Consider the following 143,208-nt stretch of genomic DNA (forward strand, 5'->3'; position numbering starts at 1 on the left):
CTTCGATTATTCTCATTGGTGACTCGACCTTTCCAACTCCCTATATTTGACAATTTTCATGTTATCAAATCTCTACCCCCACGAGAATGGCCGTATAGCCTGGGCACTCTGAGTGTAAATGTGTTACCTGCTTATACGGATCATGCTTCGCCTCTGTGGTCTTCAAACGATCCTGAATTGTAAAATCTTAATGATAGTCCCTTGACCCCACAAATACGGTGTTTTTTTTTCTTACTCTTCATAGAGAGTTAGGTATTCAGAAATGAGCACCGAGCAAGCTGCGTGTCAGGAGGGGAAATCCACTGTTCACTTTGCTAGTCATTACTTTTTAATCTCGGTGTACTTGCACCTCTAATTGGCATCATAAAATGTCTCTGGAGAGAGAGAAGCTCAAAACACTTAATAGCGATAATGGTCCCGGATAAAAATAATGAGCTGAAAAAAACAAAAACCTGAGTTTAAAAAATACGTTTTGCCTTAAATGGTCAAATCCATTAGAAATAAATGGAAGGAAGCTCAAACTCAGTGCAGACTTTTTACGGGCCAGATGCATCGCGTACGTCGCTCTCAAGTTAATTGTCAAATCGGGATTCTAAGGTAGATAATATTTGTAAAAGGGGTAAATCGAGGCTGGGGAGATTTTAGTGGCATGTCCAGGGCGGAGTTGCGGTAAGGCAGATCTGTGTGACTCTATCGTAAATGCTCTTTCCGTGACACAGACTGATTCCAGGCCAACACTGTAACGTGGCACCATTTTGGGTTGTGGGTTTAGGCTGCAGTGGAGAAATTTAGGTCGGACGCAAAGAAGAACTTCCTGATTATTAAATGGTGGAATTGATAGAAAAATTATACATGGCTTTTCTTAGTATTTTGATTATGTCTATAGGGGTTTGCTAGAGCCATTTCCATACACAATGGTTTGGATCATTACGTTGTGGTACCCGTAGAACTCTATCATTATAATAGTTACTAATTATGTGCCAGGCATTGTCATATTAGATATTTTCAAAGACGACTCTCTCTATTCTTACAGACTCTATGAAGTAGGTGTTATAATTTCCACCTACGTTATAAGGAGCCTGACTCTCAGGGACCCCAGCAGACTTGCTCAAGATCAGTCTATTTGAATACAAATCTGCCCTGAGAACTTGTATCCTTTGCCAAGTCAGGAGGATCTGAATATATACTTTTCTCCCATGGTGACAGGAGAATGAATAAAATGACCCCGCCAGTTGTCCATCACACCTTCGTTTGCCAAAAGCAAGATGGTGTCAGGTCAGTGACAGTTTCCAAATATGAACACAACATCAGAAGATTGGGTGTTGACCTACTTACCAGAGCCTGGGTAAGATACTGACGTTGGGAGTGAGGGTTCAAGGACGCACCTTCTTCTGACTTTTCTGCATCCAAGGATGATACCTACAGCCTTCTCACAGGGACGCATTCTCTTCTTCTGCAGGGCAGCAGGGTCTCCACATCCCTCGGTAGCTGTTCAACAGAGGGCTCCCTCCCCACCTCCTGGAGCCACCAGTCCTATCAAGACTTCGTTAATATGACTGAGGGTCCCCATGGCCCCTGCCTGCTTCAGCCTCATTTCACAGGGTGTCTCCAGTGGAAATGGTCTTCCATTTTGCTGCCAGGCTAATCTTTATATATATATATATATATATATATATATATATATATACATATATATACACACACACATATAAATATATATATAAATAAAATAAATAAATAAAAATATATATAAAATATATATAAATATATATAATATTAACTAATTAATATGATAATAATTATATAATATATATAATTTCTTATTTAATAAATATGTTCACATTCTAGAAAAGCTGGGCGATACAAAAAAAAAACCTATCTCAGAGGAAAACCAAAATTAGATTTTAGGCTATTTCCTTCTAATTTTCATGATGTGAACATTTTTATGATAGCTGGAATTAAATATCAGTTGTTACTAGAGCTGCTGGCAACCAAGGAGGTAAACACCAGAGGCCAGAGCCGAATGGAGAAACGAAGCTGTTCTTCCCGTTTCCCCCACCCGGAGGGAATCAGGACCTGAGACACGAAGGTTCAATGTTTTCCTGAATGTCCAGACAGAGAGTCCCTAAACTCGGTGGAGAACCTTGCAGTGAAAGACTATTATTTGTTCAAAATATTTGCTTGAATTTATCCATACAAGAACATCTTATTTCCCTCTGATAGGAGATTTGGCCACCTGGTTTGCTCTGGCCAATAACATGTAAGTGGAAACGGTGCACACCAACTCCATTGGATGCGGCAAGATGGGTCCCTGTCTCTGTTTTCCCTCTGATATGAGTCCGGTTTGTCCCAAATAGGGGCTGCCCCTCAGCTCTGGAAAGAAGAGGTGTGGAGCAGAGATGGACCCCACGTGCAGCTTGACATGAACATGACTTGTGAGCAAGAAATGAACCTTTGTTGTTGGAATGCACGAGAATTTGGGGGAGAGCGTTTGTTCCTGCAGCCTAAACCCAGGGCATGTTCTTGTAAAGGGGACATTACTCTAAAGGAGGAACCAAAAAGATGACATACATCATTGACAACGTGAGCCATCATTTCTCTCTGGCTTCCTGTGTGCCAGGAACCCTGCTGAGTGAAATTACAAGATCTGTGTCATTGGATTTCCCCTCAAGTTCTAGAAGGCAGTTGTCCATTACTAGCACCATTGGATTTTATTTATTTATTTATTTTGAGAGAGAGAGAGAGAGAGAGAGAGAAAATCCCAAGCAGGCTCTACGCTGACAGTGCAGAGCCCGACGTGGGGCTGGAACCCAAGAACCGTGAGATCATGACCTGAGCTGAAGCCAAGAGTGAGGTGCTTAACCAACTGAGCCATCCAGGCACCCCAGCAACATTTTAGATGAGGACTCCGAGGGTAGGGAGGTTAGTAGCATACCTAGTCGTTTAGGCAGAGTAGAGGTGTGATTCAGACACAGGCTTCCCACGCCTGCTCTGCCCACGCTAACTCATAGGGTGGACCCTTGGCCGGTTACCTGCATGGCTGCCCGTCCAAAGGCGGCTCCTGGCCGGGCCGGGGCTGCCTGGGGAGGGAGGTGACAACGGCAAGATTCCTCAGGGCAAATTTCTCCCCTGCTAAACCAGAAAGCACTGACCATGCTTCTTTCATGCTGAGGGAAATCTCTCCCAGAAAGGTTTGGTGGGCTTGTCGTTGCTGCAGAAGTAAAGATCTGAAATTAGACGTGAGGCTGGAATGTGCAGCAATTTGAATGATATATAATCATTTGCTCAAGATTTTTTTTTCTGAATGTAACAGCAAAGCAGGGGCACCTGGGTGGCTCAGCCAGTTGAGCGCCCGACTTCGGCTCAGGTCGTGATCTCATGGTCTCTGAGTTCCAGCCCCGCGTCGGGCTCTGTGCTGACAGCTCAGAGCCTGGAGCCTGCTTCAGATTCTGTGTCTTCCCCTCTCTCTGCCCCTCCCTTGCTCACTCTGTGTGTGTGTGTGTGTGTGCGTGTGTGTGTGTGTGCCCTCTCTCTCTCTCTCAAAAATAAATAAACATTAAAAAAAAATTAAAGCAAATCCTATTAATTACAATTAGTTCGAGTGCAGCTGTAAGAAATCCAACTGTATCTAGCTTAGGCAAGAGGGACAATTGTCGAGAAGATCCTGGGGTAATTCCCAGAACCAGGAGGCAGGAATACAGTGGGGCCTCACGAGTGTTGGAAGCCAGAGCCTGAAACACAGCAGGATTCTTTCTGGCCTGCTCTTGGCCCTGCTTCGCTTTGGGAAATGGTTCTTTCTTCTCTGTTCCAGCCTTGTCCAGCTGCCCTCAGCTCTCAAGCTCTCATAGCTTCTGTTTCAGCCACCTGCAGAGAGACGGCTTAGTTTCGTTTCCAAAAAGCTGGGGAAGGACTTTGATTTGATGCATTTTATTCAGGTGTCCACATGTACCAACTGCAGCCCGGGCTGTGGTCATGTTGTGCCGACACGGCAGCTGGGTTGACGAGGTGGAAAGTTCCAAGAGAAGTGCTGAGGGGCAGGGCAGGCGACTCCGTAAAGGTTGAGGATGCATGTGCGCTAGAGAAAATTTGGACGAAACACAAAATAATGAAAGTGGGGGAACACAAAGGGTTCTGCCTTTCAGGGGCAACCAGTCGAGCCAGTATATTTCTTTAGTCTATTTTTTGAAATTTGTCAAATACCTGTTCTACTAGGTGGTTGAAACCGGGGTCACGTGCACTGAAGTGAAAGCACAGTCAACAGAAACAAATCGTCTAGGGCTTGGTGGAAGATGATGCAGAGAGAAGTTTAAAGTCAAATAACATTCGGCGTCGACGGGTTCATTGGTTTTTCCAATTGAAGGCCAAAGCCAAAGCAAAACACAGGAATTCAGAGCACTGGTTATGAATTTAAACGTTGCGATACCTAGCGGCGTCCGGGGGGCTCAGTCGGTTAAATGTCCGACCTCGGCTCAGGTCATGATCGCGCGGTTCGTGGGTTCGAGCCCCGCGTCGGGCTCTGTGCTGATGGCTCGGAGCCTGGAGCCTTCTTTGGATTCTGTGTCTCCCTCTCCCTCTCTGCCCCTCCCCTGCTCACGCTCTGTCTCTCTCTGTCTCTGAAAAATGAATAAACGTTAAATTTTTTTTTTTTTTAAGTTGTAAGACATATACAAAAGAATCTCTTTGAAACACTCAACTTAACAGGCCACCCCGCCCCCGGTCAACTCTTCGTGACCTCTCGGGTAAAACCCAAACCCTGAGACAGCAAACATGGCCTCCTGACAGCTGGCCCCTGCCCTTTGGCCCTGCCTCCTCCGGAAACCCTAGGTGGATTCTTCATTGATTCATTTACTTACTTATTCATCCATCACAGTTACTAAGATAGGCACTGGAGATACAGAAATGAGTAAGGCACCTTCTCTTGGCTCAGGGAGCTTACCGCCTAGCAGCAGGGGAGAATGAGTAATCAGGAAATATCTATAGGACGGTAAATGCCGCGATAAAGCGACGCCCCACGGGCCTGCGGCACAGTCTTAACAGCCGGGTGGATTTTTACAGGGCAACAGTGGGGAAGGCCGTTTGAGACTTGATTTGGGTCACAGAGCCAAGAGCTGCTAAACTCCAGCCTCTTCCTATTCCGATCTTTCCAGGAAACTGGCACCGAGGACTCGGGTCCCTGCTCCCCTTTGCTGTCCACGGCTTTAGACTCCTCCGGCTCCAGAAGAGAAAGCGGCGTGGAAGGAGGAATGGCCTCATGGCCACGTCCACCCCCTGCCCCCCTGCACCTGTTCCCGCTCGTGCTGCCCACAGGGCCGGCACCCACCCCCATTTCCTGCGGCCCCTCCCCTCCACGTTGTTGCCCACTAACGTCACTAGGGTTGATGAGACAGTCCTGCTTGCGAACGCTCCTGGGCCGTAATGCCATTGTCAAATTGACATCTCACTTTCCCGGTGGTTGAGTTGCCTTCTGCGTGTGTAATTGCAAAAAGGATCTTTCTCCTGTTGCGTCCACCGCTTATTAAATAATGGGGCCACGGTAGGAAAATGTGTCTAGTCAGTGAAATTAATTACGGAGAGCACTTAATGCCTCTGCCGTGGTGTCTGTGCCCAGGTCGCTCTGATTGTAGCAGAGAAAAGAGGCGTCTGATCCTCAGAAGGACAAGGCGGGGGGAGAGGGGGGGTGGGGGGGTGGATGATCAGGTTGGGAGTCAGGCAGGTCCCCGGAATCTAGCCAGCATTCGATGGGAGCATATGTGTGTATACGCATGTGTACGTGTGCGTGCGTCCCTGTCTGGATGCGTGCTCATCTGTGTATCCTCGCCTGCGTGTGTACATCCGTTTACACAGATACTTGTGAGCCCGAGGATGTGCCTGCATGAAGGTGATCGTGCGTCACAGATGCTTAGGCGGGCAAGAATTCATTCATTCATACCTCTGTTCACCAATAGCAAAGTATATTGGATTCCGGCTCTGCCAGGTTCTGAGCTAGCCCTGGGGATTAAAAATGAGGAAGCTGAGATTTCTGCCCTCAAGCAGCCAAGAACAAGGTTTCCCAACTTTGATACAATTGGCGTTTGGGGCCAGTTAATTCTTTGTTGGAGGGTGGAGATGTCTGGAATAGTATCAGGTGTTTAGCCACATTCCTGGCCTCACCCAGTAGATGCCAGTAGAAACCCCCACTCCCAGCAGGGACAATGAAAACTGTCTCCCAGCCCACGGCAAATGTCAACTCAGGGGCAAAATCACCCCCCCGCTGAGAAACACTGTTCTAAAAAACGAAGCCAGCGTAAAAGGAGTCTGGAATCGAGATTTACAGCGATGCTTTGGAGCAGGGGAGGGAATGAAGTGCTCCCTTCTTGTCTCTGAGGGGGTGAGGAAGGGCGAGGAGAAGGACAGGGGGTTGAGATCCCAGGTGACTTTGACTGGCAAGCTGTGCTCGGGTTACAGACTTTTCCCTAGAAGGCGACCCTGGATGGCCCGTGGAGACCCTGGGTACAAACCCAGCTCCCAGCCAGCTCACTACTTGGTGCCAAGTGCAGGGAGAATCTCATGAGTGACTCAAAGAACCAGTGCTCCCTGCTAGGGCAGGGCCCGGGGCGGGGGTCCGGGGCAGGGGGAGAGAAGATCAACATCACCGGGGTCCTGGGAGAGGGAGCTAGGGAGGAAGGTCACGGAGCGGAGGAAAGCTTGGGTGGCCTGAAACGGATTCAAATACGGATGACTTCGCAGGAAGGGGAGGGCTGCTTTGGGCCACGGTCTGGACGGTGTTTTCAGATAGTGGACTGAGCCCGTGCCCCCTCCTGTAAATTGCAGACGAGTGGAAAACGCGAGGCTTGTAGCAGGTGGCCGTTAAATCAAAGGAGGGCCGCGTACATCCCAACCCTCTCAAGCCTGCTCTGGGTCTGGTGGAGGCTCTCCACTTCTGTGAACCCTGAGATGAAGTTGCCCGATGACGGCCATACCTGCCCTCCGTTCCTTCTATTCTAGGCTCTCTGTCTGCCTCACATCCGGTTTCCACCATTAAGGCCCGAGCGGCTTCCCCTCCCCACCATTCCTTTGCTCTGGTGACTCCCATTTTCTGAATGCTTTGCTAATGATGTCGCACCAGGAAAGGCCTCTCAGGCCAGGAGAGGGAAGGTCACCCACTGGCAGACCTGGTCTGTGCCTGGCAGGAGATCGTGGCTTCCTGTCTGTGCCCCGCAGGGACCAGCACCCTGTCGGCCACCCACCAGGCGCTCAGATAACACCGCCATAAACGGACCAAGCTCATCTAGCCCGCCTCACGCCCCTGACTCCCTTCGTGATCTTGGGAACAGCCCACGGCTCCCATCTCCGAAATGGGGGTCTTAATATCAACCTTGGAGCGTTATGAAGAGTCAGACTTTAAAGGGACACACAAACGAAAGAAGGGAAGGAAGGTTAGGAGGCTGCCTCTCTGTTGCTGCTTCTCGAATATTCCAGACGTGAATGCGGAGGCCCCGAGTGCCAGTTTTCCCTCGGGCATGGTTCGGTTCTAATCGTCAGCTACGCTGCACAAACACGCATGGTCCCCCCTGGGGCCCAGGAGACCTATTTGCATCTTGAGTGAAAAAAAAAATGCAGCTTGTAAATAAATATCTTAATTTTCCCTGAACGGGCCTTTGTGTCAGGGAAGGTTGTTCAGAACTTCCTGGGATGTCGGGACTTGGAGGCAGTATTGGGAAAGAGGACACACTGGCCGTGGAACAGAACTTTGTCCTTTGTAAATCAGGTGTTTCCCAACATCTTGTTTTCCGGGCCTGGCCTCCGTGTCCCGGGATGGTTCTCAGCGACCAGGCCCCTCTCATCCCACCCGTCTGGGTGGGGGTCATGCACAGGCCTAATTTGGAATCTTGGGACTGGCTACTCTCATTCTCCACCCCTGCCTGTCCCCCCCACCCCTGCCTGGCCCTTGGCAGTTTCCCATATACTCATCTATTCATATATTTATTCAATGAATATTTAGGACGTGCACTGTTCTGGGGGGAGTACGTTAGTCAACAGAGCAGGTGAATGATAAAAATCTCTACAAGGAGTGTGAATATTGGTGACAGGCCACCCGGAGAGTCCTTCATTCTCCATAATTTCTTTCCCACAGGGCCACACATCCTCTCCTGCACAAACTCAGCTGTCTCCCGTCTAGCCTGCCCACAGAGCTGGTGGAGAGCTCCTTCTGGACCATTAATCTGACCCCCCCGGGCCTTGCTTCCCATATTCCAAAAGCTCCCCATAGGGGATGATACACAGTCTGCGTTCCTGGTGTGCCATTCAGGGTCACACATCCCTGGATCTCTGGGTCCGTCCTTATCTCCTCAGTCACGGCTCCTTCCACTCTGTTCCCGAGACACCCGACAGGCGTCTCTGTTCCTGGGTCCACTCCCAACCACTGATCTATACAGAGGGCTCCGGGACTGATATGAGTATCTTTGCTGACTTCTGGAGGCAGGTCTCTCCTACCCAGCTGCTGGGCTGTGGGAGGTCTGTTGGGGTTCCGGAACTACACCATGGGCTGGGTTTGTTGGGGAGAAGTAACTGATGCGGTGGGGTCTGGAGGCAGCGACCTGGTACGTAGGACAGATTCCATCGCTTAGTAGCTCTGGTGTGACTACGGAAAAGTCACTTCAACTCCTTCATCTAGAACAAGGGGCTAACGAGTCCCCCAGCCCCTGGAATGAACCTCAGGGACACCGAATCCAATGACTTTTCCAGTCGACGGGCAAAAGGGCTCAGTTTCGTCATCACTTCAAAGAAAATTTAGTAGGGTTTTGGGGATACATAGAGTCAATATGTGGTCTTTGGCTCACGGAAGGTGCTCGAAAAATAGGAATTAGCGTTGCATAGCTTTATGTGTTGGTCTCATTAACATGTTGTATTCTGCTATTAGTCTGAGCCTCTACAAGCAACAGGACTCTTTGGGGATCTTCCAGTGTGTCTGACACTCACAAGATCTACCCCGAAAATTGTGTCTGAGTAACAAGTCTTGGTCCTCATATGCCACAAGTCAGCCCGGGTCGGAGCTAGGCACGTGCGTCTTCTTATATTCTGCAAACTTTGGGTAAAGGGCTGCATTGCTTTCTCTGGCTATATCGAAACCACCACATGGCCCCCAGAATTCGCCCCATCCGAGCTCCTTCCGTAAACGCATCAATCCTCAAGTTCCATTTTGATGTGAACTCAGCTGTGACTCACGGACCACTCCAGGGCCCTGGGCTCCGTGGGGGGCTTTGCATGCTGTGTGGCAGTAGCGGTCCCGGTCCCGGTTACGACCACTCACTCACGATCACCCGTGGGTCAGATGTTACCGTCCTCGGCTGAGAAGAAATGCGGCCCCCACCAAGCCGCGCTCCTCAGGGAGGATGCGGGGCCGACACAAGTCGTGGGGACAGTGTGGCGGCCAATCTCTGGGGCAGTCCTGCCCCTGCCCTTGGTCCACAAGCCAGGAGCACACAGAAGGCTGGAGCAGGAGGCAAACTGAGCGTATTTTCTGGGTGGGAATGACTTGGGTCTCTTCATTTCTGTAACCGAATAAAATGCATTGGGTTCCTCAGCCTGGTGATCACGGTTTTCATTTTTTCTTTGAAAATGCTTCTGGAGCAGTAGGCACTTGAAAAGATTTATTGCCTGAAATGAAAACTCCAAGAAGGTGAAATGAGAAAATATCTGTTGAGGAGGAACAGAGTTTCTTGCCGCGGAGCAGGTCTGCTGTTGGGGGGCCGCAGGGGCTGGTGGGTAGAGATGTGGAAGGAGGCGTGGTGCAGACCCCAGCTCCAATGACCCCAGTTTCTGGCAGAGTCTCGGGGCTTTTCCCGGCCTCTCGCACCGCCTCCTACGCACACACGTGGCAGGTGACCCATTTTCTTACCCCTCTCCTCACGTCTTGTCTTGAGAGGGAATGGAAGGCTTGTACAAAACCAGCAGCTGTCTTGAAACAGATACGCCGTATAATCCTGAAAGGAGGAATGTGGTTGACCTGCAGCAGAAGGGGAAAGGCATGAGCAGAGAGAAGCTTCTGGAAAGCGGGGGGGGGGGGGGGGGGGTGGATTGGTGAGCAGGAAACAAGGATGGGGGATGTGGTCTCGAGGTGAAAGGTTCAGGCTCTGGAACCAGGCTACCAGATGGGAGTGCTCTCCCCTCCTTCCTGGAGGCCTGGCCTCAGGAATGTCACCTTCCGGGCCTCGGTTGACGTACCTGTGAAATGGGGAAGCCATAATAGGCTCCGGTTCACCGAGTCATTCTGAGGACTCAGGAAGAAGATGTTTCAAAAACATAACCTGTTAGAGAGAGAGAGAGAGGGGTGGGGGAAGGAGAGAGAGAATCCCAAGAAGGCTCCGCACTGTCAGCTCAGAGCCCAATGCGGGGCTCAAACTCACGACGTGTGAGATCATGACATGAGCCAAAACCAAGAGTCAGACGCTGAGTCTGTTGACTGAGCCACCCAGGTGCCCTGAAGTTGGGGGGGGTTTAACTACCAGGATTGTGCTTTATTACACAACCCCACCTAGTCTATGCTGACTGACACCCAGATTCCAGTCGGTCATTTTGTGTGTCTGGCTCTCGACCACATCTTCATTGACCTTGATGATGTCTCTCCTTCTCTCCCTCCCAGGGAACAGTCCCAGCTCAGGGCCTTAAGGTGCTTTACGCACATTTTCCTCCTGTTGCCATCCTAGACGCTGAGGAGAAGCAGGCCCTAAGCTTGGATGTGCTTCCCGTCAGTTCCTTGCCAAGGTCATTGCAAATATCTCTGCTCCGATCCCGTCAGCCCAGACCTCAGTCGCTCCATGGTTATTGCTGACAGTTTTATAGGTGTTGTAAGCATATTCCTGTCGATACACTTGACCTCTAGCATTGAACACAGAGAAGTAAAGGTGCATACATTATAATTTCCCACATGGGAGGTTGCGTTTGTAAAGGGATTACTGTGGTTTTTTAACTTCCCGGACACGTGGATTTTCCGGGGACGTGTTGTGTTTCCATAGGCAAGGGTATTCACGTATCTTTTTCAGCATCAAGGTTGCTCTGGTTGAGTCTGGGGCATAGAGAGTTAGCCCAGACAGTGCAGGAAGGGTTAGACCAACACTCGGGACCTTTTTTTTTTTTTTTTTTAAGTTTTTTTAATGTTTATTTATTTTTGAGAGACAGAGAGAAACAGAGCATGAGCGGGGGAAGGGAAGAGAGAGAGGGAGACACAGAATCCGAGGTAGGCTCCAGGCTCTGAGCTGTCAGCACAGAGCCCGACTTGTGGGGCTCAAACCCACGAGTTGTGAGATCATGACCTGAGCCGAACTGAGACGCTTAACCCATTGAGCCACCCAGGCGCCCCAACACTCGGGACCTTTAACGAGAGGACCTTTAACGAGTTGGTTCTAGAGAGGCTGTCCTAGCTAGGATCCCCCTGAAAGCAGAAGGAGCTGGGATGCGGTTTCTTCGGAAGGTGATCTCAGGGAGCACTCAAGGAGTGAGGACACAGGGGGTAGTGAGACAGGTCGGAAGGAAAAGCCGCTGTGAGGGGTGTTCAGAGGTTGCTCCGTGGGCAAAGGGGGCCCCATTCCTCCAGGGCCTTTTGAAGACATACAGGGAGGGCAGGAGTGTTTTGCTTCCCACCTCTCCCCTACCCGAAGGTGCCCCTCAGGGCTGCTCACATGTCCTGTACTCCAGCCAGGGGAGGGTCACTGTGGGCAAAGTGCTCTGACAAAGCAGGGACTGTACGTGTTCGAGGCCAGATCCCGCTCCTTGGAGCGAGCCGAAGGCCCCCAGAAACGACCACGCCAGCTGCAGCGGAGATCTGGGGCGGAGGGGGGCTGAGACTGAGAGTCAGAGTGACAGCTGTGTCTGCGACAACGCTTGGATGTCATTCGCAATAAAAACATAGTGTGCCTCGTATTTTTGTTAATGTTTCTTTTTGAGAGGGAGAGAGAGAGCGAGCAGGGGAAGGGCGGCGAGGGGGCGGGAACAGAGGGTCTGAAGTAGGCTTCCCGCTGACAGCAGAGAGCCTGACACGGGGCTTGAACTCGCGACCCACGAGATCATGACCCGAGCCCAAGTCAGACACTCAACCAGTTGAGCTGCCCAGGTGCCCCCAGTGCCCAGTATTTTTATCCAACGCCGTCTTCCTGGAAAGGCAGGCTCATTGCCAGCCCTGTCTCTGATGGGGCCGAATGTGGGTGACGAGGGCAGTGCGCATACGGCCTAGAAGCTGACAACTCATCAGATCCCAGCCGTTCTCCACGACTGGGGAAACTGAGGCAATATGGCAGCCTTCCCAGGCACTATCTCCCGGCCTTTTCCTACCTCCTCACTCCAGCCCCCTCAGACCAATGCCAGCATCTGGTTTCACCCTGGCTTGGAGCCCCTTGCTCCCGCACGACCCCCCGCAGACCGCGTTCTCGCCCAGCACAACCTGGAGGTGAGACCCAGAGGGAGACGGTCTGCTCGAGGGACGCCCCTGGGGCCCTGGGGCCCAAGTCCTCAGGCTCCCTGAGATGCGCACGCGCTCCCGCGGAATGTGCCGCAGCCACGCGGAGACGGATGATCACGACCGCCGCTGGCAGGGGTGACGCTGTGTTCTCGTTTCTTCTCGCAATATGCCATCTGTAGGAGAGAAATTGATTTTTAAAGCAAACAGGCTTTGTGTAAAATGTGTACGTATGTAAGGTGCCATTATTAGGCTTTGCAGACGACTTTCTCCCCCCCCAAAGTGCCATCATAGCTTCTCGGCCGCTGAGATGCAGAGCTCGCGAGCGGGGTTCCACGTGAGGGTCACGCCGGGGGCCTGCCAAGCCCCTCTCGGACCCCCTGAGCTCCTCCAGCTCAGGGAGGGCATGGCTCTGGACGCCAGTCCTCCTTCCGAAGCACTTCATCGGGTTTTCCAGGTGGGGGGAGGGCTGTAAGCGCTTTTCTGCTCTTGGGCAAAGGCAGGGATAACATTAGACGTGCATTTTTTAATGTTTGTTTTTTTTTTTTACTTTTTTATCTTTTTATTTGAGAGAGAGAGAGCGAGCGAGCATGAGTTGGGGAGGGGCAGAGAGAGAGGGAGACGCAGAATCCGAATCAGGCTCCAGGCTCCGAGCCGTCGGCACAGAGACTGACGCGGGGCTCGAACCTGCGAACTATGAGATCGTGACCTGAGCCGACGTCGGACGCTTCACCGACTGAGCCCCCCAGGTGCCCTTAGTTGTGCATTTTGAAGTGTGTACTTGTGGTATCAACAGCAACAGTACAGGACCCACGGGGGTCTTAGGTTTCCTGAGAAGAAGAAAGTCTGCCTCAAGACTGAAGGGTCAACTTACCTGATTTTCCAGCCTGCTGGCCTGTCCTACGGATCTCAGACTTGGCCTCTGTAGCTATGTGAGCCATTTCCTTACAATAAATCTCTTAGCATCTATATATGTATATGTCCAGTTATATCTCAGTCTCTCTCTCCCTCTATTAATATCATCTATTGCTTTGCTTTCTCTGCAGAACTTCGACTGATACAACCTCGATAATCCTTACCCTTCTATAATCTCCTCCCCTTGAGTTTGGGTGGAGCCCGTGGGTACAATGATACGTCACTCCTACGATTACGGCACGAGGCTTTTGCAAATGTAATTAGAGTTCCAAAGTAGTGGACTTTAACATAGGGAGATTCCTGGAGGGGCCTGACTCAATCCCACAGCTCTCTAAAACTTGATCTGAAGGTCAGACACAGGAAGTCAGAGATCTGAGAAGGATTCAATGTGCCCTCACTGGCCTGAAGGAGGAAGGGGGTCATACGGCGAGGAATGCGGGTGCCCTCTTGGAGTTGAGAGTGACCCTTGGCCGACAGCTGGCAAGAGAGTGGGACCTCAGCCCTACAATGGCAAGCTACTGGGTTCTGCCCACAAGATGGAATTTAGAGGCAGATTTTCCCCAGAGCCTCCAGAAAGGATTCAGTCTGACCATCACCTTTGTCTTAGCCTTGGGATACCCCGAGCAGAGAAGCCAGACACACTGGGCCCAGCTTGTGACCTACAGAATCGGGGTGTTGGGCGAGGCCCTAAGGTTGTGGTTCTTTGTCACGCTATCAACAGAAAGCTCATACCAAAGCTAATACCATCCCAGGTGGCATTCAGAGAAGCCGGCCACAAGTCAAGAGCGGTGAGAGCCACCTGGGAACTTGGTTTCAGCTCCGGGATCTACGTTTCTGGAGGGTCACGTCCAGATGAGAGGGTGAAGTAGGGGGGGGGGGACACGTGCCAGGAGGGGCTAGCTGGGGGATAGTGACTGTTCGTGGTTGAGAGGGGGTACTCAGGGGCACGGTCACGGGCTCACAACGTATGTAGAACTACCCAGTGCAGAAGCCATCCTGTCTTGCGTGCCAGGGCTAATAGCTGCCGGGAGGAGGTATCTATGGGCCGGAGCAGAACCCGCCAAGTTTCTCCAGGCCTGACCCAAAGGCACTGCTTCACTATGCAGGGCCACAGCCCTTATAAAGTGGACCCACATGCTTCTGGGAGCTTCTGGGAATCTCACAAGCCATTCTGTGGCCCGTGTGTTTGCCAGTGTTTGGGCATCTCTAGAAAAATGTCCTCTCACTCTATCTGGATTTAATGCCCACCAGGCACTGCAATCCCCTGCCGTTTCCGAGGCACGGGCATTCTTACCGTGCTGGAGTGGACCGAGGGATGGGTGGAACTTCAAGCCCCTTCCTCTCTGACTCTCCCCGGTCCTCCCGTCCTACCCTCTCTTCTCTCCTTCTTTAATTGGTAGGCGGCCCCAAAGTGTGTTGTCCCCTTACCATACAGCCTTCTGTAATTTATGTCTGCCCTAAGAAATCTAACTCAACTCAATACCCACAGCGAGCCCCCCGCTGCCCTTGTCAAGCCTCACATGTACCAGGCATGTGCTAAACAGGTGACATGTATCGTCCGACCAAGTTCACAGCCTTCCTTTGAAGTGAGAATTATCATTTACCGGTGAGCACATGAGTCACGGGCAATTTGGTGGGTGTGAGACCCTGAGGAGAGAGAGAAGGAATGATTAAACGCACGGTCGACTGCTCTCAAAGGCACATAACCCAACGAGAGTTAAACAAACAAAAAGTCCGGAGAGTAAGGCAGACGCTCAGGACAGGGACGTAATGTGCCTTAAGCACATGTCCTGCTGTTCCGTCCCCAACCCACTTCCTCTATGGTGCCTCCTTAGGGACATCGTGGGTCTTGCCACTCGGGCGGCCGGTGCTCAGAGAAACCTTCAGTGCCCGTCCTGTACCAGACACATTTGGTAACACAATTGGCTTTCCATCCAGTCTCATTTAGTCCCCGTAAGGCTTTTGAAAACGGGGGCAGACAGAAGTTAATAAATGATTAAACCAATCATCCTGGCATATCCAGTGGCCAGGCATGACCCCTGGCCCATAAAGTGCTCTGGTTCAGTCGAAAAGGCTGGGCCAGAGGACAGAAGTCCGTGCCTGTCACTTCTCAAGGCGGAGGCCTGACAGGTCATTTCACGTTGGCAAGAGGGACCTGGTACTATTTCCCCAGCCACGGTCAGGTGCCTCCCATCGTCTGGAATGTGGCTCGTTTTCCGGTAGGGTTACGGCCCCCGCAATGATCGTTTCGTTCCTAGTTTTCACTGAGCCTTTCTCCTCTGGAAAATCTCAGCCAATCGAAGCTCGACGTTAAGTTAATGAAAGCGTGATCGTATTGTAACATTCCCCGCCCCCCCCTTTCCAGCAAACATCCTATCGAGGGTGAACCGACTCTGAGCTGTGCGGTAGGAAGCAGCAGCTTCGGTCCCTGCCTGCTGGGTCTCTTTTCTACATCAGACAGACAGACTAAATCAGCAATTAGCTGCTGAGGGTGGCTTTCGATTAGCAAGCAGCTGCTACACTCCCATTAGTTAATGTCACCGTCCCTGCATTCCTTCTGAATGATAATTGCAGTAGGTACCAATGCATATTTTTAACGGTTCCCCTTTTTTGTTTAAAACGGAAAGAATGCCCTTCTCTTTCTACAAAAGCTCAGCTACAGTATTGTTGTTCCTGTAAAGAAAAAAAAAAAAAAAAAAAAAGAAACCCAACCTGGGACCATTCTATCCCAACGAGTAGCCCCATGAAACCCCAGGCCGTCAGCCTGAAAAGAGGATGTTGCTCGGAACGAGTTTTGTTTGGAACGAGTTTTTTGCTTGGAACCAGTTCCACGTTTGGAACCAGTTTTAGCCGAAGGCAGCGCGTGCGCGTGCGTGCGTAGGGGATGGTGTTTGTGAGGGCCCACACGTTTCGGGAATGATAGCTGTAAATTGTCCACGGTGAGGTGTTCCCTGAACATTCTTCTGGACCGCTTTTATCGGTGGGGGGAACGGTAAGTGGCAAGGGAATTAGGAGGCGTGAGTTGACGAAACCTGTTTATCTTTGTTTTTATTTCGTTTTAAACTTTTGATTTGGGGAAATTTTGGATTTACGAAAACGTTGCAAAGATAGTGAAGTGCGTTCTTCACCCAGCTTCCCCGAAGGCATGGACAGCTAGGCATACGTAACCATCGTGCAGTTAGCAGAACTAAGAAACTGATACGGGTGCAGCGCTCTTAACGGACAGACTAGATTTGGAGGGTGCCTGTGTTTCCGCTCATGTCCCTTTTCTGCTCCGGGATCCAGTCCAGACCCCCGCATTGCATTTAGCTGTCATGACTCTTCAGGGTCCTGTGATCTAAGACAGGTTCCTGAGTTTTTTCTCTCGTGCCCTGGACAGTTTTGAAGAACACGAAGCAGGCATCCATTTAAATCCAGCTGATTAGGTTGGGGTTGTAGGATTTTGAGACGCTGTCACAGAGATGAAGGGCTGCGTGATGTCAGAGGGTATGTGATATCAGCATACGTTATCACCGGTGATGGGAACGTGGGTCGGGACGCTGTCTGCCAGCTTTCTCCAACAGAAAGCTATAACATTCCCTTTCCCTTACCTTACTCTTCGGGAACAGATCGCTAAATAAAGCACCAAATCAAGAGGAGAGGAGTTAAGTCCCACCTCCCAGTGATACATCATTTGGAATTCTCCTGGAGTGAAGATTTGGGGAGTGTGCCTTATTTTAAATTTATATTTATTTGAGAGAGAGACAGAGAGAGAGAGGGACAGAGAGAGAGCACTAGTAGGGGAGAGGGGCTGAGGGAAAGGGAGAAACCCAAGCAGGCCCCACGCTCAGCGTGGAGCCAGACATGGGGCTCAGTGCCGTGACCCTGGGATCGTGACGTGAACCCAAATTAAGAGTCAGACACTCAACTGACTGGGCCACCCAGGGACCCTGGGGATTGTGGCTTTAATGGAAGACCTGTCACCGTGCGCTTTTGGTCCAGTAACCCAAGCTCTCTCAGCCTCAGAATTTCTTTCCATGAAACGAGAGGCTGCACAAGACCCGCTGAGGGGTTCCAGCTAGCTCCACTCTACCAATATGGCCTTAGATAAGTTTCTTAAACTCCATAACCTTCAGTTGTCTTGTCTATAAACTGCTGTGGTTGGGAGACTGAGACAGCAGCCATAAGGCATTTTGCGCAGAGCTTGTGCATGGGGACATGTAATGAATTTCAGCTCTTGTTTGGACCAAATGGAGACTCAGTAACAGGCTAGTCAAAGTTACTCAGTAATGGCATCAGAAAGGGTTCGTAGAATTAGTTCCCTGCCACGTGCTTGAAAAGAATGTCTCCCATCCTTCCCGGCTTTCTTGAAACATGAGACCTATAACGGCAGCTTGAGGACATTGCACACATCCAGCCTTGCCGCGCAGTTGTGCACAAGTACAGTTTCGGTGAAGAAAATAGAGCGCTGAACGTCAGGTGGAAAACGGCTCCGGACCGTCTTGCCCGCTACGTGGCGAACCGTCAGCCGGTGCCTCCGTTTCCCTATCTGTTAAAGAAACACGGCCATCGCGGCTCCCGGCGCAGGGAAGACCACATGGCAGACGTTCGGTTCCTAAGCTAGGTGGATGGCTTCCCCGTCATAAACTGCTTGTTTCAACGGAATAGACAGGCAGAAAGCCATTGATTAAGTCCTCAGAGGCATGAAGCGGCATGACATCCAAAATGGGTAGCTGAGATCATAGCAGTGGTTTGATTTCAGGTGATAGAGTTGGGCCCCATACTAGTGATAGTGAACGTTTTATTTATTTATTTATCTATTTATTTATTTAGATAAAGTTTTTTCCCTTTAGGTAATCTCTACACCCCACGTGGGGCTCGAACTCACGACCCCGAGATCAAGAGTCACATGCTCCTCTGACTGAGCCAGCCAAGTGTTAAAGGGTGAAGGTCTTCAAGGGTGATTAGCGTTTCCCTGTAAGAATTAAGTCAATGTACAGATACGAAGACCAGTCGGGAAGCTCATCGCGTAGGTGTATACGTGTTCTTTGGTGTTGGTAAAGCGGTGGCAAAACTGGCACGTGCTGTTTTCTTAAACTTTCATTCCAGTGTAGACGGGATACAGCGTTGTGTCAGTTTCAGGTGTACAATATAGGGACTCAACGTTTCCGTACGTCACCCGGTGCTCATCACGACAAGGGCACCCCTTAATCCCCATCGCCCATTTCACCAGTCTCCCTCCCCGCCTCCCCTCCGGTAACCTTCAGTTTGTTCTCTATAGTTGAAGCGTTTGTTTCTTGGGTTGTCTCTCTTGTTTTCCTTTGCTCACCGTTCTGTTTCTTGGATTCCACATAGGAGTGAAATCGTACAGTATTTGTCTCTCTCTGATTTCGCATAGCACTGTGCTCTCTAGATCCACACGGGCGGTTGCAAATGGAAAGATTTCATTCTTTTTTATGGCCAAATAATATTCCGTCGTGTATACATCTTCTTTATCCATTCATCTGTCATTGGATGTTTGGGTTGCTTCCATAGTTTGGCTATTGTAAATAATGCTCCAATGAACATAGGGGTGCGTATATCCCTTTGAATCGATATTCTCCTATTCTTTGGGCAAATATCCAGTAGTGCGATTTCTGGACCATAGGGTACTTCTATTTTTAATTTTTTTTTTAAATTAATTAATTAATTAATTTATTTATTTTTGGGACAGAGAGAGACAGAGCATGAACGGGGGAGGGGCAGAGAGAGAGGGAGACACAGAATCGGAAACAGGCTCCAGGCTCCGAGCCATCAGCCCAGAGCCTGACGCGGGGCTCGAACTCACGGACCGCGAGATCGTGACCTGGCTGAAGTCGGACGCTCAACCGACTGCGCCACCCAGGCGTCCCTATTTTTAATTTTTTGAGGAACCTTCATACTGTCTTCCACGGTGGCTAAAACTGCTACACTCTCACACGCCGATGTGTTATAAATGGCTAAGCTCTATTTAGAAAAAAAGCGCACACTTGCATATAGACAGGAGTCATGAGACTGCTCTCAGACTTTGACCCAGTGAGCCCGTCCAGGGGGCTCAAACCTAAAATAGCTGAACAGAAGAAAATAGCGACGTGCATGGAGATATCTATTGTTGCCTTCTAGATAGTTGTGAGGAGAAAGGGCATCATCTAACGGGGACGGACAAGAAGTGGGAATACCCTACATCACTCAGTAACAAGAAGTTAATTACAAGAACACAGGAAGTACTTAGGATGGATTGTGCAGTGAAAATAATAGTAAGAACGCGACACACACATCGCGTTGGAGCTGTGAAAATACTTGAGCGTGTGGACAGACACTAGAAGGAAATGTGCCCAAGTGAAAACGTGGTTCTGTTAAGAGAAAAAAAGCAGTTAGGGGCGCCTGCGTGGCTCAGTCACTTACGCGTCCGACTCCAGCTCGAGTCATGATCTCATACTTCATGTGTTCGAGCCCTGCGTTGGTGTCTCTGCTGTTAGCACAGACCCTGCTTTGGATCCTCTGTCTCCCTCTCTCTCTCTCTGTCCCTCCCCCGCTCATTCTCTCTCTCTCTCTCTCTCTCAAAATAAATCAACTTATAAAAAAGCCATTAGGTAAGAGTGAAACAAATATTCTTTTATGTTAAGCGTTCCAGCAAATATGTCAAGTTCAGCAAAACAGAGGTGCTCAAATCAGTCAATGGTTTGGAATAAATACACATGGGCTCCCATGAACACCTTTTGCTGCACATAAATATTTCCCCAACCTCCCCTTTCCCTTATGTACCCCTTAAAGCTCCTAAATAAAATTAATAGAGTCAACAGAATCATTTTTAAAGGACGAAGAGAAACAATTTCAGGACTCTATCTAAAGAGGGAAAGAAAGAGCTTTTTTCTCTTCATTCTTCAGTGGCTTGTTAGAGGTGCTCAGAGCCTGTGTTATTGAAACCCGAGGGTGACAGGCATTAAGGTGAATCTATTGCCGAGCCTGGGTCTTTAATGAGTGCATTGATCAGAGAAGAGACGCAAGAAAGCACAGTCCGGTGACACATGAATGAATATAAATTTAGCCTCGACTGAAGATCTTCCACAGTCGGACTGTTCCCCGCTGACAGTGTGAACAGGAGGAGAGGAAAGCGATTTCGGTCCTCAGTCTTGATTCTCTTCGTGCTGTTGGCAGTTTTTAAGAGCAAGTTATGACTATTTTACCTTTAAAAGCAACGGGAACTTGTCAAAGATTCCCTCCCTGGAAGTGATGATCGAGCACGACTCTACTTGGTACCGATTTTGAATCTGAAATCAATCCGTTTGCCTGGAGGAGGAACTACTTTTCAACCATTGGATTTGTCCAGAAATTGGGACTGGCTGCCTTGGCAGAGAGCGAGTGCCCCGTCCTCGGAAGAATGCAAAGGAGGGCAGGTTGGCCGGTTGGTGAGGAGTTTCAGAGGGTCTGGGGAGACCTGGGGAGAGGAGGAGAGCTTGATATTGGGTCACCTTTCAGATTAATCCAACGTTGGCTGTCTACCCTTCTGGGAAACCACCCAGTGGAATGATAAGGACCACAGCATTTTGGAAATAGACAGATGGAGTTTTGGATTCTGGCTTCGTGAGTTATTGTATGACATTGGGCAATTCCCCATCCTAGTTCACCTATTTCTCAGTTTCTTTATTAATCAAGTGGAGATGCGAATAGGACCTGAGTCACAGGTTCGCCAAGAGTTCGATAACGCACAAGCGTCATGGGTAGTGTGTTCCCCACAGTGGCCACGGTGTAACACGTTCTCAGTAAGTGTCATCACTATTACAATTAATTTTTCATTACATTCAGTGACGACACATCGAACCCTTCCTAGGTGCTTGGTCTTTTTACCCATGACATCTCACCTAAACTCCTGAGAAGGGGTGAATCGTGTCCCCTAGATTGACGTGCAGAAGCCCTAACCTACAGGAGCTCAGAATGTGACAGCGTCTGGAGACAAAGACTTTCAAGAGATAATTCAGATAAAATGAGGTCGCGTGGGTGAGACCCGATCCAATACGAGTGGCGTCCTCGTAAGAAGAGATTAAGACACAGATAATATGCAGAGGGAAGGCCATGTGAGGGTACAGGAAGGTGGCCGTCTTGCAAGCCCAGGAGAGAGACCCCAGGAGACCCCAGCCCTGGTGACTCCCTGCTCTCAGACTTCCAACTTCTAGAACTGTGAGAAAATTAAGGTCTGTTGTTATAGCTATCCACCCTGTGGGACTCTTACCACAGACCTGGCAAACCGACCTACGTCTCAACCACCCTGGGACGTATGGATGATTACCTACGTTTTCCAGAAGAAGACACCGAGGTTCAGAGAGGGGCAATGACATCTTAGGGGTTACACAGCCCCCTCAAGCAACTATCGTTTTTGCCTGAGTGTCAAGGGAAGGTGACGAGGTGGATATTTAGCACATCGTAGGAGCTCCATAAAAGGGAGGGCCTCCCTCGCGACAGAGCGGGGACACGCACGTTGCCGCCGTGAGTCCCCTTCTTCCCGCCATCGGCCCCTCTCCCAACTTACTCCGAAGTGCACTCTTGCTTACCTGTTGGCCCTTACGTGTTAAGACTCCCAACTTTTCTTTCTCCCCTTTATCAGTCTCCCGACTTTGGCACATCAGCACCTTTTGATTTCTGCAGCCTCTTCAGAAGTATTTTTGACACAAACAATAGTCCCGGTTTTTGCCTTTTCAAGAGGCATCAGCACAATCCGAGCAGACACTGGTGACTCATTTTGATCATCGCCTTAAAGCAATCCCCTCTGTGAGCCGGGACCTGACAGGCCTCACTGTGCCGTGGAATCTTACACTATTTTTATGCCTTTTAATCTATCTTTTAACAGCCTCCTTGTTTAGAACTCTAGGCCCTGGAGTCTCAGAAAGCACGTTTTCCAGAGCGGGGAGAACAAACTTGGCCTGTCTTAATCAAAGGCTCAGGGAGCCCCAGTCTGGGGTCCGTATCCAATCTTCAGCTTTTCTAGTGCATTCCCCCATGGTTTCCTTTTATAATAGCCTCAGCGGGGACTCCTTGCCCGCTTGGCAGGGCTGCTGGCTGCCGTCTTAATAACTGCTGAGCTTCTCCAAGGCAGGAGACTGTCAAAACGTTTCTAAAGGGCCTGAGTTGCTCAACTGAGTCACTGTTATTGGAAGGTCATTACGAAAGTGACATGTCAGGGTGAACATCAGGGATGGGGTCAGTCATTACCTTCGGAACACCTCCCCATTACCCTTGGGCCAGGTAGAGCAGTGGGCTTCTCCCCGGGCTTCTTAAGAACTTGGTACGTCTCCTTGTTTTGTGTTCCATTTGATGTAACAAGCACTCATGGAGATTTGATAGGATGCACGCCAATGTAGTGACGTCAGCATCTTTCTATTGACCTATACAGTGAGTTCCTGCACCTCATGAGGAGTTTAAGGTGGGGACACAGTACTCTGACCCTAAGACTCATTTCTCCTGCCCTCTGAAGATCCAGGCCAAGAGAACCGCATATGCAAGAAAGAGAGCCAGGTGGGAGACAAACCCGTTTTATTCACAGAATAGTCGGGCAAACAACTTGTATCCTTTACTGCTGGGTCACTGGGAAAATTGAGCTAGAGAAACGGATGGGGTCTGGGTCTCCTGTGGGCCCCCGGTACGCTATTCTGGAGACCAAACGCTTCATCCAAGCCCCAAGATTGGCCCTGAGACCTGAACACCACCAGCAGTGTGGATGAAGGTTCAGCAAGGCCCCACAGGACAATCCTACCCCAAATGGCCGCAGCATAAGGGAGAATATGAAAGAGAGACAAATCCTGGCTTTGGGGCTTGATGGCCTTGAGCTCGCGGCCTATCAGCTCAGCATGAACTCCTCCAGTGATTTGGGAGGTTGTCAGGAAAATCTCCTTTCCCCTACAATACAAAAATAGTCGGAGTAGGGGAAGCTGAGGCAGAGAAAGTAAAGAGCTCAAAACCCATCACAGACACCACAGGTGGATGGATTCTCCAAGGGCACCAGGCCCAAGTCACCATCGCTCAGCTGGCAACACAAGAGTGAAGGGACCTGCCGAAAGCCACGTGGTCACTCCTGAGCAGAGGAGTGGTTCGAGAGTGAGTGTCTTGATTCCCTCTCCATCCTCTCTGCCCTGGAAGAGTTTGGGGACGGAGGTTCCTTGGCTGGTGATTATGGTCCAGCCACTTTGCAGCCCATGCCGTAATGAGGAGGGAGCTGTGCTCTTCCTGAGTTCCTTTTTGTCCCTCTGACTTTCAAATGAAAATGCGTCTTAGAGGAACAGGAGGTCTCTGAATGCTGTGCAGGAACCTCCTTCCTTAGCAAGTCTTTCTGCCTCCACCACAGGGTTACTGCTAACAAACTGTGTTCTTGCAATGTCTCAAAACATTGAATTTCCCTTCCCTCCACTGGCCCTGTCTTTACAGCCTGAGGTCAAGCTGAGAAATGCAGTGGAATGTTGCCTTCCAGTCGAACAAACAGAAAGATAGCAGATGAATTTGATGTGACGAACTAACTATATATGGGGCTTTGTGTAGATTATTTAATACAGCAATCTTATGAGAGAGTATCCCTTTTACAGAGAGGAAAACCGAGGCATAGAAAGTTTAAATAAGCTGCCCAAGTTGACCCAGTAGGGTGGTGGTGAAGGCAGTATTTGAGCCAGACCTACCTGAATGTAGAACCCATACTCTTGGCTTTATACAATAGCTCCCTTACATATCTTTCCACACTCACATCCCTTAATAAGATTTATCCACAATTTTTGGTTAAGCTGGTAAGTAACGTTTACAGAATTATGACTATGTAAATATTGCTCCCCTCCAGGCAAAAGAGTATGCAGTTATGTAGACTTCAACGTTTTGTTTTACCTGGAGTTAATAATTGCCTTGATTTGGGGCGCCTGGGTGGCTCAGTCGGTGAAGCGGCCGACTTCGGCTCAGGTCATGGTCTCGCGGTCCGTGAGTCCGAGCCCCGCGTCGGGCTCTGGGCTGACAGCTCAGAGCCTGGAGCCTGTTTAAATTCTGTGTCTCCCTCTCTCTGACCCTCCCCCGTTCATGCTCTGTCTCTCTCCATCTCAAAAATAAACATTAAAATTTTTTTTTTTAATAATTGCCTTGATTTTCTATGGGTTATTTTCTGTGTACCCACTGCTTTCTTTTCCGGTGTTCTTACCTTCTGTCATACGCTTGTCAGTAGTTCTCCAAAAACTTAAACAGTTCTACACTCTCAGTTTTATATTTTTTTTATAGTTACTGGAAACCTGTCTCCTGCATCACCAGAGCTTTCCCTTTCAATCTGAACAGATCACTTTCTCAGGCTGGCACACAATGGCCGTCCTGGGATTTCCAGTTGATCATCTTACGCTTCTGAGTTGAATTCTCTGTCCTTTGGATCCTGTGTTTTCTTTGTCTATTTTTTTTCATTTTAGTAAGTGCCTCTTCCAGCATTTTTCTAGGAAAGGACTGTAGATGTAGTCCTACTGAGCTAAAGAAATAGAGATCAGAGTTCAGGGATTGAGGCAGGTGGAATCCCCATGGTGGGGATTTGGAGAGCAACCTATGTAGAAAACGAGTCCTGTCAGTTGATGTAGGAGTCCCTGAGAGTCTCAGGCTGAACTTGGGCTGTATGTGCACAGGGCAAAGCACTCAAACCTTATCATCGAGCAGCTGTTATGGCACTGAGAACAGAGCAGAGCTACTAGAGGTCAAGCAGGGCTAGAGAAATTGGAGTTCTCGCCCTGCAGGGTAGGGAAATCCCCTTGACATCCTAGCCTCTAGCCGTGACGTCAGACAGACCACGATTTAAGAGTAAGGACCATGCCATGGACCTGCCTTGTCTGAGTCCCGCCAAGTTAGAGGGGCTTGGAAAATGCCTTGGAGCTTTCCGCAGATCTGAGCAAACAAGGTGTGAAAACAAGCCCTTGCAAGTTCAAATGATTAATCCGTAATTGCATGGTTTGGGATTTCAGAGGGCGACAACTGAAGCCAGAGTTTGTACGATGTCCTTTGCGCAATGTTCAATATTCAATAAAATTTTCAGTGGACATTAAAAAAAAAAAAAAACCCAGGAAAATGTAAGCCATAGTAAAAAATGAAGCAAAACAAAACACAGTTAAGAGATACCCAAACCCAAGATAGTGTATGCGGTATGCTTAGCGAAGACTTTCAAATGATCCCTGTAAATACGTTGACGTAGAGGAAAAGTAGATTTTAATGAGTGAGCAGGTGGAAACTTTTAAGAAAAAAACGTAAACCCTGAAGAATTGAGTGGAAATTCTAGAACTGAAAAGAATGAATAGAAACCAAAGTTCCCTGAAGAGACTAATTTTCTTTATTGTTTTAAAGCGTATTTATTTTGAGAGAGAGAGCGAGTGGGGGAGGGTCAGAGAGAGAGAGAGAGAGAAAGAGAGAGAAAATCCCAAGCAGGCTCCCTGCTGTCAGCCCAGAGCCCGAGGCGGGGCTCGAACCCACAAACCGTGAGATCATGACCTGAGCTGAGATTAGGAGCCCGATGCTTAACAGAGCCACCCAGGCGCCACCCAGGCACCCCAAAAGTTCACTGGATAGAGTTAACAACAGACTGGAGACGGCAGAAGAAAGCATCAGTGAACGAGAAGACAGAAGGACACAAATGGCCCAATTGGAGGACACGGAGAGGAAGGTCCAAAGACCCAAGGCTCTGGTGGTCTGTGGGGCTGTGCAGGGGTGGACGGGGCATCCGTCTGCGTGTGCAGACTTCCCAGAAGTCCCAACCTGCAGCCTTGCTCCCGCCTCGCAAGTCCCCGGTGATCTGCGTGTGGTACCTTTTGGAGGCTCTGCAGGGTACCTTGACTCACGTCTCAGAGTTCTGCTCCGCTGCTGGCCCGTGTTCCCGCTGTTTGCCTCACTCTCCCCTCTATAACCCCGAGTTCGCGACAAGCTTGCTTCACGGGAAGCCCTGAAAGGATTAAGTGGGCTGGGGCCGGTGAGGGGCCAGGCTCGATGTTTGGCACACAGATCGCTGATGCCAAATGCTACCCGTTTTCACTCTCTCCCGCCTTCCCGCCCCCTCTTCCTCTTCCTTTTCCCTTCCCCTCCCAAGCATTATGCATTCATGTATTTCAGCCCCGTCAGGCTGCTTTCAGGACAGCGGGTTTGTAATTACTGCAGCATGGTGTATAATGTCTGTGGCAAATTTATCTCGTCTCATATTTCTTGTAAGTGTTGCTGATGCAGAGTGAACGCCTCAAATCACTCGGAGGCAAACAAATGAGACAGAAAACCCGCCGGTAATAAGGCTGGATCGGGAGGCACGTATATTTTTCAGAAACGGCTCTCTTCTTTGTCTTTCACCGTGTGGCCAGTTACAGTCTCATCTGGGGAGATGACAGTCTGGCCCCGTCCTTGCCAGCAGGCCTGACCCTGAGCTCAGAAGGAAGGTGGGGGTTTCACAGCCTGACCTTAGTCGACGCAACGGCCTTTGTGCACGGAGTGCGTCAGATGTGAGCTTGGAATGATCCGGGGCAGCCCTACGCAGGGGAGGGAGGCCGTGATCCAGGCCAAGGTGCGGGGCTGACTTCTGCGAGGGCCAAGCGGTGGGAGGCTGGGCCTGGGCTGGAACGCAGGCGTCCCCCGGTCCAGGGTTCCTCCCGGCCCACCAGGTCCAGGAAATCGCCCGCTTCCTGTTCCCTCTCCTTCCTGCTTCAGTCCATGACTGTCCTGAACCCCTGGCCCGTTGGTGCTGATTCTGTTTTTAGTTTTAAGTAATTAGCTCGGCAAATATGTGTGGCACACTTTGTGGTTTCAGGAGTCGGTCCAGGCACTGGAGACACAGACGAATAAACCCCTGTCCCTCCCTTCAAGGTGCCCACAGGTGGTCAGGAAGACGGACATTGAACAGGCCCTTCCAATTCTGTGTGGCTGGTGGCCGTTTGGGGACAGCAGAGAAAGTAGCCCTCCAGCCTGCTTGGAGGGGTCTCCGTGAGTTTCTGGGTGAAGCTGCTTGAACTGGATTCTTTAAAACAGAGGGAGGGGCGCCTGGGTGGCTCAGTCGGTCGAGTGCCCGAGTCTTGATTTCAGCTCAGGTCATGGTCCCAGGGCTGTGAGATCGAACCCCGTGTTGGCCGATCGCAGAGCCTGCTTGACATTCTCTCTTTGATTCCCTCTGCCCCTCTGCCCCACTTGTGAGTGCTCTCTCTCTCTAAACTAAACCTATATATATAAAGAGAGGGACACAGAACTCATCAAAGAAGAATCAGAGATGAGGAGATAGAAGGAGCCCATCCAAGTGGGAAAAGAACCTGAGTCTTGTGGTGGGACTTGAATTTGAACTTGGGTCTGCTTGGGTCCAAAGGCCAAGCCGATGGGCTGTTTGGCGTGAGATGCAGCCCGAAAGCTCACACCTCAAGCCCCAAAGCCCTTCACCTTTGGAAGCTTTGGCTTCCTTGCTTGCGTGCAAGACTAGGCACGAGCACAAAACCACGTAGCTCTCTCAGTGTCCCCACGGACTCCGTCGCGGGCGGCTCACCAGGGCCCGGGGTCCAAGCTCCTCGCCTACCTCCCGCTCACTTTCCTCAGGGAGACCACGCTGGGGCAGTGGCGTCCAGAAGGGCAAGGCTTACGGAGCTTGGCAAAGTATTTTCACACGCCCGCAATCCTCTCCAGGAGATCACACACGGGATAATGACAGCCTTTGGGTGGTCACTCGCCCCGAGCCCGGCAAGGCGGAAGGTCCTTCAGAGACTGTGCCTTCATTGACCGAACCCTCAGAGCGTTCACAAAACAAGTAGATGTTAAGTTGAGGAAATGGAGGCTCAGACAGTCGAAGAAAGCTTCCCGAGGTCACCCAGCCGCTAAACTGCAACAAGCCGTAAAGCCAGGTCCGTCTGACTCCCGCCGCACGCGGCACCACGGGAGTGGGGTGGCCATTCTCCTTGGGAATCCCAAACCCTCTCTCTGCGGCCTCCGTCTGTCAATGGACAGCCCCAAAGAAGAGCAAAAACAAACTCCGTGAACAAGAACGTCCCCGGGATTTCACAGGGATCAATGTCAAACCCCATGTGCGGGCTTAAAAAAAAAAAGTCTATTGCCCTTATAACAGATGGGAGAGGCCTGGCTGGGAGACGGATCAGGCGCCCACCGTCTGAGGCTTTGTTTGTGGAAGGACAGGCGTGACCCGGGCCCTCGCAGCCACACTCGGAGCCCTCGGGGAAGACGTGGCCGTGGAGGGAATGGAGATCGTACTGTGCCGACCTCTGCTCAGCGTGCACCCCTGGAGGCCGCAGCTTTAGAGACCTCCCGTGATGGAACAGGCCGCCGGTGAGCAAGGGAGCGCCCTGTCCCTGCGCGTGCGCCAGCAGAGGCAGAAAGGGCGCGTGCCGGGGCGATTGTGGACGGGACGCCTACCTTGGATAGGAAGTGGCTGGGCAGGTAGAGAGAAACCCAGGGGGAGGAAGAGGCTGTCCGGAGGCCTCACAGAGCTCCGAGGTCAGCATCCGGGTTAGGTGTCCCCGTGCAGGGTCCGAGTGGCACAAGGAACTTGGAGGGAGGTGGCACGCGGGACACTTCGAGTCCAGAGGGCACAAGGCAGAGCCACCGCTCAGACCAAGAAGCTTCGCTGCTGGGCCTTCTGCACGCTGGGCCGCAGGGCCCTCGAGCGTTTGCCTCAGAAAACCTGGATCTCCAGCGACGATGAGCCCTGAGCTTAGAAACAGAAGGGCGCGAGGCCCACGGCTCATCTGCTTCCCCTGGGGGGATTGCACCAGACCCTGGTTATCCAGGAAAGCCGCTGTTGCTGTTAGCCTTGACTGATGGACCGGGCGGCGATAAGAGGCACATTCCTGGGACTAGGAATGTGCACGGCCTGGCAGGAATAGCTGGAGGGCATTGCCAGAAAGGGGACTCAGATATGAAACAGACGCTGTATGCACAGGGAGACTCAGCAGATAAGTCAACAGACGCCTCTGTGTCCAAGCTGAGAGGGGGCAAAGATTGGCTGTACCTACTGTAGGGAAGGGCAGTCTGGAAGGGTCAGGAGTGGAAGCCAGATTTGTCCATTCTGTTGCAATAATTAAAAACAATTCTTTTGAAATGTCTACTCATTTTTCAGAGAGAGAGAGACAGAGCACAAATCGGGGAGGGGCGGAGAGAGAGGGAGACACAGAACTAAAAGCAAGCTCCAGGCTCTGAGCTGTCGGCACAGAGCCCGACGCGGGCCTCGAACTCACGGACCGCGAGACCGTGACCCGAGCCGAAGTCGGACGCTCAACCGACTGAGCCACTCAGGCGCGCCTTTAGTAATCTTTTTATTTTAACGGTCACGTTGGCTGACAGCGAACTGAATTCCTTTTTGGAAAACACTTCCTCATTTGGAGACTGTACATTGAGATGCCCTCCGTCCCCCCTGCAAAGCGTGGGCTCATACCTGATACTGGTCCTATGGGGTCATCACTCAGGGCTGCATCTCAAAGAGTAAGACAAGGTCAAAGGCAACAGCAAGGAGACAATCAGCCAACAGTCGGTCTCATCCAGGTGAGAAGCGTCCGCCTGCCACCTCGGAGCCGGTTCGGGCTGCAAGAAACAGAAAACGCAACTCTTCTCTGGCTTGAAAAAGAAGTGTATTGACTCAAATGACTGAAGCGTCCAGGTATAGATACTGGCTGCTGGGGTTTGGCTTGTGGGCAGCTTGAGTCAAATGAATTAAGAATACGGGATTTGGGGGCGCCCGGGTGGCTGTCAATGGAGCGTCTGATTTTGATTTGGGCTTGGGGCATCATCCCAGGATTGTGGGATCAAGACCCATGGCGAGGTCCACGCTGATCATAGAGCCTGCTTGAGATTCTCTCTCTCTCTCTCTCTCTCTGCCCCTCTCTTCCAGTCATGCACGCTCTCACTCTCTCTCCAAAAAAAATATAAATAAGAAAAGAATATGGGATGTTAATCTTTTACCCCAGTAACCACTACGTTTCATTCGCAGACGGTCACTCGTTCCCTGTCCTCCCCCACGCTGCTCCCCATCTGTCTTGCACACGCATCATCGTCCTCAGTCGCGTGGCTCCCGGGGACTCGGGTCGTGGGACTGGACGCGAGTCTGCCTGCGTTTGTCCAGCTCAGCTGAAGTGAGGGGCTCTGCAGCTGGGAACCCCATCCCGAGGTCCGTCTCCTCGGGGATTTCGGGCAGAATCGTCTCCTCGGGGATTTCGGACAGAATCCAGGAGCGTCACAAACGTGCTTGATGCTGGGAAAACACAGATTCTGGTCCGGACGAAGCCAGCGTTTTCTCAGGGAAGACGGGGCCTCCAAGCTGCCTCCTGGAGGGGGTTGGGAGGTTTTCACAGCTGCGGGGAAGGAACGCTACCTTCCCGGGCCGCGCCGCTTTGGTCCTGCTCGGGGCTTCCCTTCCTCATGGCTGGAACCTCCGGCAGAGCAGAAGGTAGCTTCCCGCCATTCGTTCCACAAAGGCCCATCGAGTGCCAAATACGCTGTGGTTCTTGTTCTAGGGCCCCAGGGATACGAGGGGGACAAAGCAGCCACAATCACTACCCACAGGGGCACATTTTCCAGAGTCCTCTCTTTGGCGATAATCTGCTGGTGTTGCGAGACCCGCCTCGGAGATGCACCCTGAGGGCGGGCAGCGCTCTGTCAGTGAGAACGTGGAGGAGCTCTTCGTACATTTGTTTCAGGACAGCAAGCGAGGGACAAGGACGCAAACACGCCTGGCAAATATTCTCTGCAAAAGACCTTCTCCGGTGCTACACGCTACGTACGGTCTCCTGAAAAGGACATGGCGGGGTTGTGTCTGGGACTCTAGCCCTTGATTCAGAGCTCGGGCTCACGCAGGAAGTCAATGTGGGATTTTGAATTATGGAACCGGTGGGCAATACCTGAATAAATTAAAGGGGGACCCACATGTGAATGAACCTCGTTGCGCTCTTCTCCTCTGACTGCTGATCTCATCCTCCTCCACGGCTCTCACCCTCATCTTTGTGGAGGAAACGCTTCTACCCGTGCTTGCCAGGTACGGTTGCTCGGTCTGCACGCTGCACAAGGTTGCCAGCCCTAAAGGGGCACCATTCACACTGCAGACGTGCGCTAGCTTGTAGGAGAGTGTGGGCAGGGGTAGAGCTTGTGGGTCTCACCGCCGAGCCTGGAGCAGGGGAAAGGAGACTCCTCGTACACGCGGCCACGTGCATGCGGGAGCCGGGTCCTGCTTTGAGCATGTTCTGGGGTTCCTCTGAAGTCCCTGCTCCCACCAAGGCCCACATCTCATCCTTGCCTAAGGATCCTGCCTCCGATGAGGGTGGCCTCATCAGGGAGGCAGTGGGACGTGCAGGGGGATGCGTGCTGCTGGTGTTGGAGTCGATGGGATCTGATGCGCGTTCGCTGCTGCTTCCAATGGCCTCTGGATGCCCCCCCCCACCCCTCCCCCACCAGCCGAGCTAAGCTGAGGCCACAGGGAGTCTTTTCTTCTGAGAAGAACTCTTGCCCGGCCCCTCCCCTTTACAGGAGTTATCTGATGTGGCCAGAAAGGGTATCTATTCACATTCCTGCTTTGCCCCAGGCCAGCTTGTGCCATAATGTATTCCAACTTGCCAAAAGGTAGTGAAGAAAGGGATGCTTTGAAAAATCATTTCCCAAACGTTTAGTGCCAACCTGTATAGGCCTCAAGGAGCAGATCTGAATGCCCGCAGCCCCCTTCTGGAATCCTGCGTGCAGTTAGGAAAGATTCCGCAGAGCACCTGTGACTGCTCTGGGCCAGCGACACGGCCAAGGTCACCCCCACCTCACCCCCCGTGGAGTGTCCCGGGGTAGAGGAGTGACCTTGTTCTACGGGAGACCATGCGGTTACAAAGCGGTCGAGCGGGAACCAGGGGAGAGCGGTGACGGCTGAGGCTGGTGAGAAGCTGCCTGCCACAGTCACCCCCGTGAGGACAATGGTCACAGTCGAACCGCAAAGCAGCTCCCCGTCGACCCCCGCTCGTTCCAGGAACCGCTCCCACAGGACCCCGTCTCCAGCATTCAGCAGATCCTGCCTCGTTCGGAGCATCCCCCACTGCTTGCTTGCCGCTCACAGCTGGGGACGGCCACATCTCCCTGCAGACCCGCGACCAAGTCTCTCCCACCCCCAAACCCGCCTTCGCGGGGTGCTGGTCCACGCAAGAGTGTTCGGCGTTTCTTCTGTTTACCAACCGTCTCCTTTCCGGCACCTTAGCCCTGATGGAGCAAAAGTGATCCCAGATGGGTTCGCCGCTGCAGGTTTATGAATAAACGGCCTCCATGCGTTATGGTTTTATGTGTGTATTGATTTCATTCGCTCAAAATATCTTACGAACGGGTAGTACCACCTTCATCACCGTCATCTTTTTAAAATTTCATTAAATTTTTTTTCTTTTTTTATTTTTGAGAGAGAGAGAGAGAGCGAGAGCAGGGGAGGGGCAGAGAGAGAGGGAGATGCAGAATCCGAAACAGGCTCCAGGCTCCGAGCCGTCAGCACAGAGCCCGACGCGGGACTCGAACTCACGAACCGCGAGATCACAACCTGAACCGAAGTCGGACGCTTAACGGACTGAGCCCCCCAGGCGCCCCCGTCACCGTCATCTTATAGGTGCGTGAACTACGACACAGAGAGGCTGATAAACTTGCCCCAAATCACACTGTGGGCAAGCAATGGAGCTGGGATTTGAACCCGGGCAGCCTGTGCTCGCTTCGGCAGCACATATACTAAAATTGAACCCGGGCAGCCTGGCTCCAAATTCTATCGTTTTACCCCTTCGGGCTATGTGCTTCTAACATCAAGGAGGGGTCCTTGTTCAGATTCTGAGAGCAAGGGGGGCTGGTGGCATTTTTGAGTAGGAAAATGAAGGATGTGCTGGAAATTCAAGCTCCGGTGGTTTGCCTTGGCGTTCCTGAGGGGTTCCGGGTGGGGACTTTGGGAAGGAGTGGTCTGGACCCTGAGCCCTGACAAGCGTCCCTGGACCAGACAGTGGCAGCTGGAGGGGAAGCAAGTGTCAGCCTCAGGAGACCTCAGGAAGCTTGCGGCCACCTCTCCAGGCTCGAGTCCTTGACTGCAACCACGGACCTTGCAGGCACACAGGCCAGACAGCTTTCGTTCTATGGGGGAAGAAGCCACCAGCTGGAGGGAAGGAAAGTCGTCTGCCGGGAGTCGGGCAGCAAGCCTGTGGCAGAACCAGATTCCGGGAAGGCTGGATCGCACTCGCTTCTGGACACAGAGAGATGTCAGCTGCCGCACGAAGCCGGGATCCCAGGAGCGCACCCGTCCCCCGGCCTGTGCTGTGTTAGGACAGCTCACGTTCTGTCTCCCCTGCGGCTCTTACAGAAAGGGACGCCCTGCTTAGAGTCTGGGAGGCACACGTATGCACAGCGTCCCTTTGTCCTCAGGACAGATGTGAGCCAGAGTTGTCGCCTCAGTTCCGTGGGCGTGACTCAGGAGGTTGGGTGACTCACCCAAGGCAACGCAGCCGGCAGGCAGAGAGGCAGGAGGACGGCACAAGGTGCCTCCAACCTCCGAGAGCCTCGCGAGAACCTGAGCGAGACGGTGACACCGACCCTAAGCATGCGTGTGTTGTCTGAAAAGAGGAATCAAAGAATGAGTTGGAAGAATCAAGATGTTCTGGAAAGCAGAGGTGAGCTCTGACATGGCCTTTCTCGGGGACTGCTTAACTCCCGTCTGCCCTGCTTCCAGGCTCTTCGAGGCACCGGCTCGTGCCCGCTAGCTGCCCTCGAGTTTATGACAACGACAGCATTACTGGGATCCACTGGCCATCGCTGGGTGGCCTGGAATCCGAAAGGTGCGGAGGATGTCGTTTCTCCTTGGAGAAGGTGCCTCAGGCCCCTGGAGGGTGTTATCTGCGGAAGAGAAAGAAATCACCCAGGCCCGGTTATCTGTCTCCTGGTGATTTTTTATCAAAGGGGTCGAAAGGAGAGGCTGATCAGCACAATTCCTCGGACGCAGCTAATTGCACGCAGAGAAGGGGCCTTGCCTTGGGAAGCTCTGAGCATCAGATTGTGGAGCAAAATATTATGTTATGGCCTGAGGAGGAGAGGGGGAAGGAATTATTTTCAGGAAGCGAGGCACTTAAACCCGGGTTTGTCTCCAGCCTGCTGTGTGATATCAGAAAAGCTCATTGCCCTCTCTGAGCTTTATTTTCCACACACGTGAAGCTGTTAAGCCCAAACTCCTTGCTGCGGTGTCTGAGCCTCCCGCAGAAGCAAGTCACTGTCCCCCAGCTGCCGGGAGTGCTGGCAGCTTGTGGCTCAGCCGTGGCCACACTCCCCTCCCTGGGATCAGTCAGCAGCTGGCAGCTGGTCCGTGCAGGACATCAGCCCTGGCCACCTGGCCTGGAGACACAACAACTCCGCGGGTGCGTCCCAGCTCCAGAGCTCCCTACAGGGCCCACTGTGGCCTTTTGGGATTTAGGCCCCTCTCCTAAAATCCCGCTTCCCTTCCAAGCTGTGGTCCCAGTAACCCTGCCGTGTGCTAATCCCCACGTCAGCATCCGTTAGGACCCAGACTAAGGCCCAGTGATCTTCCCCTGCCCTGCTCTCCAGCCCAGCTGTTCAGTCCTTCTCCTCATTAAACTTACCAAGCTTGTCCCAGCCTCAGGGCCTTTGCACATTCCTTCTGTGGGAACGTGCCTCCCTCCACCTTTGTCCTTGGCTTCTTATCATTTAAATCTCGGCTGAATTGTCATCTTTTTAGCAAGGCCTCCCCCGACCACCCAGTCTAGAGTACTTCCTTAGTTACTCGTCATGCATCACCCTGTTTCATTTTCTCCAAGGCGCTTATAACTCGCCGACATTATGTTTATCAAACATTCCGTTGTTTATTTTCTGGGGCCCACTGTGCTTCCCACTTTGGAATGCAAGCTCCCTGAGGGCAGGGACTGAGGCAGTGTTAACCGGTGTGCCTGTCCCATGGGAATGTGGTAGATGAATGCATGCGGGAGCTATATGAGAGAGGGGGTCCTTCTAGAAACCGCATGTCCATGACCTTAGACGGCATCTCGGTTTCCTAGAACTGTGGTAACAGACTACCACGCACTGGCTGGCACACAACTTCTCACACGGTCCTGGGCCGAGAAGCCTGGAATCCGGGCGCGGTGTGCCCGTGGCTCTCCCCCCAAGGGCCTGGTGGCTTCGGGTGTTCCTTGGCTGGCGGCCACACCACTTCCCTCGCCGTCACACCGCCTCCCTCTTGACGCGGTCGCCCCCTTTCTCCACTGTTGTCCTCTGTCTCTCTCAACGACACATGTCACTGGGTCTAGGGCCCCACCCACGTGATCCCGGACGGTCTCATCTTGAGATCCCTAGCTTAACTGCGTCTGCAAAGACTCTTTATCCAAACAAGGTCACCGGCACCGGGTCCCGACATTGGGACGTGGATGTATCTCTTTGGGGGTCACCGCTCAGCCCATACGGATGGGAACAGAAATGCATCTTTATTTTCATTTTGTAAATGCATTTCATGCATTTTATATTTCACCTTTATTTTATTTCAATGCATCTTTTATTTTTGCGGGCAGTGCCCGCGACTCTCTCACGGCTTGGTAATCCAGTCCTTCAAGGAGGCGGTCCTTCCCAGACGCCCCCCGCCGGCCCTGGTTGTAGAATACGGTGCCGGGGGAGCCCCTGTATTACTGTTTGTTGGTAAACTACTTTGACAGCTGTATTGCAATATAATTGGCCTCTCTTTGATCCTGTGCACTTTATTTTATGGGAAGGGGTCCACAGGTGTTTCAGGCAGTGGACGGGGGTCCATGGCACGCACGGGGGCCGAGAGCCTCTGGACGAATGGTTTCTGAGGTGTCTGTTGTCTTTGACCTTCACAGGCTGGCCATATGTTTTGGTCACGTGTGTAACAGTGTAAAGAAAGGAAGCTCCCGACACTCTCCCCTGAGGGTCTGAGACCCAAGAGGGAGAGCAGGTGCGGAGAGAGAGAAAGTGCTCGGCCCCTGTGGTGGTTTTCATTTCCCCGTCACGCCTGGTGGTGATGGAGGGGAGGGCAGTGGCTGGTGTGGGAAGGGGCTCAGGGCTTGGGGATCCTCCAGAAGAGGACGCTCAGATTCGCCATCAGAGCCCGGAACGCACAGCTGGCCGGTGAATGCCCCCAGAACGAGCGGACGCATTAAGGTTGGTCCATTTAATGGGCCGACATTGGCAGAGCTCCTGTTCAAGAACCCCCCCCCCCCCCCCAGTGGACAACTTAAATCTGTCCTCCGAAAAGCGCCTTCCCTAATTCCAGGTGCAAGGCAGGGCTGAGCCAACTCTTCAGACGCAGAATTGCTTTTCTTGGAACCAGATCGCCTTGGGCAGCTCCGGGGCTCCCTGGATCCGGCAGCCGTGGTCCATTAACGGGGGAGATGAATATTCCACAATCCGAGCTGGAGGGAGCCATGGGCTCCTGCTTGATTTCCCAGCCACCGGCCGCTGCGATGGGCTCCCCTCACCATTGACTGTGCAGGTTACGTCGAGCCGCAGAACAGGTCAGATGACTCTCACCACCTATGCCCATCCGCCCAGAATGTATTGCTCACCCTAAATGGTTGGAAGTCAAATGACGTGAAGCCTAAATGCAGAGATGAACGCACACAATTTCAGATAAGAATCTGATACCTGTTGTCCTGGTGGGTGCATGCAAGCCTGACTCAGAACACCTTGTGTTTCGGGTGTGCCTGCCTGTCTGAAGCCGCCCCCTTTCCAGCATCGGGCCCCGGGGCGAGCTGCCTCTGGCTGGGTAGGACTCCGCTAAAATCGCACGGAGTCTCAGCTTGCTCGTGTGGGATGGGCGGAAAGAATCTCTGATTCTTCCTACCTTACGGGGTCCTGAGGGGCTGGAAGGAGACCGTGACTGAGTCCCCTTGTGATGTTGAAGGGGTGGGGATGTGGGAGAGATGGTTTCTATGGTGCTTCTCGTGGATCTGAGCTTATAAACTGTGAAACACGAGAGCGACGTTGCAGTTTCGGCGGTGGCCACACGCTGTCCCGGGCAGGGCCGGTCGGATGGTGTTCCCGGACCGGTCTTCCCCAAAGTGCTGTTATGTGGCTGTTACTGTGCTCATTGGATAGGAAACGAGAGCGAATTCAGGTGCCCGAAGGCCCACATTCTGATCGGAAATCAACACAGGCAGGACATAACCTCTGGAATCCTCCCTGGTCTAACGGCTTCGAATGGAGTTTTGCAGATGGAATCATCCATTTTGGGTTTACTCCAGTCCTTGGATTAGTCTGGTACAAGAAAGAAACATCAGGGGCGCCTGGGTGGCTCAGTCAGTTAAGCGTCCGACTTCGGCTCAGGTCATGATCTCGCAGTCTGTGGGTTCGAGCCCCGCGTCAGGCTCTGTGCTGACAGCTTGGAGCCCGGAGCCTGTTTCAGATTCTCTGTCTCCCTCTCTCTCTGACCCTCCCCTGCTCATGCTCTCTCTCTCTGTCTCAAAAATAAGTAAACATTAAAAAAAATTAAAAAAAAAAAAAGAAAGAAAGAAAGAAACATCAATCTTGGTGTCAAGGACCCGGGATCGAATCCCAGTCTTTCCAGTGAGGTGGGGGGGGTGGAATGGTTGTCATGACTTTGGGCGATTTTCTTTTCTCAGTCTGTTTTTTTTTCTCTCTCTCTCTCTCTTTTTTTTCATCTCTGAAAGGGATGCTCGCGCTTAACCTTCACGCAGTTAATTGTCAAGGGGAGTAACAAATGTGAAATCGTCCAGGCCGTAAGGGTTGCCAACTAATTATTTTTAGCTTCTTCGTTCACTCGCTCGCTCGCTCGCTCACTCACTCATCCATTAGATGGTCTTCTGGTCTGCAAGATGGGTTAAAACCATAGTATTGTAGCCGAGCAGAAATGTAGGCTTCGCCACCTGCCCGCTGTAAAACGGCGGTAATTCAATCAGCCCTTGTCAGGCTCGCTCTCCCCTCCGTGACAAAAACTCGCCCTCTGTACCTGCCGCGCGTGCCTTAACTCACTTGATCTTTGCAGTAGTCTTCAGCGTTGGCGTGTTATTATTCCCTTACTACAGATGAGACAACTGAGGCACGGGGAGGTTACAGACTTGGCCAGTGGTACATGCCTCATGAGTGCTGGAACTGGAAACTGGTCCCGTGAAGCGGGACCGCAACTCACGAGGCTGTATTGCTACTTTCCCTCCTAGAGGGACCTTGAAGAGGGTACGTGCGGAAGTGTGGTTGGCACAGAACGAGCGTTCTGTAAACGTAAACGTCAGCTTGCCATGTAGTGGGAAAGCCCACTGATCACAGAAACAGGCCCCGGGGCTGGGTTCCCTGGGTCCCACCTCAGCTCCATCACCGAGACCTCCAAAATCTCAGATAAGAGTCTCATTTTCCTGAGCAGCAAAAGAAGGGTGGAAATAACATTCCACTGCACGCTGGTGCGAGGCAAAGCGTCAGAACAGGAACCGAATCGTTTTACGCCCATTACGAGCATTGGCTTTTGTTACGAAACCTCTTGCCGCTTCCTTCCCGCGTCCTAGTTATGAGTCCACGCATTCCAGATCTTCGACTGGGCTGCGGGATCCGGGAGGACAGGGGAGATGTGTTATTCACCACCGCCTAACTGCAGCCCCCAGCCTGACAGTCAGCACAGAGTCGGGCCGGGGTGTTCCTTAGAAACAGGTCGATTTGAATATGTGCGTGGCCCAGGGTGCTTCGGGTCGCGTGATCTCTTCGTGGGACGAGAAGGTCAGAGGACCTTTGCGTTACTAAAACCCCTTCTAAGCAGTTTGCTCACACCACAGGCTCCCGGGCAACAGATAAATGCCAAGCTGCCGGGTGTGAGCAGGCAAGGGGGCTCGGTGGGGAAGCCTGGGACCCGGTGCCCTTTAATATCGTTTTTAGCTCTGACACTGAAGCACCTGTAACTCGTCTCTCCATTCATGCAGTCACCCACGCTTGGGTGCGTCCATTTCTATTGATTTCCGAGAGAGAGAGAGAGAGAGAGAGAGAGAGAGAGAGGCAAAGCTGCACGTTTGATTACTCCTTCCTTCCGTCCTCTCCGAAAGCAGAGAACCTCAGTCACAGGGGCACAGAGCACGCGGCCTTTGCCTCCAGGAGAGACCAGGCTGCTTGCCCTCCGACCCCCAGAGATCTCTCTAAAACAGCCCTGCCCTTGTGCACACCCACTGCCCAAGTCCGCCCCGACGAGCAGCACTTTCTCTGCCTGCCTCATTGCCGGCAGTGTGAGTGTGGACTCTTGTAACCCACCCTCCACCCTGTGGGCAGAGCCCCCTTTCCAGCTGCGACCGGTTCTCTTTCCCGCATGAAATGCTTCAGCGGCTGCTACCTGCCGCGTGCCAGGCCTTGGAAAGGAAGCACCGGGCACACGACTGTGACCCTTTCCACCAGATGCCTGCGGGGCTTGGCGTGTGGGCCCGGGGGCCCCTGGCAGAGGCAGGGTGCAACCGCAAGGTGCCCGGGCACTGCCTCGTGAGCCCCGGGCACTGCCCCGTGAGCTGGTGGGGAGGAAAGCCCTGAGTCTGCTGGGCACGTGCTGGAACGGCGCGGGCGCACGGTCACCCTGGAAGATCGTCTCCTGCTGAGTTGTGGCATCTGGGTCCCCATCGTCCCAAGAGCTCCCCGGGGGCAGAGGCTGTGTCTTCTCTTACTCTGCACCCCCAGGGTATGGTGGGCGTTCAACGAATATCGATGTAGGCAGAGGACTGCAGGAGTGAGCGGACGGCCACTTGCCCTTTCCCATCTCTGTCCCGTGCATGCAGCTGCCCTCCCTTCCTGGCTCGCGCCTCCCCTGCTCAGAGACCGACTGAGCCCCCTGCTTCTCCCCTGGCCCAGGACGCACCCGTTCGGAGTCAGACACAGGGATTCAGAGGGGGAGCACCTGTAGGTGAACACAGAGGTCTGCAAATGCCACCGTTTAAACATGAGATGCCTGGACACCCTGTCCGGTCTGCCTCTCAAGAAGACGTGAGTTAGAGACTTCCGGGAAGCGGCAGATGTGCGCGCGCATGTGCGAACGTGATGTATGCAGCGTGTGTATGTGGGGGGGTGCGATGTGTGTCTGTGTGTGCATGTGCTGTGTGGTGTGGGTGCCTACATAGTATATGGTGTGGCGTGTGTGTGTGCATGTGATTCAACGTGGTTGAGTGGTAGTTATGTTATAGGCATTGGATTAAGGCTGTCGGTTCTAACTACCCACACTGTCATTTATTGTTATGGCCTCACCTGGCCTCCAGGATCCTCATTTTTTTTTTATCAATAAAACGGTCATAAATGGCCCCTCCGAAGGTTGCTTTGAGGACCAGCGATGCTGCATTTAAAGCACCCGGCATCTAAGGTTTGGATAAATTCCGCCTCCGAGCTTTCTTGCTGCCATGCTCGGGGGTCCAGCCCTTCCCAGTGAAGGACACTGCAAGCATCAGGGTTGAGCCCATCAGCCAGCCCCTTTGAGCCAACACCAGGGCAGGCCAGAGCTAAGGGCTGTTGAGCCAGCAGTGGCCTCACAAAGATGCAGTGCCCGTCTCGGTTTTTTCTTAACAGGCTTTGGGGAGGACCTGGCAGAATTTGGCCTTAACGGAAAGCCACGGCGGGTGGTCGAATCCACTTGTCTCCACTGGGTCTGGAGCCATCCAGGGTCTGGAGTCATCTGGGCTAGCAGTGAGGCTTCTATAGCCGAAGGCCCGAAGGAGCCCCCTCAGGCAGGCTGGGCAGCTCCTGATTAAACACACACTTCCCTCCAGGCCCTGCCTAGCATCCCGGGGAAGGATAATCGTCAAAATAGCCTACTTTCCACTGTGTGTCTATTATGTCCCAGATGGTGGAGTAGACAGTGGGCGCCCTAACAATGAATTCTCACCGTTGTCTTCGGAGGCACTGGTTCTCAGTTGGGGTTGATTTCTGCCCCCTGCCCCTCGGGGGACATTTGTCAACACCTGGAGACGATTTGATGGACAAAACCCACGCAGTCATCTTTAATAGATGCAGAAAAAGCATTTGACAAAAGCCCAAACCCCTTCATTATCAAAACACTCAACAAACTGGAAATAGAATTTTGTCATCTACAAAAAAACCCAGAGCGAACATACTTAATGGTGAAAGGTGAAAGTGTTCCCCTCACGACCAGAAACAAGACAAGGGTGTCTATTTGTGCCATTTCTATTCAACATAGTATTGGAGGCTCTAGCAAGGATAATTAGGTGAAAAAAAAAAAGAAAAAGGAAAAGATTGCAAAGAAAGATAGAAAACCATCTCTTTTGGCAGATGACATGACTTGGAAATAAAAATCCTAATTAATCCACTAAAAAACTATAAGAAGTAATAAAGGGCTTCAGGTTTGCCTAGTGTATGATTAATATAAAAGATTGATTGCACAGGTATCCCTCGCTTTTCAAAAGCTCACAGTACACCACTTTGCTTTCATGAAAGACCTACATTGGTACGGATTTTGGTAACGGAAAGAAAGCTCAAGAGGATTTTCACTTTTATGAAAAAGCAGCAAGCCGCTATGGAGGCAGGGCACCCCGAACTCTGAGAGTGACACCAGCCAGCAGTGTTCCCAGGAACTACACTAAGTATTTCTGCATCAAGCCCCAGAGCTTTGACCTGTGTCTGTATCGGTGCTTCATCTCCATTTACTTTGGGCTTTCTTTAGCAACATGGGTCCTAAGCGATCAGAAAAGCCCAGGAGGGTTGTTTTTGGGGTCTGGGGATGCTCTGAAGTTTTTCCATATAAATTAATGGTGATCGCTTCCTTGCTTTGCACCATTTTGGCTTACTGAAGGTTTTCATTGGAACACTCTGCTTGCAGATAGTGGGGGAAGCCTGCGTTTCTCTACACTAGCCATGAACATTCCAGAAATGAAATTAGGAAAGCAATTCCATGTACGATAGCATCAAAAAGGATAAACTACCTGGGAATAAATTTGACAAAATCAGTACAAAACTTACACTCCGAGAACTACAAAATATTGTTGAAAGGAATCAAAGAAAACCTAAACATATGGGAAGAGAATCTACATTCAAGGATCAGAAGAGTTAATATTGTTAACATGGCAACGCACCTCAAATCAATCTATACATTCAACACAATCCCAGCTGACTTTGCTACAGACATTGACAAGCTGATGGTAAAATCGATATGGAAATTCAAGGGATCCAACACAGCCAAAACAAAGTAGAAAAAAAAAAAAAGAACAAAGTTAGATAACTCACATTTCTCAATTTCAAAGGTTGCTGCCGTTGAAAGATAAACTGAGGCACATTAAAATTTTCAAGAGTTTCTTTGAGCAAACATCAATTCCAATTGGGTGGGGCACCCCACAGAAAGTGGTTGGACAGGAGCTAAGGGAGGGGTTTTTACAGAGAAGACATGGAAGAGAGCAAGCAAGTTATGTGACTGGCAATAGCTTGAGCAGTTGCCGCATTTGGGAACGTCTAGTGGACTGCGATCAATTGTTCTTCGGTTTCATTTTCTTGGACTTGAGTGTACTGGCTGTACCATAGGTTTTGGTTTGCACATTGGAGGCTCCCAAGTCATTTGAGACACCTCAGCCTACTGGGCTTGTCTAATTCCTCAACACTACAAACCTGTAGAATTTAAGACAAAGTGGTTCTGGTACAAAGATAAACAAGGATAGAAGTGAGAGCCCACAGTTAAATCCTCACATTTTTGGTCAACGGATTGTCAACAAGTGTTCTAAGATGCTTTGGTGAGGAAAGAATTTTCTTTTCAATGAAAGATGCTGGGGCAAGTGGATGTCGACACGCAAAGGTAGGAAGTTGTATCCCATTGTTCACATCCTACATAAGAATTGTCTCAAAGTGGATGATAGACTTAAATATAAGAGTTGGAACTCTAAAAGTCTTAGAATGAAATATAGGAGTAAATCTTCATGACCTTAGTTTAAGCAAAACTTGCTTGCTTTCTCTCTCTTTCTCTCTCTCTCTTTCTCTCTCTCTGTCTCTTCCTTCCTTCCTTCCTTCCTTCCTTCCTTCCTTCCTTCCTTTTTTAAAATTTAAATCCAAGTTAGTTAACATATAGTATAATAATGATTTCAGGAGTAGAATTTAGTGATTCATCACGTACATTTGACACCCAGTGCTCATCCCCACAAATGCCCTTGTTAATGCCCATCACCCGTTTAGCCCATCCCCCCACCCAACACCCTGCCAGCAACCCTCAGTTTGTTTTCTGTATTTAAGAGTCTCTGACGGTTTGTCTTCCTCTCTGTTTTTCTATTATTTTTGCTTCCCTTCCCTTATGTTCATCTGTTTTGTATCTTAATGCCACATATGAGTGAAATCATGTGATTATTTGTCTTTCTCTGACTTATTTTGCTTAGCATAATACACTCTAGTTCCATCCATGTTGTTGCAAATGGCAAGATTTCATTTCATTTCATATATATATAATGAAGTGTGTGTGTGTTCCATATATATACGCACACACCACATTTTCTTTATCCATTCATCAGTCAATGGACATTTGGGCTCTTTCCATACTTTGGCTATTGTCAATAATGCTGCTATAACATTGGGGCGCATGTGCCCCTTTGAATCAGCACTCCTGTATCCTTCGGATAAATACCTAGTAGTGCAATTGTTGGGTCATAGGGTAGTTCTATTTTTAATTTTTTGAGGAACCTCCATACTGTTTTCCAGAGTGGCCGCACCAGTTTGCATTCCCACCAGCAGTGCAAAAGCGTTCCTCTTTCTCTGCATCCTCACCAACATCTGTTGCCTGAGTTGTTAATTTTAGCCATTCTGACAGGTGTGAGGTGGTATTTCATTATGGTTTTGATTTGTATTTCTCTCATGATGAGTGATGTTGAGCATCTTTTCATGTATCTGTTAGTTATCTGGATATCTTCTTTGGAAAAGTGTCTATTCATGTCTTTGGCTCATTTCTTCACCGAATTATTTGTTTTTTTGGGTGTTGAGTTTGATAAGTTGTTTACAGGTTTTGGATACTAACCCTTTATCTGGTATTTCATTTGAAAATATCCTCTCCCATTCTGTCAGTTGCCTTTTAGTTTTGCTGATTGTTTCCTTCATTGTGCAGAAGCTTTTTATCTTGATGAGGTCCCAGTAGTTCATTTTTTGCTTTTGTGTCCCTAGGCAAAGCATTCTTAGATAGGAAACCAAAAGCACTTTGACGTCTTCAAAATTAAAAACTTTCACGCTTGGTGAAGGTCATTAAGAAAGTGAAGATAGCCTATGAGATGGGAGAACAGATCTGCAAATCATATATATCTTAGAAAGTACTTGCATCTAGAATATATCAAGAACTCTTACAAGTCGACAATAAAAAGACATCTCGCTTTTGGAAGTGGGAAATTCATCCAAACAGATTTTTCTCCAAAGGAGATATACAAAGGCCAAGAAGCACATGAAAAGACAGTCAACATCTTTCATCATGAGGGTAAAATAAAGCAAACCCTCAACGGGATACTGCGTCACGTCCAGTTGGATTATTATGATAGAAAATACAGACAGTAACAGGTGTGGGCCAGGATAAGGAGAAATGGACGGGGTCACACACAGCCGGTGCGCGCAGCCACCGTGGAAAACGGTGTGGCAGTTCTGCGAAAGGTGAAACAGAGTCACACGTGACTCAGCGATTCCACTCCTGGATGTACACCCAGGAGAAATGAAATGAATATCCACACAAAAACTTGTTCTTGAGTGTTCCTAACAGCATTCTTCGTAATAGTCAAAACGTAAGAGTAACTGAAATGTCCATCGGCTGATGATGGATGCATAAAATGTGGCACGTCCGTGCTGTGGAATATTATCAGGACACGAAGACGGATGAGGTGCTGACACCCGCTACAACTGTGTGCATGGCGTGTGCACACAAGGAAGAATCATGAAGACGTAACTCGGAGTGGAAGAAGCCAGTCACGACGGACGACGTACCGTATGAGGCCATTTTTACGAAGTGTCCAGAATGGGCAAATAAATAGGGATGAAAGTAGATTATCCGTTCCCTGAGGTGGGGAGAGATGGGTGGGTGGGGGTGGAGTGATAGCTAAAGCATACCAGTGCTTTTAGGGGTGGCAAAAATGTTCTTAAAACTGATCGTGGTGACGACTGCACAGCTCCGAATACGTTAAAACCTGCCGCGTCGCATAGTTTTCCTGGGTGAAGTATATGGTGTGAAAATTATGTCTTGGTCAAGCTGTTAAAACTAAAACTCAGCCCCCTGGATTCTAAAGTGCATCCTTGGTGCTGGCTGTGGGTGGCTTCTGGGAGCTGGTTTCCCCCGAGACTGTGGTGGGCATCTGGGGACAGGGGCTCTGGGTTAAGTTCAAGTATGGCAACGGCATCTCTGGGGTCCCCTCCTCGGGTGTCCTGTATCACTACATATCTGCCTCCTGAGTTCATTTGTGGTCAGATTCAGGTTTTTCCTGAGGGACTTGGGTTTGAGCACTTACTCTGTGCACACAGTGTGGTGTCCTGAACCCAGTGCTGGGCTTTGGAATGACACAAAATGGCGGCTACCCCAAGTTGGCTTTGAGTTCAGCTCAGCCACGTGGAAGCTCTGAGACACTGGCAAGGCCCTGACTTCTGCGGGCTCTGTGGGATTTGATCATCTTCCTCTGTGCGTTCAGGACACCAAGGTGCAGTGTCGGCGAGTTTGAGAGGGTTCGGCAGGTGGGGCTTTAAAGCTGGAGCTCCACATCTGAGTCCAGAATGAGTGGCTCGTGCCCTTCTCTTCATCCTTCCGGAAAATAGTGGAAAGGCTGGCGTGGATCTGGAGAGATCATTCTGAGCACTGAGGCAAGCTCACCCGTTCTTTTATAATAATGCTAATGATGAAAACAACTGCCTCTTATTGAGGTCTTTTCTGTTTTCAAGAAGGTTGCAAATCTGACTTGCTCAGCGCTGGCTCAGCCCTTGCAAGGAGCCTGGGATGAGGAGGCAGGAGGCGGCAGGAGGTTTCGGAGGACTTCGGGACAGCTGAGCTGGCCTGAGACGGCCCAAGTCCTTGGTGCTGGCTGGACCCGGCCTGGGCAGGGTTCCACGTCCTCACTTTGATCTCTGACCTCCCACTGGGTCCAGGCTGCTTCCCCATCTTCCTTGGCACGTTACTCGGGCCGGAATAAGCAATTCTGATAAGTCCGATTGATGCTCAGGGTCCTTGGGAGGTCGAGGAGCCTGGGGCCCAATATCATCTGTCCAGTGATGGAAGCCAGATGCTGTGGAGGAGACAGAGCCAGAGGGAAATCAAGGTCAGCGGAAGGGCCAGGCGCCCAGATCCCTCCCCCACCGCTGGGCAACAGGCAGAGGAAATGCCCTCGGCCCCGCGTGGACCTGCTGTATCTCCATCGCTTCCTTCAGGTCTGAATTCTGAGGAGAACCCTCAGGCAGCGCTAAGCACCTCCTGCTTGCATCCCGGCTGTGCCCGGGAAGGACCTGGGGCAGGGCAGGCCGAGGACTAGGGGATCTGCGTCTGGTGCAAGCCCCTTATCTTATTGCAGATGGGAAATGGAGTTTGGGGGTTGGTGGCAGCCCGTGGGCCCCACTGAGGAGCACTCCTCTCAACCATCCCTGCCCCCAAGGACAGAGCGACAGCACGTTTTGGTGAAGGCGTATGGCACTCTCGTGTATTAAGCTCCTATGCATGCCAGATACTGACCTAGTGTTTTCTTTTTTAATTTTTTCACCTTTATTTATTATTTTTGAGGGAGAGAGGAGGAGAGAGAGAGGGCAGGGGAGGGGCACAGAGAGAGGGAGACACAGAACCCGACGCGGGCTCCAGGCTCCGAGCTGTCAGCCCAGAGCCCGGCACGGGGCTCGAACACCACGAACCGCGAGATCACGACCTGAGCCGAAGTCGGATGCTTAGCCGACTGAGCCACCCAGGCGCCCCGACCTGGTGTTTTCTGTACATGAACTCATTGAATCCTTAAGCCAAGCCAAAGTAATGTTAACTTTTTTTTTTTCCCCAAAGAGGACATTGAGGCTCTGTGTAGCCAGTGATCTGTTAGCTAGTCACACAGCAGGAACTGGGGTTCGTCCTGGCCTCTCATTTTGATTCTGCCTGCTGCCCACGGTAGCTGCTAATTGTTCCATGGAGACAAAGCCCGGTCTTCAGTGAGGAGTAGGGCCGAGGGGTCAGCTTGGTAGCTCCAGTCCAGGGGGCTGAGCCCAGGGCCTCGAGGGTTAACCAGGGCAGATGCGGGGAGCAGGGTCAGGCATGGCCTCAAGGCATCGTGGTAACTGGGGGCCCGGAGCCTGTTCTGCGAGGCCTGTGTCAGCCTTCCCTTTGACCAGCGTCCAGTGTGGCCCGGGCTGCGGGTCACGGAGGTTTGGGGTCGGACCCCAACTCCATCCCTTGCGGGCCAGTGGTTTGACCTGGGCGCGTCCTTTCTCCGCCTTGTGCTCTTTCGTCCGTCGGTAAATTGGAGTCTAGTCTCGTCCACTTCTCCAGGGTCGTGAGGGAGGCTGGGAAGTGCAGTTATTTTATTTTATAAAAATTCTTACTGGGAAGGCAAGGTTGACCTGGGAGGGAACGGTCAAGGGGGTAGAGAGGGTGTAGAGAAGACCTTGGACAAGCACAAAAGATAAAAATGGACGGCTGGGAAGTAACTAAGCAGGGTCAGGACCCACTTCCCCCTCCCTCCCACTCCCCGTCAACCCTCAGTTTGTTCTCAGTTTTTAAGAGTCTCTTATGGTTTGGCTCCCTCCCTCTCTAACTTTTTTTTTCCCCCCTCCCCCTCCCCCATGGTTGTCTTTGGAGTTGCCAGACAGGGGAGGGGAAGCTCGGCTGGCTCCAGATCCCTTAGAAGCTCTCACACGTCTCCCTCCATCCCCGTCCCACCCGGGAGACTTTGGGGTACACGGGCCCGGCAAGCCAGTTGGGGAACCACTTACCTAAACATTCGTTCCTTTGATTTGGAGACGCTTGGCTCCTTCCGCTCTCCAGACTCTGTGCTGGGGCCTTTAGGGACGTGGTGCTTGCCCTGGAGGAGTGCCCTGAAGGAGAAAGAAACTGAACAAACCAGAGCAAGTCCAGTGCTGTCCATGATGGAAGTGTGAAAAAGGCAGGCTTCCTGGAGGAGAAGGCAGTTAAGAGGAGCCTAAAGATACACGTCTGTTTACCAGGCAGACAGCGATAACGAAGGTGTGGAAAATATTATAGCTGTTCATTCAAAGATTGCTGGCTGGCTGCTCTCTGGGCGAGGGCAGGGCATTCCCAGCCCCTTGACTTGCTCTGGCCTATGAGATAAGAGCTGAATGGACAAGTGTCAAAAGGCAATCGCGGTTTGCCACGTTCTCCGCCCCCTGCTGCTGTGGTCACAGGGGCACCAGCTGAGATGAGGCCTCTGACAGCCTGGCTTGCAGACTAATGACAGCGAGCGGACGTCCCCCACCTCTCCTCCCGAGACGACGTTGAACGTGCGGAACGGGATCTAGGGGATGCTTGTTACTGCGGAGGAACTTCACTCGCCTTGGCCGATGCCTACAGGCACGAGTGGCCACAGGCAGAGAAAACAGCGCGGGAAAATGCCTGGAGGTGGAAAATAGCATCTCGTGTGTGGTGAACCCGAGAAGTTGAGTATGGCTGCTGTGTGAAGTATGACACAGAAGGGCGGAGACATGGGCAGGCTGAGCCCTGAAGGCTCTGCTGGGCTTTGATGCAGGAACTGAGCGGTTTTCTTCCTTGTGAGCCAAAGGGGAGTCATTCAGAGTTGCATTAAAAAAAGCGCTAACTACAATGGGTTGGAGGCGGGGCCACCTTGATGCTGGGACACAAGGGAGGAGCCTGTTTGAATAGTACCGGTGAAAGGCGGGGTAGGCCCTCGTCAGACCATGGCACGGGGAAGGGAGAGAGGATTCGTTCAAGTGCAATCTGCAAGATGGGATGATGGCTGTGCCTGGGATGAGGGTCAAGAGGGCGGTCTCATCGCTCATGTTGCCTCATTGCCTTTTTTTTAAAGTTTATTTATTTATTTTGAGAGAAAGTAACAGCATGCATGAGTGGGGGGGGTAGAGAGAGAGAGAGAGAGAGAGAGCATGAACAGTAGAAAGGCAGAGAGAGAGAGAGGGAGAGAGAGAATCCCAAGCAGGCTCTGTGCTGTCAGCACGGAGCCCGACGCGGGGCTCGATCCCACGATCCGTGAGATCGTGACCCGAGCCGACACCGAGAGCTGGATGCTTAACTGACTGAGCCACCCAGGCGCCCCCGGCTCGTTGTCTTTTGATCAAGACTTTTGCATTTGCCATCTGTTTCGATCCTCAGCATTGCCCTCTAAATTCAGCTGAGCAAATAATATTTCCATGTGATAGATGAAGAAATGGAGGCTAAGAGAAAGGACAGGTTGAACTGCTTAAAAATCCAAGCGCTAGAATTCAGGTCTCCTGCCAGCCGATCTGGTCTCCTTTCTCAAAACCTCCCTGGCCTCTCTCACTTGGATATTTCCGGGGTGGAAGTAGATGTTTTGGGGGCAGGAACGGGGAGCACCTAGGGAAGAGGAAACCGATCGCTGCTTTCCAGCCATACTTACCCAGCTGATTTATCTGTGAGTGTTCAAGCATATGCTACATACATAAAACGCAATAGGCTCGAAGGAAGCCCCATATACCACAGTCTAGATTTATAAGACTCAAATGAGTGATTTTTATTCCATTGTTAAAGGCTTTTTTTTTCTTCTTACTCTATCAAACTATTCCTTATAGGGTTTCTTAAAAGAGCCATCTCCGTCTCCCATGATGCTTTTAAAATGCAATTTATTGCACGCATTTTATTAGCATTCCACTGCTTAGTAATGCAGTCCACGATGAACACGACACACATCCACTCCTCAAGTTATGCCCGCTTGAGGCGTCATTAGTTTGGTATTTCCAGTGGTGTTCGTGGTTGTTTTGGACAGGGAGACAGCGAGCCCAGTCAACTGGGTGTTTTAAAAATGGCTTCACTTCTCCAACTCAAACTCGGGGTAAAATTGTCCATGGGACTTCATGGGCAGAGAGGCTGGGTGGGACTTCGAGGGATGGCAGCTGGGAGCCCGGGATCCGGGTGCTGTGCCTGATATCACACGTCAAGCAGCACTGAGACCCAGGCCAGCTTGTCTCTTCCCCGAGCCTCGATCTCCTCTTCTGTGAGGCGAGAAGGATGGGAGAGGCCAGTAGCTCTGCACCTATGTGTTTATTCCTTTAATTATTTGTTTGTTTGCTTAAACCTTTCCAGTTGCTGAACCCCTTCCCCCCAAAACAAAAAGCTATGCAGAAGCCCAAATTGTAAAGCAAATGAAAGCAAGTGGTCTTACCCTCCTGGCCACTGTCTTCCTTCCCATGGGAGACGTCGTGAAAGCAGGCTGGGGGCAGGGGGCCGAGGCTTAGATGATCACTCAGGAACATTCTAGTTGTGGGGACGTCTGGAAGGTTCTCCAACCTACTTCAGCCACTCACTAGCTCAGAGAGCTCTGGAAGGTCACACGGATGCTTCGGGGGTGTGTGTCCCCAACTGTAAAGCAGGGCATTCAAATTGAACAGTTTTGACATAAGCAAAATACAGCACATGGTTCAGAGCACACATGTATTGTGTGTGTGTGTGTGTGTGTGTGTGTGTGTGTGTGTGAATGCTAATACTTCTTAAGCACTAAATCCACACTAGGACTAATGAAAGCATTTTCACGTATTCACTCATTTACACCTTACGACATAACAAACAAAGTACCTCTACTCCCGCTCAGTTTACAGATGCAGAAACTGAACCTCAGACACACTGGGTAACTTGTTCAAGGTCAAAGAGCTAGGAAGTGATAGATAAAGACCTGGCAGTTTTATACAGATTTGGTTCAGATCTTGTCTGAACACCTAATCCAAACTCTTGATAATCTGGAAGCTCAATTTTGCGCTCGTTGCTCATGTAGTCTGACGCAGTGACTGGCCAATATGGCGGGCAGGTTCTAGAGTGGCCCCCATGATTCCCACCTGCTGGTGTTCGTTCCCCAGGGGGGCCAGGACCTATGAGCTGCTTCAAATGATAGGGTACGGCAAAGGTGACAGGATGCACGTGACTACATTACAGAATGTTACAGCTCCTGTCCCCCTCTCGCTTGACGAGCCAGCAGCTGTGTGGGGGTCCACGAGACAAGGAACTGAGGGCAAATGACGATGGTCTCAGGTTCCAGCTGACAGCCAGCAAGAAACAGGGCTGTGTCCCTCAGCCGCGAGGAGCTTAACGCTGTCCGAAACCATGTGAGCTTGGTAGCGAGTCTTTCCCCAGTTCAGTCTGCAGATGAGAACACAGTCCTGACCGACACCTGGTTCCCAGAGGGTCCAGATAACCCGTGTCCAGACTCCGGATCCACAGATACTGGGAAATAATACGCGTGTGCCGCCTTGAGCCGGTCAGTTTGGGGTAACCTCATTGCACAGCGACAGATAACTAATGCCGCGAAGTTTTCGTGTTTTTCCTTTCTGTTTTCATAGTAATAGCTATTTTCCAAAATATCCTTCTATTAAGCTAAATGCTTTTATGGGCAATGGTTAAAGATGCAAAACTTTAAGAAAAAAAATTAGAGACAAAGGATTTTCAGAAGGCAAGAGGGGTATTACCTGATGTCCTGAATCCAGTTCTGGCATGCCCGGTGCCTTCAGCCCTACCTTCCGAGGACTGGCTTCCAGCTTTCTCCTGGACGCAGCTGTCTCACGGAGAGCCCCACTCTCTAGACCCTTCTGAAATGCTGTGACGGACTGAATGCACCCTCCACGGAGTGGATGTTTCCTGATGACCCACATTCGTCCTTCATCTGTGAGCCGTAGCTCTAATTTCTTTGAGGACCTCCCCCACTCCCCGCTCCTGTGGGCTAAGTGGGGTCTAGAAGTCAGCATGAAGTCCTCATCATGCTGGACACTCTGTTTCTTCAGCCACAGGATGGGCCCAAGGATGAACACCTGACCCAAGCAGACCAATGGGGTCTGTCTCCGGAACTTCCGCTGAGGCTACTTAGGAGAGTGATCTTTCTAGAAGGACCGCTGTCCTCTGTGAGGCCCTCGTCTGCGTAGGTAGGGTCTAGTGTTTCCCCCACTTTGCAGAGGAGGAAATTGAAGCACACAGAGAAATTTAGTAATTTATCTCAAGTTTTCGTCTGGTCAGTGTGGAGCTGACATTTGAGCTCAGGTCTCTTGGGTTCTGAAGCCAGCTTGGGGCTAGCGCTTGGCAGCACTAAGGGAAACAAAGCCGTCCGGTCATTGCTGCGATTGCTCGGCAGAAGGCAGAAGTCGTACCTACTGGGCCCCACTAAGGGTTCATTAGGGCAGAGGCAGAGGGGTGAGCCGGCACCGGTCGGACTCCCCGGGGCCTCCTGTCTAGAGGCAGAGACGGAATACGCAGAATCGCAGCAGTGGTGTTAAATAGGGACCTTTGGCGTTATGTAGAGGCTCACCTCCCCATTATACAGGTCGGGAAGTTGAGGTCCAGAAGGAGCTGCCTAAGGCCCGCAGACGGTGGGTCCCGAAAAGGTCATATGATAACCGGAGCTGGGACAAGACTGAGGCAGCAGAGGGCCCTGGGCGCCAAGTTTAAGGACGCTCCCAAACTCAGATGTGGCCGTGCGCTCGCACTCCCCTCACCCTTTGTAGCGTAGACCTCTCCCCCTGCCTCACCCGAGTCCTGGCCTGACTGCCGGCCAAGCCTCTGACCTCAGGATTCCACCAGAAAGCCCATCTTGCTGCCTTCCTGCAGCCTGAGCCCTTGCTGAGTGTTTACTCCTTCTTATCGTGTGTTTCCCAACAGACTTCTATAGGAATTTTATCAGGTGAGCTATAAAACACCGTATGGGGTTTTAAAGTCGGTTATCACCAGCTCAGAAGCTCTAGGATGGGGGTTCTAGGCTCACCCAGTTGTCCTGGACTTTGTTTCTTTCATACGGTATCTGAATCAATCTGAGACACCTGGGATTTGAAGACTGATTCTACTCTTGGAGAAATTAAAAAAAAAATTAATGTTTATTTATTTTTGAGAGAGAGACAGAGACACAGCAAGAGTACACAAAGGTGGAAGGGCAGGGGCGGGGGGACAGAGGATCCAAAGCAGGCTCCGAGCTATCAGCACGGAGCCTGGTGTGGGGCTCAAACTCATGAACCAAGAGATCATGACCTGAGTCAAAGTCAAGAATCAGCCTCTTTTTAAAAAAAAAAAAAATTTTTTTAATGTTTAATTATTTTTAAGAGAGAGAGAGACAGAGCATGAGCAGGGAAGGGGCAGAGAGAGAGGGAGACACAGAATCTGAAACAGGCTCCAGGCTCCGAGCCATCAGCCCAGAGCCTGACGCGGGGCTCGAACTCACGGACCGCGAGATCGTGACCTGAGCTGAAGTCGGACGCCTAACCGACTGCGCCACCCATGCCCCCCTAATGTTTAATTATTTTTAAGAGAGAGAGAGACAGAGCATGAGCAGGGAAGGGGCAGAGAGAGAGGGAGACACAGAATCTGAAACAGGCTCCGGGCTCTGAGCTGTCAGCACACAGCCCGCTGCGGGGCCCGAACCTGTGAACCATGAGATCAGGACCTCAGCCGAAGTCGGATGCTTAACCGACTGAGCCACCCATGTGCCCCAAGAGTTTGACTCTTAATTGACTCAGCCACCCAGGGGCCTCTCCCCCTGCTTTTTTTTCTAGCTTTGTCTTACTTTTGTTGTTTTCCTTCCCTTGGGGACTGTGGGGTTGTCTGTCACCAGGAGGACGGGGCTGCACAAGAAAGAAAGCACAACCAGGCCTCCCTCAGACCCTCAAGCTCAGGTCACACAGCCCTCCCAGGGCAGCGTGCGGGCCGCTCGGCTCTCAGCCATGCCTCAGTGGCCCCTGCCCTAGATTTATTTGCAGGATGAGCCCAAAAAGTAAACAAAAGGAAGCCTTACATGTGTCCTTAGGAGATGTATGTTCACAAGTCAGCAAAAATCAAATAAGTTGTGCAAATATTTGGTGAGGGACTCATCCCTGTCTTTAGAAATGGGCGAAGTCATAGCTGAGAGATGTGTGGTGACGTTTATTCTAAACTGTCCAAATATTATCACTGTACTCCCGCTGAGGAGGGCAGAGAGATGAATAAATGCCCATTCCTATGGCCTCATCATTACAATGAACTGTGAATCTCCTGATGGAACGTTCTGGTCGATGTGGTGTAGGGGAGAGAACGTGGGGTGTGGAGTCAGGCAGAGGGCGGTTTGAGTCCTGTCCGAATCATCAGCCATCTGCAACCTGAATGAGGCATTCCAGCCCTTGGGGCCTCAATTTCCTCCCCTATAAAATGGGGATGTTAAATTTAGCCCGAAGCCATCTGGAATTCAATGAGCTGGCCTGCGTGATTGTTCCTGACGCAGCACAGGTCCCCTGGACAGCGGATTCCTCTTTCTTCCTCCTTCTTCTAGCTAAAACCCTGTTCCCACTCACCGCGCCCATTTGGGCCCTGTGATGGTCCCCAGACGCAGTGACTGAGGGAAGCCCTGGGTGCCAAGAGTTCATTTTAGAGCTGGCTTCAGGAAGCAAGAGGGATAGAACAGAGAAGGGGACAGAGGGAACAGGAGGCACCCAGGAGGGTCTGCCATGGAGGAGGCTTTGGTTTTGCCGGACCCCCTGAGATGTGTCCAGAATGCTTTCCAGAGGTGCCCCTCTGAGAACGGAAGGTCGGTGCACTGACGCACGGTTGGAGGGTCACTCCAGGGACGCATCCTCCACACCCACACCCGGTTTTGGACTCTGCACGGACAAGAGGAAATACAGCAGCTCTCTTGAGTTCGGTGGTTGTTGTTCCACCATCGGCCACCGCAGCTGTGGCTGCGATCAGACACGCGTCAGGGGAGGTCTGACACCAGGCACTCAAGTCGTCTGCCCCGTGAGACCTGGGACTGACTTCACACGGCGCATCCAGCGTCCCCTGGCTGTGGAGACTGAGGTGTGAACCCCGGCCGCGTTCGTCATCGGCTGAAATACCCGTCGTGACCTTTCAAGCTTCAGTTTCCTCCATCCCCACACTGGAAGGAATTAGCGTAGAGACTGAATGAGTTCACGACTCTGCAAGCATCAGGACAGTGCCCGGGAGCGGTGAGAAGCGCCACCTGCCATTGTCGCCACCTCTGGGCCGTGGCGATGCGGCTGCAGCCGTGGCGATGTCGGGAGCACTGGGGTTCCGGAGAGCACGGAGATTTGCCCACAGTGCAGCCTGGCTCTGCGAAGTGAGGGTCGCAGACCAGCAGAAGCAGCCTCGCCTGGAGCCTGCTAACCATTCAGAATCTCCAGGCCTGGGGTTGGGGGGTGGGGGTGGTCAGGCTCCGCGAGGTAGCAAGATCCCCCGGTGACTGGCAGGCGCATTAGGCTGGTGAGGATTAGAAATGAGGGCTTGACGATGGTTCGGCCCCGGGCGGTGGGGAGAAAAGAGGGAAAGGCCGGAGGTGCTGGCCTGTCGTCATCTTTTCTCTTTCCTTCCAGGATCTGTGCAGCCGGGTGAAACTATCGAGGGAGAGGTGAACTCAATGCGTCCGGCACTCAGGTCAGGCCGGAGGCTGGGGGTTTGTGAGTCATCGGCACACGGTGGTAGCAGCCAGCGTTTATGGAACACGCTTCTTTGACGTGGTGGTAACGGGCAGGCCCTTGGCATGCACTGGCTCCTTCAATCTGCAAAACACCCGTGAGCGTGGTATGGTCATTACCCCATTTCACAGATGACAAGACCGTGAGGCGGAGAAGTTTTGTGTTTTTTTTTTTTAATTTTTTAAGTGTTTATTTATTTATGAAGGAGAGAGAGACAGAGCATGAGCGGGGGAGGCGCAGAGAGAGAGGGAGACACAGAATCCGAAGCGGGCTCCAGGCTCCGAGCGGTCAGCACAGAGCCCGATGCGGGGCTCGAACTCACGAACCGCCAGATCGTGACCTGATCTGAAGTCAGTCGCTTAACCGACTGAGCCACCCAGGCGCCCCTGGAGAAGTTATTTTTTTGACCCTGATCGCTCAGGTAACAGGTGAGGGAGAGAGAATTCAAAGCCAAGGAGGCTGAGAGGAGAGCATCGGCTCTGCCCAGTGATGTGATATTCCTCTTGTTCTAACCTCCCTTTTAGATAGAAGTGCTTTGGTAACGGATGTGATAGCTGGACTGACAGCAGCCATTTTGCAACCATGAAGCAGCTGGCAAAAATAGCAAAGAAAACAACTAGCGGAGCTTTGATCTTTCCTATGATCGCCAAAGAGCCCAACCAACACTGGGAACTCTCTACCTCCAGACTTCTCGTGCCCAACGAAAAACCTCCAGTTTTTTAAAGCCACTCTTAGTCTAGTTTTCTATGATTTGTCTGAGAACATATTCCTAACTAACCTTCTAAAAGTAAGGGTAGTGGCTGTATTGATTCAATGGTGCTTATGTGAAAACAGTGCAGAGCATACACTCAGCGCTCAATAGCGGTGGCCATTATCACCTCCCTTGTGGCTCTGACTGAGGCCTGAGAAGCTTTCCGCATTCCGCAGGCTTATCACACCACAGGGCAATGGCCTTCTGCTTGGGTCTCCTCCAGTCAGAGTTTATCCCAAGCCAATTAGCCCTCAGCTTTTGAACCCATTTCTTTCCTGTCTGACATTCATCATCTTGTCAGCCTGTCCCCAAGGCTCTGCCAGATGAGGGTGGGAATGCCCTAGAAAGAAAGGTTCCCAGAGAATGCATAATGGATGTCTCTTTCCTTCACAGCCCTTCCTGGTGCCTCTGAATGGGCTGGTCCTGGCGAATCTCAGGCCCAGAATCCATTTCCAGAATGATGTCAACCCAGTCTTTCTCCTTTGGGGGAGGAGGGGGGCGGTGAGGAGGGGTCCCACATGGGCAGAGCTGGACAGAGGTCTCCACTTCCATACCACCATCTATAGTGCAGAGTGATAACCTGTTCCTCCAAATATCCGGTGACTGCTCGGTTTTGAAACCTCATTTGTACTCAAGACATGTTTACCATATGATTGAGGGAATGAAGGAGTGAATCTTCAACTGCTTTTTCAATTATCTATAAAAATCTCCCCACAGAACCCTCAGAAGCTTTTTACACACACCATGCCCAGACTCTAGCTCATTATCCTTTTGCTTAAACTGCAGATGTTGGAAAAGAATGTTCTTCCTTGGGCTATAACGTTGCCCAGGTTAGTACAGTGGCCAATTAGGAACACTACTGGTAGTCAGAAGTGGATCGGCTTGAACAGGTGGAATCAGCTTTCTCTGCAGCATATATATCACCCCTGTGCAGAGAGATCAACTATCCCTTCGAATATCGTTGGGAGGTGTAAAAGAACAACAACAACAACAACAAAATAACATGGAATCAGGTAGGCAAAGAGAGAAGGAGAAGCCAGAAAGGAGAGATTGGACAATGTCTCTAGTTCACCAGACTGACAGTGTTACCACCTCCCTAATGAGAAGAGATTTGAGTTAAGAAAAATAAAATTTCAAAGGGTATTACATGCTGACTATACTATGGGATTCAAGTTAACTTTGTATGGTTTATTTATTTATTTATATTTATTGTACAGTTTTAATCCAATCTCAACTCACCTTTTGATGTCTTTATAAAACCCTAAGTAAAAGGAGCCTCTAGGCGGTAGATGATATGAATTGATTAACCTAACACTGAATAATGCCTTAAAAATCCAAGTGCCTGTGTTTGGAGAACCCGCTAATAAATCCATGCTACCCAAAGATGCCTGAGCTAGGTTTATTCAGGGAAGGGGTACCATGACCATCTCCACTATTCGTGCTGGGCCACACGCACAGCATGGTGGATGGAAAGTGGGATAAACCCCAGACCTTGTCCTCAGCGAGATTACAGTCTGGGAGGGTAAGACAGACACACACTAGCATTAGCCCAGTGACATAAATGTCACAGAAGCTTTGTGCCTGACTCTTTCAGTGGATCTGGAGATGACGACAGTTGGGAAAATCCCCATAGAGTTGGGCCCTTTTCAATGGAGTCTGGAAGGAATGGAGCATGGTAGAGACCACTCTGTAGCCTTTGAAGGAGAATGAGCCTGTCATTTTGGTAGCTGGCCAGGCTGTCAAGTGCACGGGGACATCCTAGGTATTACATTAGAGGTTGTGCCCTTGAAGAGTTGAGTTTTCTTGGAGTGCAGGAGAGAAGGATTAGGGATGAGGCTCAGGAGAGGGTACAATGATTGTTCCTAAAAGGTCTTGTATGCCTCATGAAGGGGACCTTCTCTTGTTTCTAAAGGCTATCAACATGGCAAGATTTGTATTTGGAGATTTGTATGAGGCAGTTGACCTCATGGAGGGTGGACTGGAGGAAGAAGACCAGGGAGGCGGTCGCGCTCTGATTGCCTTGGGGTTGATGAGCCTATGCTCCTTGACGTGGGGCTCTGATTCTCTAGGGCTGTCAATCCGGTGGATGGGGTTGACAAGACCTTCTCCACTACAGCCTTTTAGAAGAGGTTGGGCCTCAGCCCCCATTGCGATGTGCCGTTCAGCCGATCGTTACACGTTATCACGTGTAACATTGCACGTTATCATTACACGATCATCACACGTTAGCAATGTGTGTACAGCTCTGTGCCAGGGGCCCTGATATGGATTCTTGAGAAAGGGAAAGAGAAAACGGGTGCTCAAGGGTCACACGTAGGGGATAAAGAGCTGAGGAATAAATCAGGTCTTCTGACCTCAATGTTGCATGCTCTTTCCGCAGACAGACATTGCCTGATACGTTTTCCTTCCCTTCTTTTTCTCCTTCTCCCTCCTCCCCTTCCTTTTTTCCTCCCCTCTATTTTTTTTTTCATTCATTCATCCATCACACATTCACGGAACCACACGAGCCCCCGCCTTAGTCCTCCAGGGTATCAACTACCTGATGCAAATCCTCCAAACTCTGAGTTGAGGTCAGCAAATATTTCTTGGGCAGCATCTATGTACCTGGCATTGTATAAGCCCTGGGGATCCCATGATTGATGAGGTATGGGTCTTGCTCCCAAGATCTCTGTCTAATGCAAGAAATAGATGCACAAACCAGAAGTTATAGTACGCCGAGATGTGTGTTAAAGCAAGCTCTGCACATACCCCCCGAGGACCTCATTTCCCCCATATAGCCAAGTAGATCATTTATTTCCACACTCATTTCCAGTTCTGACACCCCTGTGCACCGTGCTGTCGGAATGAAGGGTCAGAGCAAGCTGGGCTGAGTCTGCCCGCCTGTGTTAATGCCCAAGTTGGGCACTCCCTTTCTTCACTGTCCGCCTTCTGGAATTCCTCATTAAATAAGGGGGGAAAATTGTGGAAAGTTTATGTTTTCAGTTGTAATGCCGTATGAAATAATAATGGACCCTGCACAGAAAATTCCATTTGGAATTATAGAGCTCTCTGCACCAATGTATCAAAGGATGTTTCCCGGACATGCTCAGTGCCTCGCAGGACTGAATAATAAAACATTTCGAGAGAGGTGGTGAGTATTTACACAAGGTAGTAAGAGTCTGATTCACTCGTGAAAGAATTTGAGGAAGAGAAAATTAAAATGTGTTGACATATGCCTAGGAAAAAATAAAATAAACAGGAGATCAAATGAGATGTTATATGAGACGTTATAGTGGTTGTCTCCGGGAGGGGGAAGTTTTACCTGATATTTATTTCCTCTTCCATATCTTTATGTATTTTCCAAAACTTCTGCAATGAACACGCGTTGCTTATATTTTTATAAAATATGCATTACTTTAAAAAAAAAACAAAAACAAAAAAACTCTGGGTGATTTAAAGATAAAATTCTGTTAGTGGGGAATCTTCTGTCCAGACCTTTCCTGGAGGGGATTCTGAATTGTTTAGTTTGAAGCTCTTTTGTTTCTCTAGTGAAAAGCAAGTAGATTTGAAATAATTTTCAAAAAAATGTTTAATGTTTATTTATTTTAGAGAGAGAGAAATTGGAGCAGAGAGAGAGGGAGACACAGAATCCAAAGCAGGCTCCAGGCTCTGAGCTGTCAGCACAGAGCCCGACGCGGGGTTCCAACCTACTAATGAGATCATGACCTGAGCTCAACCAACTGAGCCACCAGGCACCCCAGGTTTGAAATAAATGCATTAGCAGGCCTCCTAAGTAGACAGAGATGCTTTTGCCTGTGATAGCTGAGCAGAGGGGCTGAAACGCCAGGCTTCTGTAGAAGAATTCCCCCCCAGGACCTGAGGTCCGCCAGCTGCATAAGCCTTCACAGGGACTCTACACCCGCTTGGACCAAGTAGTCAGTCCGCACTCGCTACCACGGGTGCCAATAAGGAAAATGAACGGCGACAGGTGTCTATTTCCTCCCCCTGTTTGTTCCACACCCTGCTCTGGTCTATGTTCTTCGTGGGTCAATTTATCTTGACGATGGTTAGCCGCATGAACCGGGGGAATGGGTTCAGAAATCGTCGGGTCTCATCACTTCAGTTCTCTGGGCTCCCTTCTTTATTCTGTAACAGACACACACTGCTGTTTTGTGATGAGTTCACCAGAGGCGGCTCAGTGGGTGAACCGAACTCCCTCACCGACTCGTTTGTTCACGCCACAAACAGTACCTTGTATTCAGCTTCATCCTAACTTTAAAGAGCGTCTGGCACTCTTTTGGGGGGATGGTGACCTGTAGTTCCCCTCGTTCACAGCGATCCTGCAAGGCTCCCCCTGAGGGATGTGTCCCAAGCCTGGCCGATCAGACACTTCTGGGAAGACCTTTGGGCCACGGTCTCCTCCCCTGGGATCGCAGATGTGTGTCTGTGGCTCACCTCGCCAAGCTGACGTCTGGGCAGGAGGCACAGCAGGCTGGCAAATGTTGGCAAGGGAAAGAGACGCCGGGGGCCGACACTGTGGGGACCGGCGAGCTTGCGTGTCCTCCCCCCGGACTCTCGGGGCATTTGGTTTTGACCCGTGACCACTGGAACTGCAAACAACTATTTTATGCTGTGAAATGAGAGCCCCAAGGGAAGACACCAAAATAGGAGCATTGGAGACAAGGTGACTTTCATTTCCTTCTTCATTTTTTCCCCTGCATTTTAAAAAGCGTTTTATAGACTGCATTCTCCTTTTATGATTAGAAGAAATAAAAGATCAGTGCTCTCAAGGCTGCCCTAAAAAAGCCGCCTTGGGCAGTGCCATGCCTGGGTATTGCCAGCACCCCAGGGTAAGCGCTGGGGGCTTTGTCGCCTGGTCTGGTGTGGCACCAGCTGCGGGACTTCAGTGTGGCTCTTTCTCCCTCCTGATCCCACTTAGGGACTTGAGCTCTGCCCGTTCCATTCTCAGATCCCGCTGGCAGTCCACGTTTGCACTGCCCTTCCCGTTTCTAACTCACTCGGTGCCTTGCGTTTGACTTGTTTGTTTGTGTCTCTCCTGCCTGAAACCTCCCAGGGTTCCCAGCCCACGGTGCAGGCCATCGGAGGCCGCCAGCCCCTGTCTGTTGAAATTCGGAAGGACAAATCCCACAGGATGGCTCACAAGGTACCTTTCCAACCACCTTTTCCTTCGCCTTCTCTTGTATGGGCAGGAACGTCAACTGTTTTGTTTCCCAGCTTCCTGTGAAGCTAGGAGGGGTCAGGATACACAGCCCTAACCAGTCAGATGTTGGTGGAAATCCTGGGAAGGGCTGCGTTCCCAGGTGAAAGAGTAAAATCTGAAGAAGAGGAGATGATTTGCAGTTCTGCTCTGCCCCCCGTCTGCCGGCCAGGATTGCTAATCTTTGCCCACAGTGCGCGTGTGGCAGCCATCTTGAAAGGATGAGGCTCCACCTTGTCTTGTCCAAGGAGAAGAGTCAGCACACTGGAATGGCAGAGCAGTAGTGGAGAGGAGACTGGGTCCTTGCTGGCATCGCTGAGAACTCATACTGGCCCTAGCCGCCCACCACTGGGTTTATGGTGCGGAGACACACAGAAATTCTATTTGTTTTCACTGCCATGGTCAGATTTCTGTTACAGGCGCCTCTCCTATCAGATGCTATGAGTGAATGCTCGCTTAAGCAAACAGATGGGGGTGTAGAAAGGGCATTGGGAGGGCATCTGTGCTGAATCTGGCCCAATGCCCTAGGGCAAAGCCAATATTCCTGGTGTTCTTGGACCTACTCCATGACAAGACCGACTGGGATTTCCTGTCAATTCAGTGTCTGACCTTTTCTCTACAAGACGCTTTTGTTTCTGTGTCAGCAAATGGTACTTTAAAAGGATGCTAAGGGTAAATCTTGATACCACCCTCACTGATGAATGAAATGTTGGTATTTGGAATTGAAGAAATGACCCACATCCGCTTGAACAAAATTACCCCAACTGTATCAGTGGGGAAATTGTAGCCCAGAGAAGGAATACTTACTTGGAGTTACACAGCAACTCATGGTGGAGGGGAGCAGGGGTCCTGATGCTCGGATACCAAATGCTCTCTGGCCCCATCTTTTGCCCCAACAGTCCACTGAGTAGTCAAGAGGGGCAGATAATGAATTGAGGAAGCAAAGAACTTACCAAAAAGATAACCTTTAGCTTTCAAGACAAGGAGAGTCTTTGTACATCTGTCAGTATATCTATGGATGGGAAGAAAGAAAGACAGCCATTTGGGTTGCAAATAATCAAAACAATTCCCCTTGCATGGCTAGATCTTGAGGGTTTCCTAAGTGCTGCCCCACTTCAAATTTCACTGGGTCCTCATACGACCATGTGTACTGAGGAGAATCAGGTCTCCTTCTCTACAGGCAGAGAAAGGGTCACTGATCCAGTGTTCATTTGTGCTGAGCCAACATACTGGGAAGAGCCCCAAGAATGGTGTAACAAGTCTTAGGATCCAACACAGAAAAGCCAGACAAACCAAGTGGCTTTGGAATGATGGTATACTCTGAAAAGTGTGTGATTAGGTTTTCTATACATTTATTTGTTGATTTATTTTGAAAGAGAGTGAGAGCATGAGTGGGGGGAGGAGCGGAGAGAGAGGGAGGGCGAGAATCCCAGGAAAGTGCAGTGCTGTTAGCACAGAGCCCGACTCGGGGCTCAAACCCACGAGTTGTGACATCATGACCTGAGCCGAAACCGGGACTTGGACCCTCAACCGACTGAGCCACTCAAGTGTCCTTATGTGATTAGATTTTTTAAATCAAAATCTTTTTATCCTATTCAGCTATGGTTTAATTCCAGAGTGGCTCCGTCTGTCTTCCTTTCCAGTTGAACTTGAAAGAGCTGAGCTCTCTATTTCTGTTGTTCTTGTTATTTGTTCGTCCTCTCCTTCCTTTCCTCTCTCATCAAGGATAATACACTATAAACAGCCACTTGTCTAAGGGAAACTACAAAATCCCAAATCCTTTTTGTAAAATGGACAGAGTGTTTTGTGAGTGCTTCAACAACTAGGCCAAGGTGTTCCTTTGTCTAAATCTGAAACTCCAGAGGCTGAAGAGGGAGAAAACAGAGACTGCTAATTGGGCACCGATAGGGGTTCATTACGTATCTCCACAAAGCCTCTTTTATGATTATGAATCTGGGCGATGTGCTGGCCCTACGGAACATATTAACTTCCTTGCCTGCTTACATAATTATAGCGGAAATCAGATAAGCATTGCTTTGTTGGGAAGTTGCCCTTCTCTTTCTCCGGGTGGCCACCACACGATCTAATACACCCCAAGAGACTTTATCCAAATGCAACACATTCCCTTTCTTTCTGTCTCACCCTCTCATTTCCTGGACATCACCAGGCTTATTGATTCTTGGACCAGTGCAAATGTTGATGGGATGTGTCACACTCTAAGGAAATGTCATTGGGGGAAACAGATCGATAAGGTTGATTAGTCACATTACAGAGAAACCTGGGATAGTGCGCTGGAATAACTGGGTTTAGAGATGCCCGTAGTGAACGGACTATAAGGAGGTGATGTGGCAGGGAACGTTCCGGGCTTCTGTCTCACTGTTCGGGGGGATCTCTCCAGTCTCTGCTTGTGATAGAAATGGCAGGAGTAGGTGTGAGAGCAGGAATGGTAACAATGACAGTAACGATGATGACGGCGTCAACTGAACCTTATGGAATTGTTTTGTGAACTATTTGAAATAAGTTTTTTTTTTTTTTAAAAAAAAGCCTAAACCTAGAGGACTGCTAGACCACTCCTCTTATGGAAGTAAGTGTTAGCTATTATGATTCTAGTGATGGGAGACTTTCAAACAAGAAGAAAGAGCAAGTGCTTTCAAGAATAGTTGGAGATGATCTGGAAAGAACTTCGTCTCGAGCAAGAGCAAGGAAACACTCGGCAAAGAGTACTGGGCTTGGAAACCTCTTGTCTGTAAGGTCAGACCCAGGCTCTGTCCAACTTCCCTCCCTTTGGACACTGTCCCTTTACCCCTTGCACAGGGCCTTTGAGTCATCCTGTTGTGGTCAGGGAAGGCTCTACTATTTTTTTTTTTTCTTTTTTTTCTCTACATCCAAGTTATTAACATGTAGTGCAATAAGGATTTCAGAGGTAGATTCCAGTGATCCATCCCCTACGTATAAGACCCAGTGCTCATCCCAACAAGTGTCCTCCTTAATGTCCCTTGCCCCTTTCGCCCCTTCCCCCACCCAAAACCCCTCTGGCAACCCTCAGATCGTTCTCTATTTGAGTCTCTTACGGTTTGTCTCCTTCTCTGTTTTTATATTATTAGGGGGGAAGGCTCTTCTTTTCTCAGGGACATGCAGAGGACATGCTGAGATTGTGGTTCTCTGAAAGTCTGGGGGCCAAGGGGTATTTTGCATTGAATGAGCAGAGAGCCAGTAGCACTCAAATATACTTCCTTCTTGGCGCATTTGGTCAGGAGGCCACTGAGAGTAAGGGCACTTGGACTGTCATTGTCACAGGAGCAGGAACCACACCTGCATTCCCAGCAAAGTGGCTAACAGATAGATGTTGCTCAGGATTTATGGAAGAAATAGAGGGAGGAAGGAGGCATGGAGGGAAGGAACTTCAGGTGGTGGGAACAGGAAATGACTGCGACCCCCAGACCCATTGACTACGTCGTGACCTTGGCCAAGTCACCTTCCTGTTCAGAATGCGGTTACTTTGGAATTGGCCCTGGGGCATAAAAAGAAACAAAGTAGATGTGACAGATGAGCTCATTTTCTGTTCCAGGTACAGATGTCTCGTAATGTGACCTCACACTGATATCAACATTTTCTCTTAAGTGGCCTCTGAAATTGACAAAAGTTGACATGGAAAAAGGGCACCCCCCCCCCCCCCCCGCACCAAATCATTCAGGGGCTAGACGCATAGACTTCCCAATCTTCCCTGATTAGCTCTCTGTCAGGAAAGTCAATGAAAGGCCTCGAACCAAAGCTCTCCCCGTTGGGGGAAGTGGGAAGGTAAGGAAATCCCTCCTTGTCCGAAGATCTGAGTGTAGAGCCTGAGAAGTCGGGCCTGGTCTGATCCAGATCCCTCTGGCTCTGGAGCCCACAGTGTGTGCCCCAGTCTGGAAACCCCAAGGGTGCGTGTCCCCCTGGGGAGCTGGGGACTGGACCGTCTCCTGCAGCCAGGGAGAGGTTTGCAGGACTTGGAGGAAGCTGCCCAGGGTTTGGCTGGTACACATCCAGGCTACGGTCCTAGCTCAGCCCCTTAACGACTCAGAGACCCCGAGCACCCCGTGTGGCCAGTCTGAGCCTCCGTTCTCTCCTTTGTGAGGCGGGATGAAAACGGTGCTCTCCCAGAGCGGCTGTAGTCTTGAGCAGGATAAAGCGGGTGAAGTGCATTGGCAAGGCGCCCGCAAAGGGCCAGAAGGCTTCCAGTGAGGCCCGCTGCCTCTCCCGCCTCTCCTGGTATCACTGCACGACGTCCCCACGGTCTCCTTGGCCCCTTCCCATGCCTTCCTGAAGGACCCAGCCACCTCTCAAGGATGGGATGTTTTTCTATTTAACGTTTTTCTCTCCCACCGGAGTACCAGCTCTATGGGGTCAGGAACCACACCTGCAGGGCCTGGCGTGCCGTGAGGGCTCCATGCACTTTTCGTATAAAAGATATAAGTGAAGGCCCGTAGGCATGCATGCATGAATAAATAACTCCTTGTAGTATGCTGCAGTATAGGTAAGATTAGGAGAGTGGGGAGGAACAGGAAACAAGGAAAAGCAGAACGTAGATGGAGGAAGGATACAGAAGCTTCCTCGGGACTGGGGTGCCTGGCTGTGGAGGCTGCCGGTGGCACCGAAGAAAGAGGGTCCCCACGTGGAGTGGCCGGCCGCAGTGGCTGATATCATCTTGGTTATGCCTCTTCTGCCCTGTTGAGAAACCCTTTTGCATTTATTCAGCACCCAGGAACTGGCAGGGGGTTGGGGAGCCGGGCACAGAAGTACCTCCCAGCTGTGGGGAGATCGGCAGGAAGACGAGGGGGAGCCCAGGGTGCGGTCAGACCGGCCACGGGGCACCCGACCCGTGACGCAAAGGTCGGGGAAGCTGTTCAGAAGAGAGTCACTGAACTGAGTCTTTAGGGTGGGTTGGAACGCTCTTGTTACAGAGGAAGTGACCCAGACTCAGGCTTGCTCAGGACCGGCCGGCACACTGCTCACACCGTGGTCACCCCACTGTGCCCACACGGCCCAGCCAATGCAGTTTCTGCTTTGTCGGTCACGCGGGAAGCCCAGCCCCGTTTCCCCAGCAGGGTGTGAGGGCTCTGAGTGAGCCTGGCCGGGTGTTGAGCCGGACAGACACTGGATGCAATCTTGTCTACACCAGCACAGGTGTACCCCTGAACATGACTTGACCCGTCTGCATTCGGTCTTTTCATTTGCTGCACTGGACACACCCAAGTACTGCTGGGTTTTTCACGAGCAATGAGCTGATAATGCACGAACGTGCCGTTGTGGCTGCTGTTGTTATCATTTTGGCTTTATTACAATTTTACGTTCTCTCTGCTTATGCCTCGGGCAGCTGTTGGACATCTTTCTTCCTCTCCGCGTTCAGCGTGTGTTTGCAGCTTTTTGTTTCTCAGCTCGCAGGGCAGAAACCAAACAGATGAGACCCCTTCTCTGTGAGGCCTCAGAGAGGTCGTCTGAGTTGCCCTCCTTGCCAGCTTCTTGCCCGGGCAGTGCCAGCTTCTAGAAGGACTGTGTAGTGGGCCCCTGGGCTCTGTGATTCTACAACAGCCGGTGATTATCAGCGGTCCCCACCGTGAGCAGGAAGCCCGAAGCAGGATAAGGCCTGGCCTGTTGGCTTGTTTACGGACTTGGCAGATTACATCTTCTACCTTGTTAGCCACCCTGCTGCACCCAGGAGCCTCCAGGATGCTGGCTCCGGTCGGGGGTTGGATACCTGGGGCCCCAGATGGGCTGGGGAACTGGGGGCCTCTGGGGGCCTTGCAGACTCAGGGGGCATCTGTGGAAAGAGAACTGGCCCCAGCAAATGGGTCACGGAGTGCCGGAGCTTTCTCTCACACACTATATTGGAAGGGAAGCTCCTGCCACCTGGGCACGAGGCTGTACAGGTTTCTTTTCTTCTCCGAGTCATGGCTTTTTCATCTACGAAGAGCAACTTCCCCCCTGTTGTGATGTACATGCTCGCAGATGACGTACACGAGTGCAGTTCATGAACTCCAAAGTCAAATGCAGTGGGGATGGGCGGTGAAGGGGAGTGAAGCTCATTATGTCCCATCCCAGCCTCCTGAATCCATCCTGGGAAAGAGGACCACAGTGCCACAATTCTCTGTGCCTCGGTTTATCCATCTACAAAATGGAGGGATAACATCTACTTCTACAGGTGCTGTGGGATGGGACACGTGCAAACCTTCGAGCACGTTCTCCGGCACCTGCAAGGTGCTTAGTCGTTGCCCCCATCTCTGCGTCTCTGAGCCTTGGTTCTCCTTGTTTATCAAATGATGAGGTTGAATTATAAGGTAAGAAGAATAGAGAAAGTCACCTTTTCTTACACCTGATTTTATCAAGATAGTAGTCCAGAATAGCTTCCATTTGGCCTCTGCAAGGTTCTCTGGGGGCTGATCTTTAACGGGTATTGGGATGAGGTGAATGATAGCTAACACTTTTGAAGCACTTTCTAGAATCCAGGCCTCATGGGCTCAGTGTGATACCTGACTCGCTCCTATAAAGGTGAGGCAAGGTGGATGTTTGGTCATCCCATTTTACAGACAAGGAAATTGAGATGCAGAAAGGTGGAGTACCTTGCACACTTTCACATCTCTAGGAAGTGACTCAGTTGAGATCTGGTCTTTGAGATCATGAGATCTCATGATGAATTGAGATCATGCCCTCACGCTCTGCCCTGAATCGTCAGTAGAGGTTGACCTGGACCCATGGTCCTACAAGTTCTTCCATGGAAAGCTCTTATCACTCAGAAACTCCTGAGGGCTGACCCTGTCCAGCAGTCTCCAGGCTGAGCACGCTCTCCTTTGGGGTACTCGGAAACATTCAAGGGCACAGGGCACTGAAGGAAGCTGCTTCCGCCTTCCCGATGTCTTCAGTGCTCTTTGAAGAGTGAGCCAACCGAAATGTGTCTAAGCTCTGTCACTTTCCCTTTCCCACATCACCTTTATAGCACTTCTGTTCCCATTCGTGAAAGAAAGCCATCTTTCTCCTTCATCCTGAAACTAGTATCTGGGGCATCAAACAAAGAAAGGAATTCTTTGAATGCCAAGAAAAAGAGTCTCTGTGAGAAATATTAGAGCAGCGGGCATCTTGTTCATTAAGGTAGCAAATGCATGCAGAGGCAATTCTCATTCTCTTTTGTTTTTACCTATTTATCATCTATCTATCTATCTATCTACCTACTTATCATCTATCTTATGTATCATCTATCTATCATCTATTGAAACTGTCTTTCTGTCCATCCATCCATCCATCCGTCCATTCATCTGTCCATCCATACGTCCATCCGTCTGTCCATCCATCCTTCCATCCATCCATCCATCCATCCATCCATCCATCTATCCATCCACCCATCCACATATCCAATTTCCCATCTCTCTTAAAATTTGAGTTCAGGAATGAGAAGGTTAACAGGGCTTGTGCATTAACACACTATTTGAATTTTAAAATAAAATCAGACTTCCCCATTGAACGGCAAGTCAGATTTGGATGATGGGTTTGACAATAAGCACTGGCTTTGTCAATTAGGCTGCATGGCAGGTATTTCCCATAAATTAAATCTGTTAAATGAGAACCACCAAGGTTTTGACAGATCAGATTTAAAGCTCTTGTACGATATCCCAGAACTGCACTGTTCAATTTGGTAGCCACTAGCCCCACGTGCTTACCGAGCACTTGAAAGGTAGGTAGTCCCAAACTGAGATGTGCTTGAGTATGAAATACACACTGAATTTCCAAGACTTAGTATGGAAAACAGCATGTAAAGTGTTTCATTCATAGTCTGTATATTGACTACATGTTCAAATGGTAATGTTTTGAATATATTGAGCTAAATAAAATCTGTTGTTACAATTAATTTCACCTGCTTCTCTTTTAATTGTAGAATCTCGAAAATTTTAAATGGCACGTGAGGTTTTCATTATATTTCTGTTGGGCAGTGCTACTTTAGAAAATATATGCCTTGGCATTATTTTAATACAATACAAAACTTTTAGATGTCTATCTAAAATGTCAAATCGGTACATGGTCATGGTTTTCAAAATTCTCTTAAAATGTGCACAAACAAAAACTTTTTTAAAAAGTTTGTTTATTTATTTTGAGAGAGAGAGAGAGACAGCCTAAGCAGGGGAAGGACAAAGAGAGAGGGAGAAAGTGAATCCCAAGCAGGCTCCGCACTGTCAGCACAGAGCTGGATGCGGGACTCAAGTTCGCCACCTGTGAGATCATGACCCGAGCTAAAATCTAGAGTCAGAAGCTCAACCGACTGAGCCACCCAGGCATCCTGAAATCTTTTTTTTTTTTTTAACAGGTGGGAACATTGTAACCCAGAGAAAGAACATGACTTGCCCAATTTTGTGGCTGTGTAAGTATCCTATAATGGTCACAGAAGATTCACTTGCAACCTATAGATCTTGACAAATACAAGGATATTGACCTTAACGAAGTTTCCACAAAGGTGGAAAGAAGGCTTTTCCTTGGAGAGCGCCCCTTCCGGGTGCACTCCGAGACCTTCCAGCATTTGCCAACTGGTGCCATTTCCAATTACTAACTTGCTGAGTGGCCTTGAGAAGTCCCTTCCCCACTGAATCGTGGTTAGATTATCTGCAAAGGACAATAATAAGCCCCACTGATCAACAGGATCCCTAAGGACCCTTCCAGCAGTGACATTCTGTGACTTGTCTCCTCAGTTTCCTCATTTGTGTGATGGGCATGACACTCCCTCCCACCTCCTGGGGCTGTTGGGAGGACTGATTTGTCCACACTCCTTTTGCTTACAATAGAGGGTGTCTCACAGTGTTAAAACATGTTGCTCTTTTGTGAGATCCTCTCAAGTCTGTGAAGGCACAATTGTCCCATTTCCTAGATGAAGGGGCTGAGCTCAGCCTCAGGGAGATACATGCCCACCCAGGATGTTAATACCCAAACTGGTCAGGTTTCAACCTTGGGACCAAAGCTCTACCCCACAGGATCTGTTCATATTATTATTATTGTGGTGAAATATACACACTATAAAATTTGCCATTTTTACCCTTTTTAAATGTGCGGTCGAGTGACATTAAGTGCATTCATACTGTTGTGCAGTGCTCACCACCATCCATCTCCAGAGCTTTTTGTCTTCCCAAACTAAACTAAACTTTGCCCCATTAAACAATAAAGCCCCTCTTGGCCTCCCTCCCAGCCTCTGACAACCACCATTCAATTCTCTGCCCCAGTGAGTCTGGCCACTCTAACTACCTCATAGGAGTAGAGTCAAACATCACGTGTCTTTTTGTGCCTGCTTCTTTCACTTAGCGTGTTGTCTTCAAGGTTCATCCATGTTGGAGCAGGTATCAGAATTTCCTCCCTTTTAAGGCTGGTGAACATTCCATTGTATGGATGGACCACGTTTTGTTTATCCATTCATTTCCTGATGGACACTTGGATCGTTTCCACCTTCTAGCTACTGGGACTAATGCTGCTATGAACACGGGGTACAAGGACCTGTGGAAGCCATTGCCTTGGGATTTTGTGTGTACACACAGAAATGGAGTTTCTGGATCCTATGGCAATTCTATGTTTAAGCCTTGGAGGAACTGCCATAGTATTTTCCATAAGAGGTGTGCCATTTTACTTTCCCACCAGCAGTGCCCAAAGGCTCTTGTTCCTCCACATCCTCATCAATGATTTGTTCACAGGCTCCTTTTTAAACCCAGCCAAGGGTCTATCCATGTGAGTGCAAAGTATAAGCTCAACAAGCTGGCTGCCCAACAAGTGATGGATCATTATGGCCACTGAAGGGACCCAAGAGCCCCTGTGGTGGCCCATCCGGGCCACAGGGATGACTGGTGCGCAGAGCCACATGTGACCATTGAGACTGCCAAGTCTGGAAACTCCAGACCCATTTATAACGTCAAGTGAGTGCCTGCCTCTTCGGTTCACACATAGAGGCTTTGGTCCTTCCTCCAGAAAGCCCTAGAATCTGAGAGATTTAGCTTCAAGGCAACTTGGAAATTCATGACCTTTCCCCAAAGCCTCACATTTCCACAGCCTTCCTGTGTGGGTATGGCATCTTTATTTACCCAGGAGATCAGGTCAAAGTTTTAGAGTCTTCTTGACTTATCTATTTTGCTCACTTTCTGTGCCTAATCCATTGACAACCCATCGGTTCCACCTTGAGCATCTACCAAGGATGCCATGGCTCTTAACCTCCTCCCCCAGGCTGCCTGGCCCAGGTCACCTTTCTTCCTCACCACCTTTTAGCAATCACTCCTAACTGTCTCCCTAATTCAGCCCTTCACACACCAGGCTAGAGGGGTCCTCTCAAACTCTGGGGCAGCTTAGAGTGTCTGTCTGTTCAGACCCGCCTCAGCTGCCCATGAAACTGGGGTAAATGGCAGAGGAAGCCCTTACCATGGCCCACAACCATGCAGGGTCTCATCCCTGGCCTGGCAACTTCCCATAACTCAGCTTCCCCTGCTCTCTCTCTTGCCCTCCTCTGGGACCTTTGCAGTGGTTCTTCCTTCCACAAGAATGCCCTTTTCTGGGCCTGGCTCTCTCCTCTAGCAACTGCTTGGATGCACCTGCTGGGGAGGACTTCCCCACCTCCCTCCACAACAGAGTACTACCCTGCCCTGCGCTCCAGTCACCCTACTACCCTCAGTTGTCAGTTTCTGTGGTCCCTCTAACAACTTACCATAAGCTTGGTGACTTAAGAGAAAAGGTTTTTATTCTCTCTTTTTAAAATCTCTTTATACTCTCTCTTTGTTCTCTCTTTATTCTCTCAGATTCTGGAGGCCTGAAGTCCAAAATCAAGGTGTCAGCAGGGCCCAGCACCCTGCAGAGGGGAAGACCCTCGTTCTCCTCTTCCAGCCTCTGGTGCCTCCCAACGTTCCTTGGCTTGTGGCCGCATCACCATGGGCTCTGCCCCCATCCCCATGTGGCCTCCTCCTCTGTGTCACTATGTGTCCGCTTCAGTATCATGTAAAGACATTGTCCTTACAGCTGGGGTTCACTTTCAACGAGTAAGACCTCATCTCGACTCTTACCTTAATTACATCTCTAAAGATCGTATTTCCAAATAAGGTTATGTTCTCTGCTTCCAGGTAGACATGAACTTTGGGGGCACATTTCACCCCATCCTTCTTTTTCTTCCTTGCATTGATGGCTGTCTGATAGACTCTCTTGTGGTGGTGCTTGTTTTTGGACTCCAGGTATAAGAATGCAAGCTCCAAACGGCAGGGATTTGAGTCTGCTTCTCCCTGCTACTGCTCCCAGTGGGTCCTGGGACAGAGACTCAGTCATGACACGCCTCCTGGAAGATGGAGTCCAGGTGACCCTCAGGGGCTGCATCTCTGTCCGTGATGGTCCCAGTGATATCAGCAGTGCCCCATTAGGCTGGGGATTCCCTCGTTCCTTGGAGCCGGAACCCCTGTCCCTGTGGACGCTGTCCCTGGAGAGCAGCTGAGAGAGAACCCCCTGTGTCCCTTACCCACCTCCCCTGTCCCCACCCCAGCCAGCCCAGCCCAGCAGGCAGAGTGGGACTCCTTCTGCACAGCAGTTTTAAATGCATTACCTTCTCACCAACTAAGGGTTGCTGGAGGGAGGTGGGTGGGGGAGGGGCTAGATGGGTGAAGGGTACTAAGGAGGGCACTTGTTGGGATGACCACTGGGTATTGTATGTTAAGTGAGAAATCACTGGGTTCTACTCCTGAAGCCAAGACTGCACTGTATGCTAATTAAATTTGAAATTAAAAAAAAAAAAAAAATGAATTGCCTTCTCTATGTTTGTTTGTTCTGATGAAAGTAGGAAAGCATGGGGTGGATTGACCAGGCGGGTGGACAATTAGGAATGCCTTTGGCTGTATTATACGATTTGTTACTTGTTTTCACATCCTTCTTGGGGTTGGAAGGAGCTATCCAAATTACGTGAAAAGGTGGTGCATGCTTACCGAGAAGAAGAAAGCCACAGACGGAACAGTGAAACGTGAAGAAGGAAAAAAAGAAATCACCTGTTAGCCCACGACCCACAGACAACCGTCTTTGGCTTATTCTCGATCAGTTTTCCAAGCAGCACGAATCCTGGTTGAAATCATATCCTATATCCAATTTAAAACTCTGCTCTCTTTCCCTTAAAATTAGACCATGAGCATTTTCCACGTCATCAGAAACTAATAACAGTTCCCACGTGTGGACTGCTTCTGCTGCGGCAGGGCCAGGCCAAGCTCTGCTCTATTCCAGGGCCATGTTTGCCATTGCGATGAAGCATTTCTTCCGTCCTTCCACCAGCCCAGCGAGGAAGTGGTGCCTGAGAAGTGCCGAGAGATGCTTGGGGCCCTTCAACCCAGGACAAACAGCTGCCGACATCTGGGGTTGCTGGAGAGATACCGGGGAGGCTGCAACGGACCGTGTACCCCTGAACCCCCCCGACGGAGTTAAGTCTGCAGAGAGGCGTGTAACCCATGGTGAAAGATTATTGGGGAAAGCATCAGGATGCTTTGCTTCACGTGATGAAAACGTAGCCTAGGGAACATGACACGAAGGAGCCTGTGCTGTCACACAGTCACAAAGCGGACGGCCTCTGCCCTTGCTAACAAAGAGAGCGTCACTGCACACGTGGCTGAGATGTTTTGCAAACCTGGACCAGAGATAGGAACGGCTTCCCCACCACAGTCTCGATGAAACCAGACCAACCGGCACCCAGAAGACAAGTCCGTCTTGAAGTTTACCCAATCCCTGGCCAATCGGAAGAACTCACGACCCTTCACCCTTCACCCTTGATTTTTGCCCTTAAAAGCTCTCACTTGCAAGTCCCCGGGGCAGGGGTGGGGGGGGGAGGGGTGGAGGGTGGTTCTGGAACTTCCTGTTCTCTTGGGTGGAGCCACACCAGTAAACAGCCTCTTTCTTCACGGCAAAGACCCATGTCAGTCTTTTCTTGGCTGGCCGCGCATCGGGTGGATGAATGTTGGACTACACCCCACAAATTTATACATTGAAATCGAACCCCCAATGCTAGAAAGTGGGGCCTTTGGGAGGAGACTAGGTCATGAAGGAGGAGCTCTCATTAATGGCATTGGAGGCCTTATAAAGAGACCCCAGAGAGCCCCCTTGTCCCTTCTGTCATTCAAGTACACAGTGAGAGGACGGCCATGTTGGCACCAGGAGAGGGGCCTCATTAGACATGCAGTCTGCTGGCATGTTGATCTTGGACTTCCAGCCTCCATGACAGTGAGGAACAAATTTCTGTTGTTTATGAGCCACCCAGTCTGTGGTATTTCTGTTACAGTAGCCTGAACCGACTAAGACAGAGGCATTGCCTTTTTAGGAGATAGAATCAGAGAGTAATCAAGAGAAGAGGCTTTCGCGCCAGGGCTGAGGACTCTTGACCGTAATCCCCAGCTGTGTGGCCCCGAGTGCATCGCTTAAACTCTCTCTCAGGCTCCCTTTCGAGCTCTGACATGGGCCTAGCCATGCCCATCTCACAGGGCAGTGGTGACGCCGAAGCAAGCCCACACGGCGTTCCTAGCCCACTAGGAAGCACGTAGAAAGTGTGCGGAAGGGACGCCTGGGTGGCTCAGTCGGTTGAGTGGTCCGCTTCGGCTCAGGTCACGATCTCACGGTCCGTGAGTTCGAGCCCCGCGTCGGGCTCTGTGTTGACGGCTCAGCCTGGAGCCTGCTTCCGATTCTGTGTCTCCTTCTCTCTCTGCCCCCGCCCCACTCATGCTCTGTCTCTGTCTCAGAAATAAATAAAAATTAAAAAAAAAAAAAAAAAAAAAGAAAGTGCACGGAAGATGACAGCTGCTTCTCTTCTGAATTTAAAACCAGTGTCCTGATTTGACATGTCCATTTTGTTTGCTTAAAAAATAGCCCTCGTTTTTCTTTCTGCGGAAGTCATATATGTTCATTATAGAATCGTTAGAACATAGAGATAAGCAAGGAGGAGGTATTAGTCATCTGTAATGTCACCATCCAGAAATAAAACCTACGAATTACCCTTTTAGTGTTGTGCATGTACATATGTAAATGCGCACACGCGTAAAACATACATTTTAATGGGATATTGCTATCTTCTCCTAGCTATATTCAGTGAGCACTTTTTTCATGTAAATATATATTTTTCACTGCATCCAGCAGCTGTTTTGCAGGCTACTGACCGTATCTTTATTTGGACAGCAGGTGGCTTCCTATCTCGTCTTGGCTCATCTCCATAATGCACCCCTCTCCACATAGGCGCCACGGGTCTGGGCTGCAGTGATGGGGCCTCTTCTGGACCCAGCCACGCGGGACGATGGAAATGTCATCAAGGATATGACTGTAAAGGTCGTCACGGTTCCTGGAGCACCCCCATTGCCTTATCCCAGTGGGTCCTTGCTCTGCCCCCTTGGGGTTCCCTTTTACAGGTCAGGCACCTGAGGGTTCTGAGAAGCCAAGAAAATACCCAAGAACGTTGACCTCCATGCCTGGATCTGAGCGCAGGGCTTCGGTTTCTCAGCAGAAGCTCGGTTTTACCACACGGGCATGGAGGCTGAGTGGCAGGGCGTCTCTCGAACTCTCTCAACCGGGGCTGGCTCCTCTGCCCCTCTCCCCCGCCCGGAAAACAAACAGATGAACACTCACAGTGCTTCTGGGGGTCCCACCGTCTTCCATTAATAGGAGAACATGAATGTTTGGAGCGGCACCTGGATAAGATGCCTCTTACCCCGCCTGGATGCCACTACCAGGCCGACTTCAGTTGTAACAGTCCTGTCTCACTGTCTTCCCTCTTCTGTTAGCCTCTGAGCCTCTGAGGTGGGACTTTCGTTTTCATCCCCCTAAAATCTGCCTACCGCAGAGGGAATACGGTAGGAGCTAGACTTGCTGAGTCAAGTGAATGGAGAGACATGAATGGCAGAATCTCAGGGCAAAGCTACCTGCCTGGCTAGCACCTTGCGGCCATTCTATACCAAAGGTCCCTACGCTTATACGCCATACAGACCACAAAGGGTTTTGCTTCTATCCATCATCTTGTAAGGTAGGCTGAGTTTCAACTCCAATGATGTGGTTGCACAGCGAGAATGATTTTTTCCTCTGTATTCACCTCTTTCCTCGATTTGATGCATTACTAGTGACACCCTAGGCTGCACTATGAATTCTTATTTTTATTTAGTTTTTATTTTCTTTAATGTTTATTTATTTTTGAGAGAAAGAGAGTGTGAGCAGGGGCAGAGGAGGGGCAGAGAGGGAGACACAGAACTCGAAGTGGGCTCCTGGCTCCGAGCTGTCAGCACAGAGCCCGATGTGGGGCTCGAACTCACAAACTGTGAGATCATGACCTGAGCCGAAGTCACATGCTTAACCAACTGAGCCACCCGGGTGCTTTGAATTCTTATTTCTAAATATGAATTGAATGGGAGTAACTTGGTGCTTTTTTTTATATTAGCTGATTTGGGGCAAGTTTCAACAGTTTGGGAAAGTGCTCATTTCTGTCCTTTGCTTGTTTATTTTTTGTGGTCTCAGTATACTATTTTTCTTATCGGTTTTCATGAGCACGGTGCATAGTAAAGAACGTAATTAGTCACCGTAGGCCACGTTGTGACAATTTGTCCTCCAAATTCTTGGCTGTTTTAATTGTAGTTCAAGGTTTGTTTTCCCAAGTGTAGCCCGTTTGCGTGTCTCTTGCCACTGTGTCTCTTGAATATTTTCATTTGAGAGATTTCTTCAAACACTTTAAAGTTTAGAGTGTCTTCCCTGTTAAAGAGACTTGGTAAGAAGGTGATCTAATTTAGCACGTGTTGTTATGTTTTAAGTTCTCACAGTGTACGTCGTATCTGGAGGTCATTTTGATGCTGGTTATGAAGTGACGTCCCAAGCTCATTTTCCCTCCCAAATATTACAATCCATCTTTCAATTCCACTCATTGGCTTATCTTTGCCATCTGCGTGCACGCACACACACACACACACACACAATCCTTTGTGTTATTTTACAGATAAGAACATTGAGACATAAAGAGGCAAATTAATAATCCTGAACTCAACTACTTAGTGGAAGATCTAAGAGGCACGCTCGTTTCTGTGGATTCCCAATCCAGGGCTCCATCCATCTTATACTACATTATCCCTATTTTGTTAGACACCACAATTTATGAGATCACTTATTTCCACTATCTTTCCAATGAGAACTACACTACCCAGTCTGGCAGCCATCAATTGATATGTGACTATCGGGTGCTTGGAATGTGACGAGTCCCACGGGAGATGCACTGCCGGCAGCAAACACACTGGGTTTTAAAGATTTGGTGCAAGTTACGGAGAGGGAGGGAGGCAAACCATAAGAGACTCTTGGATGCTGAGAACAAGCTGAGGATTGATACGGGGTGGGGGAGAGGGGAAAGTGGGTGATGGGCATGGGGGAGGGCACCTGTGGGGATGAGCACTGGGTGTTGTATGGAAACCAAGTTGACAATACATTATATCAAAAAATAAAAATAAAAACTTAGTGCAAAAAACAAGAAGGTAAATATCTCAATAATGTTTATATTGGTTACCTATTGAAACGATAGGAGGATATTTTGGACTGAATAAAGCGCAGCATTGACATTAATCGCAACTACTTTTTTTGTTAAGTTTAATGTGAATATTAAAAAAAATCATATATGTAGCTTGTATTATGTTCTGACTAGACGGTGTTGGAAACTAGATTCTCAACTCTCTGTGGGGCTGTGGTTGTTCTGTTTTCTTATCATTTGATCCCAGAGATGAACACTGTCCCCAGTACATAATAGATGCTAAACATTGGTCAAATGAATGAATGTGAAGATACCTGAATGCCCAACTACAACCACACCCCCACCCCTTTTTTGAAAGTCGGTTTCATGCCCAACGCGGGCTTGGACTCACGGCCCTGAGACCAAGACTTGAGCTGAGATCGAGTGTCAGATGCGTAACCAACCGAGCCACTCAGGCACCCCAGTCACGCCCCCTTTTGAAAGGATCTGGTTTTCAAACACCACGCTTGCTAACTTGCCTTTTTTCCTTCAAGCTTGGCTAGGCCACATGATGAGGCTCCAAAAGGATCCTTAGTCACTAGGGATCAATAGGAAGCAATCCAGGAGGGGACAGGAACTCAAGCCACATGGGCAGCCTGTTTGAGAACCCTGACGTGTCAACAGAGGGAATAAGCCTGTGGTTCTGACGGTGCCTTGGCTGAGCACAGACAGATCTTAGATCTCAGGTTTCCACTTGCCTCAATGCCTCTCTCTCTCTCTCAAGCTCTCTCTCTCTCTATCCAAAGCATCCCAGTCCTCCTCATCAGGTGCTTCCTCAGCTTCTCTTTAAGAAGTCCTGTGCACCTACATGTCCTTATTCAGCCTTCCACCACACGTGTAAGTGGACAGCACAGCGGTTAGGGGTGCGGGCTCCGAGCTGGAGGGCCCAGCTTCGAATCCCATCCTTCCCACGTGTCACCTTTTCAATCATCGGGAAGTTGCTTTACCTCTCTCTGCCTCTTCTTCTTCGTTTGTGGAATCAGCACCGGACATAATAATTCTACAGTGCTTAGGGCCGTCTCGGACACAGTCATTACTTAATAGATATTCATGAATCTTCCCCATCAGAAGATAGCAGGGCCACCTAGAACTCATTCTAATTTGTAAACCGCACTCACTTTTTTGTTTACCTGTGCTCTTCTCTGGGTCCCGTGAGCCACAATCTGGGAGTTCAAGCATTCCATTTTCTCTGGACCTCCCTACGTTCCTGGTTGGCACGGAGGAGTCTAGGGGGAACAGGGACCACATGACCATGTCTCACGAGACAGGAAGCAGAGTTTGGCCGTGTGGGGTGATTGCAAAGTCCCTAGATGGGGAAGAGTGGGCTTGAGATACTGCCAAGACTCTGCCACTAATTCATCACTTGGTATTTCCTCTCTCTAGAAATTTGTTTCCTTATCTATAAAAAGAAAGGTATTGAGGCGATACGTGTTTCCCAAAGTGTTTTCTGCAAAACTTGGGTCCTATCAGATGGTCATTGAGAAATGACCTGTTTTAGTTTGGGTTCCCCCCAAAGCATAATCTGAGCAAAGGTTTTGGTGACAAGTGGATTAGTCAAGAATTGATCCTGAGAAGCACAGCGAGGGTCAAGAAGTTGGACAAGGGAGACGGGAAAACCACAGAGGGAGAATTGAGGGGCAAGCTGCCAATGTGGGGAAGAGGGGCTCTATCTTCCTGGGATCCCTTGAGACACCGAAGGCAACATGCCACGGATTGTCCTGCCAAGGGATGAGGAATCTGGGTATTTAACACCCAACTCCTGTGCCTCATTGTTTGAGGATTTTTCCTGGAAGTGTGAACTCTGCCTGGGCTGAGAAAGGTCTCAGGCAAAGACAGAGAAGCTTCATGAGGTCAGAAGCCACAAACTGTCTGCTGAGGGCCAGGTAACTCCGGGGGACCAAGAAAGATGGCTATGCCACTCTGCGGGGCAGTCAAGTAGAGGGACAAAGATCTTGAGGTTGGTCGAAACCTTGCCACTTTATGGTCCTGTGACTCAGAGTGAGTTCCTCAGTTGTGTGAAAGGTCAGCTTCATAAGCATAACAAGGTTGAGGTGAGGACTAAAAGTGACTCGAACATACAGAACATACAGAAGCCTCTTCCCGGTGCCCCCATCATAAATGCTGCCTGTTTTATTTTATTATTATTATACTAAATAATTATTACTTACTCGACCGGAGAGAAATTGGTCTAACTGGGTTGCGCACAGCACCCCCACCGTGCTTTTCCACTGATCCTCGGTTGATGCCGCGTGAGATGAGACCTCCATTTCCTCCCGCCTTTATGACGGTTTGTGAGTTGGGAAGAAGTCCCTTTACCCCCCGGCAGGACACCTACGCAGCAACAAACCCGGAAACGGTGTTGGCTGGAAACGTGCAGATTTCTGGGGCATCTCTCTGACGTCTTTTCACAGACACACAGCTGTGCAGAGAACCCTCAGTGAGCACACACCCATCTGGCCACGCCTGCATCATCGTCTGGTTTGGCCAAGGCGCACTGGGCCACCTCTGTGCCATCGCAGAATGAGAGGAAATACTCGCTGGTCCTCGAAGTCATTTGAGAACCAGGTAAGCGCACATTTCATTCCTCTTTGTAGAACTCTGAACTATCAGAGTAAATAAATAACTAAAATACCGAATCGGTGACCAGTTTGGCCACGTGTCCAGAGGAACAGAAACAGAGTTGGTGGGAGCATGTGAGAGGGAGCCTTTCAAAGCCTTCCAGGTATGTTGTTCGCTTGAAAATGTATAGTGTGGGGGAGTCTGGGTGGCTCGGTCGGTTGGGCGTCCGACTTCAGCTCAGGTCACGATCTCGCGGTCCGTGAGTTCGAGCCCCACATCGGGCTCTGTGCTGACCGCTCAGAGCCTGGAGCCTGTTTCGGATTCTGTGTCTCCCTCTCTCTCTGCCCCTCCCCTGTTCATGCTCTGTCTCTGTCTCAAAAATAAATAAACGTTAAAAAAAAAATTAAAAAGAAAAGAAAATGTGTAGTGTGGAACGGGGCTTGCCAGAGGCTGGGAGTGCAGGGGAACAGGGAGTTAGTGTTTAACAGATACGGAGCGTCGGGGGCTCCGGCTGAGGAGGATGAGAAGGTTCTGGTGGTGACAGTGACAAGAACAATTGAATGTACTTACTGCCACTGAACTGCACACTTAAAATGGCTGAAATGGGATATTAAAATTATATTAAATAAAATCGATATTAAAATTATATGTAATTAAATGTAATTATTTATTTCATTATTATCTAATTCTATATATTAATATATTATATTAAAATATAATATATAAATTATATAATATATCATATATTAATTAATCAATATATTATATATAATAATTATATAATATATTATATTATATAATTTATATAATATATAAATAATAATATAAAATATTATATTAAAATATAAAATGGGCATTTTATACTATGGATGTTTTACCAAAGTCTTAAAAATAAAATTTAAATTTATTTTATTAGTTTACTTTTGAGAGAGAAAGAGAGAGCGCACAAGCAGGGGAGGGGTACAGAGAGAGACAGAGAGAGAGACAGAGACAGAGAATCCCAAGCAGGCTCAGCGCAGTCAGCAGGAGCCCGATGTGGGGCTCGATCTCAGAAACCTTGAGATGATAACCTGAGATGAAATCAAGAGTCGGACACTTAACTCACTGAGTCACCCAGGTGCCCCAATAAAATTTAAATTAAAAAAAAAGAAGAAGAAGGGAAAACACGTGTAGTGTGGGGTATCTACTATGTCCCTCCAGATGGTAGGGGGTCAATCAAGGAGAAAGACACACAGGACCCTGGCAGGGTTATGCCCACCTTCTAGAGGGGAAGACAGGCCCAAGGAGGGAGCTTTATGATCCAGGAAGAGAGGTGTTCAAATCATAGACTCCGGGGGGCTGTGGACGCACAGAGAACGGATTCTGGGAATGGTGGTTCTCTGGAAAGTCTTTCTGGGCGGCCGCAGGGTTAGAGGGGGTGGATGTGGCTCTGGTAGAAGGAAAAGCAGGTCTGGAAGTTGGAGGCGGGGGCGGGAGTGGGGGGCGGAGAGCCCAGGGTCCAGGCATGAGCCAGAGGCAGGCCCAGTGCTGCAGGGGAGGAGGCGGTGAGGGGTGAGGAGGGAGGGCCTGGAGGATGGGACTGGAGAGCGAGAAGCTGCCAGATCAGGAGGCAGTGAATCATTTCCCCCCGGGGGGCAGTGGAAAGCCACCTGAGGGTTTAGGAAGGGGAATGACACATTCACACGAGTCTTTCTGACAGCTCCCAGTGGAGGAGTCTGGAAGGCAGGTGAGAGTGACAGAGAGCAGTGTGGCCACCAGAGAAACCCTTAATAGAGTGGCGGTCAGCTCTGCGGGACAGCAGGGTCCCGGGATCCAAGCGTGCAGGGCGGGGTGTATCTGCAGGTCACGGAGGGAGGAGTCATGAGTGGGGCACGGATTCCTGGCTTGAGCAGCGGAGCAGACGGAGAGCTTGACAAAAGTTTGCTGCCTGCCTGTTCAGGCGGGCGGATGGATACTGGGCTGCTTTTGAACCTCCGTGCCTTTTTTCTTACATGTCTATTTATTCAGAGAAAGAGCAAGAGCGGGGGAGGGGCAGGGAGCGAGGGAGAGAGAGAATCCCAAGCAGGCTCCACGCCCAGCACAGAGCCCGACGTGGGGCCCCGTCGCACAACCATGAGATCGTGCGCGACCTGAGCGGAAATCACGGGTCAGACGCTCAACCAACTGAGCCGCCCAGGCGCCCCTGAGATTCTGTGCCTTGGATCACACCGTTCACCTCGAGATAGTCTAGTTCCCCGAGTCCCTGAAAACGCATGCCAAGCCTCCTCCGACCCTCCCCTTCCAAACTCGCTTGTTCAGGTTCCCCCGGCATCCTGCCATTTCCTCTTTCTAAGCGCCCTTGACCTTGCCAGCTCACCCCTCTGCCTCTGCACGCTTTAATGAAAGGAGGGACTGTCTTCCCTCTGTGCTCCCAGCGTCTGCAGGACGGAGGGTGTTAAATTAGTGCTTGTTGAATGGACCGGCACGTTTACCCCGGACTTCCGATTCACCGGATTATAAGCCCCAGAAGAGCGAGAGTCCCACTTGCCTCGTTCACCCTCCTGTTCACCGAGTCTGCCTGTCACATCCGAAGTGTCTGATCGGAAGCATTTGGCCTGGATTAACTGGCAGAGGCGGAATGGATTTTCTTACAGGGTCATATGTGAAAAGTATAGCGGAACGAATCTTTGCTCCTGCCAAACTTCCGTAGTACTGTGGGACAGCAAGCGTTAGCATTCTTTCTACAACTTTCTCATATGTACCTGTGAGAGGGAATTTAGCACACATACTCATGCACTTCATTCATTCATTCATTCATTCATTCATGTATTTATTCTTTCAACACTGTCTTTCGATCTGCTCCGGTCACAGAAACTCAGGTGTTCACTTGCTGGCTCTGGACACCGTCCTCCACCAACGAAACGGGGCGATGGCAAAGCTGGAGACTGTCGTGAGGGTATGGTCCTCGCCAGGATGTTCATTCGAAAGAACACAGAGGAGATGTGTGATCCCTTTTCCTCATACTTGTAAAGACCTATGTCTAAAGACCTACAGTCTCTGGGAAGCAGATGTCAGCTCCCCCAAGAGGTCTGACGACGCAGGGAGAAGCTTCTCTGTGAGTTGGGCCTCCTGTGTGAGAAGACTTTCTTAGTGGCTGGGTGTGGACACGGTTGACGTGTCGTCCGGCTTTCTTCCACACGGGGTACCGGTCGGGATGGGTGACCTCCGCGTTCGTTCTAAGTTTCTGGAATCCTAAGGCTGAGTGAGTCTTTTGCAGGGTTACTTTCCTTCAGCCTAGCGTTCATAACTTTTCAACTGATTTGTTAGCATCTCGAATGGAGGGGCCACATCCCATCAAGCCAGGGTCATGGTCCAGAAATGTTAGATTTGAACCTTTGTTTGGCTTCTCATCTGCTGTGTGACCACAGGGTAGTTACATAACCTCTCTGAGCCTCATGTCCCCCTTCTAAAGAGAGGAGCCCCACACCTGCGCGGCTCCGTGTTAGGCTCCCTGAGTGATTTCCCAGAAGCACTGCCTGAGGAGTCTTGCCTCTGGCCAGGGTCCCCACAGTGCACAGCTCTGGGGGTTAGCGGGCACTTTGGAGTCTCCTCAGATGCCCCCGCTGGGCGCCCTGGCCGCTGTGGGCATGCTGTCTCTGGGTGCCGCGCAGCCTCGAGGCCCTACCTGCAGGGCAGGGTCCAGTGTGCAGGGCGCTCCGGACCCCCAGGAACACCCGGGCGTGGGGTGCAGCGCCTGGGTAACCAGCACTTCTCTGTGCTATGTGAGGGATTCCTGGGAAGCCACACTAACCCTTTAAACGGAGTTTCCGTGGCAATAAAATATTCCAGGAAAACGTAAAGTGCTGGCAGTCACATCTCATTTCTGACTCCGCAGCTGGGGAGAGGCTGGTGTTGGCACAGATAAGAAAGAGAATGCCGGGGGAGTGTCTGGTATTCCAATTAGTTCTGTGTTTCTCCCAGGCTGGACTTCAGGGCTGACCCTGTTTTGAAATATTTGGGCAAAGGGGTGTTGACGCGAAGCTGCTTGTGTACACAGTTTTCCTGTGGGAACCAAGTCCCTAACATGGGTCACACAGGCACTTACTTCCTACCCCTCATGTGGATTCCCAGGCCCGGAAACTTGTGGCGGGGCTCCGTCTCCCAGGAAGATGCTGTGAAATACAGCCAGGAGCGCGTTTGGGGAGCTGGGGGTGGGGTGCAGGGGAGAGCCATGTATTTTGAAATTATTCGGATTGTATGCAATGTTAAAGAGACCCCAATTTGCTTAATTAAGCCTCAAAAAGATTCATTTATTGGAAGGACGCTGGCTAGCAAGAGTTGAACAGCAAAGATGCCTAAAGGGAGGGGACTAGAGAGGTTTGGGGGACCTGAGCAGCGGCGTCTGGGGCTCTCTGGAGCAGGGGCTGCCCATGTTCCCCGTGACGTGCCCCAGCAGAAATATCTTCCAACCCAGGGCCGCGTTCAACTCGCATCTGGTAGTGCAAAAGCAGCCGTGGACCACAGCACAAAGGAGGAGCGTGCCTGCCCGACGTTATTTACAAAAGCAGGCAGTTGGCCAGTTTGGCCCTGGAGCAGGAAGTGCGGGGGCCAAAGTTGCTCAGCAAGCAAGGTACGCCCCCCGCCCCGCCTCGCCCGACTTCCCTCCCTGGGCGTGACTCCGCCTCCAGATCCTCGCAAAGGGGAATCCTGATTGGTGAGCGCTGCGTGGTGACTGGGTTAGTAGCCCAGCCCTAAGCCAATCGGTTCGCTGTCACCGCTGACCACAGTGATTGGCTCAAGTTGGTCCAATCAGAGTAAAGAAAGCACTTTTGCGCCTTGAAAAGGCGGAAAAGGGACTTTCACCTTTGCCTCCCTCCCCCTCCTCTCTCCCTCACCCCTCTTTCTACGTTTTTCCCCCCTTCCCTCTCTCAACCCTCTGTGTCTCCTGTCCTCCCTCCTTCCCTCGCCTGTACAGGTGTAGTTGATAGCTGGGAAGGAGTTCATGGAATCTGAGGGTTTCATTGACCAGGATCCAAGGCTCTCGCCCACGTCCCTTTCCACTTCGAGTTACATCAGCCTGAGACAGATCGGTGTTCTCAGACTTTACTGTGTGCCAGGTGGCAGCGAGCCCTGGGCCCTGGGGGTATAGAGGTGGATACGCCCCTCCCCATGTCCACAACAAACCCATGGTCGATGAGGAAGATGGACACACAAGAAAACCACAATGCAGTGTGGTGCAGCAAACACTGAGAGAAGGGGGAGAAGGAGGAGGCCCCGGAACAGAAGCCTGGAGGAAAGAGACTGAACAGAGCCTGGGGAGAACTGAAGTATGAAAGGAGCACAGACAGGGACACGCAAATGTGGTGGCAGAAGGTGGGAAATTCTACCGTGTTCGGAGCTGGCTCTTCGTGTCTTCCACACCCCACCTGCTCCTGAGACCCGGGCTTCTTTAGAATAACGGATCGGGATGGAGAGAGGAGCCTCGATGCTGCCACTCAGCAGCTACTGGAAGCCTCAGCGGGCCGGTGCTGGGAGCAGCTGGCCGGGGCACAGCCCAGTGATGGCAGAGTAAAGAGCTGGCCCTCCAGGACGGATGTCTCCGGGCCATGTGGACAATCTTCAGGCCTCTGCCCGAACGACTACCATGCATTTCTGCAGCCCCCTGGACTCTGTAATGGGAAGTCTGAGGCTAGACTGATGTCAATCGAATAGACTTGGCTCCCCATTGTGACTCAGAGACATCCCCTCTGTGTGACCTTGGGCAAGTCATTTTACCTCTCTCTATGCAGTTAGCTCATTTGGCCAATGGGACTAGTCTCTAGGAATGGCCCGTGGGTCTGGAAAGCATAAATACCGAGTGCCTGGCATATAGGACGTGTAGACACAAGACAGTACGATTATCAACTCAGCAAGACAGGCGCCAGGACGAGAAGGGGTCAATGGAATCAGAGGGTTTGGGGAGCCATTGGGGTGGCTGACACATATGAAAACAGGTGGAGACTCCTGTCTATACCCTTGGGCTGCTTGAGTCATGGGCTGACCCAGACGTGCCCTCAATTTTGGATTTTCTCCTTACATGTCAAGGCCTACCCACATACTTAGCCTTGGAAGAGGACGTGACCTTTGACCCTTGGGCAGATGCCCAGATCTTTCTATTCACCCAAATGCCTGAACACTGGAGCTTCAAGCACTCACCATGTATATTTGTTTAAAAAGTAGGTCTGTTTAGGGGCACCTGGGATGGCTCAGTTGGTTGAGCATCTGACTCTTGATTTTGGCTCAGGTCATGATCCCAGGGTCATGGGATCGAGCCCCACGTCCGGCTCCACACGGAGCGTGCATCCTGCTTGAGATTCTCTCTCTCTCTTTGTCTCTGCCCCTCCTCTGCTCACATGCTCGTGTGCTTTCTTTCTGTCTCTAAAATAAAAAATAAAATAAGGACGCCTGAGTAGCTCAGTCGGTGAATCGTCTGACTCTTGACTTCCAGCTCAGGTCATGATCTCACGGTTCATGAGCTCGAGCCCCGCACTGGGCTCTGCGCTGACCGTGCAAAGCCTGCTTCTAATTTTAATTATTAATTATTAATATATTCTTTGACCTGTTTGAACAATTAAGCCCAATACTATTTTTTAAAACCGCTTTAGCTGACCCAGAATGTCCTGTGCTTTGGAAGAAGGATCTGCCTTGCTTGGCCTAGTTGGCGGGTTTCGCAAAACCTTGATTTCCTTTTCTCCCGCTGCCTCCAAATCTTCAGCGAATAGCCCCCGGGAGAAGCCATTGTCTTCTGCATCTTGAGGCACTGATGGTTTTAGGATCCAGAGCCTATTTGATGTTTGGAAGGGGAGAACCCCCAGGGGGTGATCTGTTTCTCTTGTTGGGTCTGTGGCCAGCATTTGTGGGTGCTTTGTTTTCACAGCTGCAACCACCTCTGAGGGAGCAGAGCCTCAGTCGCCCAGATGGACCCAAGCAGAGAGCAACGTGTCCGTCCACACTTTTCACTTGTGAACACATGCACGGAAGGGGGATGGGCTCCGTGAGATGGGAATTCAAGGTCCAGAATGTTTGGATTTGTGGCTCCCAAAGGACTGCCTCCTGGAGCGTTGGTCTCCTTCCTCACGCTGTTCTGGTGGAAAGGGCACGAGCTCTGGAGGGAGGAGCCCCTAGGACATGCACACATCGTCTGAAGCTCAGGGTCACGATTGGAGAAGCAGGGGTCATAGAAGTCACCTCCAGGAGTGCTCCCAGGAAGAAGTGCGACTTGGAATGGGGACATGGGTCAGACCGCCTGCCCTTCTGTCTAAGGTGGCTTTGACAGAGCAACGACTGAGGGTGGGGTTCCAAGTGACAGCGGCCTGGCTATTTCCAGGACAGTGAGAAAAAGGCCTTCATTGCAGCAAAGTGTCTCACGCGGCACCTTTACCGCAGGACCCTGGAATGAGAATTGGGGCCTCTCTGGGGCACACGGATGACACGAACTTGAGGACCCCTGGCTCAGGGTCTGTGGGCGGCCTGCCAGGGAAAGCACAGAGAAGCTGCCTTGGGTGGCCTTGTAACCAGCCTTTCCAACTCAGGTATTTATTCAGTGTGCAGAGAGAGCCCTGGACAAGACCTTGGAGGCGCAGAGATGGGCCAGGCATGGCCCCCTCCTACAGACATCCCAGTTCAGTGGTTGCCTTATTTTAGTTATTTGGGCCTCTGGGAAGTGGGGGAGGGATGTTCTCCTGTTCTAAACTGATAAGCCATGAGATGAATCCCCATGTGCAACGGATTCTGCTCAAGGCACTAGAGACACAGTAAATAAGGCCAGCTCCCTGCCCCGGGGGTGCTCCTGCTCTGGGGCACAGGTGGCTGCTAAGCCTTGTCAAAAATCAACTCTAAACCCTTTGGCACGATGGTCGAGATCTTTAAAAAAAAAATTTTTTTTTTAATGTTTATTTATTTTTGAGACAGACAGAGTGTGAACAGGGGAGGGGCAGAGAGAGGGAGACACAGAATCCGAACAGGCTCCAGGCTCTGAGCTATCAGCCCAGAGCCCGACTCGGGGCTTGAACTCACAAGCCGTGAGATCGTGACCTGAGCCGAAGCCGGACGCTTAACCAACTGAGCCACCCAGGCGCCCCACAATGGTTGAGATCTTTAACAATTTGGCTGCACCTACATTTCCCCGTCTTTCCTTTTCCAGTCTGCTCCAGTTCCCCCCGATAGGGCCATGCCACCCTCCAGGGCCTGGAATGTTCGGGCCTCAAAACTCTGCTCCTCTGGTCTCTCTACAGGGAGACTGTTTTTCCCCAGACTCAATCCACTCATATCATTCTTACCCTTGAAGGTCAACGGCAGACATGAGGAGGTTACTATACGGGGCTCGGTCTTTTGGGAACCAACGAGAGGAGTTTTGAATTCCCACCAATGTAGGGGAATATAGAAAAGTCTGCTCCTCTCCAGCTTGAGGGGGCGGGGGTTAGATTTAAAATTAGTCTGGAATGCTCATTGGTGGGTTGGAGGAGGGGGCGGTGGGAGAAAGAAGGAACTCGTTTTTACTCAGCACAGACTTTCTGCCAGACCTGGAAGGGTTCTCTTCCCTATTTGTTATAGCCTGTCCAAGTTAAAAGTCAAGCCTTGCCAGCTTCTAGCTACGTGACCTTGGGCAATTCCACAAATCTCTTTTCTTTGGTCTTCTTATCTGTAAAATGGCAAGAATAACAGCATAGTCCTTGCTGTCAGGTTTAAATTACTTAAGGCATCTCTAGGATTCTGAGACGCGAGATAGGTGTTGGCTGTTATAAAATGACCCTCAGTGTCACAAGCGCTGCATCCTTATTTTGCTCTCTCTAAAGATTTTTTTTTTTTTTTCTCCTCTCTGTTTCTCAGGTGGTAAAAGGCTCACAGAGGCCAGCCGAGCGTGTCCGGAGTCGCAAGGAGAGCTCGGCAGGGTCGGGTTTCAAAACCAGAGCTCCCTGTGCATTGTGACGCATACCATTCTGGCTGTCTGTTCCCACTGATTCCAACGCCTGCGCCCTCAGGCTCTGCTGGTGTCGGTTCCTGGTTTGCGCTGCGGTTCTTCGCTTCCGGTAATGAGTTCTCTGTCAATTACCCGCTCCTGCCCCCGCGGTCTCCAGGGCTGCACTGGCCAATTGTTCCGTCAGGCCCAGGTCTGGGCAGGCGTCTCAATTTGGGCAGCTATTTCGTGGTCAATCACAATCTAAAACAGAGACAGCGAGGCAGCCTTACGCCCAGTGATTTCTGGAGACCAGCCAGCCCTGTCTCCCAATAAAGACACTCCATCTCTCAGCATGGAGTTTTCCAGTAGACGTGCCATGCTAAGCCCGGCCAGCGCTAATTATAATTGGTTCTGGCTAGTTCCCGCAGGAGTTGTTAAATTCTTTATTTGCCCACTTTCTGGGGGCGGTTTTCTACCTTTAAGAAAGGACCCCTTAAGAAAAAATAAAAAATAAAAAAAATAAAAAAAATAAAGAACCCCTTGCATCCCTGAAAAAAAAAGCATCTCCCCTCATCCATGCTAAAATATATCCTCTTACTACTATCCTTCTCATGCCAGCCATCAGTGGTCTCTGTAAGTGGACAGGTTTCGGATCAACTAGAATATTAGTGCTGGTCGTTGGTGTGGTGGCCGGATGGCGTGTGCCCTGATTTCTCTGATAGACCTTAAGCTTGGGGTTCCAGACATCAGGTTCTCTGTAGGGAATGTTTGCTGGCGAACGACCTTCCCTGCAAATGAGGACTAGCGAGTGGAAACCCTGCCCGGTTATCCTTGTGGTTTATACAGATTGAATCAGACGCTTATGGGGTTCAACACTTGCCATCACTAAGTTGAAATGTCCTGTTTATTTAGGACTTGCCTTTTAGCTGACTATGGCTTCAGATCATCCCGGGGTCTTAGTAACTGCATGGGGTAAGTGGCTGTCTACGGTCATAAAATACTCGACTCATGGTTCTCCTCTTTGGTCCTGGGAGTAAGTCTTTGAAGTAAGGATTATTATTTTCTCCGTTTACCGGATGAGGAAATGGGGTTCCGAGTGGTTAAGTAATGTGCCCCAGGCCACACAGTTCTGACAGACCAGAGCATTAGGACTTGGTGTTAATTGGATGTCAAGCCTCTTGTTCTTCTCATTCTGTGTATTTTTCCTTGTTTATTCATTTATTCCAAAACTATTTATTGGGAGCTTACCAGACAGTAATCTCAGCACTTGAAGGTCCAACAGCAATGAACTGGTTTCTGCCATGGTGGGAGATAGACACCAACAGTCACTACTGGAAGGGGGTGTTTGGGAGCACCTGGGTGACTCAGCCGGTCATGTGTAGACCTCTTGGTTTTGCCTCAGTTCGGGATCGCACGGTCGTGAGTTCAAGCCCCGTGTCGGGCTCCGCACTGACAGCGCAGAGCCGGCTTGGGATTCTCTCTCTCTCTCTGCCCCTCCCTTTCTCGTGCACTCTCTCTCCCTCTCTCTCAAAATAAATAAATAAACGTTAAAGAAAAAAAAAAGAAAGTGATGTCTGTTCGGCAGAGGTTGGTGTAGCGTAAACTGGGACGGCCTCCGTGGAGGATGATTGGGCAATAGCTCTTGAAATCTAAAACACACTTCCACTTCGACCCAGCACTTTGACTCCCGGGTAATTTATCCCACAGGCGTATCAGCGCCTGCGTGAAGCCACTGACACATGTACAAGCATATTCATGGCGTCACCGAGCAAGCATATTCACGGCAGGACTGGAAACGACCTGAACACCCACTGCGGGGGCTGATTACATAGGACATGACGTGGGCCTTCGGTGGAGGACGCCGTAGGCATTCAAAGGAGTAAAGCAGCCCATAAATGGGTGATCGACAGCTGGCTAGATAGTTGGATACATAGATGAAATGACAGCTAAAATATTTTGGCAAGTGAAAAAAGTTATTTCGTGTGCTGCTGTTTAATTTTGGGAAAACTCAGTAGAGTAGATGTTCTTGGTTGCACAAACCACACAGGAAAAGGCTCTGTGAGAAAGTGGGAAGCACGGGCACCTGCAGGCCTCTTTCTCCTCTGCGGGGTCTCTTGTATCGTTTGGATGCACGTGCAATGTGTGTTCCAGAAGCTATAGGAAAGGGAAGAAAGGACAGCATCAGAGTGACCGGCGGTGGGCCCGTTAAGGTTTCCTGGTCAAGTTGACATTTCAGTGGAGATCCGAGTAAGAGAAGGGAGAGGGGCTCGTGACAAACCTTCAGAGGAGAGGGAGCAGCTGGTCAAAGTCCTGCCGGTGGGAGTGAGCAGGGGTGAGAGACTCCGGTGGAGGGGCCGAGTGGGTGAGGGGAAAGCTGCACAGGATGCGTCCAGGGATGTAGGCACGTGCCAGATCACGTAGATATTCCATCAACCTGCAGAAGGAGTTGGGATGTTATCCGCGGGTGACGAGGGTGAGAAGTCACTGGCCAGCCAGGCGATTGCTCTGCTGGCGAGGAGGAGTCTCAAAGATAATTTCCAATGGTTTGATTGGGGCAACCAGGTATGATACACCGTGGTGAGGAATCTTGGGAAAGAGCAGGCTTGGAGGGGCATCAGGAGTTCTGTTTCTGTTTGTTTGTTTTGTTTTTAAAGAGAAAGAGTGAGTGGTGAAGGGGCACACACACACACACACACACAGAAAGAGAAAATCCTTAGCAGGCTCTGCACTGTCAGCCCAGAGCCCAGCACAGGGCTTGAACTCATGAACCATGCAGTCATGACCTGAGCTGAAATGAAGAGTCAGACACTTGAGCAACTGAGCCACCCAGGCACCCCAGTAGTTCCGTTTTGACCACGTGACTTTTGACGTCCCTACTGAGATCACGTCAGGGTGTCCAGTAGACATTTGACTGTAAGTGGTTGCAGAATTTGGGAGAGGGAAGAGGGGCAAACAGAGCCCTGACCATTCTGAGTGATTAGATGACACTCACAGCTATGCGACCACATCAGAGAGGGTGTAGTGAAGAAGACAGGACCCTAGGAGGCTCCCACGTCCCCGAGGGAAGCAGAAGAGCAAGAACAAGGAAATGATACTGAAGGCGGGGGAGGAACAACCCGTGGGCTGGGAGGAGAACTTGGGAAGTGTGGGCTCATAGAAGCCGAGAGAAGGAGGCGATGCAGGAAAGACACAGTGGTCATGTGGGTCAAGTTCGGCTGAGTGGTGTTTGGTGACCCTGTGGGAAACAGTCTTGACAGGGGAGCAGGGACAGAAACCCAAGCAAATGACCTGAGGAGAGAACACTGGGTGAGCAAATGGAGCTGGGCATGGCACACAGTTGCCAAGTGTCCTTCAGAAAAAGAAACAGATGGGAGATACTATAGCATTTGGGATGCCGATGGGAATGATCCGGTAGAGAGGGGATAGTTGGGGAAGACGGAAAAGGAGGGTACAATGACAGGAGCAAAGTCCTTGAGTGGATCAGAGTCGGTGAGTTCTAGAACACAAGCGGGAGGCTCACCCGTGAGAACCAGAGACACTTTTTTTTTTCATGAAAAGATAGAATAGGGAGAGTATGTGGGTAGGTGTTTGGAATGGGTAGAGGGAAGATGAATGAGAACTTATATGATTCTTTCCCTGTTCTCCATGAATCAAAATTGTATTCTACCCATAAGTGACGTATCCCATAATAGGAGGATGGCGTGGAAGTAGGAGACGGAAGACAGGTTCAAGAAGAGGGAAGGGACTCGTGGGTGGCTCAGTCGGTGAAGTGTCTGACTCTGGGTTTCGGCTCAGGTCATGATCTCACAGTTCGTGAGTTCGAGCCCCGCGTCGGGCTCTGCGCTGACAGTGTGGAACCGGCTTGGGATTCTCTCTCTCTCCTCCCGCCCATCTGCCTCTCCCTGCTTGCTCTCTCTCTCTCTCTCAAAATAAATCAACTTTTAAAAAAAGAAGAGGGAAAATGCGGACTTGTCACTTTGGAAAGTAGGAGCAACAGGCATGTTTTGCATATTGATTTGAAATATGATGCCCTAAAGTTAAAGTGAGGTCCCTGAGCGATGTGGTGTGTTTTTCATCAGCAATATTCAGTGTCTCTGGTGTAGTGGGAATGAGGTTTGGGCCTTGATGGGCCAAGAATGATGGAGAGAGGGGGGTGGGGCAAATGACGTAGGGGTGTTTTCCTGCAAGTGACTCCAGCAATGAGCCATGGTCTCCGACCAGGTTGCATTTTAAAACTTAAAATGATAACTTGGTAGGGGTAATGAGTTCCCCCACAAGTGTTGCAGTGGGTATCCTCATAGAAGAAGTGATAGGAGCATGTGATGCAGCTTGGAAGAGATGTCAGGCGGTTGCCGTTATTGGTAAGACAAGGTCAAGAGCATCCGCACGGACGTGTGAAGAGAAGATCATAGAAAAAGACCCAAGAGGTGGGGGAGGAGAGAGGAACAGATTATCGGAGGGGAAGCCAGGGTTGGCAGGTGGACCATACACATGGATATTTAAATCTTTGTGAATAATGATGAGATCGAAGGAAAGGAAGACAGTGATCCAGGAACCAAAGGTACCAATGAATAAGTGGAGTAACAGAGAGTCAGCGAGGTGATGTGTTTATTACCTGCAGCAATATTCAACCGCTCAGCTGTAGGCCAGGGTGTACGGGAAGCAAGAAATTGATGAGGTCTGGGGCTTGACCAGGTAAGAATGACAGGACGGAGGCAAGAGTTAAGGTCGTTTTCAAGGAAGTGATTGCAGTGATAAGCCATGGTCCCCGAGGCAGGGAGGGAAGCAAGTGGGTGTGGGTGACAATGGAAGAGTGCCAGAGGATGGCCGGCTTCCAAGGAATTGAGGTTTGGGAAGATGGGGTTTAAAGATACTGAAGAGGGGAACCTGGGTGGCTCAGTCGGTTAAGCATCGGACTTTGGCTCAGTCGCGATCTCACGGTTTGTGAGTTCGAGCCGCGTGTCGGGCTCTGCACTGGTGGTGTGGAGCCTGCTTGGGATTCTCTCTCTCTCTCTCTCTCTCTCTCTCTCTCTCTCTCTCTCTCCCGTCTCTCTGCCCTTCCTCACTTCTCCCTCTCTCTCAAAATAAATAAATAAACTTAACAATAAATAAATATACTGAAGAAATAATCAGGGAGGAAGTGGACGCCTGCCCCACCTGTCAGGTCTGCACCAAGTGCCACAGAATGTGGCAAAAATATCACGGTTGGGGCTGACGGTCTCAGCAGCAGGGCTCACACAGATCAGTGACTGCCAGAGCGTTAACTGGTAGACAGGGGAGCGCAGGTTTGGGACGGGAGCCCTGGAGCCTGGCTCCGTTCCGGCCTTCGGTATTTGTCAAATGGATGACTTCTGGGCCTTTTATTGCACTCTCTCTCTCCCCTCTCCCCACCCCTTCTCACTGATTCATTCATATTCTTCTTCTTTCTCGGGTAGAATAGAAAGCCCTTCAAGGGCAGCATGTGTGGACACGCGTTATGCTTTCCCTACAGAGCCAAGCACCACGAGGGCAGGTAGGAAGGCGTATTTTTTAATTCGCGTATTAGCGATGCTGTTGGCTGCAAATGACGGAAACCCACCTCAATCTGCCTCGGAGGAAGAAAATGGAATAATGGCTTCAGAAGACCAGGAATTTCACAGGGCGCGTCCGGCTTCAGGGACGCCCCTCTCCTCCGAGTCCGTACCACTTTCACTGGGCGTTCGTCTCCGCCACTCCTTCTGCTCTGGCTCAGTGTCAGTCTCTCCCGAACGGGGTGGAGAAGGTCACCGGCAGCTCCAGGCTCCTGCACCTGCAAAACGGCGGCCCTGTGAGGGGACAGCCCTCTCCCGGTGGCCACACAGCATTCCCGTGGCTGACGTGATTGGTCTTCCTCGGATCTTACGCCCACGTGTGAACCCGGGCTGGAGAGATGGCTTCTCTGATGGACTGGGTTGTGAGCTCACCTTAGAGACAGAGAAAGGGGTCAGCCCTGTCCGGCCTCACAAACAGAACACGGAAACGGGTGCCCGGGCGGCTCAGTCAGTTGGGCGTCTGACTTCGGCTCAGATCGCGGTCTCGGGGTTCGTGAGTTCGAGCCCCACGTCGGGCTCTGTGCCGACAGCTCGGAGCCTGGAGCCCGCTTTGGATCCTCTGTCCTCTGTCTCTCTGCCCCTCCCCCACTTGTGTGCTCTCTCAAATAAATAAATAAGAACAGGGAAGAAGCAGGTTTTCTCGAAAGAATATTGGGGTGCTCTTACTGAAGAGACCTGCTGGGCCAACAGAGACTCCAGAGTCCATATACAGGCCGGGGAGGCGGGGGGTGGGGGGGGGGGTGGGTGGTGGACGGTAACAGAAGCTGCCAACACAGCTGGGGAAACGCCCTGGTACCCGGGACTGAGGAGGGTTAACAACATACAGCATCTTCTGTAACCCTCCTGTTGGCTTCTGGGCTCCCACCATGCCTTGCCGTGCGATGGTACGTAAGCCTCTGATGTTCTCTGGGGTCAGTGAGTTCCGAGGATATTGCTTTGTCTGGGGCCCCCTCCCGTGGTAGGTGTCAGCACAAATGGCCACGATTCTCCTCCCTGTAGCCACAGCCCTGGCCACGGGACCAGCCTGCCACCCCACGTCCTGAATTAAGGCTGGCGCACGGATTTGCTTCGGCCTGGAACCGTCGGCAGCCGCGAGTGTCAGTTCTATGTTGGGCCTCGGAGAGTCCTGTGTGTTTCTGCTCATCGTGTCGGGAGCCTGTCCAGCGGCCACGTAAACAAGCCTGAGCTAGTCTGCTAACGCTTGAGCCCACAGGGAGACGGGGGTCTCGGCCTCTTCAGCTGGCCAGGTCCTCGAGCACCTGCTGGCGAGGGCAGACGCGGGACCCGGCCCAGGTAAGCTCAGCAGAGCCCAGCCCGGACCCACAGACAGGAGCTAGATAAACGCTTGTGATTTTAAGATACTAAACCTGGGGGAGGTCCGTTCTGTATGGACAACCCTTGATACATTCTTTCTGTAGCTCAGGGTTCTTGTATCTTCCATTCTTGTTAAATGCCACTTTCTGCCGCTCTCTGAATGTATTTGGTCAGATGAAGTCTCTCTCTTCCCCCATGAATCCGGGCTCCCTGCATATTCAACAGCCTTCCTTAATGTATCAGCCCCAGCTCCGAGGGTTTGGGTCTACAAGTGACGGGCAGCAGTCTCTACAATAAAAAGCAGGTTCAAGGATGCTTCCCTTGATCGACTGAGTCGCGTTGATTTTGTCTGTTTGTTTCCTGAAGTCCTGATGATTGTTGTCATGCTGAGGCCTTTCCCTTTCACTGGTTTTTAGCTGGTTCTTATCTGTGCTTCTAAAGTTTTGCTCTTTTACATCGTGTCTCAGTACTTCGCCTAATGAGTTTGGGAGCGGGACTTCAGAGGACACTGGCTGTGCCTCCTTGAGCAGATCTGCCTCAGAGTTTCCCAGCCCCACGGCATTAGAGCCCGTCAGCATTGGCCTCTCAGGATCTCAGAAAGGACGCAATGAAGCTGCACGTCTGCAGGTGTTAGCACAGTGCCCGGCAAACAGAACGAGCCTGCTCCATGCTGGTTCCTTTCTTTCCTAACCATTGTCACCCTCATGAAGCCCCTACATGTGACAGGTCCTGTGATGGTTGCTGGGGATGCAGAGATAAATAAGGCATCAAGCGTGTGATGTTTTCATTAGGATGATTATTTTTTTTTTAATGTTTACTTATTTATTTTGGAGAGAGGGGAAGAGAGAATCCCAAGCAGGCTCCACACGGTCGGTGCAGAGCCTGATGCGGGGCTCGAACTCACAAACCGGGAAGTCACGACCTGAGCAGAAATCAGACTCCAAGAAGGTCTGTGACTTGCCTGAGGCTGCGTGAGTGTGCTTCCCAGGGCCAGGCCTCTGGGCTCCGGGATCAAGATTTTGTTTTCAAACGCCCCCGCATATTGTGCATCTTCATAAGTGTATTTGAGTTGCCATCTTCTGGGGTATAAGATTACAGATTCTCAGCGGGGAGAGAGGATCTCCTCCAATTTCCAAAGCAGACTACTTTTTCTAGCTTTGAAATAGAATTGGTTTTCTGAGTTTAAAAGAAAGATGACCAATTAAGTAAACCATGAGAGCAGCCGACCTGCTCGCCAGAGGGATGCGTCTGGTGCCCGAGGTGCACCAGGTCGTGGACCAGAGACATGGCAGGCGGGTGGGGAATGCAGACCCCTGGAGGGGACTGTCAGCCAGCCAGGAGCTGCAGGTGAAATGGTCTCAGACAGACAGGGAGAGGTAACAGTGAAGAGACGGCAAGTTCTGAGTCCCAGGAAACTTCCACCGGAAGTTCATCAGCCTAGTGGCAGCCAGTCCTGGAAAGGCCAGGCTGAATTAGTAGGAAGGGAGAATTCCAGAACATTTCTTTAGAGTCATGTGGTATCATTGCTTCTACATTAAACACTAAAACACAGACTGGGCTCGACTTAATGATAAGGAGAAGTTTAATGTTTACTTTTAAATGTTTCTGAAGGAATATTTTAGTTGGTGGGTTGCCATCCTGCCAGGCACAGGAGGCCAAGGTGTCCCTGCCGGCCACTTGCTCTGTCTAGTGGCAAACAGATTTGGACACAGAACGTGCCAAAGGGCTGCCCTGGAGACACAGGATGACTCAGGCAGGTGGGGGGCGGGGCAACGGGGGCTGGGCAGGTGGGGACGAGAAGGAATATCATTAGGAAGGTAAAAAGAAGCTTGGGGGAAAGCCCCCGCGGGCCGCACCACAGGGTGGTGCGAGGAGGTCCGAGGACGCATGCGGACGGGGTGGTCCCAGCGAGGGGAGAAGACTGCGCATGTGCAATTAGACAGGTTTGTCTAACGGTTCGAAAAGATTAACTGTGTTGTTTGCTTCTGTGTCTCTTACAAACGACTACCAGGATGCCTCGTCCACCAAGATATTAAGTCTTTGATAAGGATGAGTGAATGATGTGCCAACACCTTGAGCAACATGGCTGGCAGAAGGGAGGGGCTTACCGCGGATGAAGGGGGTGCTGAGTGTTGAGTCAGCGGGGAGTTCCAAATGCATGGATGCCATGGAATCAGATGAACCAGAGACTGATCCCGGCCAAGGATCCTGTGTGTGGTCCTGGCCAGCGCGTGGAAACTCGCAGAGCCTTCTTTCCTGACTTTTTAACACAAGGATGTCAATACCAACCCGATTAGTCAGCACTCCATCAGCTGCAAGGGACAGAAAAACCAATTTGAGATGATTTAGGGAAAAGGGGAGACACTGGCTCCTGCAACTGAAATACTTACGTGTGGTTTGGTCCAGGGGCACAAAGACAGGTGTTCTGACCCGGTTTTTCTGCCATCTCTTAGCTCTGATCTCCCCCAGGCTGATTTTCTTTTTTTTTTTTTCAACGTTTTTTTATTTATTTTTGGGACAGAGAGAGACAGAGCATGAACGGGGGAGGGGCAGAGAGAGAGGGAGACACAGAATCGGAAACAGGCTCCAGGCTCCGAGCCATCAGCCCAGAGCCTGACGCGGGGCTCGAACTCACGGACCGCGAGATCGTGATCTGGCTGAAGTCGGACGCTTAACCGACTGAGCCACCCAGGCGCCCCATCCCCCAGGCTGATTTTCTTCCCACAAGCCGCATGCTGGCAAGTGAGGCATTCAGACTCCATCATAAATAGAACCTCATCGCATATTCTGCAAGTTCAAACACCAACTACAAAGTGATCCTTAAGTTTTAGTTCCGGAGGCAAACAGGGCGACCCCTCTCCGGGTCTTGGGCTGTACTCCCACGGACCAATTTTGGGATACCTTCGCAGCTCCTTAGTTTTTAGCGGATGAATATGATGACGTCCTTCAAGGGTACGTAAGCGCCATACCTCTCAAGCAGTCTTTTGTGCAAGTTGTCCCCTAACGTTCTCCTTACAGCATCTGTAAGCCTTGCCTTTTTGACCGAGTGCATGAGACCCCTTGTCCCCTGCTAACCTCAAGGTGATTAGTAAGGGGCTGTCTCAGGTTTCACTTACTGCTAAAATAAAGCCAGGGATCATAGTATGTTAAGGAACACTCCCCTCCCCCTCCTTCCTTCCTGCAATACAACTCTCAGAATGGCAAAGTTTTATTTTTACATGTCATTTCGGAGTCTTATTTTTCGTAGTGGTTCCAGGCCGCCATTCCTAGATTCAAGTCTGATAGAAAAAAGATCTGTTATCTTTCCTTCAGTTCGAACATGGGCCTTGGGCCTAAATTTCTTTGCCCTGACTCAGGCCTTGTGCCCATGCTTCACCCAGTCCCCAGGGCCCGTGGGGAGGGCTGCAAGAATTGAACTGGCATATGCTTGGATCACATGTGCCCCTGCAGTGGGAGTGAGGTCAGCCACCCCGGATGACATTTACCAAGCGGGATAGTACAGTGATTTACCCCGAAGCGATTCAAGGTGCTGTAACTGTAATAAAGAAATGGCTGCTGGGCCACAGCCAACAAATATCCAACATACTTTACCATTTGGTGATGTGACGATGGAATAAAATGAAATATGCAGGGGGCGCCCAGGTGACTCAGTCATTTAAGCGTCCGACTTTGGCTCAGGTCATGATCTCATAGCTCGTGAGTTCAAGCCCTGCGTCCGGCTCTGTGCTGACAGCTTGGAGCCTGGAGCCTGCTTCCGATTCTGTGTCTCCTTCTCTCTCTAACCCTCCCTCGCTCACGCTCTGTCTCTCTCTCTCTCTCAAAATTAAATGATAAACATTAAAAAAAAATTTTTAAGGATGAAATATGCAAAGGTCTTGGCACATGGTACCTATCCAATAGATAAGTATGACCTCCTGTTTCAGGCAGTTTAATACTACTAGGAAAGGGCATGAGTTCTGAGGGCAGCCTCTGAAGTTCCAATCCCAGAATTTCCTCTTGTTTTTATTTTTATTAAGGTCTAATTGAGCTACAAAAAACAAAACAAAACCCTGCACATATTTAATGACATTTAATGTATACATTTTAATGAGTTTGGAAGTACACGTACACCTGTGATACCATTCACTATAATCAAGGTACTAAAATATCCATTGCCTCCCCAAACTTCTGTGTTCTTGTGTGTGTGTGTGTTTTGTTTTGTAGGAAGAACACGTAATGCGATCTCTATCCTCTTAACATTTTAAAGTGCACAATATTATACGGTTACCTGTAGATACTAAGGTGAACAGCAAGGTGAACTTAGGCATCTTGCATAGTTGAGAGTTTATACCCACTGAGCAATGCTTCCCCATCCCTCTTTCCCCAGCCTTTGGCAGCCACGATTCGAGTCTCTGATTCTATGACTCTATTTTAGATATCTCATACAAGTGGAAGTGTGCAATATTTTGTCCTTCTGTGGCTGGCCTGTTTCACCTAGCATAATGTCCTCCAGGTTTGTCCATGTTGTTACAAATGGTAGGATTTCCCTTTTATTTATTTTATTTTTTAATGGTTATTTATTTTTGAGGGGGGTGGGCAGAGAGAGAGGGAGACACAGAATCGGAAGCAGGCTCCAGGCTCCGAGCTGTCGGCACAGAGCCCAACACGGGGCTCGAACTCATGAACCGTGTGATCATGACCTGAGCTGAAGTCAGACGCTCAACCCACTGTGCCACCCAGGCGTCCCTCCCTTTTTTTTAAAAGGTGAATAATATTCCATTGTGGCATATACCACATTGCCTTTAGCCATGCATCTGTTGGTGGACAGTTCGGTTGTTTCCATATCTTGACCGTTATGAATAATGTTGCAATGAACACAGAAGTGTTAATATCTCTGCAGCATCCTAATTTTAATTCTTTTGGATAAATACCCAGAAGTGAGACTGCTGGGTCATATGTTACCTCCATACCAGTTTCCATAGTGGCTGCAGCAGTTTAAATTCCCACCAACAGTGTAGGAGGGTTTCAATTTTTCCACATCCTCACCAAAACTTGTTATCTTTTATATATATATATACACATATATAATATATAATATTATATATTACATTATTATATATTATATTATTTATCTATATTTATTATATTTATTATATTACATATATTTATTATTTATATATATTATATGTTATATTATTTATATTATATATATGTATATGTGTGTGTGTATATATATATATATATATATACATATATATATATATATTAGGCACCCCAACAATTGTGAGGTGATAGCTCATTGAGATTTTAATATGCATTTCCCTGTGAGGTGATAGCTCATTGAGATTTTAATATGCATTTCCCTGATGATGAGTGATGATGAGTAGCTTTTCTTATATCTCGTAGCCGTTTGCTTGTCTTCTTTGGAAAAAAATGTTAATTCAAGTGTTTTCCCCAGTTTTTCATTGGGTTTTTATTATTTTTTTTTTGCTATTAAATTATAGAAGGTTCTCGTATATTTTGAATACTAATCCCTTATCAGATACAGAGCTTGCAAATATTTTCTCCCATTCCACAGGCTGCCTTTTTACTCTGTTGATCAAGAACAAGAAAAAGCCCACTCTCATCGTATGCGACATAGCGCTGAAATTTCAAGTCAGAATAATTAGTCAAGAAAAAGAAATAAAAGACATCCAAAGTGGAAAGGAAGAAGTAAAATTGTTTCTGTTCACAGAAGGCTTGATCTAAGGTGTAGAAAACCCAAAACATTCCACAAAAGGACAGATAAACAAACTCAGCAGAAGTGAAGAATACAAAACCAACATACAGCAATCAGTTGTGTTTCTTTTCTTTTTCTTTTTTTTAATCTTTATTCATTTTTGAGACAAAAAGTGCAAGCAGGGGTAGGGCAAAGAGGGGGAAACACAGAATCCGAAGCAGGCTCTAGGCTCTGATCTGTCAGCACAGAGCCCCACCCGGGGCTTGAACCCACGAGCCATGAGACCATGACCCGAGCTGAAGCCAGATGCTTAACCGACTAAGCCACCCAGGCACCCTGAAAACAACAATTCTAAAAACTAGATGGAATCGCAAAAGACTCCAAATAGCCAAAGCAATCGTGAACAAGAACCAAGCTTGGAGGCATCACACTTCTTGATTTCAAAATACGTAACAAAGCTACAGTGATTAAAACAGTGTGGTACTGACATTAAAAACGCATCGACCAATAGAAAAGAATAGAAAACCTGGAAGTAAACCCCTTGAATAGCGTGTCTACTGACCTTTGCCAAGGGAGCCAAGAATATACGATGGGGGAAAGGCTAACAAATGAAGATGAGAACACTGGATATCCACACACAAAAGAATAAAACTGTACCCTTATCTTACACTGTACACAAAACTCAACTCGAAATGGCCGACAAACATAAATGTGAGATCTGAAACCACAATACTCATGGAAGAAAACACAGGGAAAAAGCTTCTGGATATTGGCTTTGGCGGTGATTTCTTGGATAAGACACCACATGCATGGGCAACAAAAATAAACATGGACAAGTGTGATTAAACTCTTTTCTTTAATTAAAAAAAATTTTTTTTTGAGTCAGAGTGCACAAGCAGGGGAGGGGCAGAGAGAGAGAGAGAGAGAGAGAGAGAGAGAGAGAATCCCAAGCAGACTCCACACTGCCAGTGCAGAGCCAAACGTGGGGCTCGACCCCACGAATGGTGAAATCAGGACCTCAGCCAAGATCAAAAGCTTGACACTTAAACGACGCAGCCGCCCAGGGGCCCCCAGACGAGCGTGATTATATCCAATTAAAAAGTTCCTGCACAGAGAAAGAAATAGCTCACGTTTCCCCCTGTCGGTTGCGGGCCTTGTGAAGTAACGTATCTTTTCTGTGATGCGTGGTAGTACACTATCTCATGTCTCGTGGCAACTAAGTGGGTTAATGTGTGCAAAGTATTTAGAACAGTGCCTCGTGCATAGGAAGAGGTTAAGTGTGGGTGGTTCTTACCCAGAGAAGGTCTGTGACCAATTACACGGCCCACAACCCTGACCTCTGCCCGTCGGCAGTTAAACACGCGGAAGGAATGGATTCCGATGACGAGAAGTCCTCCCATCCTGGATCCCTGGCTCGACAGCACGGAGGGTCGTCTGGAATTGCTCAGGCTAGTGTGCGAGAGCGTAGCGATTCATGGCCTCCTTGGAGAGCGAACTGGGGTAAGAGAGAAACAAGGTCCAGACGGAGGCACAGGGTCTAGGCTGCACTGAAATGGATTCAGTCCAGGGGTACGTCCCCAGGCCTGCTTGTGTCTGGGTCAAGTCTTTTGAGGAGTTATTGAGAGCTGATGGTGTGCTGATAAATATTTAACAACGGGCTTCTTAGGGAGAAAAAAAAAAAAGCCCGATTTACAGTATTTGCCAATTTCCTTGGTGTAAATGCTCCCACCATGGCCGACTTCAAGCTACGAAGGTTATGTTATTTAACAAGAAGTTGGGAAAGAGAAGTATGCAATCGGTCCTCATGAGCCTGCATGAGCAGGCCCTGGCACACCACTGCCAGGATCCTTCCTTGGAGATTTTCAGCTCTGCCTCCCCTCTCCATCCTTATTTCTGGCTGCCGTCACCCTCAAATCTGTCCCCCAGGCGTAAGGTGTGACGTGCCGTTCCCTGAACACACTGTGCCTTTCCCCAATCCCCTTTCCCTTCTCTTGGCCTTCCCCGTAATGACCCATCTCCGTAGGGATGCTGTTTCAGATTTGACCAGACTGTGTACCACATACCTCCGGGGAAACCATCATGAGAGGCTGGGGTTATGCAGTGCACAACCTACACGATCAGCCGTGGCAGCTCAGTCTCCAAGTCTTTCCCCTCTCCTAAGGAGACTTCCTTGCGCTTCCAGACTGAGTTACTGCTGCTTCTCTGAACTGCCGGAGCTCCCCAAGCTTCTCTTTATTTCCCCAACTTCTGTAAGTGGGTGTCCCTAAGGCATTGCCTCTCAGTTACTGGGTCTCTTTTAGTGTCTGTCTCTACTTCCATATGGTGAATTCTTTAGGAGAAGGGACCAAGTCACATTCACTTCTGTATCCCTAGCATCTACTAGAGTATGTGACATAATATAGTATACCTGTGTCTGGGGCATATTAGCTTAAGGCAAAGAAAACCCAGGGGAGATAATTAGAACTGTATCAGAAAGGACTGCATGTAAAGGGGGAATTGGATTTGTTCTGTGGAACCCCAGTGCACTGTGACAGTCCCGCTGGGAGAAAATACCCATTCTGGGAGGCAGATGACAATTCTAAGGAACGATATTTTAACTGGCCAAACTCTTCCGACAGTGGAAGGGCTGCATGGGGTGGGGGGCTGAGCTCCCTGTCCCTAGGAATACATAAGCCGGGGTTGAGATATACACAGAAGGCAAGCTAAACAGGGGCCTCTTTTGTTAAGAGGTTGTGGCGGGGGGAACAGGGCAGCAGAGGTTCATGGCGGGAGGAGGATGAATACTGCCAGGTCTTGTGTCTTGGCAGGGAAAGAGGATGAGGGTCAGAGATGTGTCAGGAAAGAGAAATACCTGGATTGTCGCTTTATAGAATGTTAGCTGTGGTGAAATCCATAGATCGTAACATTTGCCATTTAAAAACATTTTTTAACATGTATTCGTTTTTGAGAGACAGAGCGTGAGCGGAGGAGGGGCAGAGAGAGAGAGAGAGTATGTACACACACACACACACACACACACACACACACAGAGTGAGCAGGGGAAGGGCAGAGAGAGAGGGAGACACAGAATCGGAAGCAGGCCCCAGGCTCTGAGCTGTCGGCACAGAGACCCATGCGGGGCTCGAACTCATGAGCCATGAGATCATGACCTGAGCAGAGGTTGGACGCTTAACCGACTGAGCCAGCCAGGCGCCCTGCCACCTTCCCCGTTTTTGAGCGTACAGTTGAGGGTGATAAGCGCGTTCACGTTGTTGGGCAGCCCTCCCCACCATCCACCCGCAGAACTCTCTTCACCCTGCGAAACGGAAACTCCGTTCCCACTAAACAACTCCCCACAGCCCTGGGCCACTACCTTTCCACTTTCTGTGTCTATGAATTTGATTACTCTAAGTGCCTCACATAAATGGAATCGTGCAGCGTTTGTCCTTTTGTGTCTCGTTTATTTCACCCAGCATGATGTCCTCAACGTGCATCCACATGGTAACCTATGTCGGTCTTTCCTTTTCTCTGAAGGCTGAATCACGGGCCATGGTGTGTGTGCCTCACATTTTGTTTATCGACTCGTCTGTCGGTGGACACTCGGGTTGTTTCTACCTTTGGGCGATTGTGAATGATGCTGCTGTGAACATAGGCGTGCAAATGCCCGGGGGCCCTTGCCTTCACTTCTTTTGTGTACATACCCAGAGATGGCAGTTCCGGATTATAGGGTAATTCTATGTTTACTATTTTTTTTTTTTTAACTTTTATTTATTTTTGAGACAGAGAGAGACAGAGCATGAACGGGGGAGGGCCACAGAGAGAGGGAGACACAGAATCTGAAACAGGCTCCAGGCTCTGAGCTGTCAGCACAGAGCCTGACGCGGGGCTCGAACTCACAGACCGCGAGATCGTGACCTGAGCCGAAGTCGGAGGCTTAACCGACTGAGCCACCCAGGCGCCCCTATGTTTACTATTTTGAGGAATCGCCATGCCGTTTTCCACAGGAACTGTGCCATTTTCCTTTCCCAACCGCAGGGCACGAGCCTTCCCATTTCTCTGCATCCTTGCCGACACTTGCTATTTTTTTGTTATATTTTGCAGTAGCCATCTTAATGGGTGTGAGGTGTGGGGCTTTGAAACACGGAGAGAAAGGAGTGAGAAGGGGGCAGGAACAGATGTAACGTGCACTGCCCGGCCCCGGCCCTTGCTCCTGGGCATCAGCTCTGATCATGGGTGCAAGGTAAACTCGACGTGCTATGCGGGGAGGTGCGGTAAGAATAACAAAGGCAAGGTCTGAGTCAGGATGGTTATTGGAACCTGATGTTCTCACTTTTCGATCCTCTGCTTACGAATACCTGGGTTCAACCCATTCTTGGAACCGCAAAATGGAAGCACACCAGAATTGGGACCTTTGCGCAGGACCTTTGCACAGGACCCGGAACGCTCTTCCTGTGCTTTTGTAGCTGCTTTACCTCGGGTACAGGTATGACTCGTTAACCCGTTGACAGTCACGTGCGGAAGTAAGCAAAGGCCCCAGCGGGAGCACTGCCCTCTCGGCATCCGGAAGCAGAGGGTCAAGCCTCCCAGCACAGGCTGTCAGGAGACACAGGAACGAGTTCTGAGACCTACTGCCTTGTGGTTTCTAGCCCGCTTCTTCCTGGACGCTTGCTTATTCCCTGGACGCTTATTCCACCCTTGCTCAAAGCATGATCAGCCTCGTCAGGCCATGCCCTTTAGAACAGGGATGTCCGATGGAAATATTTTGCGAATCACGTGTGTGGTTTTAAATTTCCGGGCAGCTACATTTAAAACGTGAAAAGGGGCGCCTGGGTGGCTCAGTCGGTTGGGTGTCCGACTTCGACTCAGGTCATGATCTCATGGTTCATGGGTTGGAGCCCCGGGGCAGGCTCTGTGCTGACAGCTCAGATCCTCTCCCTCCCGCTGTCTCTGCCCCTCCCCCACTCACGCTTTTTTTTTTTCTTTCTCTCTCTCTCTCTCTCTCAAAAATAAATAAGGAAACGTTAAAAAGATCCTTTCAAAAGAAGCAGGTGCAATTAAGTTTAATTATGTATTTTACTTAAGCCGACGTATCCCAAGAATATTATCATTTCAATGTGTAATCAACGTGAACGCTGTTCATGAGATGTTCTGTATCCTTTCCCTCCTATTAAGTCTGCAGCCCCCGGGGCGTGTGGTCCACAGGCAGCCCATCCCAGGTCAGATGCTCAGTTTCCTCCGGAAATTCTTCACAGACGTTCCGATCTCATAAAATGTGCAGGTGAAGAAATCGGCTCAGTTGCTCCAAAGACACCTAGAAGTTTTCCAACCATGATGTATTAATGGAAAAATATGTTACTCTGTTTTTAGCTTTTGGATTTAAATTTAAATCATTTAGAACGAGCGAAAATTTCAAGTTCAGCTTCTCCCTCATGCTAGCGGTATTTCAAGGACTCACCAAAAGCAGCAACAACAACAAAACCCTCAACTCACAGGGAGCCCTGCCGTCTGGAGGGAGATTGTGGGGACTGATAAAAAGCGTTCGTACTGGCTGGAGGCTGATGACACTGCGGACGGTGGCTCGCCTCGCGTGGCTCCTGGCTGGGATGGCCTTTGTGGTCATAAAATGCACTTGAGGAAGCGGGCTCTGGCGGGTTTGCTTTCCAAATGCCCGTGCCCAACCCCAGTCGCAGGACAGCGAGTGTGGCCTGTGCACAGAGACACAGGAATCTCAGCAGCACTCACGAGTGTCACCGCCGGCTCAGACCCTTGTCAGGGCTCTTGACCCCATCCAGGCCCGTGCCCTCCCTCAGTGGCCAGACCTGTGGCCACGCTGTCTACCTGGCCATCAGCAGGGCGAAGCATTTCAGCGACACGTGGCCCAATAGCCTCCTCTTTGGAGCCTGGCTTTCTACCCCACTCCCCCTTTGGATCGTTGTAACCGGTAATGGCCTCAGCGGATACGCACATTGAACTACGCTGAAAAAGATTTTTGGCCATGGCACGCAGAGTTCCCCGATTAGCTACACACATTCTCCAATATGAAGCTGTTCCTCCGTTGGCTTTATCAGGTAGTCTGGGGACCACACGGTACAAGGTGTGGTAAGTCCCAGTCGTGCCTCACACGTAGAATGACCGTCCCGGGAGCCTTGGGGAGGATGTCCCCTTCCCTCCCCTGTTCCCCGCTGGCTGCTCCCCTCTGCTCCCCTCTCCTTCCATGTCATTCATTTAAGCAACTTTTAAAAAAATTTTATTTATTTTTGAGAGAGAGAGAGAGAGACAGACAGAATGTGAACAGGGAAAGGGCAGAGCGAGAGACACACACACAGAATCCGAAGCAGGCTCGCGACTCCTAGCTGTCAGCACAGAGCCCTATGCGGGGCTCGAACTCACGAACCGCGAAATCGTAACGCTCAACCCACTGAGCCCCATCATTTAGGTGAATTAAAATCAATCAATCAATCAATCAATCAATAAAACACCTAATCTGTGCCATGCACTGAACTGGGATCTAGAATTTCTGAGACTGAGGCTACTTACATTACTTACTACTGAGTCACCTCCTTTAGCAAAGACAGATATACGAACATATATACGTGATTAAATGTCTTCACAATAGCAACTATTATCTCTAACAGTTTAAATGGTTCTCTCCCCATTATTTCACTAACCTCCTGCAGGGGAAAGGGGTCCCAAGTTTGAAGTGCTCAGATCCCCCTTTGCAATCCTGACTCTCCCCGAGGGTAGTTTTGTGTCCTTGGGCAAGTCACATAACTCCTTTGAGCCTCAACTCCCGCATCTTAACAGCTACTTACAAGGTGGTTTTGAGATTAAATGAGACAACTCCGGTAGACTTAGTGTAGCACCTGGGACCGAGCCCTCCGTAAATGCAGTGCTGGTGACCATTGTGCATCACCAGTCCTTCCGGCGGATTTGAAATGCTCTTTGCTGTTGTGCGGATAGAAGCCCGGAGGACAAAACTGCCAGGTGCCAGCTTTGGGATCCCAGCGACCTGAAGGGTGGGGCGGGCCTTCACATCGCCTGGAGGGGGCATTCGAGGGGCACCCGCAAGGGGGCGCTCCTTGGAGGAAGTGTCTTCTAAGGGGGAGAAAATCAGTGAGCTGAAGGGAGAAAGAGACGCTGTCGTGTCTAAGGCCGAAGGGAAAAGAATTTGCAAGACGAGCAGAGGCAAGGAAAACACAGCATCTGCAAAGGACAGAAAGAAATCTGTGGGTGGAGCGTGCGTGTGTGTGTGTGTGCGTGTGTGTGTGTGTGTCAGGGTGGGTGGTCACTGGAGAAGCAGGGCCAGTCAGTGGGAGAGGCAGTTTCGAAACAGAACTAACTTGACTGTTTACCGACTGAGAGCTGACAGCCTAAATTCACTGTTTCCTGTGGATTTTCTTCTCATGAGCATGACACGCTTATCTAGAAGCCAGTTGCCCTTTATTTAAATTCACTCTCTAAAGGTTATTGGCTATTTGGCTTTTGGAAAGTCCCTTAGTCATCTTAAACTCCTAGTTTCTTATTTCAGAATTGGATTTGATGATTTCCAAAATGGCTTTGGACTCTAATCTTCCATGTAGGACAGAGGCCGAGAGCTCTGGTTTCTGTCTTACTGAGAACACACGGGGGGACTGATGTTTCCAGCAATACTTGGGATCTCGTGCACTGTTGACCAAAGCAGGGCCAGGGAATAAGTCAGTCTAGTCCAAACTGACATGCTTCACATGGCTGGGTCTCTGACACTGGATGTGCCGCGGTGCCTCATCTGTCTTGGCAAGAGCACAGGGGTGCAACTGCCAGTCTCGCGGTTACAGAGAGGACTCCTTCACTCCACGGGGTCATTTAACAGGGTCCTGGGGGCCCGGCTGCCGGTCCGATTTCCACCCAGGACTGGGGTTTCGGAACGGACGGCGGAAAGCACAGAAGAGTGAGTCACCGTCTCTACCGTGGGGGCAAATGGGTGACTCCCCAATCACTGGAAGGAGGGAACAGGACCAGGAGGAGGGAACCTTCTCGGCAGGAGGTCGAGTGAGCCTCTCTGGTCACTGGCTCCTCCTCCTCCCTTCTGGGAGAGTGCTCGGATTTTCCTGGAAACCTCCCCTTTCCCTCTCTGGCTCTGAAGGCTTATGCCACACGTTAGCCCCAGTGCCGAGCCAGTCACCCCGGTCAAGAGGGACTGGTTTGAAGATGGCCAAAGGCATTTCCTGGAACTGGAGGAAGAAAGTATCTCTTTTCTCTGCTGGGATTGCTCAGGGGTGGGTGCTGGAGAAGAAGCGGTCAGAGAGGAAAGACCAGCCAAGAAGGGAGAGAAATTGAGTCCCGAGGACTCCTTCGAGACCCTGGATCCTGCCATCCCCGAATCTTGTACGCCCAGTAGGTCCTGATTCCCTTCCTGAATGGAGACATTTTAAGGGGGCAAAGGGAGGGTCTGTCCCTTGCAACAGAAAGGACTCTGACTAATTCAAGGGGGCACCAGATCACCCAAGCGATTTGAGTAAGGATAATTAAGATCACATTGGTAATACCTCTTCTCTGAACACCCGATGGCACCTCACAAATATTGGCTGTTTCTCTCTTACCAATTTACAAGAGAGATGTAATTATCACCATTGTATGGCTGCAATTACTGCATTTCTGCTGTGTCGAGGGTCTTGGCCAAGGTCAAATTGCTTGTACGTAGTAGAGCGGGGATTCAAACCCACTTCTGCTCACACCACATTTTGTGGGCTTGTTACTCTACCTCATGGTCTCTCCTGCAGGGAGAGTCTGAATTAACATGGGGGAAAGAGACGGAGAACGCAGCTTGGATATCCAAATCACTGCCAAGATTCTCCCTCAAAGACACAAACATCTAGCAAAGGGAACATTGTTACAGGAAAGAACAAGGTCAAGAGGCAAGGATAAGAACACCCGTGCTACCTGCAATCAGCACTCTCCTAAATAGCAGGAAAGAAAGCTAGCTAACGTTTACATTGCACTTGACATGTTGTTAGGTCTACTGCATGTTTCGGTGCATGGGATAGAAACAAAGTGGAAATCGTGTGTTCCGAGAGCACAGAGTGCGTGCGTTGCAAGGATAGAGTCTCACAGAGCCTGGCGTCCCAGTATTTAGCTGAATTTCAGAGAAACTTTGGAAGTGGGTCTGAAGAGGAACTCAGGCCTCTAGCTCTCCTTTTTACTTCTCTCTGCTTGTCCATTTTAACGTCCTCTCCCTCTGGAGGCAAGTTTCCCCTAATCTGCCATCTGTGGGGCGGTCCCGGGCTGTCCCGGGACTTGCTGGCTGGCATCTTTCACAGAGCCTGACTTTCTGTCTCTGCTTCCACTTACTGCCACCTGCAGATTTATGGGAAGAGAGTAACCGAATGGCTTGGTGGTGAAAAGCTGTCCCCACTGGCACACTCAATCCCGGATCTCCACTGGAGGGAACTAGAAAGCAAACAAGTTAGGAGCCCCTCTGGGAGGGCTCCGTGATGTACTGCCCAGATGTCCCCCATCAGCCCCCTCCTGACATCGTCCCACGGGCAGCCATGCCACCTTTATGGGGAAGGGGTCCCTTTCCCAGCTGGGAGGTCTCTGGATGTTCCTCTCCGCTCCTCGTGGGCTGCTGAGGCCTCTTTTGGCTTGAATCAGGGCTGAACTTCTTCCTCTCCCCAATCATACGTCCTTTGCTTCTATTCTGCAAACAGATCACTCCTGCACTCAGATTTCCGTCTGCATCTGCTTCCCGGAGAACCCAGCTCCTGAGAGTTGGTTCTAGGAATTGCCTGAGAAAGAAGCTACTGAGATAAGATCCTGGAACTGGAAACATCGCTGCCTGTCTGGGGCTAAAGTCCCTATCCCTGGGGGGCTGGTGGGGCCAGAGGCCACCAGTGCTGGGCAACAGAACATTTGTTAATCTTTCACTGCTGGTGAGCTGGGACAGCCAGCAGTGGGAGGGGACACATGAGCCCGTGTGACGTGTGAGACGTTTTACAAATATGGGGCAGAGAGTAAATATCAGGACAGTGGAATGGAGTGGTCTTGCTTAGCGCAATTGATACTCCGGGAGATGGAAATAAAACCTGAGAGTGATTAATTGGCAAGTGATAGCTGAATGTGCAAGCCAGGGACCTCCTGCTTAACATGCAAAGAGACTCTCAAGTCCTACAACGAGAAGGCAGGGAAAGCTGAGGCCTTAATTATCAGAACACTCAAGCTCCAAAGAAAGCAAACTCCTCACGTGGGCAGGTTTGCTACGCCAAGGTCTCTGGGCCCTGGCCGGGAAACATTTGGGTTGATACGTCCCCAAACCTGGACTCTCCAGATTCCTCTGAAGCTCCGGGCCCCTCATCCTCGATTAAGGCGCTAACATTTCCCCTCTGCTTGAAGAGGATGTGGAGGCCTTGACCCTGCAAGGGAAGATCAGCTGCCCCCAGGATTTGCGTCCAGTGCTCCCCATCTCCTGGCTACTGCGGGGTCGCCTGCAGCCTTTGCTGGAACTTCAGAGTAATACAAACTCTCCCTTTGCCAAATCTATTCCAAAAGAATCATTCTTATTCTTCTTCTCCTCCTTCTCCTCCTTCTCCTCCTTCTCCTCCTTCTCCTCCTTCTCCTCCTTCTCCTCCTTCTCCTTCTTCTTCTTCTTCTTCTTCTTCTTCTTCTTCTTCTTCTTCTTCTTCTTTCTTCTTCTTCTTCTTTCTTGTTCTTCTTCTTCTTCTTCTTCTTCTTCTTCTTCTTCTTCTTCTTCTCCTTCTTTTGCATCCTGTTGTGTTTTCCTGGTTAACGCATAATTTTAGAAGTGATTTGTTGGCAACGTGTCTAGGTTTGCAGGCAGAGAAAAAAAACGAGCTGATAGCTAGGAACTGTAACATGTAGTCGGAAACCTTTAGACGCTGTGTATAAAAGGGAGAGCCAAGTGTCCGTGAGTCGTCCATTCGCTCTTTGATTTATTCATTTCACAAACTTTTATTAAGCCTTTATAGCATGCCAGGCCCTAGGCTAGGTTATGAGGGATACAGCGAGGAACAAAGCTTAGATTCTGATTCTGAAATTTATGGTTGAGCAGAACAGATGACATGAAAACCATTTAGTCCAATAAATCATTTACAGGCAGATAAAGAATAGTTAAAGCTTCCATTTACAACCTAGGAGAATAACTGGGCACCATTTTCTGAAGACACAGGCCCGCAGGGCTGCGGTGCACCCCCCACCCCCCCACCCCCCCGCCAGGGTCAGAAAAATTCTGGCATTATCTGAACTGGAATTGGCCATAAAACTGGTAACCCTTTCTTTCCCCGGTACGACTGATCCTGGTGTGAGTCCACATATGGTGAGTAGTACTATGTCTCATATTTCAACAATGATTGCCAATGGCTTTGGTGCCCATAACAGGCACAGGTGGCTTTCTGGGGCCAAGCAGGTTCTGTTGGCAAACTTTCCTCTTTAATTTCTTTAAAATTAAAAAAAATTAAATGTTTTATTCATTTTTGAGACAGAGAGAGCATGAGCAGGGGAGGGGCAGAGAGAGAGAGAGAGAGGGAGAGGGAGACCCAGAATCCGAAGCAGGCTCCAGGCTCCGAGCTGTCAGCACAGAGCCCGACGCGGGGCTCGAACTCACGGACCGCGAGATCATGACCTGAGCTGGAGTCGGACGCTCGACCGACTGAGCCACCCAGGCGCCCCTCCTCTTTTACTTCTTTGTTTGGTGATGCTTTCCCTTGTCAAGTGGATGAGACACAGGACCCCTCCACCAAAAACTGTGGAGAGGACTATTGTGTTGGATGCGAGTAAAACATGAAGAGGTGACGCATGAAGAAGGGATCCCCTTTTCTTTTTCTCTGTTTTCCAGCATGGGTTTCCACAGCCCCCGGCACTCTAGAGCTGCCTTCCTTCGCAGTGGGCGTGTTTAGCAGAAGTCCGTGGGGGAAGGGCAAACCCAGGAGGCTTCTAGCTCACATGGTGGAGAAGAGGAGGGTTACAGATAGAGAAGGAGGGTGGGGAGGGAGACAGTTCATAATCAAACAGCAAATGAGGACTGTTGTTTTCCACTAAAAATAGAAAGAGTATGCAATTAAATGGCTTTCGGTGGGAGAACAGATTAATGTGTAAAGGAAACTGACGATCGGGTTTGTTATCAAAAGCTGTGATAGTAGGAAAGGGGGGAATGTGGGGAGTCAGAATCCAAGCTTCCCTCCCTGCTCTGTTGTACAACCTTGCCCAGGGCTTGGCACAGAGTAGGAGCTTAGGACATGTTCCTAAGTAAATTAATTAATGGCTGACTGGCCGCATACCTAGCTCATTGCCTCATACACCGCGTTCCAGCTGTTTCCAACTACATGTTAAACTCTTGTAATATTCTTCCAGCCACTGACATTTATCACCTTGGTTTTCCCTCCCTGCAAATTTAGATACTTTGCCAACAGACTGATTAGAAAAATATGTATTAAATAGGCAAACAAACATAGCAGGGTGCAAAAGGAGGCACAATTGTTTTAAAGGTAGACGTATCTGGGTCTCAAAATCAGTGGCAATGCCGAGGCTATGGAAATGATTTGATCTTCCAACCCTATGCCCTACTTCATGACATTGACGTTGGGACTAATTTACATTATGTATATGTACATTTTCACCTCATTCCAGAGAACTAGAGCGGGTGAGGGAGGGCTGAGTTTTAAGTGAGTATGGACACATAAAATCGTGTGTTTCCAATGTTGGCCATAGACAAGGACTGCCCTTGCCCACAAAAGTCTATCAAAATTCTAGGAAAACAGAAGGCTGCCCCCGTCAGACCGCATGTTGCTGGAAGGTAGAAGCTAGGTTTTCTTTTTTCTTTTTGTACTCCTAGTACCTAGCAGGTAAGAGATTCTCAATAAAAATTTGTTTTTTAACTCGCCGATTAAACGTGGCTCAGTTTCCGCATTTGTAAATTGGGCTAGATGTTCCTGAGCTCGCGAGTCTCATGAGGATAAGAGTAACACGGGGCAGGTGTCACATAGGGCTTCTGGCACAAGGGAGGGTCCCCACATATTACAGCCACGTTTTATGGGCTGAACTAGGCCCACCCATGCCCCAAATTCATATGTTGAAGACCTTAGTATGGGGCTGTATTTGGGAAGAGTCTTTAAAGAGATATAGTGAGGTAAGATAAGGTCTTCGGGATGGGCCCTAATCGAATATGACTGGTGTCCATATAAAAAGAGGAAGTCGGGACATATAGCCACTAGACAGTGTGCGTGTGGAAAACACGGAGAAATGGCCATCCACGAGTCAAGGAGAGTGGCCTCAGAAAAAAACCAACGTTGCCGGCATGCTGTTCCTGGACTTCCAGTCCCCAGAGCTGTGAACGAGGAATCTCCATTAGTTAAGCCACCCAATCTGTGGGGTTTTTGACAATTTTGTTTACATTTATTTATTTTTGGGAGACAGAGAGAGACAGGGGGGAGGGGCAGAGAGAGAACGAGAATGAGACACAGAATCCAAAGCAGGTTCCAGGCTCTGAGCCGTCAGCACAGAGCCTGACGCCGGGCTCGAACTCACGAACCGTGAGATCATGACCTGAGCCGAAGTGGGATATGCAACCGACTGAGCCACCCAGGGGTCCCTGTGGTATTTTGTTAACGCAGGCCTGGGATTACTATGGTTATGGTCATACGCGTGGGAAGAGCCTACTCCAGCTCCATAAAAGCAGGCTTATGTTTCTTAATATTAAAATTTTTTTTATGTTTGTTTATTTTTGAGAGAGAGACACAGACAGAGTGTGAGCAGGGGAGGGGCCGAGAGAGAGAGAGAGAGAGAGAGAGAGGGAGACACAGGATCCGAAGCAGGTTCCAGACTCTGAGCTGTCAGCACAGAGCCTGACGCGGGGCTCGAACTCACGAACTCCAGGATCATGACCTGAGCCGAAGTCGGACGCTTAACTGACTGAGCCACGCAGATGTCCGATATGCCTCTCAACACTGACGTATGTCAGGTTTTTAATGATCTTTTCTGTACATGACTTTTTCCTGGTGTAAATGCCGATTCAGAGTGGGATTAAGATGTCATCACAAGCAATCCGGATCCTAGCGCATAAACACACACATGCTGAGTCTGCTCTCCCTACCCTGAACCCCCCCCCCCCCCAGCCAGATGGGCTGAGTCCTACTTCCTGCAGCCAAGACCCGCTGGGTGAGTCCCCACCCTCTGGCTCTGAGGGTGTTAGGACGCAGCCACGGCAAAGCAAGAGGACAGGACAGGGACTGAGGGCACGTGCCTCACTTGAAAAGTAAAAGCCACCTGTCAACTAGGTGAGAGGAAACGTGTAGATTCAGAGACTGAGTCAGTTCAGAGAACACTACATCCCCAGACTCTTCAATTTGCAGAGCGCTTTGAGAATGTTTGAAACTCACTTTCCTTAGTGTCTATGGCCCCCCAGATCCTGCTTTGGGAATCTGGGGAGGGCTGTAGCCCCTTTGCTCCGGGGAAGGCCCTGCACACACACACCAGGAATCACCCTCGACCTCGAGGATTGCTGCATCCCCTGAAGTTCAGCCGGGTCACCGGCTGCTGCAGGGCCCCGGATGGGAGCACCTCCCAAACATACACAGTGTGTGTGTGTGTGTGTGTGTGTGTGTGTGTGTGTGTGTATTAGGAGCTGGGACCACTTGGGGTGGGTGGAGACGTGTTGCTATGTCACTGGCTGAAGTGACCGGTGTGCAGATACTACAAGTTAGCTGGGACAGCAGGGAATGTGCCTGGTGGTTCTTTCTATCCCAGGGATGGGCCAGAGCAGCCCGTTTGCTCTTCCTTCCCGAGCCCTTGGCACATCTCCTCTGAAAACAATAGGGATTTTCGGTTGCTCAGGTTGTAGGACTTTGGGACCCTCCCCACTACAGAGCTGAATTTCTTTTGAATTTCTTTTGTGTTTCACCTACCGGAGTTGAGGAGCTCGATATCCTCCTTCTCATCCCAGACTGGAGGACAGACCGCTTTCTGCCCTATCCCTCGCCGAAGGGTCTGGGGGTTGAGATGATAAGAAGTCGAAGATAAGATGCCAAAACCCTCAGGTCCCAGGGGCAGCCTTGTGGGAATATTAGTGGCGTCCAGCTCTGACTCAGCTGGAGCTCCTGGGGTGGGGGGTACCCAGAGCTAGGCTCTTTGCAAGCTGGAGCCCATCCTGAAGGGGCCACCCTCCAGGCCTGGGGACTACAACTTGTTCAGCCAACCTCGTTCAAATTCTGAAGACCTCTCAGGTGGGAGAACGAAGCTGGACTTATTCACCGGGGACCAGAGGACCAGACAAGGACAAGCACGTGTGTTACAGCGTGTGGCCCACACAAGGGGCACCGTGTTGAGTCACCCGGCACGGGGCTTGAGGTCTGGCCAGCGCACCTGTCCCAGTGGGTGATTTAGATCCCAATTAGGATTTCAGGTGGAACCCTGGTCGTGTCAGCTGGGAAATCTCAGCCTGGGCTGGGGCCATAGACTCACATCCACGGCAGGCGCAGCAGGCTGAAGGCAGGGAGGGCGTCAAGGTTCTGCCCGCCCTGCTCGGGACTGTTTGAGTCACAAGGCACGGCTGACCCTTCTCTGGAAGAGCCTCTGGGTCTACTGTTAAGCAAACTGAGGGTAGTTGGGGTCAACTTTTTTTTTTCTTTTCACATAAGCGTTTTCCCACTTCCCAAAGTTCTGGGCTTTAGGGTTCAATGACTGGGGTTAGGTAATCAGAAAGGAGCCAGTCCGTGCATCACGCCCGTGTCTTCTGACACCCTCAGCTCTGTGACCCCAGTAAGTCTCTCTTAACATCCCCAGTATTACTGAAGCAGTGGAATGGCCCCCATAGTAAAGAGGGACAGTGAACTTGCCTTGCAGTCATTTTTATAAGATCCTTTATGAATAGGAACAATGTCCACGTTACGATTTTACATTCCACTTTAATAAGGATGGAGTTGCCGTGGGCGATTTTGAATGAGAAAGTCTTGTCTTCTGACTACACTGAGTCTTTCTGGCAACAGCCCTGCTCTGTTTCCTGGCTCTTCACAAGATTAAATTAACTTTCTCCACAGTTCATCTCCTAACCCTCCTTGGGCAGCAACCCAGATGGACAGATCAAAGATTTGCAGAAATTCTGGCTCTCAAAGGGTTTTAGAAGCTCCTCGGCAAAGTACAGAAATCCTGGAAACAGCAGGACGGACCCGTGGATGATCTAGTCTCTGCTTGAATGCGGCCAGGGATGGGTCTCCAGGGAAATTCTTCCCTGCGCCGAGCAGAGTGAAATGCGCCAGGCAAAGTGGTTTGGGAGACAAATATGTGAGTTCAGTCTGATTGCGATGGTTACGTTTATTTTATTCTTATTATTTTCAAGTTTATTTAAAGTTTTGTAGGTGAGGAAGGCCCAAAGGGAGGCCCAGACTGGGTAAAATCTCCAGGGTCCCTCCGGTCTCAGTGGCAGAGCAAACATCTTGGCAGTTTTGACTCTAACGCTGGCGTTTCCACTGGGATGGGAGGCACTGTAGCCGTTCTCATCCTTGGCCTTGGCCAGACGCTCCTGGAACCTGGGCAACGTCCGCTAGACTGGGTGCCACAGGACGAGCCAGGACTGGTCTTGGGCTTGAGGATCTGAGCCTCCCTGTGTCGTCAGAGAGCCCTAACGCACAGCACGAAGTCTCCTGGCTGTTGTTACCAGATGGTTGGCTAGTCCGAGAAAGCAGACGTCCGAAGGAAGGCTTGCTAGAAGGCCTTGCTTCTTCTGTCCTGAGTTTCCCTGCCTGTAAACTGAGGAGGATGGGCAGTCTGGTTCAGCCCGGATGGCCTGTGAGTCTACAGTCTTAGGAACGGAAGACAGAGAAAACCCAGAGAAAGGCCAGTTCCTGCTTCCCTCAGTCCACCCCTGAGCCTCTATCATGCACGGTTTCTGGGCTGATAAGGGTCAGGGGCCAACATGGTGATATGTTTCCTCTCATGGGACCTCAAACTGGTGGGCTGACATTGCATTGAGTGGACGTTGAAAGAATTTTGAGGCTACCCTTAGGCCCAGGGCGAAAAGTTTTGTGGGTGCCAGATTTGGAGGTTGAAGCACACACACCACATGGTAACCAACTGTAGCCAGTAGAGGAACGCTCATCAGTTCTAGAGAACAGAAGGATTTGGATTCCCATTGGCCCTGAATCAGTTCTTCCCTGTGTGAACTCTAGGTGCCCTTATATTCGCAAACCATACTTCGTGGATGGATAGATACAAGGAGTCCTTTCGATATGAAAAAAACAGTGCTCAAAGAGGTTGGGTAACTTGCCCAAGGCCACACAGCTGGGGCGTGACGCATCCAGCACTCAAATCCAGACGTGTCCAAGTCCAATTTGTGTTCCTTCTGTGCACTAGAGCGCTCTGACCCTGATGTTCCTCTCTGGCAGATGCCGAGTTCAAAACCGTACGCATTGTTTTAAACACAAAAATCGGTAAGTAACAATTAATTTGCAACTCCTTTTAGAAAGGTTTCCCAGCTAAGGATAATCCTCCCAATTTGAAAATGAAAATCGTACATACAGTTACAGGAACACCCATCGGGCCTTTCCATATTTGTTCCTGAATTTGAAAGGGAGCAGCTCTGGAGGGCTACGCTTGAGGTTTGAAAAGGTGACCTCAGGCCTTTCCTGAGATTAGTGCAAAGTAGACAGGGGTGAAGTGTTTTCGTTCAGGCGATTAGAGCTGACAGGGGCCACCACCTCTGGGCCACTTTAGCTATAAGCCTCTAGGTTTTTGATGGCCACAGTGCCTTCAGGCAGAGGAAGGGTTAAATTTGTCTCTAACTACAAAGCAGAAAAATCCCACAGTGGATTCAGCAAAACACTCATCCTCCTCCAGCCATCTATTTTTTTTTCACCAATGCTTATTCATTTGAGAAAAACATACAGGTGGGGGACAGCGAGAGAGGGGGGCAGAGCATCCGAAGCGAGCTTTGTGCTGACCGCACCGAGCCCGACGCGGGGCTCGAACTCCCGAACCGAGAGATCATGACCTGAGCTGAAGTCGGGCGCTCGACCGACTGAGCCACCCAGGCGCTCCTCCACTGGTCTATTCTGACATTGCCTGCGACTTATTATTTTTATCCCTTCCCAGTGTCTAATGTATGGCATGCCACCTGGCGAAATGAAAAGCAAGTCGAAATGAGAAAGCTACTAAATAGTGCCCAAGGGTATATAGTCCTTCATCTATTCCCTTCACGCACATAGCTCTTGAAGAGACATTTTGTGGGTCTTTGTTTTCAGATGTGGTCTGGGCACGGGCAGGTGATAGCCCTGAAAGGGGAAGGGCCCCGGGTGATGTTGTTAAGATCACTGGACTGAATTCTGTGGAGAAGGGGCCGGGGGGGGGTGGGGGGGGGGGTGGGGGGGGGGTGGGGATGGGCTGTGTCAGGTTCACATCGCACACAGGCCATTCTAGCTGAGTGTGGAGTCTGGAGTCAAGAGCACAAGGCTGGAGGCAGGGAGGCCGTCAGAAAGCCAATGGAAAAATGTTGGACTTTCTGCTCAACCTTCCACAAGGGCAGGGATTGTGCCTACTCGTTCATCCCAGTGTCTCTAGGGTCGAATGATGTAATTTCAGTATTTCCCCACTCCCAGTGGAAAGGTTAAATTTCTTTTTTTTCTAATTTTTTTTAACGTTTATTTATTTTTGAGACAGAGAGAGACAGAGCATGAATGGGGGAGGGTCAGAGAGAGAGGGAGACACAGAATCTGAAACAGGCTCCAGGCTCTGAGCGGTCAGCACAGAGCCCGACGCGGGGCTCGAACTCACGGACCGCGAGATCATGACCTGAGCTGAAGTCGGACGCTTAACCGACTGAGCCACCCAGGCGCCCCAAGAAAGGTTAAATTTCAAGCAGAGCCTTGGTAGAGAGAATTGAAAGAAGGGGAAAGATTTGATAAATACGGGATAAAAGTGGAGAGGCCTGGGTAATTGCTAGAGTCGGGGTGTGAGGGCAGGAAGGAGTCTGAGATGTCTCCGGCCTTCTGGCCTGAGGACTAAGGATGAGACAGCTCTTCGCTGAGTGAGGTGAGGGCAGATTCGGGGGCGATGACGTTGGGTCAGGATGGGGTTGAGATGTCTGTGAACAGGCAGATGAGGATGTCTTAGAGGAGACCCCCTGAGCAGCAGGTCCTTCTCTGGTCCTTGCCTTCATCCGGGGAACTCTTCCTTACCTTGGACCCCAGGACTGCCTCACTTTCCCAGGGAAACCTTTCCCAGACCCAGTTGGGTTGACTGGCCTGAGCTCCCTTCCTTCCGGCCGTGGCTCTCAGTTCGCAGCTGACCCTCACGATTATGGTTGATCGATTACTGGCTGTCACCCCTCTAGAAGGTCAGCTTCATAAGGGCCGGGACAGCGTCTCTTTCTGGTCACCAGTGAATTCCTAGTAACGAGTACCATGCCTGGAACGTAGCAGAGACTCAACAAATAATTGGTGAATGAACGAATAAGTGAATAAATGAGTACACGCCTTTGTAAAGAAACGAGGGCAGAAACGAACAAGCGTCAGGACTCTCTCTCTTCAAACATGATACGATTTGAGTCACGACTGGCTTCCCAAATGGAATCGGAGAGGCATGTTCGTAGAGCGGGAGTAACGGGAATTCCTGGGCTCGAACCCATGCGTCTGCCATATGGTAGGTTCTTGGTAACTACTTGTGGAAGTATTCCTGGATTTCTCATCATCTTTCTGAATGTCTTTAGGTGAGGAATACGACCTTTTGGGGCCTCCATTTTCTTATTTGTCAAAAGGAGGACATCTATCTCCATTTCCCTGTGAAAAACTGAGAATCGAAGAGATAACTTGTATCAACGCCATGCAACTGGGCTAATCGTGTAATCAAAGGCCCCAAGAGTTTACAAAGGAAAATAAGGAAGCAATGAGTATAGCGTCAAGAAGCCCCAGGTCCCTCCACACACACACACACACACACACACACACACACACACACACCTTACCCTAATTCCCCCTCTCATTTCTCATCAGCTTTCTACAGCTGGTCACACGCCTAGAAGGAGACTGGCTTTCTTGCTGTGAACAGTTCACAACTCTTTCCGGCCGTGAGTAAAGCAGAGAAGCGTCTGAACCTCTCAATCTGTGTGTGTGCAGCTTGCAATGCCCACCACTCAGTAGACATGCAGGGTGTGCTTGCTTCCTGACTCTTCTGCTGACCTTGGGCCTTCTCAACTCTCTGCACGGGGTTTAGCGCATAGCAGGTGCCTTGTGCGAGTCTGAGCTAAGGTTGAAGGAAGAGAAGAAGAGAGACGGGGGCCGGTGTCTGTGCTCATGTCTCTCTTTCTTTCCAGGCACGTCAGTGTCACCAGGTGTGGGTTTCGGGACAGAGAGAAGCTTACGGGAACTGTCAGAGGGGCCTTATTGTCTGAAGCAGCCTCAGCTCTCTTATTTATGATAACACCATGTGGAGCCCCCAAATGTTGGCTCAGGCGGGCTCCATGTGGCCTGCTGTGCTAGAAGGGTGATCCTGCAGCTGTCGCTAAATTACCAGGGGATCCTGGCCACCTCCCCGCCACTTGCCAGACTCTGCTAACGGATGCAAGAAATCGGTGATCTCCCAGCAAATGTAAGAAGCGTGACGACAGCTCTAGAGTTCTAGATCTCTCTCTGCAGACCACAGCTCTCTCCTGAGACAAGTCAGCATGTACAAAACGGTCCCTTGTTACCCATGAAAAGGCTGTTGTGCTCAAATTGGCAAAGTTTAAGGAAAGAGGGGTGCCCTCTTGACTCCTAGCGACTGTAATCATGGCGCTCTTAATTAAAGGCTGCTGGCGGGAAGGCTCTCCTGGCATCTGAAAACTCCCTCTGGGGCAGCTGCCGAAACACCAGCTGTTGCTGGCTAGAGCTCTGGGAGGAGAGCTGCCTGGGGGTTCCTGGGAAGCCTTGTTCTGGAAGATTCTTTGTACCTGCACGTGAGCCTCAGAGAGCTGTAAGGGGAGGCCAAGGGGGTCTCAGCACCCACCTGCCTTCTGAGGCCCAGAACCCCCGGAGGGTAAGTTGCCCTCCTTCACCATCCTCTCTCCTGCACATCCCCGCAGGCAGTTCTGGGTGAGCGGGAAGTCGATGCGAGGGCTGCAAACACGGGTCCCCAAGCTCAGAGCTCAGCTTTGGTTCTAGATCTCGCTCGTTTGTTGTTACAGGGGCGTTCAAGAAGTGGCCCCGAAATCCTACATGTGATTTCATTTGCTGCTGGTTGAAAAGGTGCCTCATTTCACGAGAGCTCCCAAAGAGGAAACAGAACAGGTCGGGCGTCCAAAGGGGCACCTGCCTTTCCGTGGGGAGGCCGCTGCGGAGGGGGCCAGGCCCCGTCGCCCCGACTCTGCTGTCTGCAAGGGGGGGGGGGGCGCCCACACTAGAGGGGGAGGCGGCTGTGAACGGTCCCTGCCAGCCATAACTGGCAGTCACCTAGAAATAGAAAAATGAAACAGGAGGTTATGTGTCTGTAGTTCCTTCTGTCTGGGCCTCAGCTGCTGGGTGAAACGAGGTCTCAGAGACCGTTCTGATTGTATTCGTCGGAAAGTCTGCTGCCTGCTTTTTTTAAAAAATATTTTCGATGTTTATTTTGATAGAGAGAGAGCACGCAAGTGGGGGAGGGGCAGAGAGAGAGGGAGAGAGAGTCCCAAGCAGGCTCCGCATTTTCAGGGCAGAGCCCGACTCCGCTCGATCTCACGAACCATGAGATCATGACCTGACCCAAAATCAAGAGTAGGATCCTTAACCGACTGAGCCACCCGGGCACCTCGTCTCTTGCCTTTTTTTTTCTATATTTTATCCTTTTTTTTAATATGAAATTTATTATCAAATTGGTTTCCATACAACACCCAGGGCTCATCCCAACAGGTGCCCTCCTCGATGCCCATCCCCCACTTTCCCCTCCCCCCCCCACCTCCATCAACCCTCAGTTTATTCTCAGTTTTTAAGAGTCTCTTATGGTTTGCCTCCCTCCCTCTCTAACTTCTTTTTTTGTTTTTTTTTTCCTTCCCCTCCCCCGTGGTATGCTGTTAAGTTTCTCAGGATCCACATAAGAGTGAAAACATATGGTATCTGTCTTTCTCTGTAGGTTGCCTTTTTAACAGCAGGGCATGAGGCCCACTTTCAAGATTTCTAACCCCTCCTCAGAGGCCTCATTCAGTACTAAGATGTACAAAGGCTTTTAAGCATTGTGTACTTATTGATTTATTTTTACAATTGAGATCATTGACATACAACATTGTATTACTTTAAGGTATACAATGTACATACATATATATTAAGAAATGATTACCCCCATAAGCTTACTTAACACCCATCCCCACACGTGGTCACGATTTTCTTTTTTTTTCCCCTGTGGGGGCAGGGGGAGAAGTGAAGTTATGACAGAGTGCGGCCAAGGTGGCTAAGGGGCGGAGGTGACGAGCTGCCATCGCGGACCCCCTTGTCTCAGCAGGCACAAGCCGAAAGATACATCCGCCCCCGGAAGGGCTCCCTGCTCCCTCCTCCTGGCATCAGCTGGGCCATTGGCATCATCTGTACTGCCCACAGTGGCACCCGCAGACCATCGTAAGGAAGAGACATCATCTGCACAAGTTTTTTTCCTCGTGATGAGAATTTTTAAGATCTACTCTCTCTCTCTCTTTCTCTCTCTCTCTTTTAGGTGTATTTGCTTATTTTGAGAGAGACAGCGAGCAGCGGAGGGGCTTCCATGCTGCCAGCATGCGAACCATGCAACTGTGACCTGAGCCGAAGTTGGATGCTTAACCGACTGAGCCACCCAGGTGCCCCTAAGATCTACTCTCTTAGCAACTTTCAAACATATAATACGTATTGTTAACTACAGTCGTCATGCTTCTTCACATTCCCAACACTTATTATATAACCAGAGGTTTGTATCTTTCGACCACCTCCACCCATTGCAAAGGCTTTTTAATTTCATTTACTGGATAATTGTATACATATATATGCATGTTACATGCATATGTACATGTAGAAGTAAGCATACATGTATACACACATATATACATATTATATGCAGATACACACGTATAAGTGTGTGTACAGGTATATGCACATACATAATATACTCACATGCATGCGTATTTCTAAATATATACATATGCACGTGTTATTATATATAAATAGATACATATATACATACACCTATACCTACAGATACGCATATGCATATGTACAACATACACCTACATACACACCCATGTACACATACAGATACACATACACACGCATACACACATTCAGACACATACACGTGCACACGCACACACAGATGCACACATAGATACGCTACACGTGCACACACATACATATGCAGATACATGCATATGCACGCACGTGCACACATATACACACACGCGTGCACACACGTGCATACACATACATGTGAACAGTATGTGATCGGGAGACGCAGGTGTCCTCCAGGTGCTCTGAGTGGGTCACCTGGGCTCCCAGGCTCTCTCACTGTCTTTCAGGCCATCACCTGGTGAACCCGAGGCCACCGTCCCTGCCACCACTGGCTCCCTGGGGTCTGCTCAGCCCCCGTCACCCCCTTCCTCCCCTGCTGCTGACCACCTCAGGGCCACACACGTCGGAGGAAGAACAGTATGTGCCCCCCGCCGGCCACTCCAGACTCCGGAGTTTCCCCACAGCAGAGCTGCGTGGGGTGTCGGGATTAGCAGGCAGTTCTTCCTTTTGCCCCAGGCACGAGGGGATCAGAGTAAGACGCTTAATGCACACCTCTCTTCCCACCCCGGGCCCTCGGCTGAGTCCCACGAGTCAGGGACGGGAACCCCTCCCTGCTAAGTGCCTTTGCCTCAGGCTGCTTCTTCCCCCCCTTCCCCCCCCCGAACACACAGCAAAGCCACTGGTCTCCACACAGGCCTGTGGGGGGCTGGATCCTAACTTAGCATCTGTTACTGGTTCTGTGACTGGTAGATCTCTCGGCCTCCGTTTCAATGGCTCATGGCGATCACACCTAGCAGAGATCCGGGGACGGCTGGAGACAAAGAAGGCAAGGTGCCAGGCGCAGTGTGGCAGCAGGACAAATGAAGGGGGGCACTGCTGTCCCCGTGTCACAGCTGAAGGAACAGAAGTGAGCGCACGCACGCTGCGTCACAGAGACTGAGCTGGTGGGACACTGGGAATCAACCTTGAGCTTGCCCGTCTGGCTCCGAAGCCTGCGGTCTTGTCTCTGCCTGGCCTCATGGTGCAGGGGCAGGGCTGGGAGGTCCACCCGGCTCCTCTGACCCCGGACCAGTGTCCTTTGTGGACAGCCGTTCCTCTCTGGGTTGCGACCGAAGTCAAGCTCAAAGCTTGCAGGGCCCAGGAAGCTGATGGTATTGGGGGCCAGAGAGACCCTAAGAGCGAACCGGTAGTGAGATAGGCCCCAGGGAGGGGAGGGAGCCCTGGCTGGCTGCAAGGCCCACACCCCACCTTAAAATTAGGGCAACTGCTGCTCAGCCCTGCCCCGTGGGCTAGCTGGGGGCAAAGGCCCAGAGTCGCCAGATCGGCTGATGCCTTAAGGGAAGCTATGCATTGGGATTTTGGGTAAAATTTCCCAGGGGTCAGCAGCTAATTCAGGTAACGTATGTGCGAACGTGCATATTACACTGGCTGGAAAAACAACCACGTACGTTAGCAGACTCTTGCCCGCAAGCTCCCACTCTGTCTACTCTATAAACCCCTATACAATTTAATGAAGGCATCTGGGATAGATGATGTTTCCTTTGCGGACGAATCTAACAAATCTATCTCAGCGACCCCAGACTCCTTCTGACCAGCTTCAAGCTTCCAATCAGGGACACAGAGGCGAAGGCAGCCTGCAAGCTTTCGGAGAGAGACCGGGGAGGGGAATGGGGGCTGGGGGACGCTCTGCCAGCCTCTGAGGCCACACCTCACCCCTACACAGTGAGCTTTTAGGGAGAGCCACTTGGGAGTTCTGTGTCTTCATCTGAGAGCACCAAGCTGGTCGGATCAAAGGGAAGGCTGCGGGGTTGCGTCTGCAAAGTGCCTCGGTAGCACCTGGCACAGAGGGGCCCCATAAATGGGAGCCACAGGACCTGCTGCCTAAGCCGTGGGGCCCAGGGCAGAGTGAAACAGTGGGGTCGCTTCTCGAAAATTACTAAGAACTTCAATACAGCGAGAGCAAAGCATTAAGCCATGGACGGTTCTCCTCCTCCTCCTCCTCCTCCTCCTCCCCCTTCTTCTTTAATGTTTATTTATTTATTTTGAGAAAGAACAGGGGAGGGGCAGAGAGAGAGAATCCCAAGCAGGATCCACACTGTCAGCGCACAGCCCGACGCGGGGCTGGAACCCACGAACCGTGAGATCATGAGCTGAGCCAAAGTCAGACGCTTAACCGACTGAGCCCCCCGGGAGGCCCGGCCAGGGCTCTCCGAAGTGCTGGGCCCTGTGCGGCTGTGCAGGGCGTGCACTCATGCCGCCCACCCAGGCACTCGGCATGATTAGCTTGCAGAGCCAGGATTTATGGAGCACCTACTGTATGCCAGACACCATTCTCAGCGCTTGTCGTGTCCTATGTAATCCTCAAAGGGAATTAGCTATTATTCCCATTTAACAGGTAAGGGAAATGAGGCGCAGACAGGTTAGGTCGCTTGTTCAAGATCACACAGCTGGAGGGTGGCAGGGCTGGGTTTGACACAGGCAGTCGGGTCCCCAAGCCCTGCCCGTCAGGGTCCTCGTTGTTGTTCTCTCCCCGGCTCGAACAGGGAGCCGGGGCGGCCGGGGAGGGAGCACCCAGAGGCACAGCGGCCAGGACCAGGAATCCTACGCAGCCCCCGACCCCCAGACAGGCCCAGGCCCAGGCGGCCGGACGGTCCTCCCAGACAGGTCGCCAGTGCGGCGCTGCGGGGAGGTCTGGAACCCGAAGAGGAAGGGAAGAGGGTTCAGATGAGGACACTCGCGCTATTCATCAGACCAGGGGCCTCTCTGCAGGACTGAAAGCTCTGGAGCTTTCTTCTTTGATCCAGACTGTGGGTCAGAGCTGAGCAACCACAGGGCAATTACTCACCTTACAGCTTCGGGCTGACTCAGCACCCAGAGCCCATGCTGGTAGCAGACGCTTCCCTCCCTCCCTCCGGTGTTGGGTTTCCAGGGACTGGGGGGCACCCCGGGACATAGGAGGTGGCAAGTCCCCCTGAGACCCGACCTGTGCTTGTCTCTGCCTGGGGAGCGTGCTCTCCTCGGAGGCTCCTTCTCCTGGCGTCTCCTGGCGGGGAGCAGTGAGCAGAACCTGTGTGGTCTCATCGTGTTCAATTAATTTATTTTTTAAATGTTTATTTATTGATTGATTTAAAAAAATTTTTTTAATGTTTATTTATTTTTGAAAGAGACAGAGACAGAATGCGAGTGGGTTGGGACAGAGAGAGAAGGGGACACAGAATCTGAAACAGGCTCCAGGCTCCGAGCTGTCAGCACAGAGCCCGACATGGGGCTCGAACTCACGAGCTGTGAGATCATGACCTAAGCCGAAGTCGATGCTTAACCCACTGAGCCACCCAGGCGCCCCAAATGTTTATTCATTTTTGAGAGAGAGAGAGAGAGAGCGAAAGCGAGAGAGGGCACACAAGCAGGGGAGGGGCAGAGAGAGAGGGAGACAGAGGGTCCAAAGTGGGCTTCGCACAGACAGCCGGAGGCGGGGCTCGAACCCACACACCGTGAGGTCGCGACCTGAGTCGAAGTCGGATGCTCCACCGACCGAGCCACCCAGGCCCCCCGGTCTCATCTTCTTCAAATAATCTCATGAGTTTAAGATTCTAAATGGCAAGAGAAAGGATGATGCCTCCATAACAGTCGTGAAAATGTTAAAAACAAAGATTAAAAAAAAAAGTATGCCTATCTTAATGATTCTCGTCGACTAATGATTTCATTCCTTGTCCAGGAAATAAAAATGATGATCAGTGGGGTTGGGATGATGGCAATAATAATAATAGGGAGTGTATATCGAGCCCTTACGATGTCCCGGGCACGGCGCTAAGTACCTTATTCAAATTATCTCCTTCGCACACACCTACTCGATACAGGTGGTGATTCTACTGTCCAAACCACCTCCAATCTTTCTTCAAGTCGCACTAAATTACAGCTTAGGTCATTTGCATGCACTTAGTCTCCTTAATTGAACGTTTATGGCTGGATAATATAACCAAGGTGTGAACGCGTGATAATTCATCCAGTTCCTCTGCTCAAATTGGATCCGGCCTGCTGGAAAGGGGAGTCAAGTGGAAAGGAAGGTGGGAAAAGGAGGCGGGGCTCGCTTGCTGACCAGCAGGCAGGCCCCCACCCCAACCCCCTGCCTGTCCCTGCCACACCCCCACCTCCCCCCATCACCCAACTCTGGCCACGTTACCCTTTTGGTCCTTCTTTGCTCCTGAAAGTCTGTGTGCTCCCCAGGGCCTTTGCAAATGCTGTTCCAGTCTGTCTTCCTTTTGCGGAGGTAATACCCACTCATCCTTTAGACTCTCGGCTTGAACCCTCGAGGGCGCTGGGTCTTCACGCTGGGCAGCTTTTCCTTCACGATGCCCGTCAAAGCCACAGTTGGACATTCCTTTGGGAGCCGAACTTGGGTGTTAGACTACCCTGGTTGCTCCCAGGCAGGTGAAAGGTGCTAGGCTCACGCTCCCCACCCCCACTGACCCAGAGTTCTCTTCCGCCCCAAGCAAAAGCGTTGCGCCCTCAAGGTCCGTACTAGGAGTGGGCAGACATCCTCCGTGAAATATCGTGGTCTTCGTGGCCCATCCGGGCTCTGTGGCAGCTTCTCACCGTTGCCCTCCTAACCCCAAAGCAGCCATAAACAATGAGGGAAAGAAAGAGCAAGGCTGTGTTCCAATAAAACTTTATTTACGGACACTGAAGTATGAGTTTCATTTCATTTCACGGGTCACAAAACATTTTCTTCTTTGGGTTTTTATCCCCTGCCGTTTAAAAATGTAGAAACCACACTTAGAGGCTGGGCTGTCCAACAGCAGGTGGCCTCTCGGGTTTGGCTCCCGGGTTGTTGTCTACTGACCTCCCGTCTACACTCTTGTTCCCAGTCCGAGGCTGTCTTCGCCGCCACTTTGCAGAATGATGGCCGGGATCAAGCCCTCACTCCGTCCTTCCCCCTCGTGTGAGGCAGGGAGCCAGCTTCCATCAACAGGTGCGTGACGATGATGTCAGGTGCCATGCTGGGACCTCTGTCATGCCTCTTCCGGGCAGTGGGGGCTCCTCGGGCAGCTCCATGTAGCTTTGGGCAAGACTCTGAGGGTCAGAGTGGGACCGATGCCATAGGGTGCCACTAATAGCTGGAGAAGTGGATACCGGATCCCTAAGCCGGGGGTGCCCCCAGGGCTCTGGCTGACTTCCCATTCATCTGCCAGTTCACACTTCGAACTGGATCTCAGCCACGTACTCATTCAGTCTTCCCGCCAGCAAAACCACAAGATGACGGGGAATCCATCCTTTCCTTTGCCCGCTTTGTTAGCATGAAATAGGATTTGCGCCCATCGAGGTCGGGGAGATAAGGTGTGGAGTGGGGCAAGGGAGGGGGACAGTGTTACCTCGCGCAGCGTGTGGGCGGAAATCGTAGAGCACAGCTGACTTTAGAAACCCAACCAACCTGTTCTTTCTTGTTTATAACCTTGTTCTCGTAAATGACTCCAGTAGGTACCCAACCCGGAAAGTTGGGTTTACCCTGGACGCCATCCCCTCTCTCCCCCGCGATTCATCACACAGATGTGTATTTCGCCCAGGACCACACTACCGCCCCTATTTCTACTCAGCGCTCTGCTGTCCCTCACTCAGGCCGCGTTTGACCCCCTAAAATCATCTCCCTCGGGTCCTCCACCTGCCGCCAGACAGTCCCTAGTGTTTAAGTTAGGATTTTGTTCCCATAAGGGAAAATCTGATCCTACCACTTACCCGACAGAAATTCCTTAATGGCTTTGGATGATGGAAAAGTTTTGGAGATGGCTGTGGGGATGGCTGCACAACAGTGTGAGTGTGTTTAATGTACTGACCTGTGCACTTACAGATGGTCACAAGGGCATATTTTATGTTCTGTGTATTTTACTACAATACAAAAGTCTTTAATGGATCCCCGTGGTCACAGAATGCCTTTCTAAGGCTTGGAGGGACCCCAGAGAACCTGGTCTCCCCTGCGATGCAAATTTCCTTCCATAATCTCTGATCTAAATGTAACCCTCACCGAACTCTATTCGTAGTTGCACCTTCTTGTCTCTGTCTCTTCTGCCTGATGCATATTTAATTTTTCCCTCTCTCCTTCCTCCTGAGCAAACTCAACCTTCAAGAAACAGGTCAATAAGGAACTCTGTCAGCCTTCCATCAACGTTTTCCCATTGACTTCACTCTTTTCACGCAGGCAGAAATAAATGATTCTTTGTTTAATGATAACATTAAACACTAGACAGGGGAAAACACTATTCCTAAGCTGTGTGTCAGGCAGAAAGAACCACGGGGATGTGTGTGGCGGCCTGTCGACTGGGTCTTGTAATCGATGCCATGACTTTGCCTTTTTTTCTGCATGACCCTTCCCAGACTTCCCCCCCTCCCTGCCCCCCTCCTTGGCACTTGAACCTTATTGGGAATTTTGTAATTGCCATCCTATTTTTTTTATAGTTTTACCATGCTCATTTGTTACCCCAAATAATATGCTATTGTTCAGTTGTACATGATTTTGAGCTTCGTATAAATGGAATTGATGAGGTTTGGGGGTGATGGTGGGTCCAGAGCCGATGACTAAGAAAGAATTCTTGAAGACGTCTTTGGTGCAAAAAGGTGATTTGATTTTATTTTACTCATTGTTTTAATGTTTATTTATTTTTGAGAGAGAGAGAGAACGGGAGAGTGGCAGCGAGAGAGGGAGACACAGAATTCGAAGCAGGCTCCAGGCTCTGAGCTGTCAGCACAGAGCTCGACGTGGGGCTCGAACTCACGAACTGTGAGATCATGACCTGAGCTGAAGTTGGATGCTTAACCGACTGAGCCACTCAAGTGCCTCCAAAAAGGTGATTTTATTAAAGCAAGGAGACAGGACCCATGGGCAGAAAGGGCTGCACGGGGTTGAGAAGAATGGCTAGTTTTATACTATGGAGTTGGGGAGGTGAGGTCAACAGGGAGGCCTCCAGAGGGACTTTGATGTGCTAGAGAGGACTCCTAAGATACTCGAGGCCTTGCTCTTGTCAAGCTAAGGGTGTTTTCCCTCTAATAAGGTATTAACATTAGACAGGTAGGGAGTTCCCAGGGAAATGTTTTACTCTGCCAGCCTCAAGTATCTGTCAATGGGCTGCAGGTTGTAAGGACATTTAATTTCACCTGCCATTTCCTTCTTGCCTTTGTTCCCCATATCACTGCAGAGGGGAAGGTGATGTTGGGGCTCCAGGAAACTGAGTCTACAGGTTTCTGGAGATTAAGCTATTGATAAGATTGCCTCTTTCTTATAATTCACTAAGATATTTGTAAACGGATGGAGACCCATGTCCTGCAAGATGGTGACCTGTGTCACTTGGCCATTTGTTTTCCGTCTTTCCCTGTGTCCTTGGGTGGGCAGGAGTGCCTGTGGAATGTCACACACGTCCCACCTGGGGGATGGGGGGTGGGGTGCCAGCTTGCCCTGCATCCTCAGCCCTCCCCACGCTGCCTCATCAGAATTATACAGCGTATTCTCCGCGACTTGCTTTTTTCCCCTCGACACGACCATCACGAGATTCGTTCAGTCTTGCACCTTTCTGCAATTCCTTCATTTTCAGTGCTGTATACTTTTCCAGGGGGTGAATACAGCACACTTGGAAAAAAACCCATTTCTGCTGGGAATGGACTTTTCAGGTGTTTCCAATTTTTCCTGTTAAAATTTGTGCAGATGTGGACAACTCTCTACAGGTTTCTTGGGGCAATCGTCAGACTCTCCAGGGATCTACCCAGAAGTGCAATTGCTGGGGCAGACTCACACATTATCTCCAGCCCCATCCATGATGCCAGATTGTGACCCGCAGTGATTTTTATCAAATCCCACACTCACCCAGCGTCGGTCGGGAGGAGGGATTGCCCCATTTCCTCGCAGCATTTACTGTCGGATTCTATAATTTTTGCTAATCTGGTGGATGCGAAATGACATCTCATTATGGTTTTATTTTATGTCTCCCTGCTGACTAGACAGGATGTGTTTGTTTTTGTACGTTGATTGTTCCATTAATTTTGCCTTTTCTACTCAATGGAATCTGTTTTGCCCATGATTCTACTGAGCTGTTTGTTCTTATTGATTTGTAGCTTATTGCATATCCTGAAAAGTCATTCGTTGTCAATTTCCTACGTACAAATATTTCTTCCTAGTTTTGGCTTATCTCTACACCCTCTACGGCTCCTTTGGATAAATTGAAGCTCTTCAGTGTGACGTAGACAATTTTGTCTATTTTTGTTTTCTTTATCGTATGTGCTTTTGTGTCGTGTTTAATAAATCCCTTCCTAGTTGAAGGCTGTAAAGCCACTCTTCCGTGCCTCCCTTTAAAATTTCTACAGTTTCGTGGCGCCCGGGTGGCTCAGTCAGTTAAGCATCCGACTTCGGCTCAGGTCATGATCTCGCGGTTCGTGAGCTCAAGCCCCGCATCCGGCTCTGTGCTGACGGCTCGGAGCCTGGAGTCCGCTTCGGATTCTGTGTCTCCCTCTCTCTCTGCCCCTCCCCTGCTCATGCTCTCTGTGTCTCTGTCTCTCAATAATAAACGTTAAAAAAAGTTTTAAAAAAATAAATAAAATTTCTACAGTTTTACCCTGAACCTCATAGAGTCGGGGCTCCTGGAATTGATATCTGTAAATCATGTGACAAGGGGGTCCTAGTTAAAACATTTTCCTACATGGATGCCAGTCATCCCGGAATCGACTCTTTCCCCTTGATCAGTTATCAGGTTTTCATAGATGAAGATTCTGTCACTGGGCTCTCTGCTCAGTCCCAGGGTCCACCCTTTACCCACAGCACACGGTCCTCATTCTTAGAACTTGATATCAAATCTACATATCTCGTAACCTAAGTTATATCACTGATTCTTCCCCTGGAGTGTCTCAGCTATTTCTGTTGCTTTGCTTTTTCATTTATATTTTATAATCAGCTTGCTTGTCAAATTCCACCAAAAAAACCCCAAACCTACCTTGTCATGATTTGAATGATATGATTCCTAATCATGGTCTCATAATGTTTTATATAATGTACATACATCCACACACACTTGCTTATTCACAGAATACAACATATCTAATCCACGGTGCCCATACGTAGCAAGTTTCTTGTGTGAATAAATGAATGAATGAATAATCAAAGTTCTCTCTTCAGCTGAGGTTCACTCTTCGATAAAACCCCAAACGTATAGCATGACAAATTGTTCATCTTTCGGAAGGATCCTTCATTGCATACAAGACGAGGGGATGGAGTAGCTGTCATTATCTGAGCACCTACTATGTGCCTGGAATGATGCCAGAAAGAAAGAAAGGGACAAAGAGCCATTTTGGAATCTTGTAAAAAGTCAAGCTCCCTTAGTACTTTTAAAACAAGATGCAATTTTCAAAAAAATAGTATCCATACCCATCGTCTCAGGGCCGTGTGGCTTGTGGAAGTCTCTTCCTCAGGCTTCCGTGTGTGTGGGCTTCGTGAGTTACTCCCAGGGCTGACTGGCCGGAGACTCTGTGTTTGTGACCCAGCCATGCCCAAGTTGGAAGCCTCATTCAACAAGGCTCACAAAAGATACGCAAATTAAAGAGCCACTCCCTTCCAGGAAGCTGGTGCCTTTCTTTGGGGAATCTCAGGAGAAAACACACATGCAAGCAATTTAAAGAAAAGGGGGAGGGGGGCAGGATTTCTCTCTTGATTTTTAACTGCACTCGTGGGGTAGTTTGACACCCAGACTTACCCTTGGCCAACAACGGGTGTTGGGCTGAACGGCACCGCGAACAAAAAGCCTCGGGCTTCACTTCCCGAGCTTGAAGATCCCCTGTTTGTCGGGCAGTAGATGCACACCTGCCCTCTGGAGTAGACGGGGTCGTCCTCTGCCCCCGGGGATGGAAGTGACGAGTCTCACCTCCGACGAGGGCCTATGGAGGCAGCAGGCTGATCTCCCGCGGAACACTTCCACTAACACGTCCTGGAAATTCCAGATCATTTGTCCATTCGCTCAGCAAACGAGGGACAGACAGCGAGGGCTGGGGGTGGGCAGCGAGGCAATGAGACCTCGGGGTCTGCAGGAGATCTGACCCCCCTTCACACCACCCCCCCACCCCCCAGGAGAGTCCCTGGTACTGCTCAGGTCCTTTCTTCACAGAGGCTTGGGGGCATCTCTTCAGGGCTCCCGTGGCTTGTCTTCCGGGGGAAATTTAGAAAGGGAAATTCCCCAGCACTGCAGCCGGTTCTCAGGCCGTAAAAGACCATCATCGTCCCCCTCCCCCAATGCTCCTTCCAGACCCCCTTCACCCTCAGTCAGCACCGCAGTCACAGTCACTTCCCTGCTGGGTGACCCAGACCCTCAGCCCTGCCCGGTCCATCATGTTCTGTCACATCAAGGCTGCTGCGGTTGTGTTTACAATTAAAATAAGGCAAGGGGTATCAGGGATCGAGGACCCCAACGGGCCAGGCATATGCTCCCTGGCCGGTTGTGTCTCAGAGACGCCGCATCCCTACCCCTTGACCGGTCCGCCATCCTGGCCGGGATGGTTCCTGCTCTTGCCCAGCTGGACCCTCGGCAGCGAGAACCGTAGCTTGTAACTCCACGGTCTCCCCTGGGGGGTTGCCCTGGCTGAGGAGGGCCACCAGGCCCAAGGTCGCACCTCCTGCCGGGAAGAGGGCGCACCATGACCGATCAGGGGTGAGGCACCAAGACTCGGTTTCCACATCTCATCTCAGGGCAGCTCTGTAGGGCTGCCTCAGCTTCAGAGCTTCCCTGGGGGGTTGGCTGGGCCTCTGTCAGGACGTAGTCACAGCTCGGCTGCTCCCTGGGCCCAGTCCTGCTTCCTTACCCGTCCTTCTCGCAGATGCACGTTTGGGATTGGAATGCACATTGCGATCGTGATTGCGATGCACATTCTCATATCAGAGAAGGGTCGGCGGTAGCAATATCTTCGTGGAATAAGTCACTAATTCATTTGTTCACTCATTTCGTCATCTACTAACTTATGCCGCCGTTGCTTTTTAACAGGTTTTTTAAGGGTATTTATTTTGAGACAGAGCCTGGCCAGGGAGGGGCAGAGAGAGAGGGAGAGAGAGAGAATCACAAGAAGGCTCCGCCCTGTCAGCTCAGAGCCCGACGCGGAGCTCGATCCCGTGAACCGTGAGATCACGGCCTGAGCCGAAATCAAGAGTCAGACGCTCAACGGAATGAGCCACCCGGGCGCCCCTACGGTTACTTTTTAAGCTCCACCTGTGTGCCAGGGTCTAAACACCGGAGGAATTAAATTGTAAGACACGGCCTTCTGACGGAGACAGACATGTAAACAAGAGAAGTAAAACTGGGATTTGAAAAAGCTCTAGCAAAGTCGTGCATAGAAACTATAAGAGCCTAGAAGGGGAAATGATCACCTGCCTGAAGGAGGATCGTCTCAGGTGGGGCATTGTAGGTGGGGCATGCAGGATGAGTAGGAGTTCGCCAAATGAACAGGGCTTTTAGCTCAGGCTAAGGAAATGCAGGATATGAGCACAGCAAGACAAGCGGCCTGGAGAGGTCCACTTTCGTTCTTTAGCACGATTTTTCCATAATGCTTCTAAGACTGTGGCTCCGGGGATGCTGGTAAAGAGAAAACAAAGGCTCCCAGGGGGTCTGGGAGGATTGTGTCAGGGAAAGAGGCTCGGGGATGACAGACACGGGAGAAGGCACTCAAGCAAAAGGCTGTCTAAAAAGTCATTACGGGCTTTTAAGTAAATTCTCAATTATAATTATTCTAATGGCTTTAATAAGTCTGCAATTTGGAGCTATGATGCTCTAATGTGTCAGCTGCCATATGCCTCGATGCAAAACTCTTTCTTTTTCCCTTTGAAAGCCAATATTAAGAGGGCACCTGCCATGGTGAATTCTGCCAATGTCTCACCCCACGGAGGTTGGGACCTCTTATCATATGTAATCCCGAGTCAGTCCCCGAGGTGCAGATCGCAGCCCCCAGCCCCCAGAGCTGTCTCCCCTGGACTCTACAACTCCTGGCCTTCGGTGACTAGAGCAGAGATGTGCCAGTGGGGATCAGCTATCGTGTTAGATCTGGATGCAAACCCCACCTCTGCCTCGTGGTAGCTAGGGAGCTTCCGGCCAGCCGGTTCCCCTCTCTGTGCCTTGGTCTTCTCACCCGTCAGATGGGCGTGATCGCAATGCTCACCTCGCAGTGCCGGCACGAACGACCCCATGCAAAGTCCCTACTTGCCCTTGAAGGGGGCTTTTTCCATTCGAGCCAAACTGCATTTTTGCAGATGAGAAAGAAAGTATCAACCCGTTGTACAGTGCCATTTAGCAACAAACTGCTAACACAGCCAGGGGCCAAAGGCCAGTGGAAAGGGCTCTTTTTGAAGTCCGGAAGTGGCCTGCTTTCTATTACTTGTGTGGCCGAGAGCAAGGTACCCTCCGGCCTGAGGGCTCTGTCACCTGTTTCTCTACTCCCTCGCAGCTCTTCGTCCAGATCCTTCGTGGCAGACGTTGTCAATCTATTCAAGGCTCTGCTCGGAGAGGATTCCCTGAGTCCCTTCCTTCAAAGATCTCCTGCACCGCTGTCCGGCCCCTGGAACCCCGCCTTGCTGGTTTTCATTGTGGCCTTTGCCATCGGACATATCGACGTGTTTACTCATTAATCGTCTGTCTCCAATCAGCACGCAAAGTCTTTGGGAACAGAGACAGCAGTTTTGTTCCCTGCTGCACCTCGGCGTCCTATAACAGCACCTGGTGCAGACCAGGAACATGAGACCTAACTGTTGTGTAGACACAGAGGGGATTTCTCCAAACTTCTGAGTCTTCCTGGGAACGGAAGCACCTTCCCCCGAGGGTTATGCAGAGACAGTTTATATTAAATGCCCAGTGCGGGGCCTGGCAGGGCTTGCAGGAGAGGATCAGCCGACGGCTCTGATGATGGTATTCAGGCCCATCCAGCCCTTGTGGCTGGGGCAGGTCTCTGCGTCCGACCCCACTGCTAAAAGCCTTTGTCAAAGGAGGATGATTTGGGCCCTTGTTTCCCCGATCTGGTTGCACATCACAGTCACCTGGGGCGCTGTACGAAAACACAGCTGTCCGGATCCCGCTGCGGTCATTCTGACCCAGGTCTGCGAATTGGAGTCAGGAATCCGTGTATTTTAAATACCAGAGCGGCCATGACATTTCCCGTTCAGACAGGAGGCGACTCCAGAGAGAGATGTCCTGGTGGCCATGTTTCAGGACAGGTCATTTCATTACAACAGGGAATAAACCCTTACTGAGCCAGGGAAGGGCCAGGTATGAAAAGCACATTTATAAGTGAGGGAAGAGGAGTGAAGGGCTCTCCAGCAGAGAGAACTTGCTGGAAGGGAGATAGTAACGTGGTGAGATCGAGAGCCGACCCCAGCACCGTGCCCCCCACCCCGCACGCCCGGAGGGCACGTTTCTGCAGGCCAAGCCGCTAGACTCGATGTGATCACTACGCTTCTTTCGATCTCGATGCCGTTAGGGAGCAGGTAGGCAGTGAGTGTGTGTGATGGGGAGGCTGTTTGCATTTCTGAGTGTTTAATCTTTTAATTATGACTCTTGGAGTTTTTACAGTGTAAAGCTAATAAGCAAACACACGGCCTCTTTCTCGTACTTCATTTCGTGCACAGGGTGTTTAGACAACTGTGAATCCCCGCAGTGCAAAATACTGGGGCCAAGAGGTAAACCCACTGGGTAAACAAACTGAAATCGCTCCGTGTTTACAATAAAATAAGTGTATACGAAAGTAACGGGGTGGTATTTTCTTAGTAATTATCTAGGTGCGTGCTGTCCAATGCTGTCACCATTAGTCACATGTGGCTCTTTAAATGTAATTAAAACTGAATTAAAAATCCCGGTCCTCGGTTGCACTCACCCCGTTTCAAGTACTCAGCAGCCACATGGGTCTGGGGCTGTGCCGTCTGGACAGCTTAGCTGGAGTTCATTCTCTTCACAGCAGATACTTCTACGCCACGGTGAGTGCTGATGTAAATTTCCAAGAAGTATGTGTTTTAACTCTTTAAAAAAGAAAATTCCCACTGTCAGGGTAGGATGGGAATCTGCAACCCATGATCCGTGCCCAAGGCGTGCTAAAACCCAACACAGGGCAAAAGCACAAAACATGCGTGTCATTGAGAACCTTGAGTCTCTGCAAGTTTCCATAGTGTCCTTATTATCCCGGATATTTAAGAAGAGGCTGTCAGTTACTGCTAGGAGAACACTACCTGTACGTTGTGCGGATAATAAAAGAAAAGGTGACTTTGGACAGATGTCTGGAAGTTTTCTCCCCAAGGGTGACTTTGCTGGTGCAGGGAGGGCACAGCAAGGAGGGACCCTGGATCTCTGCCGCCTCCCTCCCTCAAGAGGATGGCTGTACCGCTCCCAGCCCTCAGAGAGCCCAGGAAAGCATCCAGCGTTGGGTTAGAATCTGCACTGCTATTCTGCAGGAAGCATAACCGTATTGAATTTGAGAGTGCTGGTCACCTGAACCCACGCTCTCTCTCTCTACTCCCCCTAGGAACGACCAGCTGGGGTTGGACAAAGGGGACCGTGCGCCCTCACAGTTAAGCCTCGGGATCTGGCAGCGAGGTCTGCCTGTGTGACATCGGTTCAGTGACGTCACCTCGCAGAGCTGCGGTTTTCTCGTAGGGAAGGAGGGGTGGCCATGGGCCTATCTGGTGGAGCTGTCTTAAGAGGGAAATGGGACGGTGCTCGCAAAGCCCTGAATCTGGCCCCCGCCTCATGGCGCACACATAATCAACGGTTTATTGTAACGTTTGCACATGGGTTGATAGGTCAGGCCGCCCCAGGCGCCAGTGTCCGCTTTGCTACTCATGAACTGCCGGCTTCCCTCAATCTATTTGCGTTGTGTGTGTGTGTGTGTGTGTGTGTGTTGATTTCCTCATCTGTAAACCATGAATGGCGCTCCCTGTGTGCAAGTCTGTCATGAGAAGCAGATGAAACAAAGTCAAGGAGCAGTGACGTGCTGGACCCACAGTAAGAGCTCCTTTAAGTGCCCTTTTTGCTTTTCTTCAGCTAAGATACATCTTTGGGAGCAACACGTTTCCAGTTACAAGCTTTTTCAGTTTCCCTGTTAAGGTCAAGACGGGGCTAGACCACGGTGAACCTCAGAGGACTGCCCTTTCCACCGTGCGCTGTGTTCTGTCCAAGCATTCCTTCTACTTCCCAGAGGATGTGGGAGAGGCCATTCTCTATCAAGGGGTCTCTGCTGGCTAAAAATACCCGAGCACTGAGGACAGGTCAGTGGGTAAGAACAGAAAACCTCGACTGGGCTTGTTGTTGGATCTTCAACTTCTTACCCCAAGGGCGCCCAGCTCACCATGAGGCTGGGTCCGTGCAAGAGCCGGGCCCGTGTGTAGGTAGCAGAGACACAGAGATTCGAGAATCTGCGGCTCGGGGAGCAGGTGATGGAGCTCTGGTCTTTTCCACCGTTCACCCCCAGAGTGCCAACCCTACACATTTCCCTGGGCTTTTGGTTACCCATGTGATTTCACTATGCCCCAGGGCAGCAGGTGGATGGGGGTGGTTTCTAACCCCCCACTACACAGACATGGAAGCCCATCCTCACTCAGTGGTCAAGCTGGGATGGGGGCCCCGGACGTCAGGATCCTGGTTTGTTTGCCTTTGTTTGTTTGTTTCCATTGTAACTTCTTCATGCGGTCTCAAACTTTGGGATTCCCTGCAGCTTTCCCCCACCTTCCTCCCATCCGCCCCTAGCCGACCTCTGCCCACAGGACACCTGCCCTGCCCTTAGCCCCCCGCCCCCGTCTCCTCCAATACCTCACTTTCACAGTGTAGCTGAAAGAAATGTAATTTGACCAAAATAATTCTCTCCAAAGGTTTAACGACTAATATTTCCCAGTCAAGGAGGTTTTGAAAGAAACGATTGATTTATTCTAATCAGATCCCGCTGTGGTGAGTTCAGACACGCAGTATCACAGGTCCTGCATCAAGAGGCAGAGCGCAAGGCACTGCTTTGCCGCGTGTTGGCTGGTGACGTCAGGGTGGCTTCTCAGACCTGAGCTGCCGTCTCTTCATGTATGAAATGAGAGCCTTGTGCCTTCAGAGAGCTCTTGCAGCCCCAGGCTGCTGAGACCCTTGGAAATGAAGACAAGCGTGGGAAACTCTGAAGAGTGAGCTCTCTTGGCCCGTCCTCCTCCCCCGGTTTTGCAGAAGATGCTCCTGGCTTTGGAGTCAGTACCAAGACTGAGCGTGATCTGCCTCTTTGACACCCCATTGCACCTTCCTTCCTGGGGAGCTCTGGGCAAGCAGACCCCAAGAGTCGCCCCCGCTCCCTTGGGAAATCCCTAACTATTCTCTTTCCTTTTCCTCCAAGGGATCTCCCACTCTCTTATGGACCAAACCTAAAGGTTTTCTCCTGCTAAGAGTCCTGAACATTTGTCTCCATGCCCGCTCCTGGAAATAGCCTGCCGGTGTCCCCTCAAAGCCAGGAGGCACAGTGAGTGTGTGCGTCCGCGTGTCTTCGGTGTTTGACACAGACGCGAAACCTTGAGGCAGTGGAGTCAGGCTGCGATGGAGAAGAGCAAACTCTCTGTAAAGGCGAGGACCGAGCACAAATTAAGACTGCAGATCTGCCACCGGCATGCATGTGTGTGCGTCGGCCAGGGGCTGATGACTACGATTCGTCGCTCTTCAAACATGTATTTAGACTTCCCATGACGCACATCATCTGTGCAAATTGCTTTATGGTTAATAGAGCACTGTTCGGGCTCAAACACTGAATTAGTCAAGGTTCTGCTGGTGATGAACATCTAAAACCGGTAGTGCTTAACTCATTGGGGAAAAAATGTGTGTGTGTGTGTGTGTGTGTGTGTGTGTGTGGTGGGGATCACTGGAAAGATGCTAGGGCAGTTCAGAGAAACAACAAAAAATATAAACATCTTAGACACGGAGGGCAAGAGTCTGGGGAATTTGATAGAATCAGTCAGGGTCAAGTTGGGTAGAACCATTGTAGATCTTTTAAACAGAGGGTATAATAAGAAATATACATTTGGTCTCTGTCCCTGGTTCCTGACACAGAGCTTCAAAATTCCTCTGTGCTGGCACACCTCAACTCCACAGGAATAGAAGCTCCTCTCTAGACCCTTCTCGACCTCGCCTGTAGACCTCTTCATCTGGCTGTTCTTTGTATCGTTATTATATTCTCTTTAAGAACTTGGTCCGTAACCATTTCCCCGAGTTCCCTGAGCCATTACAGCAAATTACTGAAGCTGAGTAGGGAGTGGTAGAAACCACGGATGTCTGGCCAGGTTGGACAGACGTCGTGGGCAAGCTGGGGACCCGCTGCTTGCGATTGGCATCTGAAGTGGGGGGCAGTGTTGTGGGGCTGAGCCTTAACCTGCGGGATCCGCACTAACTCCAGGAAGGTAGAGTCGGAAGCCAGTTCACTTGCAGCTCACCCAGCTGGTGTCCAGAGAGAAGCGAATTGCCTGCTTGTGCAAGCGTCCACACAGTTCAGTCTGCAGAGAGGCGTGGTGCCCAGAGTTGAAGGTAATTGGGGAAAACATCAGCCTGTTTTGCCTGACGTGACGAAAACGTAGCCCAGAGGACAAGACACGAAGGAGCCTGTGCCGTCACATAGTCACAAAGCGTATGGCCTCTGCCCTTGCTAACAAAGATAGCATCACTGCACACATTGCTGAGATGTTTCACAGACCC

General features: G+C 50.3%; 2 long non-coding RNA genes and 1 other non-coding gene across 4 annotated transcripts; 1 reads left to right on the forward strand and 2 right to left on the reverse strand.

Moving 5' to 3' along the window:
- Positions 1 to 21,591: 21,591 nt before the first annotated feature.
- LOC122210810 lies at positions 21,592 to 57,715 on the forward strand. 2 transcript variants are annotated; one of them, XR_006198264.1, is made up of 4 exons: positions 21,592 to 21,826; positions 22,731 to 22,852; positions 55,733 to 55,940; positions 56,359 to 57,715. It is a non-coding gene; the product is annotated as an uncharacterized LOC122210810 (long non-coding RNA). The 2 variants fall into 2 exon arrangements; XR_006198265.1 differs by lacking the exons at positions 55,733 to 55,940; positions 56,359 to 57,715 and adding exons at positions 23,305 to 23,431; positions 23,759 to 24,262.
- A 27,432-nt stretch (positions 57,716 to 85,147) lies between these two features.
- LOC122210763 lies at positions 85,148 to 90,246 on the reverse strand. Its single transcript, XR_006198234.1, has 3 exons — positions 89,817 to 90,246; positions 86,230 to 86,511; positions 85,148 to 85,429 (listed from the first exon to the last, which is right to left on the reverse strand). It is a non-coding gene; the product is annotated as an uncharacterized LOC122210763 (long non-coding RNA).
- A 34,566-nt stretch (positions 90,247 to 124,812) lies between these two features.
- LOC122211316 lies at positions 124,813 to 124,899 on the reverse strand. Its single transcript, XR_006198624.1, has one exon. It is a non-coding gene; the product is annotated as a small nucleolar RNA SNORD35 (small nucleolar RNA).
- Positions 124,900 to 143,208: the final 18,309 nt, after the last annotated feature.

The sequence above is a fragment of the Panthera leo genome, chromosome F2 (genome assembly GCF_018350215.1).
Source record: "Panthera leo isolate Ple1 chromosome F2, P.leo_Ple1_pat1.1, whole genome shotgun sequence".
Taxonomy (NCBI): Eukaryota; Metazoa; Chordata; class Mammalia; order Carnivora; family Felidae; genus Panthera; species Panthera leo.